The following is a 144,179-nucleotide window of genomic DNA, read 5'->3' as shown; positions in this document are numbered from 1 at the left end:
TCAAGAAAAGACCTGAAAATATCATTCATCACCCTCATTAATGTGGTTGGAGCATTGCACAGTTCGAATGGCATCAAAATCCATTCAAATAACGCCTGTTTCGTCTTGAATGAAATCTTCCATACATCATGTTCTACAATCCTGACCCGATGATAACCACTACGCAAGTCTAGTTTTGTGAAATAGAAATCATTTTTCGATTAATCTAACAAGTCATCAATGCGAGCGAGAAGGTATTGATTCTTCACCGTTATTTTGTTGAGTGCCCTGTATTCTATGCACATCCTCCATGTGCCATCTTTTTTTGGTACCAACATGATCGGTGAGCCGCATGGAGTAGAAATCAGTCTTATGACCCCTTGCTTCAGCAATTTCTGTACCTCCTTCTTTATCTCCTCCATCTCGATAGCTGACAACTGTACATACCAATGTTCGGTAAAGGAGCATTCTACTACAAGTGAATCTCATGTTGGATCTCACGCTTTAGAGGCAACCCACTTGGTCCCTTAAGAATCCCATCATAGTTCGAAAAAATTTCATACAATTACTTTTTATGAGTGGGATCACACCCTTGGAAAGATTCAGATGTCTCGACATATTTTTCTCTCACAACCATGAGCATACACCCTTTGCTGGAATTAATCAATCTCTTCATCTAACCTTCACTTATAAGACTAACACTAACTTTGGAGCAATGATCTCTAACAATTTATTCCACCCCATCTTTCGTGAGGTGACACTTTTTTTCATGGCAAAAGAAAAATACTTTCCTGCCATACAAATATGGACTCTCCAATACAATACCATAGATATTCAAGGGTACAACATCAAGATAAACCTCATCAACTAGTTTGGATGCAATCACAAATCTAGCTCTACACTGCTTGGTTACATGTAATTTTTCTTTATCACACACCCAACCAAGCGGGTATGGTTTTAGATGAGGCTTGGTCTCTAAGCCTAACTTTTTAACCAAGGATTCTGAAATCAAATTTTCTTGTGAGCCCGAATCAAACAAGGTTTCCACTTTAGTATGTTTCATAATGACTCTAATGTGGAATAATTCAATTCTCTTTCGTTCATTAACAAGAGGCTCATTTAAAGAACTTGTACTTGCATGTGATTCAAAATTTTCATTAGCATGAAGAGAAAGAGTACCTTGTGTGCCCACTATTGTGATCAATGTCTCATCACCAGAATCAGATCCAAGGTCCTGCTGCATGGTTGCCACCATCTTTTGCTTGCCCTTTCCACCAAATCTCTTTGGTTTCAACTCCGGATGCAATTTCCAATAGTGTTCATCATCATGGCCTTCCTTCTTGCAATGTGTGCAAGATGGCTTCGCTCCTTCCTCTTTCTTGGTTGTAGTTTCCTTCTTGTCCTTTCCCTTGCCTTTTCCATTGAACTTGCCATTATGAGGTTTAAAAGATGATTTCTTTGGCTGCTCTTCTTTATCATTCTTGCCCTGCTTTCAAGGTGAATGGCCTTCACACTGGCCGCATCAATAGTAGTAGGCTCAAATAATAACAAAGAATGTCTTATGTAACTATGTAAAGCACCAATATACTTTGTTACAGTTTCAGGAGAATCAAGTGAAATGCCCAAATTCAATGCTTGTTTTCTAAACTCTTATGTGAATATTTTCACATTTTTTCCCTTTAATTTTCCATTCCATTAAATCCTTTTGTCGATAATCCAAAGGATAAAATTAATCTTTTCATGCATAAACAAAATTGGACCAAGAAGAAAGGATATTACCCAAGTTTTTGTTGCCTTTCTGCAACTTTCTCTCCCAGCAGACAAGAGCAGTGCCACTCAGCCAAATAGATTCTAATTGGATCTTTGCCTCATCTTCCTCGATTTGTTGAATCTGGTAATAAACCTTGGTATATATAATCCAATTTTTATGTTTCTCTGCATTACATTCTCCATTATATGTGGAAAATCAAACTTTACATCTAGCTTAAAAAATGGCTTCTTAGATGTATCCCATGATGTCTGTTAGAGTGATGAGAAGAAGAAGAAGAAGAACTATCACTAGAATATTGAGATGGAGGAGGCTCTTCTCCACCGCCTCCATGATTTACTGATGCATGGTCATCTGGTTCTTTCTTCTTGGGCTTGATTGTCTTCTCATACTCTGAAAATAGCTTGTCAACTTTCTCTACCATGTTGTAGAAATCCTTGTGATAGTTTTGCTCTTCTTCCCATAGAGCTTCCTCATCTGCCATGTTCCATCTTCATGGTGCATTCCCCGCTTCAAGATCAAAGGGCTTCAATTTTCCTTCACCTCTTTGGAGCTTGTTCCTGGTAAGCATTTACTCATGCAACTCACATCAAGAAGACCTTCTTTGATACCAAACTTGATCCAAATCTTTTAACTTCAAGGATGCATTTAGAATTTCTTATAAAAGAGCATAATAACCATGTAACTTAAACGACATGAAAAGAAGTAGAAAAAATAAACAAACATTAGATTAAAGACACAACGATTTGATTACAGAGTTCACCCAATGTGGGCTACGTCTTCGGGCCCTGCTCAATAGTGGGGAGGCCTTCTTTTATTAAGTGGCATCAAATAAATCAGTTACAAGAAACTTTTAAAAAATGACCCTTATATCTCCAATCTGGATGATGGCCTGAAAATGGAGAGCTCATCTGGAGAACTAATGTCACCAATGAATTAATGGCGCAAAAACATGTAAAATCGATTATAAACTTGCCCAATTATGATAGTGTCATCTCTGGCCCTCTAAGGGAATCTTCAAAGAATCTTGTTGATGCGCTCGGTCAGGGTTCCAACCCGTGGACCACTCGTGGTTCCACAAATCCACCCTCTGCCTCCATTGGTTCATTGATCGAAAAGTTTGAGTTTAAATAAAACATGTCGGGTGGAACCACCAAGGCATGAGCTTGTGCCTTGTTGGTGGCAGAGCCAACTACGTCGGTAGAGGTCATGGTTTCGAACTTCACACCTCCCATAATAGTTCACTATTTTATTTTAATTGGAAAGTAGTTTGGCGCAATTGGCTTAGATGGTTAGCAGTTATAACTCTAGCGCGACAGTTTGTGTTATACATGATGAATCGGTTGAATGGTTAACGCATCTCATTTGACAGTTGTGATTTATGTTACGTATATGGTTTTGGTTCCACCAGGGTTGGGTGGGTCCTACGGGGGTAGCCTGCCCACCCAACACACACCTTTTTTCATATTATATGTGATATATCCGTTGGCAGGGGTGGCAGGGTGGCAGCCTGCCACCCCTAATTTTTTTTTTTCTTTTCTAAAGGCTAGTGGTTCAAACCTTCCCACCCAAAAATAAGGGTTACTAGACAAATTAAGTAGGTGACAACTTCACCCGTCTGGTGGCAGGATTTCGTGCACTAGGATGCTTCCAATTTGTTTCCTCATTAAGCTTGCCACTTTGCCAAGTTTGACCCAAACTTTTACCAACTATAACTTGACCATACGAACTCATATTTGAGTGTCATTCGCAATGTTGGGATCAGGGTGATGAGCACTATGATCTAGTCATGGTTCCACTTCCATCTGAAGACTTTGAATTTTGAGTTATTTTCAAGTCCACTTGTATTTCTGGATCCTCCCAGATCAACACAAGGCAAATATCTATGACATCTATGTAGTATTATCCAATCACTCTATTCAATGGATCCACCCTGTGCCTCCATTGGTTCATCGACCATAAAGTTTGAGTTTAAATAAAATATGTCGGATGGAACCACCAAGGCATGAGCCTCTGGATCGTTGGTGGTGGAGCCAACTACGTCGGTGGAGATCACGGTTTCAAACTTCACGCCTCCCATAATAGTTCTATTTTATTTTAATTAGAAAGTAGTTTGGCGCAGTCGGCATAGAGGGTTAGCGGTTATAACTCTAGCGCAACAGTTTGTGTTATACATGGTGAATCGGTTGAATGGTTAATGCATCTCATTCGAAAGTTGTGATTTATGTTATGCATATGATTGTTGGTTCCACCAGGGTTGGGTGGGTCCTCCGGGGGTGGCCCACACACCCAACACACACCTTTTTTTAATATTATATGTGATATATCCGTTGGTGGGGGTGGCAACCTGCCACCCCTAAATTATATATATTTTTTATTTTCTAAAGGCTGGTGGTTCAAATTTTCCCACCCAAAAATAATGGTCACTGGAAAAATTAAGTAGGTGACAAATTCACCCGTCCAATGGCCGGATTTCGTGCGCTACGATGCTCCCAATTTGTTGCCTCGTTAAGCTTGTCACTTTGCCAAGTTTGACCGAAAATTTGACCAACTATAACATGACCATACGAACTCAGATTTGAGTGTCATTCGCATCGCTGGGATCAGGGCGACGAGCACTACGATCTAGTCATGGTTCCACTTCCATATGAAGACTTTGAATTTTGAGTTATTTTCAAGGCCACTTGTATTTCTAGATCCTCCCAAATCAACACAAGCCAAATATATATGACATCTATGCAACATTATCCAATCACTCTATTTAGTGGATCAACATAACATTAAAATATATTAATGTAAACATAACATAATACATATAGGAAAAAAATATACTCTTTGTATTAATATGAAAGGGAGAGGGCTTACAACCAAAAGTGGAAGCTGATCTTGTAGAGATATCCCTAAGTTGACTTGTCCTTCCTTGCCATAATGTACACCTCAAGGTCACCCTAATGCATGGGAATGGTAACTCTCTTATGATCAAAGTAGAAACATAAGGGTATAATTAGTCTCCAAAAGCCCATCCCTAGCTTGTGGATGAAAATAAAGATATAGGAGAGGATGGTAGTTTAAGAATTCTTATCCATTTAGCTATCTAGGCTTGAGATCCAATCTTGATGGGAGGATGAGATCAAGAGATAATAAGTAAAATATTCAAGATAGAATGAGAAAGGATTCGAAGTTCTTATCCAAGGTAAATGGTTGTAGCAACTCGTAGAAGCTTCTGGAAGAGGAAGCTTCAGGATTCTTATTATTTTTCCTAAATTTCTAGAATCAGAGCATCCCCAACAAGGGACAACTTTTTGTTGATTAGAGAAGGTGCAAAACTAAGAAACCTATTATTGAACGCAGGTCCCTAAAGGACCAGGGTGCATTGGGACATAAAAACACTGAAATGAAGTAGTTAAGCTCGGAAACACGGGGATTTTGGAGAGTCGTGCTTAGGGATTTGTGTAGGGGTGATGATAAGGTGTTCATGGATGTTGATTGATCTAGTTTGTATGTCTATTGACCATATGTCATAGAGTGACCTATAACAGATTTCCCTCTAAAGCATAAATTTAGAAATGGCAACTGATGACTAAAGTGCTCTACCTTATGACAAGTTTGGATCAAGAACCACTGGTTAGATCATCATATGTTACAATACATTTTCATCATGATACCTTTGCTGAGGGAGGCACACCCATGTTCAACACATAAGCTAAAATTACATGTACAATGATCAAGAAGTCATGTCCAATGATGACAAAGTATCGATCCATGATTAGATGAATGTATGATCATAGCCATCATGCTTTGTAATCTTGCATTAATCCGGAAATAGCATCCCAGATGGATGGAATTAGATCTGGGACCTTCTATCTCGTTCACTCGATCCTCCAATGTATGAGTCTAACCATTTGAATAAAGGAGTTAAAGTTGAAAATGGTAAGACACCATTTGATTATTGACCAATGATGTAAGTTGTTAACAGACACGAGAGAAACCATTAATGATGTTAATGGCTCTCAAGGTACAAGAGTACAATCTATATGGTGTGAATGATGTAAACATGTCGCTGAGAGTGAGGAAACTTCCCATTGATGTTTGCAAGTCCCAAGGTACTGAAGGAGGAGTTTCTAATTCAACTTCTTGGATAATGATGTTATGCTCTTAACCTGCAATGCAATACCCAAGCGAAGAAAAGATACCGAGAACACAGAATATGCGAAGAAAATATACCCAGAACACAGAATAGCAATGATTTTATTATTCAGAGAGAAATGTTCACAGGCCTCTTCGAGGGGGCAACCTCCAATAGAGCAGAGCTCGATTACAAAACAAGACACGATGCTCCTCGCAGGGAGTCTCTACCCTTTATATATGACTCATACATGCAATACCACGGGCCAATATCGTGGGTTTTATTAATACCATCTATCTAATACTACCGCCCATTTACCATCTATCTAATACTACCGCCCATTTGTAACTAACTGTGGTCCCATCATTAATTGCGAGTTAACCACTTACAAATATTAATATGGGCTTTATTGACTCTTGACTATGACGTGATCCCATGACATAAATAAGGGGGTTAGGGTGGGACCCTAACATGCCCTCCCCTTAAGACTAACCTTGTCCTCAAGGCTGGAGCTGCAGAAACTGTTGAAGAATAGTGGTTGGTTCCCAAGTTGCATCTTCCGGAGAGGTGTCTTTCCATTTGACGAGGACCTCCTTAAGCATGCGGCCGCGCAGGTGCTTGTCTCGTGTGTCTAGAACCTGTTCAGGTTGAAGCCAGATTGACCCTTCTTCGTCCAATTCAGGTAGACTGGTTTGAACTCGGCAATTGTTCCCAATCACTTTCTTGAGGCACGATACATGGAAAACTGGGTGGATTTTTGCTGTAGGTGGCAAAGCCAACTTGTAAGCCACTTCTCCAATGCGCTGAAGTACTTGGTATGGTCCATAGAATTTTGGAGAGAGCTTTTGAAAACCCTTGTCTTTGAGTGATGTTTGCTTATATGGTTGCAGCCTCAAAAAGACCTGATCCCCTTCTTGAAATTGGCGCTCTAAGCGATGTTGGTCAGCTTGTTGCTTCATACGGTTCTGAGCTTGATGAAGATTCTCGCGCAGATGGGCAAGCATGGTTGCGCGGTGTTGTAGGAGTTGATCCACTGCTTGTACTTTGGAGCACCCCGTGAGATAAGAAGTAGGGGAAGGCGGAAGTTGTCCATAGACTGCTTCATAGGGAGTCATTTTGGTGGTGGCATGATAGTTGGTGTTATACCACCATTCCGCCAGAGGTAACCACTGTACCCAAAGGTGTTGTTTTTCTGAAGTGAAACACCTAAGGTAGGTTTCTAGACATTTGTTGACGGCTTCGGTTTGACCATCTGTTTGCGGATGATATGAAGTACTGAGTTTGATTTGAGTGCCTTGTATTCTGAAGAGCTCCTGCCAAAAATTACTGGTGAAGATTGGGTCACGGTCGGACACAATAGAAGTGGGCATGCCATGCAATTTGAAGATCTGATCCATGAAAGTTTGAGCAACCAAAGTGGGTGTGAATGGTTGGGGCAAGTTCAGAATACAATTGGGCCCAATTCTGAAAATGTCCATTGCAACGCTGATGCCATTCCTTCCATTGCCATCGTTCATTGTCCAAGTACATGGTGCCCACCATAAGCTTAGTCCCCTCATCTGTGATATGATTCAATTGGAAATACTGCTCCATTTGTGCTAGCCATGCGGACGTGTGAGAACCGTCAAATTTCTGCATATCCAACTTGGGAGGTCGCTGACTGGGTGGTGGATGGGAGTGCCAAACGTGAGGAGAGTGGCTAGACTCACCCTCATGGTATTCATGGCCATTATACTCCTCCTCGTGGGCTGGCTTCTTGCCCTTTGGGAATGCCTCCTGTAACTGGTTACTTATTCCTTTAAGCTCAAGTTCTATGTGGTTACTCATTCCTTGAAGCTCAAGTTCGATCTTGTGCACCGCAGTTTGGAGGGAGTGCACATGGTTTTCAATTTTGTCGATCCTTTCATTGGCCATCGCTTGAGCGCGAGTTTCTACCATACACCAACCTGATGAAAATTTGGGACCGCCTAAAAATTTTTACTAAGAAATTGAATGGTACCACCTTGCTCATCTCGTCGTCCTGATACTGATGGGCTAGGTCACCAATAAGCGCCCCGGAAGATCTCAGACTCCTCTTTTTTTTTTTTTTTTTTGGAAAACTCCTAACCGAGTTTTACTCCTTCCTGATCAATACTGCAGTCGCCAAATCCTTAAAATGTCAATGCCGCCAAAAGTCCTGCGAAAATTATATCCAGGTACAGAAACCCTTCACAACTACTCCGATCTGGTGGATCTGAGAGATCTGAATGGTGGAACAACTGTTGTTGCTGATCTGGAATATCCGATCTGGTGGATCTGAGAGATCTGAATGGTGGAACAACTGCTGCTGCTGATCTGGAATATCCGATCTGGTGGATCTGAGAGATCTGAATGGATGATGTGTGATCCCCCGATAGAAAGGGAACTATGGTCTTGGGGAGTGTCAGGTGCTACAGATCGCAATATACATAAGGGTCTGACAGTAGTACTCGGCCCAATGTTTTAGGGCTCTAACTAAGGAGGATCGACCGTACCCTTAGCCGTACAACCCGACTACCCTATCGTACGGGCGAGTAATCTCTCCGAGTGCTGTTCTCGGTGTACTGTAGCCACAAGACGGCCGAAGGTTTATCTATTGGCGAGGTTTCAAGGGAGCTAGGGGGCTTCCTATATACCCAGAGGGTACGTCGAAGACAGTCCGTGCGCGGTTCTGTCTAATGCGCTACTACTCGAAGGGGTACCCACAGGGGTTACAAGGGAGTCCAACAGACGTGACCACCTCTTGTATTTCCTGCGTGCATGCCTCCCCAAATCCGCAGGTTTATGCGCTTAACGACAGATCCCGTGGTTTAAAGACGCCGGAACACGTCTCTAGCCAAAAAAAAATTTGCTAAAATTTGGAGATCCCACCGAGCCCTGGAAAGTGCTCTGATACCACTTGTTATGCTCTTAACCTGCAAAGCAATACCCAAGCGAAGAAAAGATACCGAGAACACAGAATATGCGAAGAAAATATACCCAGAACACAGAATAGCAATGATTTTATTATTCAAAGAGAAATGTTCACAGGCCTCTTCGAGGGGGCAACCTCCAATAGAGCAGAGCTCGATTACAAAACAAGACACGATGCTCCTCGCAGGGAGTCTCTACCCTTTATATATGACTCATACATGCAATACCACGGGCCAATATCGTGGGTTTTATTAATACCATCTATCTAATACTACCGCCCATTTACCATCTATCTAATACTACCGCCCATTTGTAACTAACTGTGGTCCCGTCATTAATTGCGAGTTAACCACTTACAAATATTAATATGGGCTTTACTGACTCTTGACTATGACGTGATCCCATGACATAAATAAGGGGGTTAGGGTGGGACCCTAACAAATGAGCTGATGTTGGCAGGAAGTGACCCATTGTAGGAGGGCTTTGATGTATCCCCCATCAACAACACGAAATGAGTGTCATGATTTGAGATAGAATTTTATTGATTTAAAATTGGTTCGGGAACAACAAGCATGGAATGAAGTCTTAAGAGTATCATAGTAGATATCAACTAAATGACTTCTCTTGAACACATCGGTGACACTGAATGAAGTTGGCAGCATTTACCCAAAATAAAAAATGAAGGCTTTCAAATGGTGCAATGAACAAAAAACAAGCATATTTACTAACCCAAGAGCCACATATATGATGTGGAAGTGTGTCATGTTCAAGAGAGACTCGCTATCATTAATAGGTGGAGTATCCCATTTTCCAAATTTCCCCAACCATTTCTGGTCAGTACCTATTTATTTTTAACAAGTTTGAGGAGGATAACATATGCTTGATTTATAAGTTCATCCTTCGAATGAATCCCTACGAGTATGTTTAACGAACCCTAAGAAGGAGTGGTTCAGTCTCGTGATGTTCAAAGAGTCCATCATTTTTTGATGTTTTAAGGAGTCCAACGAAGGTTTAACTCAACATATTTTTCATTTTTAGAGAGTTTCAAAAAGAGGAAAAAAAGAAAACTCCAAAAACTCATTTTTGAAAATAGTCTCTTGAGTATGAAAAGGTAGAAAATGATACTCAAGAGAACCTCTTAGCCATGTTTGACTAAGGTATTCCTTTTTCGTAGATATTCTAGCTTGGTCCGAAAAAGGGTTAAAATTATACCGAGTAGATGTATTTTCATTTACTTTAATGATTTTGAAAATACAAGTGCTCGAAAATCTTTTCATGTCTTGGGAGTTTGAAAATAGTTGAAAGAGGACTCCACCTGGAGGAATGAGTGGCATAAAAGGATAGAAACTAGTTTCGGTCATGATGGAAATGCTCAAAACATGCAAAGGTCAAGAGGATGGATAATAAGACCACTCATCGTAGTTGTTCTCTAAGTAAGGGTAAAAAACAAACAAGTGAAAGCATAGGATCGACCAAGCATATGGTGACGATGGAAAGAGAAAACAAGGCTCATATGACATAAACAGGCTGATAAAAACGGCAATCATGAGAGATAGGATGAGAATGGTTTCATTTTTATGCAAGCTTGAAACAAGAGAAAATATGCTTGGAAATACTTGAAGATGGTTTCATTTTTTCACAAGCTTGAAATGTGAGAAAAACTATGCTTGAGAGTGGTTTCATTTTTACACAATCTTGAAACAGAGAAAAAATATGCTTGAAATAAGTTTGCATGCCCCATCATAATGACTCAACTAGAGGTACGTGAACCCCAAGCTTCATTTCATTCACCTAAGTAGAAATTGGTTACTAATAGGTGGATGGAATGAAGGTTGATTTACGAGATCAAGTGAAAGACTTGACTGGGAATTTACAAGATCCAATCAAAGACTCGAATTAAAAGGGGTTTTGTTTTATCTTTTAACGAGCTTGAGACAATAAAATAACTCTACTCATGGGACCTTGTTTCATTTTTTAACGAGCTTGATACAAGAAAATGAACTCTGCTTCGGAAACTTGTTTTATTTTTTAACGAGGTTGACACAAGAAACGAAACTCTACTCTGAGACCTTGTTTCATTTTTTAACAAGATTGACACAAGAAAAGGAACTATGCCCTGGAACCTTGATCACGACCTCAAGGAGGCCATGGCTTCCAAGAGGTTCTCATCAAATGAAAAAACAATGCTCTGGAAGGTGTCAAAGGATCTAATGGAAAGATCAGACTCTAATGTTGCTAGTAAATGATGCACTACATCACCGACTAGATCATCAGTTGACGCGGGCAGGGCACAAGAAGCCACATAATTAAATTAGTGGTGGGGGAGATGCCACTTGCATATAAGGGCCATTCATGGAAGTTGGTTGATTGGGAGTCAAATTAGGAGTAACGAATGAAAGTTGATCAATGGTCACGATTCTTCCTTCATGCGGGAAACACATCACACGAAAGAGTGAAGAGACAAGAGCTCCCATATCATAAACATAGTCACACCCAAGGAGTAAATTAAAATCCAAAGGACCTTGGAATACCATCACATATTTATAGACAGTCTTTCCTCCGAAAGTCATAGGTAACTGAGGAAGGATCCCTAACGATTAACTGGTTCCTCTGTTAAAATCCAATAGATTATGGGTAATAGGAACATGATGCATAGAACCAAAATATTTCCAAAGAGTTGAGGACATAATACTAACATATGCACCTTCGTCTATGAATTTTTCAAGTACATGCATATTATAATCCTGTGCTATGATATGGAAGGGCACATAAGGAGGAAGAAAATATCCTGTGATTCGACTCCAATCAAAGGAAGTGACCATACTACTTGGAGAGGGTTTCATGGGAATGGGAGAACTACCCCCTTGTGTCATGTGAATGGGAGAACTACTCCCTTGTCTTGTGGGAACGGGGCAATTTCACCCCTGTGCCATTGGAATAGGAGGATTTCCCCCTAATTCATTAGAATCTAAAGAAACAAGAAGAATCTAAGCGATATGAATTTCACTCTCTACGGGAAAGGTACGATCAAATTAAGGTGGAGCAGAGTCAACCATTTTCTCATCTAATGGTTGGTAAAGAAATAACTTATGGGATTCATGTTCAGATAGAGTGGGATTAACTAGATATAGATTCTGATCAATCACGCCATCAACTAGTGGAGGATTGGGAGAAATCTTCTTATAACCAACTGGAAGACGAGGTTGAGAAGTTGTAAGGTTTTCCAACACTTTTGAGGGTTCATCCATATAAGGAAAAAGGTGATTAGGATGATTCCCTTAACATAACTTAAAGGGAAACTTAATTTTACCTTTTTTCTCGTGGACCTTATTATCACTAGGTGATGATTTGTCATCATCTTGATCTCCGGAAGTTGATGTCAAAGGCTGATGTGAGCATGTGGACCACACTTCTAATACCTTGGGAATACCAGGACAATCTCTAAGAAGGTGTTCACCCTTACATAACTTGCAACGGAATTTAACTTTGTGGGGTTGATTGGAAGGTTTCTCCACACCAGTTGCATGGGTAGCAAAGGTTGCTTAGTTTCCCCCTTGCTTATTTTGCTTCTTCTTCTTTGTCCTTTTCTTCTTCTTCCTAACCTCCTGGTTACTAGAATCAAGACTTTCACCAGGCAAGGAGGAAGAAAGGGATGAAGAAACAATAGGTGAAGAAGGAAAAAGGTCCACTTTAGGATCACTTGAGGTTGATGTTGTTCAGGTGGAGGAGAACTTAGTTGATAATTAGTTTGGATATTCAGAACCAAGGAGGTCAAAAATAACCAAACTGGTAAACCAATTATAAATCTGAGAAGGGACAAAATCTCCATATAAGTAACACCAATATTTCCAAAAGAAGGAAAAGGACCAGAATTCTCGTCAAAGGGGTTTCCTTAATTGGTAGACTTAGGAACTATTTCCATTAGTATCAACCTAAGATCCACTAAGATTTGTTCCATGGGGAAGATGTTATTTCGTAGTCAATTAATTGATTTTAGAAATTAAAAACACAAAATATTACAAAGGGGCAACTAGGCAAAAGCGTTTACCAAGCAACTGTGAACTGCAATATACCACCTTGGAGAACCAAGGATTTACATACGGGCATGAAATCTCCATGAATGTTGTGTTCGAGGTATCACAATATACAAGGTAGTTGACTCAATTACCTATGGTGATGATAACAACCTATGGTGGAATTCCAAAACATACTCGATGGTACGTGCAAGTGTAGTCTGTGATAGTGTTTTCTAATTTGTAATCGTACAATGAGAGTGTTCCCATATACTTTTCATGCACGGAGCGCCACCCAATATACCCAGAGGTACATAGAGAATGCTCTGATACACTTACATACATGGAATGGAATATCATCCCCAGAATGAAACACTCGCAAAAGTTGGCAACTTTATGTTTATAATTGTCAAAACACATCTCTAGCCTAAACCTCTAGATGTGTCGTTAAGTTTCAAATGCTCCTTAGGTTAATTGAGTGAATTTTAGATTTTATCTTGAATTATGTTTCAATTTCAAGGCTCAAAAATCAATGTCACCCGAACATACATAGGATGCAATTAATATTACAAAAATAACTCTTTTCATTTTCCTTTTAATAATGAAAGGCCTAACTAAGTAGGGGAAGAAGAAATCAATCAACAATGCAACAATCAATCTCCTCAACTTCACTATTCCAATCAAAATCAAAGCCCTATATGCAATGCAAAAAATTGTTTTTCTTTTATTTTCCTTTAATGTTTCAAATGCAAAGAAACATATGAATGCAACTTGATGGCTGATGAAAAGAAACCACACAAATTTTGACTATAATGTAAAAGCTACTTCTCAAATTCAACAATCAATCTATGCATGCAAACCCAAATTGACAAGACGAAAGAAACAACGAAACAAAATCTTATAAAAACGGTGATGACAATCAGAGGCGACTAACACTCATACACAATTTAGCCCTCCCCCCACTCATACACAATTTAGCCCTCCCCCCTCGATGATTAAGGATGAATTTTTTTGCAAAAATGAAAGAAAAAACACCAAAAAATTGTTAATAAACTGAAGAAAACATCTCAATAATGACCAAAGGAAAATTTACTCAATTTTACACAAAATAAAGTGTTGTATTAGATTCAAAGAGATAAGGACGCACTCAGAGACACAAGGGAAACAGGTTGTACCAAATAAAATAAGAGAGAAAATCACAAAAGGGAATTTTTTGCATTAAATAAGGGTCAGCGCAGGTGCTCAAAGGGCACCAATGCTCTGCAATGCAGATGCATGGAAGGCTAGGGTGCTCTACAACGCTCTGTCATTAGACTAGGGGGTACGTTGATAAAAGAAAAGCCAATTTCTGACACAAAAAATCAAATGCAGCTTAATGAAAGGTCTTCCTAGGGTCAATTCAAATTGAGTAAGGCACTCGGGGTCTGTTCAAGAGGTGTAAAAAGGGATAAAGTCAAGGAAAACACTAAGGGAATGAATAAATCCCCAGTGGAGTCAATAATTTGTTATACAAAATCTACGACTGCAAACAAAAGTATCTTCCCTAGACCTAGTGGTCTGGTGTAGAACAACAAAAATCAAAGACTATAAATTTATCCTTAGAGAAATTATAGAATAGAAAGATGTTTACTTGTAATCTGGCACAAGCTATTCTCTCCTCTTAGCTTGTAAGATCCAACCGTAGCTTTGATCGCTATAATTAGAGCCTGCACAAACAATCAACACAAGCCAAAGATATACAACACCTATGTAGTATTATCCAATCACTTTATTCAATTGATCAACATAAAATTGAAATATATGAATGTAAACATAGCATAACACATATAGGAAAACGATATACTCTTTGTATTAATATGAAAGGGAGAGAGTTTACAACCAAAAGTGGAAGTTGATCTTGTAGAGATCTCCCTAATTTGACTTGTCCTTCCTTGCCACGATGTACACCTCAAGGTCGCCCTAATGCATGGGAATGATATCTCTCTTATGATCAAAGCAGTAGCATAAGGGTATGATTAGTCTCCAAAATCCCACCCCTAGCTTATGGATGGCAATGAATATATATGAGAGGATAGTAGTTTATAAATTCTTATTCATTTACCAATCTAGGCTTAAGATCCACTCTTGATGGGAGGATGAGCTCAAGGGATAAGAGGTGGGTGAGATAGGATTCGAAGTTCTTATCCAAGGTAAATGGTTGTAACAAGTCCTAGAATATTCTGGAAGAGGAAGCTTCGAGATTCTTTTTATCTTTCCTGAATTTCTAGAATCGACGCACCCCCAACAAGGGACAACTTGTTGTTGATCACAACAAGTGCAAAATTAAGCCACTTGTTGTTGAACGCAGATCCCTAAAGGGCTAGGGTGCGTTGGGCCTTAAAAACATTGAAATGAAGCAATTAAACCTTAAAACTCAGGGATTTGTGCAGGGATGGTGACAAGGTGTTCATGGATGTTGATTGATCCAGTTTGTAGGCCTATTGAATAGATGTGACAAAATGGTCTATAACATTGGGATTTCAACCATTGTATCTAACTGGTGTTGCAATGTCTCATGTGACTACACAGGCAGATTCTACACATGTATAGTCTGAGGTTGACAAAGCAACTAGGTTTATTGAATTCATTTAGCACATCCTTGAGTAGGTTCACAAAATCTTGGATAAATCCAATGCCAAGTACAAATAATGACATGACTAGCATCGAGTTCCACATAAGTTTCAAGTGAGCTACAAAGTTTGTTTGCATTTGCAGGAAAACGTCTTGTCGGAGCCCATAAGAAACGTTGACCACTCCTATACGAGACTTACACCATCACCAAGGTTGTGGGAGATAATGCTTTCGAGCTCAATATTCCCCCTTTCCTTGGCCTGCACACAATGTTCAATGTGGACCTCCTTCAGCCTTACTTTCCACCATCGCTAGACACATCAGATAATGTTGAGCAACTGACACTAACAGAGCTCAACCCAGATTGCATGGAACAAGCCAAGATTTATTGGATCATGGAAATAGATTAAGAACACTCGCCAATAGAGGATCCAACAATATCAGGTTTTCAAAGTTGACCAACTCTTGCATCAAGGCAAGTGGCTCACCAAGGACCAATTTCATCAGAAGTTTCATGCTCTCATGGAGGGACTCCACGCAATTGGGACCATTGTTTCCTAAGGGGGGAGGAATGACTTAGGTGGATATTGGTGCCCACCCGCCTATTCCACCTGGACCCCCAACACTGTTTCTTTTAGTTTCCTTAATTGTAGAAAATTTACTATTTTTGGCAGTTTTTCAGGTTCTAAGATTTCAAAGTTGTTTTGAGGCCCTAGAAGATTTTTTTTGAAAAATGTGTCAGGCCCAAAGTCCATGGGTAGTGATTTCCCAGAATTTTTTTTTCCTCAAATAGATATTTCTAACGAGGTATAGCACACACCAAACAAAGATCATATGGCCAAATTACGACCTCAAGAAGTTGGCAATTAATTCCAACAAGGCATACAAAATTTTTGGCGCTTCATCTCCTAGGGTTAGGTTTTTGGATGTTTAGGGTTTTTCCATTGTTTATAAATAATAAGAATACCTTTGAGCCTCATTGTAACATAGTTCAAAAGGCATGTAGTCGTCGCATCTCTTCTTAGAGAGAACCTACCATCACCCGAGCTAGTTTATTTCCATTTTGCATGTAAACAATTTGAGTATTTTTTTATTAATTAATTGACATTCAGTTTTCGTTGTAGCTTTGTGTTTATATTTAAGTATGTATTCATTTGTTCCTGCATAAATGTGGATCAAATGGAGTCACCAAGGATTTCATCCACCAGAATCTTGGATCGTTTTTGTTTCTCCAGAAATGGCCATAACTCATTTGTGACTTAAGCTTTAGTAACATAATCTTGAAGGCCATATGATGCTCATTGAAAAATGATTTCAACATCCCAATTCATCTTAAATCAATACGTAATATATTCTTGAACCAAACAAATTCTAGTTTTTCAATATTTCATCCTAAAAAAGGCACTGACATATTTCTTGAAAATGAAACTCTCCTTAGTTTTGTCTCCAAAATATTGATCTTTATTGTTGTCAAGGACAAGATTAAACCTTGTAGGGAATACTTAAGATCCCCTCTACATTTTTATACAAGTGGTACTCCTATTTATCACTTAGATTTTCAATATAATTTTGCAAACAATAAGATCAAGATTTCATTATATCTACACTTGTGAATGGACGAGGTGGTTGAAGAGAAAATGTAACAAATAAATTGAAATTGAAATTTGAAAACCTCACAAACAAAAATAACTAAACCCATTTCATCACATTTTTCTATTCATGCAATGATGGAAACAAATTTGAAGCAATATTCATAGATAGAAAATAAGATCGATGGCCTAGAATCTTAGACAGATTTAAATGATTTCATTCATTCAAAATTATACAAGATTCATAGCAAAAACATAGATGAGATCCCATGTTTATATAAAGTATTGAAACCACAAATGTTATGAACTTATGGAATAACTCTTTACAAGAATAAAAAATTATTACTTGATTAATGTTTAAGTTTGAATGAAGTGCGTGCCTTGCACAACTAAATGTTCTTTATACTTAAAAAATAAAAGGAAATGCATTCATCCAAACAAACTAGGATGGGGATCCCATGGACCAAATAAAATAGTAATAATAACCTGGAAGAAAAGGAGAAATGCAGTCACGGATCAACTTTATAAATTAACAATACACTTAATAAAGCTATATGATCAAAGTCTAGGGTGAAAGAATGGAAATTGATTCAAGAATAAAAATGCATTCACAAAATTTGTAGAGGAATGGTGGATGGAATGATCTCTCTCTCTCTCTCTCTCTCTGATGTTTTTCAGATCACTTTTATAATATCCTGTCATTTTCTCACAACTCCTTTATGGTTATGGATTTTGTCATTTTTTGTGCTAACTAAGTTAAATCCCGAACTTAGATATCCATCCTCCAAAATGGCTTCCAGTTAAGAAGTTTAGAAATTCCTTTCAATAAATCATGATTCCAAGATAAATTGTTACCAAGCTAGAAATAGTTATGATTGTTCTTTTAATTTTTAATTCATGATGATTGTTATTAAATTCATGAACATCATTTCTAGTTTGTTTTTTATTTTTTAGCTTTTCAAAAATCTATCATTTGCTCAATTTGGATATTGAGATCTCAAAATATTGCCCTTGGAAGATAATGACTTAGCAATCATTGGTCTACTCAATGTAAATATTTTCCTTTGATTTATAAATCCACCCTATTTGTCCCACATGCATTATAGGAGGGTGTTTATAACAATTTATAAATAAATGGGCTCCTCAAATTATTTGTATACCATCCTAGATCCATCTTAAACTCAAATTTATCAAGCGTCGAGAGTGATCAAATCTCTTGATGTGATCAAGTTTTGCACTTGAGAAATTTGCACTCAAAAAGAGGTGTGCTCAAGTTTTGCACTTGAGATATTTGCACTCAAAAAGAGGTTTGCACCTTGAGAGATTTGATCTCTCTCAGTGTTTTACATTTAATTTATTCTTTATTTGTTTTCTTCTTTTATTATAATGAATTATAATTTACAAAATTGAATAGTTTAAGGTCAATTAACCCATATTATGCATTCATGTTTCTGATAATGATCTCAAAATTTTATTTGGATAAAATTTGCCTCACACAAAAAACATTTTAACTATGATATCAATTTATATAATTTATATATTGGAATACTTTATAATTTTCACACAAAAACATTTTAATTATAATATCGATTTACATAATTTATATATCTAAGATACTTGTTAATTTTTACTTGGATAAATTTTACCTCACACAAAGGCATAAAATACTAGGATAAAATACATTGTTTTTAACTTTAAGAAAATTTAACTCAAAAACACTTTAACTATCATATGAGTTTACTTAGTTTATATATTTGAAATATTAATTATTTTTTACTTTGATATTTAATTTTTGTAGGCAACATTTTAGTTTTGTAAGAATTTCAATTTCATGTAACATTTCACACTTAATAAGAGTTAACTACATTTATTCAGTTTTTTTAGGTTATAGATAAAATCTAATCTAAAATTTTCTGAGAAATGAGGTGTTAGGTAAGTTTGTTTTCTGAATGTGAATCAGTCATAATTTATAAACAAATAAATTTATTTGATCTCTATAAGTTACAAATTGTATAGTTTAAATTTTTTTGAGGAACAAACATATCTTAATTGCAGATAGCTAAACGAACTTTATACTCTCTTTTTTTATCCATAATATTATTGTGTATATATTTTTTTTGTTTGTTAAAAAGTTAAATTGAACCAACATATTCAATATTATTCAATATTTCTCATTAGTTAGCCAACATATATATTTTTAATTTTTTTAATGTAATGTTAGGTGACAACATCTCCCTCATTTACTGAGTTGTAGATGGCCTCTTGTTACACAGTATTTTGTCACACCTCCTGCATTTCCCTATGTCATACCCTGAAGTGCCTGAAACTTGGCAATCATGCAGTGCACCCATCCTGATATGTAGCTTAAATCCTCCCTAAAACACTGATGGAAAAATGCCTTGAGCCTTCCCTAAAGAAAAGGGCTCTAAAACCCTAATTTTAGCATCATCGCTACCCTGACACTGGGAACCCGTGCTGATCGCTAGTTGCACTATACTAGCCTTGTGATGCCAATGTGTTTTTGGCTTGGATACCCATGATGATCCCTAAAAGGAAATTTTTCCCAAAGAGGACAAGAAGCTTCATGATCTAGAGGCTTCTAGAACGACAAGTTGGAGGTTGTTCAGCGTGGATGAGGTCGAGTTCTCTCAACTTGGCCCTTTGGTCTTATCCCTATGAGCTACCTCCTTGAGATGAGGGCCTTCTCCTATCTTTGGAGAGATCCTAACTCCTTGTCCCTAGCTATATATTCATATTTTCCCATTCCTAAATGTTTGATCTTTGGCTATTTTCACCCTTATGCTGAGATAGTTCCTACGTGCTACTAATTTGGCTTGGAGAAGGAGTGCTTAGAGAGCTTGAGCTTGGACTTGGATATTCATTCAAGGAGAGCTTATTAACATCAAGGCTTAGTTGTATGTTTCCTCCTTTATTCTATTAATATATACAACTGTTGGTTCACTTTCCAAAAATATGTGTGTTAATGCATCATTTATCTTAATGCTTCTTGATCTGTTAATTGGATTACTTTCGATTATGTTATGTGTATTCGTATGATTTGTTGTATCTTTGATCTCTTGTGCAAGCATTCAAACGTTGTGAGCGATAGGATTAAGCCCGAGGCACAACTGATTCGATGTCTTCAACAAAGGAGGATGTTATAGCATCAGAACAAGGTAGGCCATCTTCCTCTTCTCTCATTTTGATTGTAATTTAGGAAAGTGTCTTGTAGATTATCACGTAGGTTGCTAGTCCCACTCATTGGGCTAGAGGGATCATCTCTGTCTGTAGAGAGGATTTGCCTAGACAACAAAATGGCGACTCCACTAGGGAAGCTATAACCTTCCCATCCATTTCTTCAATCTGATCCTTTGACTAGTTTTACCAACCGTCGATTTCTCAGCTTGTATGCATCAGTGTGGGTTTATATATTCACTGATTACTCCCTTAGAGTGTTAAGTCTCGATTGTTTCTTGGAATATTTTTTGCTTTTTCCCATATTCCTTGCTCAGCGCAAGTTTTATCAGTGATAGTCGCGCTGGCAGCGTGTGTTTTTACATGTACAGTCACGCTGAAAACCTTGTTTCCCACTTTTTGCTTGCACTGAAAATCATCACTACTTTTGCTATATAAAGTGGTGTTGATGACCTCAACTAGCACGAGTTGGGCTATGCAAATTAGCATTGATAACCCAAACATCATGACGCTTTCTATCTAAAGTAGCGCTAATCCTGGAATGTGAGAGGTTTTAAGGTTTTTGCCTTAGAATACAGTGTGTCTTGGCTCCTAAGGTCTTTTCCCATCCTATATGCTTGGATTTGTCATTTATTTGATTGCTTGTCTTGATTAATTTGCAAAATTTGTCTCATTAGCTTCGAAGTGAAATCTAGCTGAGTTCTAGGGTTTCTGGTCAATTGGTCATTGCTTGTTGCTTGTTGGTGTCATTGAGATGTTGGTTTTGCTAATTGATTGAGTGTTGTTTTCTGTGGAAATCATTGAAAACATCATTGTGCATTTGTTTTAGCTTGTTTTTCAAAATTTACTTTTCGTGAAAATGCATTAGATTAGTTGCATTGAAAAGTTATTTTTTGAGATTCATCATTGAAAATAGATCACATTTTTCAGTGATTGAAAGCTAAAAATTGTATTAGGTGCATCAAATCATTCAAAACGAAAAGAAAATCATAATTCATATAAGTGCATCTTAATAAATTAAAATCATAATTCTTGCGAAAATGTTGCATTTAGGATAGTGAAAAGTGAAAATCATTTTTTACTTTTGGCTTTGCATTTGGAAGACGAAAGTGAAAGCTAGTGGAAGGCATTTTGCATTGTGCATCTTGTTTGATGCATTATTTGATTGAAATTTCTTCCCTTCATTAGTCTGTTTTTCGTAGAAATGAAAAGTTTTCCTTTTCTCATATAGTTGCATCTTAGGTGTTCAGGTGATATCATTTCAAGCCTTAAAACCAAAACTTAATTGAAGATAAACTTAAATTTTACCTCAATTAACCTAAGGAAAATTTGGAACTTAACACAAATATGTAGAGGTCTAGGCTAGAGATGTGTTTTGGTGTCTTTAAACATAGCAGTTGTCGTTAACTGCCTGCATTGTATCCTGGGGGTGAAATCCCATTCTGGTATGGAAGTATATCGAAGGTTCTTCAATACTTTCGGGTATATCAGTGACACTTTAGTATGGAAAGTATATGCAAATTCTCTCACTGAATGGTTATGCATTAGACAATGCTAACATGGAATTGCGCTCCCCGTACCGTCGAGTATATATTGGGAGACCCCATTAGGTTGCTATCTTTAAGCCACAAGTAACTAAGTCAGCCGCCTTGAAAATGTGATACACTGAACACAACATTCAGGGAGATTGGCCATGATATGTTAAGTCCTTAGTTTTGTCTAAGGTGTATATTGCGGTTCACGGATACTTGGTAAACCATCTTTCCTAGCTTACCCCTCTTTCATTTTGTTTTGACAATCTCTAAAATCAATTAATTGACCATAGAACAACATCCTTCCTGTGGAAACACTCCTTAGTATATCTTAGGTTGATACTAATGGCAACATTTCCTGAGTTTACCAGTACCCCTTTGATATGAATCCTAGTCCTTTTCCTTCTTTTGGAAGTACTGGTGCTACTTATATGGCAACGTTGGCCCTTTCTGGATTGTCCATTGGGCTGCCAGTTTGGTTATTTTTGACCTCAGTGATTCCGAGTGTCCAAAATGATTTTCAACCGAGTTCTCCTCCACGTGAAGAACATCAACATCATGTTGATCCTAAAGTTGACCACTCACATTCTTCACCTATTTCTTCACCTCGTTCTTCCTATTCATCTAGTGAAATTCTGGATTCTATTAATTAGGAAGCTAAGAAGAAGAAGAAGAGGACAAAGAAGAAGAAGAAAAATAAGCAAGGGGGCAACCAAACAACTATTGTTACTGATGCAACTAATGAAGAAAAATATTCCAACTAACCCCATAAAGTAAAATTCCCTTGCATGTTATGTAAAGGTGACCACCTTATTCGGAATTGTCTTGGTATTCCCAAGGTCTTAGAAGTGTGGTCCATAGGTTCACATCGACCTTTGTCATCAGCCTCTGGCGATCATGCTGGTGATAAAACTTCAACTAGTGACAGTAAAGCCTATGGGAAAAAGGGAAAAGTCAAATTTCCCTATAAGTTGTGTGAAGGTAATCATCCCATTCACCTTTGTCCTCTTATGGATGAAGCTTCCAAAGAGTTGGAAAAACTTACAGCTTCCCAGCCTTGTCTTCTGGTTGGCTATCGAAATATTTCCCCTAAACATTCACTAGTTGATCTAGTGATTGATCAAAATTCATCTTTGGTCAACCCTCCTCTCTCTGAAAGTCAGTCTCGTGAGTTCGTTCTCGACCAACCATTGGTTGAGAAACTGATAGACTTGACTCCACCTTCAGTTAACTGCACCTTTTAGGTAGAGAGTGAACCCCATATTGCTCACATTCCTCTGGTTTCTTCAGTTTCGAATGAACTAGATAGAAATCCTCTTGTTCCCAAGGTGCATGAGACCAGTTCTCATGTTCCCATAGCGCAAGAGGGTAGCTCTCACGTTCCTGTGACACCCCCTCTGAGTAGTTTAATCACTTCTTTTGATTGGAGTTGACTGGCAGGATATCGTCTTCCGTCTTATTGTTGGGTTGTGTTATATTCTTTCCACGACTAGCCCACGTAGTTAACCGGGGGGTTAGAGGGGGGACAGAGTCCCCCCCTTCGCTGCGTCAATTGCGTAGCGAGGGGGTCACAAGGGGTTTGAGGCGTGTAGGTAGCCCCTCTATGGGGTCCAGGGCGGCGCCCCGGAAATTTTTTTTTTGCACCCTATATTAGGTTGGGCGGACCTACCCATGCTTTTGTGCATGATTTTTGCACATGGCTTTGGAAGCAATGGTTTTCGGTCCATGGTTTTGGACGCGATGGTTTTCGGTCCATGGTATTGGATGCTTCGGCATGTATAAATATGTATTGTAATATTAAAATGAATATAATGAAAAATCAAGCTGGTAGTCCCAGTTTTGGGATCCAAGGGAAAATCTCTGTGTATATGCGTTTTATGTGTTATGCTCTTGCATTGTTTATTTTGTGTTTTAGAATTCGTATGAAGGTAATTTCTGTACAGGATTAAAACCTACATTTGGTATCAAAGTAAGTTTTGGCTTCAAGGGGACGCCTTTTGTTGCTGAGGGGTTTCGCTCGAGCCTGTGGTAGACCCTGTTCAGTGGGAGATCTGTGGGATCGATTATGGTGGTGTAAAAAGATGGCAAGCAGTGGAAAGATAGAGATCGAGAAATTTAATGGTCAGAGTTTTGAGTTATGGAAACTCAATATGGAGGATCTGTTGGTGGATAAAGATCAGTGGGTCGTGGTAGATCCAAGTACTAAACCAACGGGAGTGTCTGATGAAGAATGGAAGAAGTTGGATCGGAAGGCTAAGAGCATAATACGATTGTGTGTCTCAGATTCAGTATTGTTGAATGTATCAGGGGAAGCTACGGTGAAGGCTTTGTGGGACAAGTTAGGGACTTTGTACCAATCTAAGTCTCTGGTGAATAAACTGTTCCTATGAAAAAAGCTGTATAACCTGAGGATGAAATATGGAGACTCGGTGACAGAACATCTGAATGCATTTAATACTGTGGTAAGTCAGTTATTATCTGTTGATATTAAAATTTCAGATGAAGATAAGTGCATCAATTTGTTGTGTTCTCTACCAGATTCGTGGGATAGTTTGGTTATTGCAATAGGTAGCAATGCAATTGCCTTGCAGTTTGATGAAATAGTCTCATCCTTGCTGATGGAGGAGATGAGATGGAAAAATATGGAGATCTAGAATCGTGATGCCTTGTATGTACAAGGATGGTCCCAAAATAGAAACAAAAATAAGTCATCAAGTGAGAGATCTAAATCTAGAGGGAGATCTAAATCTCCAGGAAAACTTGTAAAGGTGGTGTGCTGGAAATGTGGAAAGGAAGGGCACTACAAAAGGGATTGTAAATATAAAGCTCCTAACAAAGGAAAGGGAGATGATGCTCCTTCTGCAGAGGTGAAAACCACGTCAAATGAAGGTGGGGATGTGTACTTGGCTTCTTCAAGTACACATGTAGATCATGAGGCATGGTTGATTGACTCAGGTGCATCCTTTCACTTCACTCCCCATAGAGAGTGGTTCTGCGACTATGAGAAATATGATTGTGGTGATGTCTTCTTGGGGGATGATAGGAAGGCTAGAATTGTTGGTCATGGAAAATTAAAGTTGAAGTTGCAAGGTGGAAGGGTTAGAACACTTCTGGTTGTTTTTCATATTCCTGCAGTGACCAGAAATCTGATTTCCGTAAGAAAGTTGGATGATGTAGGTGTAAAAACAGTGTTCGAGAAGAACACCTGCAAAATGGTTCGGGGAGCACTGGTATTGATGCGGGGAGTTTGGATTGGAACTCTATACAAGTTGCAAGGTAGCACTATTATTGATGGGTGCAACAGTTCTGTGGTTCCTGAAAGTGGAGCAGAAAATCTAGTGGTCTCTGGAGAGAAGACCATGTTGTGGCATCAAAGGCTTGGACATATTGGAGAGAAGGGCCTTCGAATACTTCATGGTGAAGGTATGGTAGAAGGTATGAGTAATAGCCCTCTAGATTTTGATTTCTGTGAAAACTGTGTATATGGGAAGCAGAATCGGGTGAGTTTCCCCTCTGGTGGTAAGAGGGCGAAACATATATTAGAACTTGTGCACAGTGATGTGTTTGGACCTGTGAAGGTTCCATCATTGGGTAGGTCTATGTAATATGTATCATTTATAGATGACTTCTCAAGGAATATATGGATATATTTCCTTAAGAATAAATCTGAAGTCTTTGACAGGTTTAAAGAATTTAAGGCTCTGGTGGAAAACCAGACAGAGAAGAAGATAAAGGTGTTGAGGAAAAATAATGGTGGAGAGTTTTGTAACAAGTAATTTGAAGAATTACGTAAGAAGTGTGGTATAGCACAGCAGAAGACTAATCCATACACACCTGAGAAAAATAGAGTTGCAGAAAGAATGAACAAGACGTTGATGGAAAGGGCAAGAAGCATGCTCAGTGGTGCCAAATTAGGACATGAATTCTGGGCAGAGGCGGTGGAGATAGCATGTTACCTGGTTAACAAATCACCTTCATCAGCGTTGGGGGATAAGACTCCACAAGAGGTATGGACTGGTAAGAAATCCTCTCTTTCACATCTAAGGGTATTTGGATGTGATGCATATCTACATGTTCCAAAGGAGAAAAGAACCAAGTTGGATAGTAAATATGAAAAGTGCATCTTTATTAGGTATAAGGATGGTTTAAAGGGTTATAAGCTTTGGAACCCAGTAACAAGGAAGGTTGTGTACAACCGAGATGTGGTGTTCAGAGAGGTGAAAGATGTTATTAAACATGAAGTCCAACCAAAGGAACCTGAGAGGATAGAGTTTGAGCTTAAGGAGGAGAATTAGACTCTACAGTAAAGGAGGAATCAGAATATGACGAGCCACAAACTCCGAGTGTGAGAAGATCAGTTCAAGAAAGAAGGCAGCTGGAAAGGTATAGTCCATCTGCTTTCTATTCAAATTTTGCTTCATCTATTATTGATGATGATCCTAGAACTGTGAAGGAAGCAATAGATTCAGAGGATGGCAAACTCTAGAAAGAGGCCATGGTTGATGAAATGACATATTTGCACAAAAAAGAGGCTTGGGATCTGGTGGAGTTGTCGGCTGGAAGGAAACCCATTGGAAGCAAATGGGTGTTCAAGAAGAAGACAAATGTAGAAGGAAAGGTGGAGAAATACAGAGCTCGATTGGTAGAAAAAGGTTATTCCCAAGTGCCAAGAATTGATTTTGGTGATATTTTTTCTCCTGTTGCCAAGGTGACTTCTATTGGATTACTTTTATCTGTTGCTGTTGCTTTTGATTTTGAGGTAGAACAGATGGATGTGAAGACAACATTTCTTCATGGGGATTTGGAAGAGGAGATCTACATGAAGCAACCTGAAGGCTTTGCGGTGAAGGGTAAGAAAGAACTGGTATACAAGTTAAAGAAGTCTATGTATGGGTTAAAACAGTCACCAAGGATGTGGGATCAGAAATTTGATACATTTATACGAGGACTTGGCATCACTAGAAGCAAAGCAGATCACTCTGTGTATTCTAGATTAATTGGTGACCATGTTATTTATTTGGTCTTGTATGTGGATGATATGTTGTTGGTTGGAAATAACAAAGGAATTATCAAGGATTTGAAGACTCAATTGTCCTCCAAATTCGACATGAAAGATCTTGGTGCTGTAAACTATATTTTGGGCATGGAAATTAAAAGATATTAGGTAAAGAGGAAGCTCTGGTTAAACCAGAGGAAGTATGTCAAGACAATATTGCAGAGATTTAATATGTAGGATAGCAAACCGGTGAAGGTTCATATTCCTGTAGGTGTAAAGTTATCTGTTGAACAGTGTCCCAAGACACAAGAAGAGGAAGAGGATATGTCCCGTGTTCCATATGCAAGTGTAGTCGGTAACCTGATGTATGCAATGGTCTGTACTAGACCAGACATTGCACATGTAGTGGGTGTATTGAGCAGGTTTATGTCAAAACTAGGAAAGGAGCATTGGATAGCAGTGAAGCGGGTTTTCATGTATTTGCATGGCACTAGTGATTATGGTTTGTGCTACCAAGGAAGACCAGGATTGGACAGTGTTGGATATTCGTGGCTTTGTTGATACAGACTGGGCTGGAGATCTGGATAAGAGAAGATCTACAAGTGGGTATGTGTTTAACCTATTTGGAGGTGCAGTCAGTTGGATGAGTAAGAAACAATCTGTAGTGGCACTATCAACTACAGAGGCAGAATAAATGGCAGCCACTCATGCAAGCAAGGAAGCAGTTTGGTTGTAGATATTGTGTTCAAGTATGGGGTTAGTACAGGGAGCTATAAGGATAGACTGTGACAGCCAAAGTGTAATTTTCTTGGCAAAGAACCCAGCATATCATTCAAAGACAAAGCACATTGATGTTCAGTATCACTTTGTGAGGGATATGATAGAAGACAAAAAGGTGTTGCTGGTAAAGGTGGACACTTTGAAGAATATTGCACATGCATTGACCAAATCTGTGAGCTCTGAGAATTTCTCTTGGTGTAGAGAAACAATGGGCGTTGTAGGGTTGGATAAATGACTAAGCTCTCTTGTGGCCCCCTGTGGAAAGAAAAAAACAAGTGGGAGAATGTTGGGTTGTGTTATATTCTTTCCACGACTAGCCCACGTAGTTAACCAAGGGGTTGGGGCGGGGAGGGGGGCGTGAAGCCCCCCCCTTCTTTGCACCGATTACACGTAGCGGGGGGGTCACAAGGGGTTTGAGGGGTGCAGGTAGCCCCCCTCTATGGGGTCAGGGGCAGCACCCTGGAAAATTTTGTTTTTGGACCCTATATTAGGTTGGGCAGACCTACCTATGGTTTTGTGCATGATTTTCACACATGGTTTTGGTTGAGATGGTTTTGGTCCATGGTTTTGGAAGCGATGGTTTTCGGTCCATGGTATTGGATGCTTCGGCATGTATAAATATGTATTGTAACATTGAAAGGAATATAATGAAAAATCAAGCTGGTAGTCCCGGTTTTGGGATCCAAGGGAAAATCTTTGTGTATATGTGTTATATGTGTTATACTCTAGCATTGTTTATTTTCTGTGTTTTAGAATTCGTATGCAGGTAATTTCTGTACGGGGTTAAAACCTACACTTATGTGCCTTTCCAGATTATAGTATAGGCTTACCATATGGTCGTACCTAGCACAATCATAAACGAGGGTGCATCTGTTAGCATTTTATCCTCAACTTCTTGGAAATTTTTAGGTTCTCCTCAGCTTGTCCTTGTCACCTAGAATCTGTTAGCTTTTAACAGATGAACCAGTCAACCATTAGGGATCCTTCTGTTAGGATATTCCGACACATAGGAAATAGTTAAGTACAAATTGGTCTAGTATAGAGTTAGGTATAGAGTTAGGTAAAGTATGTTTCTTTACTATGTACATTTTGTAACTTACAATCTGACGGTCACGATATGTAGTGATCCGACGGTTCATTCTCTCCTCGGTATTACCGACACTTGATCCGTGGCTTAACACCCGATTGGTCCATGATCTCTATTTAAAGAGCATGGAGGGTCATTTGTAGGTTAACCATTCATGAGAAAAGCTTATGTAAATTTTCATTCTTTTATTAATAAATTTCCTGAAGTGGCCGCGTTGGCTCAGGCCGTGGACTGTTTCCCTCTTTGAGGGTTTTAACCACGTCAAAAGTACTGGTGTATTGATCTGTGATCTGTTTATGAGCGGTGTCCTTTGGTGTTCTATCTGAGGAACTTACCCTGTAAATTCTTACATGGTATCAGAGCTATTTGAGGGCCGTGTCCATTGGTGATCCAAATCTAAAGCCGGTAGAATTGCATCCGACTATCGTTTCCTAGATCTACTGTTTCTGACTGCTTTCGGGCCGAGAGGGCTGCTCTGTTGTGTTGGGAGCATCTGTTCCAGTGAGGAACCCCTTTCGTTTCACGCGAAAAGGTTTCCGGTAGCCCTAGCTACGCCATTTTTAAGATCTTGAGGTATACAGTGTTTATTTGCAGTTTATAGTTATTTTCTCTCTGTTTATTTCAGTTTTCAGTTTATTTAGCTTTTTTTATTACCGGATCTATACCTTTCATTTCTGTGTATGCTCTTTGCCCTGCAACTCTGTGCGATCTAGGCAAATCAGAAACAGAAAGGGAGGATTTTTCTCATGCATATGCTCTTTTCCGCTGCGCCTTAGTGTGATCTCGGAAAATCAGAAACATTGAGGAAAATATTTAGTTTCCGGCTAAAGCTAACTTCGAGCCGCAAGGTTCGTTTTTGAAAATATTTAGTTTCTGGCTAAAGCTAACTTCGAGCCGCAAGGTTCGTTTTTTTTTGTATGTCCGTGTTAGGTTTTGTGTTTTTTGTTTTCTAGGGAAAAAGAGCTTTCTCAAAGCAAGCACGCAACCCAAAGCATCAACCCCCCCCCCCCCCCCCCCCCCCCCCCCCCCTCTCTCTCTCAAACTTTTTGTATAGCTCACTTGGTGCAAAGCTAATTTATGAGAGTAGAGGTCTTGGGTTCAAGTCTCCATTTTGTGGGGGCAGATTTTTCATTTCCGCACATTCCCGCACTTCGTCGGCGACTTCATCAAATTTTCTTCAAAAAGCCATAACTTCTTCATTCGGAAGTTGTTTTCAGAACCATTTTTTTTTAAACAGCCTAATTTTTCAAGATCTTTCCATTGAAACACTTAGTTTCAGCATCTATAGCTTCAATTCTTTTAAAATGGAAAGTCCATGCCAAGTTATTCTTGACAGCACCAACTACTTCCAATGGTGGTCCTACATTGTGGATTTACTTAGAAGTAAAGGTCTTTACAGAATAGCCACAAGCCAAGAGACCAAACCGAAAGATGAAGATAAGGCAGTTAAATGGGAAAATAGGCAAGACCAATCACGTGGGTTGATAGGGATGTCTATTTCTCCAGATCTTAGATTCCATATTGCAGAACTTGATACTCCTGATGAAGCAATGAAACAGATTACTAAAGTCTTTGGAATTAAAAATGAACTTAAAGCCCATCAACTTGAAAATGAATTGCTTACATTGGACCCCAATAATTTTTCCTGCATTGAAGATTTTTTGTCCAAGTTTAAGACCCTTAGACTTCTCTTGGAAGGTGTTAAGGTTAAGAAAGAAGATAGTAGCCTTATCTACTCCATTCTCACTAAGTTGGGACCAGCCAATTTTGTGTTTGTTTCCACCTTCCATTCTACAAGAGAAGCCTTCATTTCTCAAGGACAAGCCTACAAGTCCCCTTCCTTTGATTCCTTTTGTGATTCTTTAATAAGAGAACAAGAAAAACTCTTACACCTTGGTCTTCTTCATCATGGAAACTCTTCTAAGAAAGCGTTAGCCGCCTAACAGCAACCAAATTCAAAGAATCCTAAGAAGTCGTATCCTAAAAGGAATGGCCCTAAACCAAACAAGGGTCCTAAGCAATTTCTGCCTCAAAATGATAAGACAAATAAAAACAAATGGAAGAAGACTGATAGACATTGCAACTTTTGTAATCGAGATGGCCACTTAGAATCCAAATGCTTTAAGAAGATGGAAGCCTTGGAAGCAGCAATGAAGAAGCATAACATCCATTTGGAGCAATCTTCAACTTCAGCTTCATCTTCAGGAATGGCACTTTCTGCATGTGGTTGTCAAGCATCTCGGTCTGGCTATGCACTAAATGTATCTTCTTCTTCTCATTCTCATGGGTGGCTCATTGATTCTGGAGCTTCTTATCACATGGCCAAAAACAAAGCCAGGTTTTCTTCTTTAAATGATTGTAACACCAAAAATATATATGTTGGTGATGATAGATCTCTTAGTGTTGTAGGGACTGGAACTGTTCATCTAGACAATGGTCAGTTTAATGATGTATTATGTGTTCCAACCTTATCCTGCAACCTTCTATCTGTATATCAGATAACCCATTCAGGTGAAGGTAAAATCGTTGAATTTTCACCTCACGATGTTGTAATTAAGGACCTAAGAGATCCTAGACAGATTTTAGCTACTGGCATTGCTGATGATTCTAAAAGGTTGTATAAATTTCACAACTTTGGGTCATCAAATCTTCCCTCAGTATTTGTTGCTCATAATGATGAAGTGAGCAAACTTTGGCATGAGCAATTTGGTCACTTAAACTATCGCTCTCTTCAGAATCTATGTAAAGAAAATATGGTGACAAGTCTTCCAATGGTATCTTGCAGAGATGGTGTTTGTTCCGGATGTGTACTCGGAAAACGTCATCGGGACAATTTTGAAAAACGTGCCTCTTGGCACGCCTCAGCCCCTTTACAGCTCGTGCATAGTGATTTATGTGGTCCACTTCCAGTTGCTTCATTCTCTGGCTACAAGTATTTCCTAACTTTCATTGATGAGTTCTCCAGACGCACTTGGGTATACTTCTTAAAACTCAAGAGTGAAGTATTTAACACGTTCTTGGCCTTTAAGGCCTTTGTTGAAAAACAGTCTGGACATCAAATTCTTAAGCTAAGATCTGATAATGGCGGAGAATATGTTAAAAACACATTCATCAACTTTTGCACTGAGAATGGAATTCAAATGCAACATACTGTTCCATATACTCCACAACAAAATGGTGTAGCTGAAAGGAAGAATCGCACCTTAAAGGAAATGGCTAATTGTATGCTCCAATCTAAAGGACTTAGTCTTAATTATTGGGCAGAAGCAATTAACTGTGCAAATTACATAATAAATCGCACTCCTACTAAGGTTTTAAAGAATATCACTCCAGAAGAAGCATGGAGCTCAATCAAACCAGATGTAAGTCACTTTCGTGTTTTTGGAAGTGAAGCATGGGCCCATATTCCAGATGAGAAACATAAAGCTTTAGAACCTAAAAGTGAAAAATGTATTTTTGTTGGATATTCTGAAGATGTCAAAGGATATAGACTTATTCCACTTAAGTCCAAAAATGTTATCATTAGAAGAGATGTAAAGTTTGCTGAAAATATATCGGCCTGCGAGCCTAGTTCGGCGGATGTGCCACCTCTCCCTATCTCTTCTACTTTTGAAAATATTTCTTCTTCAGATGATGAAAGCGAGGATGAAAATCCTCCCCCACCTTCTCAGGATCCTCCTTCAGCTCCTCAGCTTTCAAAATGGGTCCGTGCTACTCGGGATGCAGCAGGTGATCTTGCCGGTGATCCTACATATCAGCGACGCACACGTTCTCAGTTCGAGAGAGCCTCTTCTTTACTGGCTCAAGCTTCAGTGAATTATGATCCTGACACCTTTGCAGAAGCTTCAGGCCATCCAGATTGGGAAGCAACTATGAATGAATAATATCATTCACTATTGGCAAATGATACATGGGATCTTGTTCCTCTACCAAAGGGACGAAAACTTGTTAGATGCAAATGGGTTTACAAAACCAAGTATGGACCAGATGGGAAAGTTGATAAACATAAATCTCGTCTTGTTGCTAAGGGTTTTCCACAAGTTGAAGGCATTGACTATACTGAAACCTTCTCCCGTGTTGCCAAAATGAACTCTATATGCCTTGTTCTTTCCCTTGCTGCCTCTTTCAAATGGGAAGTCCATCAAATGGATGTTAAATCCGCCTTCTTGCATGGAGACTTGCATGAAGAAATCTATATGGAACAACCTATTGGCTTTATACAAACAGACTCCAGCCTTGTATGTCTGCTTAAGAAATCCCTTTATGGTCTCAAGCAAGCTCCTCGAGCTTGGTATGCCAAAATGGATAGCTTTCTTTTAGAAAATGGCTTTTCTAGGTGTCATTCTGACAATACTGTCTACACCAAGAAAGTGGGCAAGTCTCTTATCATTCTTGTTCTTTATGTTGATGATCTTATCCTGACTGGTAGTGATCCCAACCTTATAAACCATGTGAAGTCTAGCCTTAAAAGGAAGTTTGAAATGACAGACTTAGGACACTTACATTATTTTCTTGGTCTTCAAGTCTTGCAATCCAAGGAAGGTATTTCCCTTTCCCAATCCAAGTATGCCTCTGATATTCTACGCCATTTTCACATGGAAGACTGTAAGCCAGCCCCTTCTCCCTTTCAGTCTAGAGTCAAACTTTCAGTCACTTGTACTTCTCCTGAAGTTGATGCTACCTTATACCGTCAACTTGTAGGAAAACTTTTGTATCTAACCCGTACTCGTCCTGACCTTTCCTTTTTTGTTGGCCTTGTTGCTCGGTTTATGCAAAACCCACGTGAAAGTCATTGGAAAGCAGCTAAAAGAATACTTCGTTATGTTCGAGGTACAGTTCAGTTTGGGATTCATTACAGTGCCGAAGCATATCCTCTATTGGTTGGTTTCACTGATTCCGATTGGGCTGGTGACCCTGATGATCGGAAGTCTACTGCAGGTTATGTGTTCACTCTTGGTTCAGGACCTATTACATGGGCTTGTAAGAAACAAGGTGCCATTTCTCTTTCTTCAGCAGAAGCAGAGTATCGTGGTGCCATAGAAGCTAGTAAGGAAGCCTTGTGGCTTCGTCAGATCCTGTCAGAGTTTGGCTTTCAGCAGCAGCATCCGACTACACTTTGGTGTGATAATCAAAGTGCCATTCAACTATGCAAAGATCCAGTCAACATCAACACAGCAAACACATTGAACTGCTCATGCACTTCATCAGAAAGCTCATTCATGACCATGTTCTTGAAGTGCAATATTGTTCAACAGATGATCAAATTGCAGACATCTTTACAAAGGCTCTCACAGAGGCGAAGTTCACTAAACTTCGATTTATGGTTGGAGTTCAGGAAGTTGTCACTAAGGGGGGATAGGCTCCAGTGCCTCCTTCCTTCTCCTATTCTGTCATATTTGTAAATCCTTCAATCCTATCCCAAGTTGTTCTTAAGGGGGGATGTTAGGATATTCCAACACATAGGAAATAGTTAAGTACAACTTGGTCTAGTATAGAGTTAGGTATAGAGTTAGGTAAAGTGTGTTTCTTTACTATGTACATTTTGTAACTTACAATCTGACGGTCACGATATGTAGTGATCCGCCGGTTCATTCTCTCCTCGGTATTACCGACACTTGATCCGTGGCTTAACACCCGATTGGTCCATGATCTCTATTTAAAGAGCATGGAGGGTCATTTGTAGGTTAACCGTTCATGAGAGAAGCTTATGTAAATTTTCGTTCTTTTATTAATAAATTGCCTGAAGTGGCCGCGTTGGCTCAAGCCATGGACTGTTTCCCTCTTTGAGGGTTTTAACCACGTCAAAAGTACTGGTGTATTGATCTGCGATCTGTTTGTGAGCGGTGTCCTTTGGTGTTCTGTCTGAGGAACTTACCTTGTAAATTCCTACACCTTCTTAAGTTTCCTATTACTTTGGGAGGAAAGACTATCTATATAGACATTATGGTTGTCCAAGGTCCATTGGATTTTAATCTACTTCTTGGCTATGACTATGTTTACATCATTACAGCTCTTGTTTCTTCCCTCTTTCGAGTGATGTGTTTCCCAAATGAAGGAAGCATTGTGATCATTGATCAACCTATATTCATTGGTCTTGAATAAATTCCCACTCAACCATCATCCCTAAATGGTTCTCCTATGCAAGTGGTATCACCCCCTCCACAAGTTAATTACATGGCCACCTCTTCCATGCCCACATCTACTGATGATTTAGTAGGTGAGGTAGAGCATCATGTACTCGGGGCATTGGAGCCTGATTTTTCATTTGGATCCCTAAACATGTATCCCTTCCAGAGTGGTGTTATCCCATTGATGAGAACCTATTGGAAGCCATGGCTTCTTTTGGTATGTGATCAACATGTTTGGAGCAAAGTTCCTTATCTTGTGTCATGCTCATTAAAAAATGAAACAAGGACCATGAGGATAGTTCTTTTACTATTTCAACCTCGTGAAAAAATGAAATAGGTCTCCATGAGAAAAGGTCTTTTACTTGTGTCAAGCTCGTTAAAAAATGAACCAAGGTGTCATGAGGATGGTTCCTTTACTTGTGCCAACCTCATTAAAAATGAAATAGGTGTCATGAGAATGGTTCTTTTCCTATGTCAAGCTCGTTAAAAAATGAAACTAATCCCCTTCCTATTCAAGTCTTTGATTAGATCTCATAAAATACCAGTCGATTATTTCACTTGATCTCGTAAGTGAACCTTCATTCCATCTACCTGTTAGTGACCAATAGTCTACTTAGGTGAATGAAATGAAGTTTGGGGGGCATGTACCTCGAATTGAGTCATTATGTTGGGGCATGCAAAATTATCTCAAGCATAGTTTATCTTTGTTTCAAGCTTGTGTGAAAATGAAACCAAATCGAAACATAGTTTTTCTCGTGTTTCAAGCTTGCGAAAAATGAAACCATCCTCAAGTATACTCAAGCATAGTTTCCTGTTGAGCCCCGAAACCACACTTTTCCTACACATTCTCTTAAACTTTTTCCATCTACCTGAACCTCATAAACTATCAACATCATTGCATATTGAGTTTAAAAGAGCACATAAAGTGGTTTTCTAACTATGTCTTGTGTTTGCTGTTTGAACTAGATTTTTGCTCATAAGCTACGGAATCTTGTCACTTTCCGCAGCCAGTTCAACTTTCCACAGCCTTTTTGTTAAACTCTATATTGCAGGTGTCTTCATGCAAATCGAGCCACATGGGCAAGTTGGAAATGACGTGGAACATGGACCGAGCCCTATTGGCTCAGTCGAATTCATCAAAGGAGGCCATAGTCAATGGTGGTCAAGCGGTGGTCAACAAAAGAGTCCTACGGTAACAGAACTCTGTTTCTAGGCACGTGAAAGATTTTTGTGGCCGTTTCTAGATTTCTGGAGGCACGCTGACACCTGTAGGCTACCCACGATGCAAATCCAACAAGTCGCTTTCATTAGATTGCATCATCTCGGCAGCCATGATGCTAGATCCATGGACATTGTCGTTCACGTGCCCTCTATCAGCACAGTTTTTAGGAAATTAGTTATGTAGCCTTATGTTATAAATAATGCGTTTCCATATGCATAATAGTTAGTCTTTGGAATGTATTGTTGACTGTAAAAGAGCCCACTATGCCGTGACATTGTTTCATTGTTATGACTGTGTTTTGAATATATGAGAAGACTCTGTTTATAAGCATAATTTGTGGTTGATAGTTGTTGCCCGAGGTTGTGTAGAGGGCCCCTGCACACGCCGAGGTTTTGTTTATTTGCTGTATAGTTTCACATTGTGTTTCTTACATTCATTATGCCATAATTATTCACTTGTATATATTGCATTTCTTATGGTGCTAACATTTTATTTTTGTCCATAATTTTACATGCTTTCCACTGCTATTAACGCTGATTAGTGTATTTGTTCCAGATTACAGTAGGCAGCCCGGGCATTTGAATATAGTTACCACCATGACAATGACATGGAATCAGTCTTGTCTTTCTGCTGATTTATTTTTCTTAGATTTTAATTCCAGCACTGTTTTGTTTATTTCAAGATTGTTCATTGGCTTTATTAATTAGATTAGATATTAAATTTCTCATGTCATTATCAGTTACCTCCGAAAGTCATAGTGAGACTAATGGTGAGGGATTGAAGTATCAGTTTGTAATTTTATATTAGTTTATTTTTCTGCAAATTAGATATCAAATTGCTCATGTCATTATCAGTTACCTCCGAAAGCCATAGCGAGACTAATGGTGAGGGATTGAAGTATGAGTGCGTAATTTGATATTAGTTTATTTTTCTGCAAATTAGATATTAAATTGCTCATGTCATTATCAGTTACCTCTGAAAGCCATAGCGAGACTAATGGTGAGGGATTGAAGTATGAGTGTGTAATTTTATATTAGTTTATTTTTCTGCAAATTAGATATCAGATTGCTCAGGTTGTTGATGATTACCTCCGAAAGCCATAGCGAGACTAACTGGCGAGGGGTCAGAATATGAACTGATATAATTTGATTTTAGCTTTACTTTACTTGCAATTTTTGGATTTCTTTGAGTATAGTTTCTTTTGTATTTAGACAGCAGCAGGGATAATGGTTTCATGATCAATAGTTCATTGTTTGTTTGATTAGAATAGTGGCACATTTTCATTTTCTTTTAGGAATTAATTTCATCATTGCATGTTTTAAAACCCTTTTGAAGTTTGAAGTTTTGGAAATCATTATAAAGGACATCATTGCCTTGAACATTTATATCCATACTTGTCTTTTAGAATTTCCATCTCACATTAGGAAATCAACGAAGATAAACCCAAAAACAAAATAAAAACGAAAAAAAGTAAGAAATAGGTTTTCTTGCACATATAGTGCGCCACACTTCAACAATTTATGACACCCGAATTGACAATTAATATAGAAATTTAGGACACTCTAAATTGACCAAAAATTTTGGCGCCGTTGCCGGGGAAGTGTAACTAGGTAGCCAATTTCTTAAAAAAAAAAAAAAAAAAAAAAAATTAAAGAAGGGAAAAATTGATAACTTCTCAAAGTATGCTCTCCTCTTGCACCTAGTGTGATCTGGAGGATCAGAAAAGAGAGTTATTGGTTTAATAATTTCTTGAGTATGCTCTCTTCTTGCACCTAGTGTGATCTGGAAGATCAGAAAGAGAATTATTAGCCTGACTTGAAGATAAAAAATAAAAAATGACATGCATAGAGCAAGAGATTCTAGGGGAAGGTTTATAGCTAGGGCCAAGAGTTCGATTTTTACAACTCCATCTACTTCAAGGCATAGAAAAGATACACCTCCATCATCTCCAACTCACACTCCCAGCCTTAGGATTCCTGGAATTCAAGGGGCAACAGCTGAATTAGGAGACTCTCCCACACTATCCATCAAATCTGACTTAGGGAAAGAACCTTTCTTTACTTCTACAGGGGAACATATTGTAATCAAAGAAGTAGAATCACCTGAAGAAGAAGAGGGAGAAATTCCTCCTCGTTCACTAGTAGTATAAGAACCAGAGGACTCTGAAAAATCTAGGGAAACTATCATGACAGAGGAAGTAGTAAACGGATTAGGAGGAGGAGGTAGAGGTAGAGGTAGAGGAGGAGGAAACAATGGAGGAGGTAGAGGCAACAATGGGGGACATAGGGATGGAGATAACTCATTTGGATTTCCTATAGTTGATGAGGAATCTCATACAACAATGAAAAACATCTCACCATCTGTCCTCCCAAAATTTTATGGGTTGCGAAGTGAGGATCCTGAAACATTTCTATTTGAGTTCGAAGTCGTGTGCCGAACTTATGACTATATGGAAGACTCTCAAAAGCTCAAATTGTTTCCTTCAACATTGAAGGGAGCTGCTTTGAAATGGTTCATGGGATTAGTCACTCAATCGATTAGGACTTGGAATGATATGAAACAAACATTTCTGGATAGATACCTGGACTATTGCATGCCCACCAACCATAAGGATGAGGTATTCAAAAGGGTGCAAAAAGAAGATGAAAACCTGGAGGATTTACTTGAAATATTTCAATACAACCTGAAAAGAGCAAAAATGAGTAACTTATATGAGGAGACCTTAAAAGCCCTTCTATTAAAAGCCATTAGAAATGAATGGGTAGATATTTTAAACATGATGGGAAAGGGAGATATTTCTCAACTTCCACTTCATGACATAGCAGAACTATGTGTCCATCTCTCGAAGGGAAAATCTAAAACTGGAAAAGGGCCTAGAGATCCTTCTCTTATTAGAGAAAACAAATCTGCAACTGGATCAGTAAGTAGGGCAGAGATTGGAAATATGCTTGATGAGTTCAAAACTGATATTTTAGGGAGCCTTAGTGAACAACTAGACACCCTTAAAATATAAAACAAGCAGAAAGTAGAAGCTGAAGCTTTGGCCATCTTTTGTCCAAAATGTAGGAAGAAACATGCTCTAAGGGAATGCCTCTTGGATGCAAAAGTTGTAGAAACATGTATGATTTGCTCAGAAAGCCATGAGACCAAGGATTGTCCTTCAATTCCTAGGCTCAAAGCCATCTTTCAAGAAGATCCAAATTCAGTGGAATCTCTCTGTTTTGTTTCAAGGAGACCTTGGCAGGGGCAACAAAATCAACGGTTTAATAACCCTATGAAATTTCAACCACCACCAAATTGGAATCCTTGGCAACAACCTTGGTCCCAACCTCAAAATCCATATCAATCATGGGTACAAGGTGTGCAAAATCCTTATGGTAGATTTGCTCAATTTTATCAATATCCTCCATCTTTTCAAAATCAACAAGCTCCACAACTTCCAAATCAAAATCCACAACTTTCATTGCCATTTCCACAACAACAACCTTCTTAACAAAATCAAAATTCTCAACTCTTGCTTCCATTCCAACAAAAGACAAATCAACTACCATCCCAGCCATTGCCAAATCCCAATAATAAAAATCCTCAGAATGCTTACATGGTAGAAGGACAACAATTTCCTACCTATATGATTGTTCCTCTCAATGATGTACAACTCAGATCTGGTAGAGTCTTAGAAAAACCTTCTATAGATGCTCAAAAGCAAAGTATTTCTGAGGAAGATTCTCTTAAAGCCAATAAAGGTTCTGAAGCATCTCTTCAAAACCCAAACACTCAAGAAGAAAAAGAAAAAGAGTCAACCCCCACAACTCCTATAGTTGAGCAACCTGCATCTTCATCCACACCTCCTTTCCCTGAAAGATTACAAATTGACAAAGGGGTGGAAAAACAAATCTTGTTGCCTGACTATGATTTCCTAGATGAATTAAAGAATGTCTGTATCAAGATTCCCTTGCTACAAGCCATTAGAGAGATTCCTATTCTAGCAAAAACAATAAAGGAGTTGAGTCTCAAAAGACCAGGAAGGAAACCAAGAGATACAAGAAGAATCAACCTGGTAGGAAAAATTGCAGATATCATGATGGGAAAAATTACCATTCAGAAATATGTAGATCCTGGTAGTCCAATTGTAAAGACACATATAAATGGGATAGAAATTCCAAACACTTTGATTGACTTAGGGGCTGCTATCAACATTATGAGTAGACAGACTATGGAACAGCTTAAACTTCCTAATCTTGTTTTTACACCTACCTTACTGCAACTTGCAGATAGATCAATAATCAAACCAGATGGTGTATTAGAAGATATTTCAGTCTCCCTAGATTCTTGGGAATATCCAGTAGATTTCATGATTTTGACTCCCAAGAGTAATTTAGGAGGGCACCCACTCATCTTAGGAAGACCTTGGCTAGCCACAGCTGATGCTTTCATTAGTTGTAGATCTGGAGATATGTATATTTCTTATGGTAATTCAACAAAGAAGTTCAATTTGTATCCTCCAGAAAAAGCAATTACAAAAGTAGGAGATAATGAATGGGTTGATGATGAGGACACTATACAACCTGTCTTTACCATTTCTGAAATTAGTGAAGATAGTCAAATTTTGAACACATTAGAAAATTTTGAAACATCTTCAGAATATGACCACACACAATTTCAATTAGATTCTGACATTGAGTATCTATCATCAAGACAAATGTATCTTTACTCTATGGAAGAGTTTGGTAGTTCTACCATTGAGATTTTTCCAGGTAAAACATTGAATATCAACAAAAACTTGGAAAAATCACAACAGGGAGAGCTAACCAAAATCTTGCAAAGACATTCTACTGCATTTGCATGGGAGTATACTTATATGAAAGGTATTGACCCTAAGACTTGTATTCATCACATCTACATTGAGGAAAACAGTAGACCAATCAGACAACCTCAGAAAAGGATGAATCCAAACCTTAGGGAGATAGTGAAAGAAGAGCTTCAAAAACTACTCAATGTAAACTTCATTTATCCAATTTCAAATAGCCGATAGGTTTCTCCTTTGGTTATAGTACCTAAAAAGAATGGTAAATGGAGGGTATGCATTGATTACAGGGAATTGAATAAAGCAACTTTGAAGGATCACTTTCCTTTGCCCTTTATCAATCAAGTATTAGATACACTAGCAGGCAAAAAGTACTTTTCATTTTTGGATGGTTTTAGTGGCTATAATCAAATTCAGGTAGCACCTGAGGATCAAGATAAGACCACATTTACCTATCCATGGGGAACTTTTGCTTATCGAGTGCTTCCTTTTGGATTATGTAATGCACCTGCAACATTCCAAAGAGCAGTACTAGGAATCTTTTCTGATCTAATCCATGATTGTGTAGAGGTTTATATGGATGATTTTACAGTTTATGGTAATTCGTTTGAAGAGGCATTAGAGAATTTGGAAAAAGTCCTTATAAGATGTAAAGAAACAAACCTTTCATTAAGTCATGAAAAATACTTCATGATGTTTACTGAAGGTATTGTTTTGGGACATCACATTTCAGGGGATGGGATTAAAGTCGATAGATCAAAATTTGAAGTCATCTCCAAGTTGCCTATTCCAAATTGTCAAAAAGACGTTAGAAGTTTCTGGGATTTACTGGGTACTATAGAAGATTTATAGAGAACTTCACTAAAATAGCATCTCCACTCTTCAAATTACTTACAAAAGACTATGAATTCAAATGGGATTCTCCACTCTTCAAATTACTTACAAAAGACTATGAATTCAAATGGGATCCTGATTTCCAATCAACATTTGAAACTTTGAAGACAAGAATATCTGAAGCACCTATCTTGAGAGGACCAAATTGGAAACTTCCTTTCCATATTTCTACAAATGCTTCAGATACAGCTCTATGAGCTGTGTTGGGACAAAAAGATCTAGTTCCTTATGCCATTTACTATACTAGTAAAAATTTGACTCCCACTGAGTTGAACTATACTGTAACTGAAAAAGAGTTCTTAGCTGTTGTTCATGCAATCAATAAGTTTAGACATTATATAACAGGTTATGAAACTTTTATTCATACTGATCATTCTGCGATTAGATATTTAATGAACAAACCTGTTACTAATGGCAGAGTTACAAGGTGGCTCTTACTTTTACAATAATTCAATATTACTGTGTTGGATAGACCAAGGAAACAAAATACAGTAGTTGATTTCTTGTCTAGGATCCAGAATACTAAAGAAGATTCTCCTGTAGAGGATAAGTTTCCAAATGAATATTTATTTGCAGTAACTACTAAGACCCCTTGATATGCAGATATTGCTAACTATTTGGTTACAGGGAAACTACCTTCACATCTATTTCCTAGTGAAATAAGAAAGATTATTCATGAAAGTTAAAAATATTCATGGATTTCTAACGAATTGTTTAAAATAGGGCCAGATCTTGTGATCAGAAGATGTGTTAGGGAAGATGAAATGCCTGACATCCTCAAGGCATGTCATGATGAACCATGCGGTGGACACTTTACTGACAAAAGGACAGCCTATAAAATCCTCTCTTTAGGATATCATTGGCCTTCCCTCTTCAAAGATGCAAAAGAATATGTCAAAAGGTGTGACAGTTGCCAAAGAGTAGGGAAACCGACCCTTTCAAATGAAATGCCATTACAACCGCAAGTACTCATCGAACCCTTTGAAAAATGGGTTTTAGATTTCATTGGACCTATTAATCCACCATCTAAACAAAAGAAGTATATATTGGTATGTACTGATTATGTCACTAAATGGGTAGAAGCCAAAGCATTATTTTCTGCTACTGAAAATTCAGTTGTTAATTTTCTTTATGAGGATATTTTTACTCGCTTTGGTGTTCCAAGAGAAATTGTGACAGATCAGGGAAGTCAATTCACATCCAACATGGTGGAGAAGCTGATGGAAGAATACAAAATCAAGCACAGAAAATCTACTCCTTACCATCCGCAAGCAAATGGCCAAGTGGAATCTACAAATAAAGTTATTGAAGGCATCATCACCAAAACTGTTCATCTACACAAAAGAGATTGGGCAGAAAGGCTTCCTGAAGCCTTATGGGCCTACAGAACTACATGGAGGAATACAACAGGACATTCTCCCTATGAACTTATTTATGGGAAAGAAGTCCTACTCCCCATTGAGTTTCAAGTCAAAACTTTCAAGATGGCAGTTCAGTTGGAGACGAATCTATCAGAAGCCCAAAAGCATAGAATGGAGCAGTTGAATGAGCTAGAAGAGATCAAACAAGAAGCAATCCTAAGAACTGATCTAGTTCAGTATCAAAGAGCTAAGTGGCATGATAAATACATCAAAGAGAAAAAGTTTCAAGAAGGAGACTGGGCATTGCTATTTGATTCTAAGTCTAAAGACTTCAAAGGTAAATTTCAGACTCATTGGCTTGGGCCATATGAGATTGACAAAGTCTTTAGCAATGGAGAAGTAAGAATCAAAACCATTGATGAATTTCAAACTCCTCTTATTGTGAATGGCCACAGATTAAAGGTCTATCATAAGCCACTCTCAAAAAAGAAATTTGTCAAAATGTTTCAAGATAGTTCTGCAATAAGGCTAGTGAAGAAGAATCCTTCTTCTCCACCAGCCTAGCCTTTGTTCCTTTTTGTTCTAAAAAATAAAAAATAAATAAATAAATTTTGTATAAGCCTGAAAATCAATCACAGATTGGTATACAGAAAATACAGGGCGAAAATCAGAATCCTCTGACGCCCTATATTTTCCAAAAAAAAAAAATCTCTTTCTTTCCCATTTTCATTCCACTTCACCTCATTTTCATTTCACTCCATTTCATTTTCATTCCACTCCACTTCATTTCATTCCACTCTATTTCATTCACTTCATTTCATTCCACCAATAAAAGTTTTCATGACCATTCATTCAGTCATCATTTATCCATCTTCATTCAGTCAAATGATTGTTGTGACAGTTTCCACAGCAAAAACCAGTTTCCGCAGCCAGAAGCAGTTTCCGCAGCTACCACTCTGTTTTTCAAAAAAATTGACAGTCAAGATGTTAGTTACATAATCATGAAATCAAATGCAGGTATGACCGAGGACATATTATGAAGACATGGGGCACCTAAAGGCATCAATAAGGAGCAGTTGATCAAGGGTTAATGGACAACAAATAGCAAAAATTCCAAGGTATGAGTAGAAATTTATTTCAAATAGAAATCAAAACACATTTTTGCATAGTTATTAAACCACAAGCTCCATTATATGCAATGATTGGCATGATATCCTCCATAACCATTCCATGACATTCCTCCACGAACCATGCATTTATTTTCCAAACAGTCTTATGATTAGCCTTCGGATTTAATTTGTGTTGGATGCATTTTAACACTCCACCTGTAATCATGAAGGCATGGTCGATTTGACTACGGCTCTTCTCAACCGCACAAAATCCATAGTCGTTTCATAAACATGTTTGCGTCTACTCTGCAGCCACCGAATTTAAAATTCTGTCGGATGTACTTTACTCTCCCTACTGTTCTATTGACATCACGGCTGCATTTCCACCTTGCTCACTTAAGCCTTCAACCCTTTTCACGAATTCACTTCCGCTGCCTGTCCTCTGTTTTTCCGCTCACAGTCACTGGTTGTCTCCATAAACTTTGTTCACTCCTATAACCCAGCCGTCTCACTTCCGCTAAACCCTCCTCACGCAAACAAATTTTAAGAACAGAAGGAGGGATGGGTCTGTTGTTGAGGGCAGAACCAGAAGGGCCCAAGTTTTTGGAAGGATACCCGCAAGTGAAAAACATACTGAAGAAGGCAAGATGGCTACGGTTTATACAAAAATTCAAAGGCTACAATAAGGAGATTACAAAGACCTTTGTGAGGTCTTTTAATGGCCAGGAGGTGGAGATTGGGGACCTTAAGTTTACAATCACCGAGGCATCCATAGCAGCCGCTACAGAACTTCCACAGGAAGGTGAACGTTGGTTCAAGAACAAGAGCTTTGACGAGAAGGCTTGGAGAGTCATACTACGCAATCCAGGTATGGATGTAACTATATTCAAATGAGGAATTCCTGTCCATGCTTTAAAAAAGAAGTGGGCCAGTTTACTGTTAATTATTCAAAAGTTCATTATTTGTGAGGGCCTTTTCGGGTCAATGTATATGTATCATACCCGGTTGTTGATGAACTTTTTAGGAAACCAAACCCTCAATCTGCCCTACTTTTTATTGCTGATCTTGAAAAAAATGTGCACAACAGTCCAAAAGAATATAGAAGACATAGAACCCCATTTGTATCATCATGGGCTTGTGAGAATTCTAATTGAAGACCAGTTGAAGAAAAAAAGGGACACCTGGGAACGGTTTTTGGTGAGAAACTACTTTCAAGAGCCACCCGAGGTACCTGAGAGCAGTACAGCAAGAAGGAGTAGGAGGAAGGAGACAAGTATAATAATTCAAGACCCTCCTATTAGAAAAACCAAAGAAGTTAATCAAGAAGAGAGGCTGGAAAGAACCGAGGATAGAAACCAAGGAAAATCAAAAGGGAAACGAAAAATAGAAGCTGTATATCAAACTTCAGAGCCTTCTCAAAAAGAAGACCACCAAACACTGTCTGAAAGATTAAGTTATCTTAGAGAACAAGCGGCTGCATCCAAGAAGAAACGAAAAGGAAATCAGAGTATGGAGGAAGATACTAGTCCACAGCATGTAAGAAGAATCTCTAGGCTTAAAGGGAAATTAAAAACAGTAAAAACCAATGGGCCCCACTTTATTTATTTGGAGGGGGGGGGGACTCCAGAAAAGCCTCCAACAACCTCTCCTGACCGTAGCCCAAACCATACTTCCATTCCACAGCCAGATTTTGACATGAGTCCTTCTCGGCCAGATTTGGAAATCAGTCCCCCTCAACAGGATTTTGGGGTCAGCCCAAGGAAGACTACACCCGAGGTAGACTCGAATCAGCAGGAGATGTATGATTATCTAGAATCCTTGGAAAAGGCAGCCACAGGCCCAAGCACTTCATCCACTCAGCCTCACACAGCACAAGAAGCTCTAGTCCAATCGTTGAAACAAGAAGTCTTTGAATTGGAGGTTTTAAATAGACATATTAAAAATGAAAATGAAGCATTAAACGAGCAAAGCAGATTGGACAAGATTATTCATGACAACACTATGTTACATCTAGGACTATGGCAGAAAAAGAACAGGAAATTGAAGAAGAAATGCAAGAGGTTGAGTACAGCACTTGTCAACCGAAAATTCAAATGCTTGATGAGGAAGCCTAGGATGGTAGTAGTACCAAGGAAGAGGAGAAGAGGACTGGATGTGCTGGCAGAGGTGTCAGAGCACGTGGACTAAAGGGAGGATGATCAAACTTTTGGTTGCATGGGGACATCAACATCTTCACAGTGGGGGTATGTTGAGCCCCGAAACCACACTTTTCCTACACATTCTCTTAAACTTTTTCCATCCACCTGAACCTCATAAGCTATCAACATCATTGCATATTGAGTTTAAAAGAGCACATAAAGTGGTTTTCTAACTATGTCTTTTGTTTGCTGTTTGAACTATATTTTTGCTCATAAACTACGGAATCTTGTCACTTTCTGCAGCCAGTTCAACTTTCCGCAGCCTTTTTGTTAAACTCTATATTGCAGGTGTCTTTAGGCAAATCGAGCCACATGGGCAAGTTGGAAATGACATGGACATGGACCGAGTCCTATTGGCTCAGTCGAATTCATCAGAGGAGGCCATAGTCAATGGTGGTCAAGCGGTGGTCAACAGAAGAGTCCTACGATGACAGAACTCTGTTTCCAGGCACTTGAAAGATTTTTGTGGCCGTTTCTAGATTTTTGGAGGCACGCTGACACCTGTAGGCTACCCACAATGCAAATCCAACAAGCCGCTTTCATTAGATTGCATCATCTCGGCAGCCATGATGCTAGATCCATGGACATTGTCATTCATGTGTCCTCTCTCAACACAGTTTTTAAGAAATTAGTTATGTAGCCTTCTGTTATAAATAATGTGTTTCCATACGCATAATAGTTAGTCTTTGGAATCTATTGTTGACTGTAAAAGAGCCCACTGTGCCGTGACACTGTTTTGTTGTTATGACTGTGTTTTGAATATATGAGAAGACCCTGTTTATAAGCATAATTCGTGGTTGATAGCTATTGCCCGAGGTTGTGCAGAGGGCCCCTGCACACGCCGAGATTTTGTTTATTTGCTATATAGTTTCACATTGTGTTTCTTACGTTAATTATGCCATAATTATTCACTTGTATATATTGCATTTCTTATGGTGCTAGCATTTTATTTTTGTCCATAATTTTACATGCTTTACATTGCTATTAACGTTGATCAGTGTATTTGTTCCATATTACAGTAGGCAGCCCGGGCAATTGCATATAGTTTCCACCATGACTAATGACATGGAATCAGTCTTATCTTTCTGCTGATTTATTTTTCTTAGCTTTTAATTCCAGCACTATTTTGTTTATTTCAAGATTGTTCATTGGCTTTATTAGTTACATTAGATATTAAATTACTCATGTCATTATCAGTTACCTCTGAAAGCCATAGCGAGACTAATGGTGAGGGATTGAAGTATGAGTGTGTAATTTGATATTAGTTTATTTTTCTACAAATTAGATATTAAATTGCTCATGTCATTATCGGTTACCTCCAAAAGCAATAGCAAAACTAATGGTGAGGGATTGAAGTATGAGTGTGTAATTTGATATTAGTTTATTTTTTTGCAAATTAGATATTAAATTGCTCATGTCATTATCAGTTACCTCCGAAAGCCATAGCGAGACTAATGGTGAGGGATTGTAGTATGAGTGTGTAATTTGATATTAGTTTATTTTTCTGCAAATTAGATATCAGATTGCTAGGTTGTTGATGATTACCTCCGAAAGCCATAGCGAGACTAACTGGCAAGGGGTCAGAATATGAAGTGATATAATTTGATTTTAGCTTTACTTTACTTGCAATTTTTGGATTTATTTGAGTATAGTTTCTTTTGTATTTAGATAGTAGCAGGGATAATGGTTTCATGATCAATAGTTCACTGTTTGTTTGATTATAATAGTGGCACTTTTTCATTTTCTTTTAGGAATTAATTTCATCATTGCATGTTTTAAAACCCTTTTGAAGTTTGAAGTTTTGGAAATCATTATAAAGGACATCATTACCTTGAACATTTATATCCATACTTGTCTTTTAGAATTTCCATCTCACTTTAGGAAATCAACGAAGATAAACCCAAAAACAAAATAAAAACTAAAAACGACAAAAAGTAAGAAATAGGTTATCTTGCACATATAGTGCGCCACACTTTAATAGTTTACGACTCCCAGATTGACAATTAATATAGAAATTTAGGACACTCTAAATTTACCAAACATTTCCCATGTTTCATGCTAGTGTAAAAATGAGACCATTCCCACTTTACATCTCGTGATTACTATTTTTATCAGCCGATTTTTGCCAGATGAGCCTTGGTTTTTTCATTCCAACGTCACCATCTCTTTGGCCAATCATACACTTTCACTTGGTGTTTTATCCTTGCCTGAGGAACATATGCAATGAGTGGTATTATTAGCCATCCTCTTGACCTTTACATGTTTTGAGTAGTTCCATCATGACCGGAACCAGTTTCTATCCTTTTTTACCACTCATTCCTTCAGGAGGAGTCATCTTTCAGCTCTTTTTTGACTTTTAAAACATAAAAATATCGTCAAGTACTTGTCGTTTTGAACTCGTAAAAGTAAATGAAATATGGTCTACTCAATATAATTTTAAGTGTTTTCCAGGCTGAGATAGACTATTGTATGAAAAAGGAACACCTTAGTTGAACATGGCTAAGAGGTTCTCTCAAATATTGTTTTCTACCTTTTCAGGTTTGAGAGACAAATTACGAAAAGGGACATGATGGAGTTTTCTTTTCCCTCTCTTTTTCAAACTCTCTAAATATTAAAAAGATACCAAAAATTAAATGATGAAAGACTTGTCACCATGATGAGCCTGTGTTTCTCCTCCTAGGACTCGTAAAACTTACTAGGATGGATTCATTCAAAGAATGAAGTTATAGAAGAAGCATATGGTATCCTCTTCAAGCTTATGTAAAAATAAAGAGGTACTCACTAGAAATAGTGGGGAAAAATCCAAAGTGAAACATCTCTTGTATAGGCAGCATGTCGCTCTTAAACATGACACTCATCTATTTCTCATGTTGGGTTTGGGTTATCCTCACTCAGTCACTTGTCCTTTCCGGTTTGGGTGATCCATTTTGCCTCTCATCTGACTATTCCATTTTTCATCATAACCCTTGGTCCTATGTTGAGTCAAATGTTGCCACACTCCGGAGTCATGTCGCCAATATGTTCAAGAGAAGTCCTATCTACAGTTTGTTACCTATACATTGTCTGACCTTTTGCTACAATCTTGATCATACTCATTCATTTCACTTTATTCCTTGTTTCGTGTCAATGATGGGGGAATCATCATGGCCCTCCTTCGACAGGTCACTTCCTGTCGACTTCAGCTCATTATCCAGGAAGATGACTTAGAAACTCCCTTTTAGTACCTTAGAGCTTGCATGCCTTAATGGCAAGTTCTTCGCATCCGATGACAGGTTTTCATTATTGGCCTTCGATCAGATGATTCCACGAGTGTTCAACTTCAGCTTCATTTTCACATTCACGAATTGTACTATTGTACCTTGAGGACCATTGTCATTATTGGTGGTTCCTCTCATACCTGTTAACGGTCCACATCATTGGCTAGTAATCAGGTGGTTTTCTAGCATGTTCGACTTTGACACATTCATTCCCATGTTAGAATTCGTATGTTGATTGGGTTTTGATGGACCTTGAGTTTTGTCTAATATGACTCAAGTTTTGTGGAGCTATGTATTGTTTATGATTGTACACATGTTTCCTCTATACGGATGGTTGTGACCATGCCATGGGAATTTATTTCTATGATGATCCTTTTATATCAGGTTTCTATGTCCATACCTTGGATCTCAGATTTACAGATGATCCTTCTCATTCAGATGGTTATGCCCATGCCATGGATCTTTTTACATAGTCCCCTTTTATCCTGATGGTTGCATCCATACCATGGATTCATGTTTTGATATCAGATATGTATACATATATGCATCCTTGATTTGCAAGTCTCCTGATAGTTTTTGTTCTCGTCCTTACAAAAGCTCATAAAGCATCTCAGCCATCACTCCATGTTCTTCCTTCACGCTTTAGGGGGCATCTGTTACACTATATTTTGTCACGCCTCCTGAACTTCCCTGTGTCATACCTTGAAGTGCCCGAAACTTGGCAATCATGTAGTGCACCCATCCTGATATGTAGCTCATATCCTCCCTAAAATATTGATGGAAAAAAATGCCTTAAGCCTTCCCCGAAAAAATGGCTCTAAAACCCTAAATTTAGCATCATCGCTACCCTTACACTCGGAACCTGTGCTGGTCGCTAGTTTCACTATACTAGCCTCGCAATGCCAACGCGTTTTTGGCTTGGATACTCGCGATGATCCCTAAAATGAAATTTTTCCCAAAGAGGACAAGAAGCTTCATGATCTAGAGGTTTCCAAAACGACGAGTTGGAGGTTGTTCGACGTGGATGAGGTCAAGCTCTCTCAACTTGGCCCTTTGGTCTTATCCCTATGAGCTACCTCCGTGAGATGAGGACCTTCTCCTATCTTTGGAGAGATCTTAACTCCCTTTCCCTGCCTATATATTCATCTTTTCCCATTCCCAAATGGTTAGTCTTTGGCTATTTGCACCCTTATGCTGAGATAGTGCCTACATGCTACTCATTTGGCTTGGAGAAGGAGTACCTGGAGAGCTTGAGCTTGGACTTGGGTATTCACTCAATGAGAGTTTATTGACATTAAGACTTGGTTTTATGCTTCCTCCTTTATTCCATTAATATATATGATTGTTGGTTTACTTTCCATAAATGCGTGTGCTAATGCATCATTTATCTTAATGCTTTTTTATTTGTTAAGTGGATTACTTTCGATTATGCTAAGTGTATTCGTATCCTTTGTTGTGTCTTTGATCTCTTGTGTAGGCATTCAAAAGTTGTGATTAGTAGGATTGAGCCTAAGGCGCAAGTGATTTGAGGTCTTCAACAAAGGAGGACGTTATACCATCAGAACGAGGTAGGCCATCTTCCTCTTCTCTCATTTCGATTGTAATTTTGGAGAGTGTCTTGTATATTGTCACATAGGTTTCTATTCCCACTCATTGTGCTAGAGGGATCGTCTATGTTTGTAGAGAGGATTTGCCTAGACATCACCTCTCAGTTCAATGAAATAGAAAGGGCCATGGAACCTTTTGTAGATTGTGTATAATGTAGTTAGTGGTTGCCATCTCAATGCCCAACCATTATACCAAGTCAATGCTCAATCATATCTATTCAATAAATAACTATCAAATGTCAATTAAAGATAAGTCCATCTTGTTGGTGTGCCAAAGAAAGGGAGAGTAAAACTTATGGTAAGAAAATCATGAAGAAATAAAGGATATGAAGAAAAATTACTAAGTATTAAGTAAAAAAGAGTGTAAATAAATATGAATGTGTGGAGGAATATGAAGTATGTGTGATGTTGTGTGAAGAAATATAAAGTATGGGTGATTTTCACATTCCAAACAAATTGGAAAATGACTTAAGTGTGGTAAATGTTCACGTGAATGACTAAGTAAAAAGGAAAGAGAGAGGATTGTGAATGACTAAGTAAAAAGGAAAAAGAAAGGATTATGAGTGTGCAGGTAAACATGAACATGTGAAGAAATATAATGTATGGATACATGAATGTGTGGAGAAATTTGAAGTTGCAAAGAAACATGAAATATGGGCACATGAATTTGCAAAGAAATGTGAAGTTTCACATTCCACACAACTTGGAAAATGACAAAGTGTGGTAAATGGTCACATAAATGACTAAGTAAGAAAATAAGGTAAGGTAATTCCATATGAAAATAACACTTAGTTGGGAAAATGGAAAATAGACAATTGAACTCGATAATTGAAATAATGATAAAACTAAAAGTAATGGAGATAATGATAAAAAAATTGATGTGGGAAAAGTGTGATACCATTGGCATATACAAGTATGTTTCTGCAACTATGCATGTCTAGCTGCCTCTCTCAGCGCCACGTTTCTTTACCCGGTTGATAGTTGTCCATGCCTAAGCGTTCATGCTTGCCCATCTCCTCGACGTGCCTCACTCCATAGCCATCCTTCAGTAGTAGAGTCTAGAACCAGTCAGGCTCATCTTTAGGTTGACACGTTACTCTCCATCTCTCCCTGGACTAGAGCCATTATAAATATTATTAGATGGTAAGGGGAGTAAAGTTTTGGACAGTTCCTTCCCTACTCCCCTGAGTGCCAGGGCGTCAGGGTAAATTTTTCTTTGTGTCTCATAAGCGGGCATATCCTTTTTCCCTCTTCTGCTCTTCACGTTGGTGCTCTTTTTTACATGGATTTGGCTTGTGATGTTTGGTTCGGTTTCTGCTGGAGGATAAAAGCAGCTCTCCCCTCGGCAGTCACCTGGTAAAGGTCAGACTCTGTGTTTTCTTTCATTCAGCTTGTTTTATCTGTCTTGTTTCAAGCTAGAGGGAGTTAAACTTTTTCTTTTTATGATGAATTAAAAGTCTTTGCACGATAACAGTGAGTTTCATTATAGCCTAAAATCCTGTTTCTGAGGTGATGCTTTAAAAATATAGAATTTGGATGTGTGTTTTATGTGCTTAAGCTAGTCTCAGGGGATGATCGTAACTTAGATATGTTTTGGGTAATTATTCATATTTTGAAGAAGTTCATAGTGATTTACAAACCCTGCTCAGATTGTAGAATTAAATTAGGAGCATGGTGGTGTATCTTTAAAATATATTGTTGTTGTTTTGGCTGCCATGATCAATCATCCAGTTAACATCCTGTAAGGAACAGAGAGTCTATCAGCGAGTAATGGGAATCTCTAGTAAGAGGCAGGTCTCCAGCATTAGCTCATGAGTTCTGTTTTGAGTCATTTCTCTCCAATCTTGAGCCCTAGTTTCCTGAGCCGGAAAACCACCTCCCGATCCCGAAATCCCATATCTGGTATCCAAAAAGTCTAAAGGCCTGGTTTTTTTCAAAATTCATAGAGATCCGTGAAAGGTGACATAAGCTTTAGTAAATGCTCCTGGACGCATGGCTCCATATGATCTTGAGCCCTCATAGGATAGACGAGACCATCCTTCCATCGAATTTCCTGGCGTTGGATCTTCTGTCAAAAAAGCATTAATCTCCCTCACTTGGCACTACTCCATCCAAGTAATATGCTTTAACCGGTCAGCTGATCATTTATTCTTGGCTAAATATCCTGATATGGAAATCTCTCCCTTGGTCTATTTCCCAGATCCGCAGAATACTTTCTGTCCCATGCTTTGATGCCGACAGTACCTTTTATCAGAAGAGTATTAAAGTGCTCTCTCTTGGTTATTTCAATCCGAGTGTTATGTACAGGTTTATGCCATTTATTTCATTCTACTTGGGGAGGAGTGATAAATAGGTGTTGTAAGCTTTAGTAAATTCTCTTGGACACCTAGCTTCATTTGACTTCGAGCCCTCATCTAGAAAGTCGAGACCATCCTTCCAGCGAATTCCAAGCGCCAGATCCTTTGTCAGTGAAGTATTAAACTCCCTCTTTTCATTCATTCCTAGCTCAAAATCCCGATATGGTAATCATTCCCATAGTCTAATTTCTGTCCCGTGCTTAGACGCCATCAATACATTTTACCAGAAGAGTATTAAAGTGTTTTTCTCTCGGTTTGTTCAGTCCAGGTGTTATGTTCAGTTTCTGCCATCTTTTCATGCTTCTTGGGGCATGAGCCCTTGATTTGAAACCTATATAGTTCATTAAGTATCATTTATTCCTAGCCAGGGGGTAGAGTTTGGAGGCGCATGGAGGGTGGGTCTGACGCCTCGGCCACGGAGGCCATGGTAAGGGCAACAATTCAGGCTGAGAAGGATTGGAGAGATGCCACATTAGCTAGAGGTTGGCAATCCACTCTGGACGAAGTGGTGGTCCGCCCATCAATGCCAAATGCTGATAAGAATGCGGATAGGTTTCAGGGAGACTAGCCTTTGAGGGAGGGAAAATATAAAAGTGTGTTGCAAACAAAATACAGGGCCATGCATGAACATGCAAATCACTACAACAAAGCGCGCAACCCTGTAAAAACTACTCCCCCCCCCTGCTGCATTAAAACTAGATAGTGACTACCTCACTGAGCGAATAGAAAGTTTACAGGAACTAGCTTTAGTGGGCAGGTGGCATTTTCCAGACATGGATGATGCCATGATGAGAAAATGGCTTGAAGCTCAGTGGAAACCATTGATAGGATATTTTCCCATTGTTTCAAGTCTTATGAAGGAGTGGTATTGCTTTCACTTTTATGTGCCAGTGATGTAGAAGCCATCTTGTCCCGACCCTGGGTTCATAAAAGAAGCTTCCTTGCTCTCCATAGATGGTACATTGGGCATGACCCTCTGAAAAACACTCCGTCTAACAACTTGATCTCGATAAAGCTCCCAAACCTTCCCCTGGAGATGTGGTCTACGGAGACTCTATCTGAGATAGGCAATTCCATTGGAAGATTTTTCTATGTTGACCCGAGATGTAAGGGGGAGAAAGACAAGCGAATTGCGTGGATTCTCATTGAAAAGGCCTACAGGGGGGATTTCCCGACCACATTTAGATTGCGTAGCGGGACCTAAAAATAAATCAACGACTGGATTTCTGGGGCATTCCCTTCAGATGCTCTGCCTGCCACAGGACAGGCCACCTCATTAAAAATTGCTCACGACGCCAGAAGCTAAAAAGCAGAATGTTTTATCAAAATACCCGAGTATCTTCCCCCATGCCGTCTGAAAAGGAAAAGTTTTCTCCTACAGCCAGTATCGACGGAAAATGAAGCTATGCAGGAAAATTTGGAAATCTTGGAAAAGAATCTCATTTCTCCCTCGCAGGATATCTCTCAGGAACTCTCTCAAGGCACCAGCAACAAGCCTGAAAACTCGTTAAATAAGGGTTACAATACTGTTAAAAAGTCTCAATCTTTTCTAAGCAAGCCTCCACCGGAACTGATTGATGAAAAAGTTGTACCATCCCCCCCCCCAATCATGCAGCCCTTCAAGGATTTTACAGTGGAACTCAAATTATTCTCATTTCATCATCCTCGCCAACTCCCAGGAAAAATCCATCAGAGAAAGGCAAAGAACTGATGGTATCCCCAACCCCTCTAAACTCCCTTGTCTCGTCTCCTGTAAATGTGTATGATAGCGACTTAGACTTAATTTTAAGTAAGAAGTCCCTGGAGTTGGAGCCCTTAACCATCCACAAACAAAATAATCCTTCTCCTATCCTCATTAGCCCAAATTCTGCTAAAAATATAACAGTGAGAAAGAAGGTCAAAGGAGGTAGTAGACATTTTAGAGGGTCGTCAAAGGATACAAACAAAGGTATGAGGAACCTATCTTTGGTAAACGTTCCCATTTTTGACATGTCAGAAATACAGCCTCTTAGAGCAAGCATGGTTGAAAATCCTCCCAAATGACCTTCGTCATTTCTATGAATATAAGAGGTTTGGAGGCAGACCTCAAATTTTTGGTGTTAAAGACTTTGTTTCACTCAGCTCAGCCAAAAAGTATTTTGATTCAGGAAACTATGCATAGCAAGCACGTGTCCATCTCCTACTCTAGGAAAATGTTTCCCTCATGGCACATGGTGGCATCGGAAGCAAAGGGTCTTTCGGGAGGGCTGGCGGTCCTATGGGACACTATCTGGATTAGAGCCAAAGATTTTAAATGTTTTGCAGGCATTCTAGTCTCTGCATCCATCAGAGGAACAGACTGTCCCATTAACATTCTGAACATCTATGCTCCTTATAAGAACAGAATTCCCTTCAGGGAAAAAAATTTTGCCTTAGAGATTTTTGATATTGACTCTCTGATGATTGTAGGAGACCTCAATGTTACTCTAAGCCCAGAGGAACGATGGGGAAACTGCAGAAAACATGACCCGCTTGCTGACCGCATAAAATTGGAACTCTTGCATATGAATCTCATGGATATTTCTCCATCTAAAATGATGCCTACATGGGGCAATGGAAGAATAGAGAAGGCATTCATCGCTAAGAGGATTGATAGATTTATTGTTCATTATAGTATTATTGATAAAATGGGCATGCCCTATTCATCAATTGAAAACGTGTTCATATCCGACCACAAGCCGATTTATCTTGGATGGAATGAAAAGGGCTTTAAGAAGGGGTATCCATTTAAACTCAACAGATCATGGCAGGAAACACCAGATTTCAATGAAGTTATATCAAATACATGGAAGGAATTGTTGGCAAATGATATGCTGCCCCCATTTATGACCTTCATAGACAAATTATCCTCTATAAGAAGGGTAGTAAAAGAATGGCAGATTAAAAAAAGATAGGGCGACAAAGTGGCCCTCAAAGAAACTCAGAAGGAATTGGACAGTTTATCCATAGCGATGGCCGCTCATTCTCTCCCTTTTAGCATGAGATGCCGTATAAATGACCTTGAAAGGAAAAAACACATCTTGCTGAAGCAGGAAGAGGATTTTTGGAGGTTCAAGAGTAGGGCAATCTGGCTCAAGGAAGGCGACAGGAACACAAAATTTTTCCACAAGTTTGCTAATTCCAGGCGCGAAAGAAATACCATTTGGAAAATCAGTGATGGTCGGGGGGGATTCCTCTTCTCACAACAAGAAATCACAAAGGAAGTTGTGAGGCATTTTAAAAACCAATATAAAAGGAGAGAAGAGTGCAAATTTCAATATATTTTATGGGGTATTGATCAAGTTCCACAAATGTTTGAAGACGAGAAGAATGATCGCCTCTTTCAGCCCATAACAGAGGAATAACTTTTAGGTGTTATGAAGACTTTCAAAAAGGATAAATGTCCTAGCCCAGACGGCTGGACAATAGAGTTCTTCATCCATTTTTTTGATATCATCAAAAGAGACTTGTTGAGGATGGTTGAAGCAGCAAGAATTTCTGGCAGCATTCATCAAATTACAACATCCACCCAGATAGCTCTTATTCCAAAGAAAATGGATGCGGTCTCCTTTCAAGATTATAGGTCGATATCTTTATGTAATATAACATACAAAATCATTTCAAAAAATATTGCGGAAAGGATAAAGGAAACATTGGCCTCTTTCCTAACAAAGGATCAGCATGCCTTTTTAAAGGGAAGAAATATTTTGTATGCAGTCACAAATACTCAAGAAAGCCTGTTTTCTATGTTCACAAACAAAACAGAAGCTGCCATTCTGAAAATTGATCTACAAAAAGCATATGACTGCTTAGATTGGGGGTTTATTAGATGCTTATTAGCCAAGATTGGCCTCAGATCAAATGCCATAAGCTGGATCATGGCATGTGTAGAGAACGTGAACTATGATGTCATCTTAAATGGGATCCCCTCTCCTTTTTTTCTATCTGAAAGGGGGTTGCATCAGGGGTGCCCCCTCTCCCCTCTTCTATTTATCCTTGCAATGAATACTCTAAGCATTCATATAAACAGGGCAGTCTCTGAAAACAAGTGCAAGCCGGTGAAAATATGCAGGAACAACTACTTATTACACAATCTTTTTGTGGATGATGTACTCAATTTTGCAATGCTTTGCAGACTCTCATGGATTTGTCTAAATGACATTCTATATAGGTTCCAAAACGCTACTGGATTACAAATCAACAAGTCAAAATCTGTTCGTTTCCACAATGATGTCAATATGGAAACTGTGATATGGATCTCGGGTCTGTTTGGGGTCGAGACAAGGTCAATCAAGGAGGGTGTCAAATATTTGGGTTTTCAGCAAAAGGCTAAAGGTTACTCAAAGACAGATTGGCAATGGCTAATTGATAGGTACTATAAAAAGATCTCTGCCTGGGAATTCAAGTCTCTAACGTTGGCAGGAAGGATAATTCTTTCCCAAGCATTTCTATCGCAGCTTGTTGTATTCTGGGCGTACATATTTTATCTTCCTGCAAGTATAATCCAGAAGATGAATAGGATTACAGCAAATTTTATTTGGGGGGGCAAATCTGAACAGAGAAAATATCGTCTCACTAGTCTGGAGTAGATCTCTCTACCAAAAGCCTCAAGAGGATAGGGTTTAATGGATCTGAGATAATTTGGGAAAGCAATCTTGTGCAAATCCTTTTGGAGAGGAATCTTCGGGGAAGGGCCTTCGAGCGTTGCTATAAAAAAAAATACATGAAAGGCAAAGACATGGAATACTGGTTCAGAATTGGAAGGATCAGAGTCAGGTATGGATCAGCTATATGGATTAGTTTTCGCAAAATAGAGCACTATTTTCTTAAGAATCTTTATTGGAGTCTTCAGACTGGCATCAGAATCATTACTGGTATAGATCCCATCATGAGTGGACGAGAAAGTATAATCATTCCCGAAAGGCTTCTAATCTTTTTCCATGCAAAAGGTTATTTTACATGGGACAAGCTCATTCAAGCATGGCAAGGTCCTATTCCTCTCTGGAAGGAAGCTATTGATCTAGTTATGTCAGAGGTCCTGGGGAGACAATGGAATTCTGTCAGGGATATTTTGAGTAGCTGCGGATTTCTCAAGTCCAGGACGCAAGATTTCCTTATGTGGAAGACACCCAAGGCAAATCCTCAGGTGTGTGTAAACGATATTTACAAAGATTTGATTGACCAAAAGGCCAAAATCTCTGATTCCATGTTTCCATTAGTTTTCTGGAAAACAGGTTGTCCTCCCAAATTAATTCTATTTTCTTCACTGGTGTTCCACAATAAAAATCTGTCCTGGGAAAATCTAAAAAAAAGAAATTGGCACGGACCGAGCAAATGCTTAATGTGTTATTCAACTGAGGAAACCAACTTTCATATGTTCTTCCAATGCCTTTCTCTACAGAATATATGGCATGCTCTGGCTTCTTTATATGGTTTCCCTATAGTTTCTCATGTTTCTATGCACACAGCTTTCTTTTGGTGGAGCGGATAGAGAGAGTCATGGAGACCTATCATTATCATTGTCTTATGGTGCACGTGGAAATGGAGGAACAACAAAATTTTCAGATATTTGAACCTGCCTCTCAAGGATATATTTCAACATATCATTTCCATCTATGACTTTGTGCCGATTAAGCCTCCCAATCTGGAAAATGTCAATAGAAATCTTTAGCTAGATATTCTCTCTAGGTCCCCTAGGGCGTTCTTTGATGGTGTCGCACAGCAAGATTCTTGTGGTTGTGGATTCCATATTATTATGGACGAGAATCTTCAATATCTTATATCTTGGAATGGAGGAAGGGGTACAAATAGCATGGCTGAGGCGAGGGCTCTAGCGGGTCTTCTCGCTTTCTGCATTTTTCTGGATATTCAACCATCTCAATTTTTGGGATTCCAAAGTAATGATCGATCACGTCAATGGAAAGTGCCTTATCAGGAGTTCTCACCTCACTGGATGGATGGACAGGATTATGTTTTTTTGGGGTCTTGTAAAGGAATGCTCTATCCAACACATCTACAGAGAACAAAACCAACAAGCGGACAACTTGTCAAAGAAGGGTATTCTGTTAGAATCAAGCTCATGGTCCATGGAGGTAATTTTGGATGGGAAATCCTTTATCATGCAGGACTTCTCTGGGCGCATAATCTCTTCTGGTCTTTCCCTGATCTGCTATTTATTTCTAATTTTGTTATCTCCTTTTTTATGCCTCTTTCATCGTACTTGTATGATGTATATATTTTCTTGTCTCTCTATGGTATCAGGTCCTCATATCTGTATCTGCATATGGTTTATGATCTCTGTTACGCTCCTTATATGTGATGTGTATATGCACAGATTATTTTTTGTTAATTCTTCTTCCTCGGAGGGACACATTCCAGGTTTATGTTTCGAGGGGAAAAAAGTCCTCTGCAGCTTGTTATAGCTTGACTTTTGTACTGATCTGATATCTGTTATATTGTCTCAATATAATATATTATGCTTTTTCTCTCTGAAAAAGAAACTTTTATCTTTTATTATGTAAAATGCTAGACAATGTTGAGACATAGGGCTATCAAATGAGAGGATGAACACAACTAATTCCTTTTCTTATTTTCTTAATATTTTGAAAACGAGAAACCATTCATGTTAGTCATGTGTGAGGAAGTAGTGCAACATTGAAACTGACCTTGAATTATTGAGGACTTGCTAGTTCTTTCATGTTCATGAGGATCATCTAGCACTTTCTAGATTTCAAAATTTGGTCCTCCTATAGAGGGATATAGTTCAACTATGAACAGAAATCACTCTAGTCGATGTGTAGCATGAAAACACATCAACCATTAGATATTTTTTTGAATTGATTATTGATTCATTACCATGCAATGTGACATTATGATCACAATGCATTGTGATTAAGTATTGTAACAATGTCTTTAGACAATTCCCATGATCATCTTGGAGAGTAATTACTATTCTATTTTTTCTTTAAGATTGTTTTTTTTGTTCTTTATTCTCAAGTTCCCTTAATCTTGAACATGGTATCAAAGCTATTGGTTTTTACATATCCCTGTTGTTTTCAAATCATGTTGAGTAAGATATCTAGTGGTTTACTATGGGATAATTGATTTGTTGAATATATCTTATTTTTTATGTAGGTCCAATCTATCAGGAACTTGAAGATGGCTTCTAATATTGATCTTATAATTTTGAATGGATAAAATAATGTTATTTGGGAGCCATACATGGAATCCCTAATGAAGATAAAAAGGATCTAATGGCACATGAAGATTGATATTCCATATTGAAAGGATTATTGGGTGTGGAGCTTGATTATATTCATGATTCAGAGGTCTCAGCTACGTTGGACCCCGGTACCTAAATGAGGTGGCAACGTTGCCCGTATGATACTCGTCGGGGGGTCCAGGGCCTTGTAATATATTATCATTTCATAGTCAATCTAGGTCGTTCATTAGGCTGATGATTTGACAATAGAAGTTATGTTAATATAGGTTTTTTTTTCCATGGAAGGCAACCCTCGGTTTATATAAGGGAATTATATTGTGACTATGTATTATTATTTTGAGCGAGAGAGAGAGGAGGAGGTTATGTGAGAGAGAATAGGAAATTACAATGGATATGTTGTAGGTTGTATCTCTTCATTTTGTTGGATAATATAAAAGGAAGGATTGGTTGTTTCTCTATGGACATAACCCAAATTGGGTGAACCATTTATTTTTGTGTCTCTTTTTTTTTGTGCATTTCTATGTTTGTGTTTCCTCAATATTTTATGTATTTTTCTTTGTTAATTAATTTCTAACAACAATCACTAGATGAAGTTTTTCATCAACAAAAAGAAACTTGAGGCCATTACGACCTATATTGCTTGGGAAATTGTTTTTGATATGAGTGGGATAGATTGTCCTCATAAGGTCTAGAATAAATTGAATTCATTATTTGAAAATTTTGATGAAATTCATTATCTGTAAACAATCGTTCATAACAATATATCTAATAATATTATATTAAAAATATGAAATTCTACACTATTACAGTTTTATTAAATTTCTAGATCTGTAGATTTTATTGTAATTAGTGCATACATGCGAATGGAAATTACGTAGAAAATAGAGAACAAAAAAATCAAAATCTCACACAGACATAAGATACAAGATTTGCTCTGGCAAACCCTTTTGGGGGAAAACCCAACTAGAAGGTGAGGTTGCTCCGCTCTATTTCTCTGTATGGAAATATGGTTGCAGGTACAAAGAAGTATGGCCTATGGCCTTTGGGTTTCTATAGTGCAAAAATCCTCTGTGTTCTCTACCTCTTATCCCTCTTGGATATTTTTTCTCAGCTATGGAACAAATGCACTTGAAATAATGGAATGCCTCTTCCTACCAGTGGCCTGGTCATAACACAACTTGATAGCCTACTAGTGGTTAAGTTTGACTACATCAACTCTTAACTAGAGTTATAATATAAACATTTCTAGAGTATTTTACATCACAATCACATGGCTATCCCCTTTTTCCATGGTAGCATCATCTTGAACCATGGTGATGAAAACAGGAAGGTCAATTTTTGAGTGGCATAACTTTTGCATACCGATTCCAATTGACGCGCTTCTTGCGTCGTTGGAAATATATTTGTGTGTAGAATAACATGAAAATGTTTTATGCTAAAGAGGCAAAATTTTACCCCAAAAAACATTGTTTGATGCATCAAAACTCCCCCGGAAGGTTTTCTGACCCTGTTTTGCCAAATTAGGTTCTGTTGGTATAAACGATCTCATGAGCTGATTGTTCCATTTTTTCCACTCTAATTGCATCGATATGGATGAAAAAAAATATCATGATCCAATCCGAATCAATTCAAGTCATTGAATTAGAGAAAGAGTTGTTCTCCCTTGGTCCCCATTATTGGCTTGTGTTAAAAGGATACAATTGAAGAAAGGTGAATGCAACAAGAACTTTCCAAAGAAATATGGACAACTCATTCAACTAGTCATCATGAATTTTAGAAGACCATATTATGTGTTATATTCCTCATTCAAAAAGAACTAGAGACCATGTAAAGAATATGGCAATTAATTTGGTCAAAATTTTCTTTTATTAAATTTTTATTTTATTAGGTTTTTTAATCTTTTAAATGGTGGTTGGCCCTCTTCTGAAAAATATTAAAAAAAAAAAACTTCTCCTTCCCAAATTCCAACCTTGTAAGATATTTCATGTTTTCTGAAAAAATAATCACGAAGCAAAGAAATTGGCCAATAAAGAGGTTGGTTTGGAAATTATAATGTTATGGATCAATTGGAAAGAGTTAATATGCCCCATCCCCTAATGTGTTCCCCGCACCTTAAATGAATATGTTTGTTAGATTTTGTAAAATTATATACATATTGAGTGGGTCGAATGCTTACAAGCACGGGCTTCCTTGTACGTTGTCATACATTCAAAACTAGAGGGGGAGTAGAGTTTGTGCATATTGATAAGTTAAGATTAGGCACATTGTGATGAGATTCAAAGAGTAGGTGACCCCTAAAATAGAGCCTCCTCCGTTGTGGTGGAGTTTGAGATAGTTACTACTTTTATGAGTGTTTTTTGGAAAGTGTACACCTTTAGTTGTGTTGATAGCCAAAAATGACCATGTCCAACATTAAGGAAATCACCTGGTTAGGGTCCTAATTAGACCCTTTTTCATTTGGTGTGGTGATTTCAACCAGTTACAGTAGTAATTGCCTCAACCAAAATCTAATCTAAATTAAATTCCTAAAATAATCTAAATGTGCAAACTATCCCTAAATCTAGCGTTTACCTGTTGGTGTATGAAATTCTTCACAGTTGATATTAACAAGAAAAAGAGCATACTTGCCTACTTTTAGTTGCTTGAAGGAAGGCAATATGTTAAATTGGTTGAAATAAGGGCTTGGCTAGGCCATGGGGATGCTTTCTCCTGCGAAAGGAGACTTTCAAATATGCATTCCTAATTGCAGATGCAATCTAATATAAATATGCAGAAAACAAAAGGAAATTTAGTCTATTGTAATCAAGAGAAGGAAAAGTCCTAATCTCAATCAAGAACAAAGCATAATGGCTGGATTTGAATCTAAGTGTATAATAAGCCTACATATTAATGAAATAGTTCATAAAATCTGCAGTTGATAAGTTCATGTTTAAATTCAATATTAAAATGGATTCATTGTTAAATGCATTATTACAACTTTAAAATAGTTATATTGATGCAACAATGATTAATAGTAGATAGAAAACCATGCATTCAATAAAAAATATTTATCAACGAAAACATGTAAATCTACATAAACCCATTACTCAAGTCCATTCCAATCGAAGCCTAGCATGAAAAAAAATAGGTTTTCATTAGTTTAAATAAGCATACATATTCATGATATTAACAGTAGCGTAAAACCATGAACAATATATTCATAAAAAATAATGATTAAAAATAAAACTGAGAATAAATTAATTAAGCAATTAACCAGTGTACCAAACTAATACAATAGTGCACCAGGATGCCTTATTAGCAACTCCCAATGATTGAATTATCCTTTCACATTTTTCCCTTACAAAAGTGCAAATAATTCCTCCTAGAAAAATCCTCTTTCTAATTCTACAGAAAAAAACCCGCCTTGCAATAGTGCAAATGAGTATTCTCTTTTGCATAAATGGAACTATTAACTCTTTTATAGAGTTATTATTTATACTTTACAATTTCATTCTCAAAATGGAGAGATGTTTCAAGACACTTGAATTATGATATTGAGATTTAGAAAAAATCTTCTTTTTCCTTTGTAACTCCAATCCAAAATTTAGACATTTCAAGTAGTGGTTTTCCTCGACGAATTCTGCAAAAATAATAACAAGACTATAATTAAATGACTATTAAAATTGAAAACAAAACCCAAATCTAAAAAAAACATTCAAAAAAAAGATTCTAATTTAATTAACTAAATATAAACTCCCAATTGCTTCCTACTATGGTATCACTAGCAAATAGATAACCTCGAGTTTAAATCCTAACAACAGAATGTCCTAGCAATCAAATCTTTACTAAAAATTCACTTAGAAAACTATATTTGTTGTAAATTTAAAACCTCATTTTCTGCTGAAATTTAGGAGTATATAATCTTCAGATATAGTCAACTATCTATTTCCAAATAATTCTCCTCTGTTTAACCTTTCCAACCAGTCCTCTTAGGCCTAATTTCTACCCTAAATCTCAAAATATGTCTTTTTAAATTTAGAGTCTTGTAGTTGTTTAAACACAATTTGACAAATGGTCTAGGCACGTTTTGTTTAATAATTGTGAATTCAAAATTAAATCCACATAAATGGGCTAAATATGAGTATCTTATGGTTGTTGTGGAAAATAATGTAAATCAATAATGTCTTAAAGTTGGGCTTGGTGAGTATTATTTTTTAAACCATGGAAATCGTGAACTAATAATAAAAAAATTAAATGAAGGTACACGTGCTAAGGTGAAAGGTCACGGTGATTAGTTGGAGATGAGTTCGAGCCTTCAGAACGTTAGATGACGGAAAAAGCCATTCATTATTGAGTATTTTACTTAAAGAAAGAATCTGTTAGGTAGATTATTATATTATTGAATTTGAATTTGTTAGGTAGTTTATTATACAATTGAATTTATTGAGTATGAGGAATGAACGAGGGTAGATTCACTCTTGTATTGTGATATTGTATTGTGAAATTGGTTAGTTGGAGATGAGTTCGAGTTTTGAGAATGTTAAATAATGGAAAAAACTATTAATTATTGGAGTATTTTACCTAAAAAATTTGCTAGGTAGACCATTACATCATTGAATTTGAATTTATTAGGTAGTCTACTATATCATTGAATTTATTGAGTATGAGTGAACTTGGGTACATTGACTACTCTATTGTGAAATTGGCCTTTTGTGTGATAACTAAAATAAATTTCTGCCTAATAGGATTATATTAAAAAAATATTAATATATATAATTCTCAAGATCATCGTCTTAAAAGCTATACATGGCGTCTTAGGGAATAGCATAAACTTGTATTGATGTAATGTCACTAGTTTGTCTTAGAAAATAGCATAAACTTGTATTGATGTAATGTCACCAATACTGTATATGACAAAAATTGAACTAATTGAACTTTGAGAATGGGCTGGACTTACCATTAAATGATAAATTTATATAAAATGTAGTTTGAAAGTATATTTATATTTAAGAAAAGTTTTTCTGTAGAAATCACAGAAGAGAAAATTTTGGCCAATGCATTTCAAACCAACCAGTGTAGTTCATCATCAAGGCCAGATGAAGAGGCATATAAAGAGCAATGTAGACAACGTAGCAATTATACTAGTTTTTTTAATAATTTATATAATATTATAATTTCTTAATATAATATTATTTAAGGATAGGTGGTTTTTTTAAAGGTTCTAAGTTTAAATTTAAAGAGGTGAAATATATAGTTAATGAACTAGATTTTTTATTTGACAAACAAAGAAAATTAATATTTTTTATTTTATAAACAAAGAAATTAATAAATTATTAACTGGTTGTTGACTTTATGATTTTACCATTATTATTAAGCAAAATTATTAATTTAATAATAATGAATATAAATGGCCAATCAAATTAAAGTATATTGAGCCAAACATAATTAAAAAAAACCAAAACTCTATAAAAATAAATGAAAATACTATTTTAATCTTATTTTTATATAATTGTTAAATTTAAAAGTTAAATTATAAATAAATAATTTTTTTAAATGTCACAAATAACCTTTAATTTAACTTATTATTTAATGTCATCTATAAAAATTTAATTAATTGTATATATGACAAAGTTAAATTAAATTTTTTTTTACTATAAATATAAAAAGATTCAATTAAAAAAATTAGCTTAAAAAAACTAAATATATACATTTTTAAAAGTAATATACAACATTCATAAATATTAATATAATTTATTATTAAATATAATAATTAATAGTATTTATCTCAAAAAAATAAAAATAAATAAATCTCTAATGTGTTCTTTAAATTACAATTAAAAAATATGAATAACCTTCCACAAAGTTTTTATTAATTGAGACAAAAGAAAATTGTAAAAGGAAGATGTATGTCTACAACCATTTAAGACACGTCAAAACCAGTTAATCACTACTCTAACTCATTATTAAATGTCATTTTATAAAAATTTAATTAACTCATTATGCAAATATACATATATGTAGTTTATAAAATAATAAATAATTAGTTTGTATACCATTAAACATAATTATTTTATAAATTTTGATATTTAATTTAAATACAAAAATTTAATTCATATTTTTATAAAAATAATATAAAATTAAATAAATTTAAAACTAATTAATCACTACTCTAACTCATTATTAAATGTCATCTATAAAATTTTAACTAACTCATTATGCAAATATACATATTTATAGTTTATAAAATAATAAATAATTAGTATTTTATATATAATTAAACATAATTTTTTTTTTCTAAGTAAAGTCTACGTCTGTATTAAGGTAAGAAAATATTTACAATGATTACATCATCCGAGGGGGCCGTGGCCAGCCCTCTAACAGAAACAACTGAAACAGACTATCTTTCCAGTGAGACCCAGTTACAAGACTTTGTCCATTTGAGTTTCTTGGACAGCAGACAAACAAAAAACAGACCCTGTAAAGTCCATGGACGCTAACCTTTGACACTATACTGACTAGAGACAAACCGCCATGAGGAGGCATAGAAGTAGGACTGAGAACGACCAAATTGAGAACCAACAAAGACATAGAAGACTTTAAGCAAAAACCTGGAGAAGAGCAACCAAGGAGACTCAGGAAGGGTGGCTGGGCGCCTCCGGTGGCTTCCTCTGCTCCGGACTAGGCGAATCGAGCCAGATGACCAGCTCCTCGTCACACTAAAGCTGCCCATCCGAACCTGGGTGAATTGAGTCGTGGTCTTCTCCTCTATCCTGAGCACCATTACCCGGAGGCGGAATTTCCTGCACAGACGTGGCATGAGCCGAGTTCTCCTGGACCTGGACCTGCAGAGGTTGATCAACCGGCGCGACGGCAGCCAGGGGACGGGGCACACGATAAACCCTCCCATTCATGTCCCCCAATAAAATCTCGCTGCTCTGAAAGCTTGCAGAGGCCGGGGAAGATGATGAGTGATCTTCAGGAGCCGCCTCTGAGAGATAAACCGAAAAATTGACTATTACATCTGAGCGAAGGAGCCTTCCAGGAATTCTGAAGCGGATTGTCTGGTAAGAATCCGGCAGAATCAGAAATTCCTCCTCAGAGCTGGAGGACGAAGGGGCCATGGCATTCATGGGAGCGACAGGATGCGGCTCCTCCCCTTCGTATGCAATGCGAATGCCAGATCTACCACCTCGAGGAGGCACACCTCTGCCTCGCATCATAGCTCCTAACGCAAGGGCTATGAATCTCTGCTCCACCACCCTGAGACGACCCTCCGGTGAAATTTCTTGCCAAATGCCAACCTCGAATGGCTTGTTCTGGGCCTGGCGTGACTGGGCCTGCCCACTAAATAGCATGTTCGCAACCTTCAGCACCGGCAGAGGACAGGGATCCCTCATCCTTGCGCATTCCAGGTTCTGAGCAGGCTCGTTCGGCTTGAAAGCGTTGTCCTCCCAGTTCTGCAACGTATTAATGTCGATTGTCATGGGAATTGAATAAATTCCTATCTCCCTTGCCTTGAGTCGCATGCCCATCCTGTCAAGCGCGTCCCAGGTGTTGAGACAAGTGCCTGCATTAATGGCATGTTGTATCACCCGCATCCGGGTAATTATTTTATAAATTTTAATATTTAATTTAAATACAAAAATTTATTTGATATTTTTATAGAAATAATATAAAATTAAATAAATTTGAATCTCAAAAATATTTTTTAGTAAAGTGATTAAAGTTGATGCAGGGTTTAAATATTGCATTTGTTTTACCACCGGAAAGAACACAATTACGAATCTTTCGTCTACCCTTTCTCAAGATGTGAGTTGCCCAAAAAAATTAATTAATTCATTATACAATCTTGAGGGTACAACCTCGTTGCGGCAAGAGCTAATGAGCATACTATAGGGCATTAAATGACCGCTTAGCTGCATGCTCCACCGCCATTATTTTTTATTTATCTACTCACCGCACGCGTGTGTTATCGCGTTATAGAGCATGCAGCTAAGCAGGCATTTAATGCCCTATAGTATGCTCGTTAGCTCTTGCCCGCTTAAATAACCTTGTGAATAGTAGACAGTGAATGATGAATAAAAATAAACTACATGAACTGAAAGGTCCATGAAAAGAATGAACTGATGACAGTGTGTACCAAGCAACATAATAGGCTTACAATTCAGCATAAAAATTTTAAATACATAACACAGATCCCAAATCAACGAGCAATAACATGTTTAATTTGATAACCAATCAAATTTAACAAAAATAAAATAAATTATTTTTAAAAATTAATAAATTTCAATTTCCAAGGTTAAACTATAGAAATATTGTATTCTTTTTTTGTCAATGTCAAATTAATATGGTTTGACCAAAAACCCAATGCAATATCCACGACATCCGGTAGGGATAATAAGTGAATATTAATTAAAATGAAATAAATATTTCACCAACTCCAATGTAATGAACTAAAAAGTTGCAGTTATCCATCCTCATTGCAGATGAATAATGGTCATGAACTGCCATTTCAGATGTTATGCTAAATGTCTCTTATAACCATATCTACATTTTCAAAATTATCTAGCCTTTCTAATCCTTCACACATATTCTTTTGCAAAGGACATAATTTTGTATCAAAACACTTTAAAATTTGTGTTGAAATATTAACAACATTGGCAACACATTGAGTTGTATTTCTTTAGCCAAAATTTCTTTAAAAATAATCGAATTGAAATAACATAATAGAAGATAAAAAACCCATGATAATGGAACTGGAACTTACTTTGACCTAGATCTAACTCCAAGAGATGACCTGATGATCTCACGGAGGCAGCAAGGGTTCGATTCTTCGTAGTGGTAAGATGTGGGAGACAGGGAGGAGGAGGTAGCTTCATGATATTTTTCTTCTGCTTGCCCTTGACCAGAGGTCGCAGGGGCCAAACCCTGACCCAATTTTCCTACCCCAACAATTATGTTGAAGCGAAACTCAAAGGGTCCATTGCAATCAACTACACAACACTTAATCAAACTAATACATACTATATTCCCAGGTTCAAAACCCTTGCCCTTCAATTCTAAAGACCCTTGCTCATCCTTGAGCTTGGCATCCATGACCCATATTTTCCCTTCAGAAGCCGAGTACAGAGACAACACATTCACTGACAATGTGATCTTCACTATCTGTGTACCAAGTCAAAAATCCCATGTCTTTCCAAACCCTCAAAGCCTTTCAAAGACCTCACCTCAATACTTGCATGGCTAAAACCTAATTGAAGCCATATCTGAAGTTGAACTCTATCGCACCAGCCAGACCCTCAGAACCGTGCAGGATCAAGCATGATCGGGAATTGTGGTTATAAAAACAACGGCTCCCGCAACTTTTTTGGCATATTGGTCGGTCGGGGCTTTATCAGGCGTAGAAAACATGTGATTCAAAGTGTCAAACCCTGATGCTATTGTCCTACCCCAACAACATATGTTGAAGCAGAAGTTGAATTGAGTGAATGGGGCCATTACAATCAATGACACAACAGTTAATCAAACTAATACATATTAGATTCCTAGGTTCAAATCACTTACCCTTCAATTTTGAAGTCCTTTGCTCATCCTTGAGCTTGGTAGCCATGACCCGTATTTTCCCTTCAGAAGTCGAGTACAGAGACAACACATTCATCGACACTGCAATCTTCACTGCAAATTCGTGTACCAAGTCCAAAATCCCAAGTTTTTCCAAACCCTCAGAGCCTTTCGAAGCCCTCACCTCGATACCCGCATGGCTAAAACTCAAACTCGAAGCCAAATTTGAAGTCGAGCTCTGTCGCACCAGCCAAGCCCTCAGAATCCTGTGGGATCCAGCGCAATCGGGCATTACGGATATTAAATCATTAGCACTTAATTAAACTAATATATACCAAATTCCTAGGTTCAAAACCCTTGCCCTTCAATTTCGAAGTACCTTGCTCATCCTTGCTTGGCAGCCATGACCCATATTTTCCCTTCAGAAGCCGAGTACAGAGACAACACATTCACTTACGCTATAATCTTCACTACAAATTCGTGTACCAAGTTTAAATCCCAACTTTTGCCAAACCCTCATATTCTTTTGAATCCCTCACCTCGATACTGGCATGGCTAGAACCTGAACTCGAAGCCAAATTTGAAGTCGAGCTCCGCAAAAGCAGATATAATAACATCCTTCATGAGTTCCTTTGGGCAAAAGCAGTGATATTTCCATGCTTTTATGCTCTTTTATGCTCTTTCCCTGTTTGTAGACTCCATTAGGAATAGTGATTCCTCCAAACAGGTCGAATCTGGATGTTTCCCTACTTTTATGAGATGACATAGGAGTGACTATAGGGCGGTCAACATGTTCCTTTGACTCATAAAAACTCATTTAGGTTGACTAACGCTCTTCCCGAGGCAATAGACAGAGTTACCCTAGGTGCGTTAGATGCATGGCTAGGAAGCTTTATAAAGCATGTTGATAGTTCCTGGAGAGTGTTAGCTTGACAAATAGGCATGTGAACTTGGTCAGTCTTTCAGTGATCTTGACCTTTCTCCTCTGAGCTGATGAGGAGGTCAAGAGGAGGCCATCCTCTTGACCTTTACATGTTTTTAGTAGTTCCATCATGACCGGAACCAGTTGCTATCCTTTTTTACCACTCGTTCCTCCAAGAGGAGTCATCTTTCAGCTCTTTTTTTACTTTTAAAACATAAAAAGATCGTCAAGTACTTGTCGTTTTGAACTCGTAAAAGTAAATGAAATATGGTCTACTCAATATAATTTTAACTATTTTCCAAGTTGAGATAGACTATTGTATGAAAAAGGAACACCTTAGTTGAACATGGCTAAGAGGTTCTCTCAAATCTTGTTTTCTACCTTTTCAGATTTGAGAGACAAATTACGAAAAGGGACATGATGGAGTTTTCTTTTCCCTCTCTTTTTCAAACTCTCTAAATATGAAAAAGATACCAAAAATTAAATGACGAAAAACTTGTCACCATGATGAGCCCGAGTTTCTCCTCCTATGACTCGTAAAACTTACTAGGATGGATTCATTCAAAGAATGAAGTTATAGAAGAAGCATATGGTATCCGCTTCAAGCTTGTGTAAAAATAAAGAGGTACTCACTAGAAATGGTGGGGAAAAAGCCAAAGTGAAACATCTCTTGTATAGGCAGCATGTCACTCTTGAACATGACGCTCATCTATTTCTCATGTTGGGTTTGGGTTATCCTCACTCAGTCACTTGTCCTTTCGGGTTTGGGTGATCCATTTTGCCTCTCATCTGACTATTCCATTTTTCATCATAACCCTTGGTCCTATGTTGAGTCAGATGTTGCCACACTCCGGAGTCATGTCGCTAATATGATCAAGAGAACTCCTATCTACAGTTTGTTACCTATACATTGTCTGACCTTTTGCTACCATCTTGATCATACTCATTCATTTCACTTTATTCCTTGTTTCATGTCGATGATGGGGGAATCATCATGGCCCTCCTTCGGCACATCACTTCCTGTCGACTTCAGCTCATTATCCAAGAAGATGACTTAGAAACTCCCTTTTAGTACCTTAGAGCTTGCATGCCTTAATGGAAAGTTCTTCGTATCTGATGACAGGTTTTCACTATTGGCCTTCAATCAGATGATTCCACGAGTGTTCAACTTCAGCTTCATTTTCACATTCACGGATTGTACTATTGTACCTTGAGGGCCATTGTCATTATTGGTGGTTCCTCTCATACCTGTTAACGGTCCACATCATTGGCCAGTAATTAGGTGGTTTTCCAGCATGTTCGACTTTGACACATTCATTCGCATGTTACAATTCGTATGTTGATTGGGTTTTGATGGACCTTGAGTTTTGTTTGATATGACTCAAGTTTTGTGGAGCTATGTATTGTTTATGATTGTACACATGTTTCTTCTATACGGATGGTTGTGACCATGCCATGGGAATTTATTTCTATGACGATCCTTTTATATCAGGTTTCTGTGTCCATACCTTGGATCTCAGATTTACAGATGATCCTTCTCATTTAGATGGTTATGCCCATGCCATGGATCTTTTCACATAGTCCCCTTTTACCCTGATGGTTGCATCCATACCATGGATTCATCTTTTGATATCAGATATGTATACATATATGCATCCTTGATTTGCAGGTGTCCTGATAGTGTTTGTTCTCGTCCTTACAAAAGCTCATAAAGCATCTCAGCCATCACTCCATGTTCTTCCTTCATGCTTTAGGGGGCATCTGTTACACTATATTTTGTCACGCCTCCTGAACTTCCCTGTGTCATACCTTGAAGTGCCCGAAACTTGGCAATCATGTAGTGCACCCATCCTGATATGTAGCTCATATCCTCCCTAAAATATTGATGGAAAAAAATGCCTTAAGCCTTCCCTGAAAAAAGGGCTCTAAAACCCTAAATTTAGCATCATCGCTACCCTTACACTGGGAACCCATGCTGGTCGCTAGTTTCACTATACTAGCCTCGCGATGCCAACGCGTTTTTGGCTTGGATACTCGCGATGATCCCTAAAAGGAAATTTTTCCCAAAGAGGACAAGAAGCTTCATGATCTAGAGGCTTCCAAAACGACGAGTTGGAGGTTGTTCGACGTGGATGAGGTCAAGTTCTCTCAACTTGGCCCTTTGGTCTTATCCCTATGAACTACCTCCTTGAGATGAGGACCTTCTCCTATCTTTGGAGAGATCTTAACTCCCTTTCCCTGCCTATATATTCATCTTTTCCCATTCCCAAATGGTTGGTCTTTGGCTATTTGCACCCTTATGCTGAGATAGTGCCTACATGCTACTCATTTGGCTTGGAGAAGGAGTGCTTGGAGAGCTTGAGCTTGGACTTGGATATTCACTCAATGAGAGTTTATTGACATCAAGACTTGGTTGTATGCTTCCTCCTTTATTCCATTAATATATATGATTGTTGGTTTACTTTCCATAAATGTGTGTGCTAATGCATCATTTATCTAAATGCTTTTTTATTTGTTAAGTGGATTACTTTCGATTATGCTAAGTGTATTCGTATCCTTTGTTGTGTCTTTGATCTCTTGTGCAGGCATTCAAAAGTTGTGATTAGTAGGATTGAGCCTAAGGCGCAAGTGATTTGAGGTCTTCAACAAAGGAGGACGTTATACCATCAGAACGAGGTAGGCCATATTCCTCTTCTCTCATTTCGATTGTAATTTTGGAAAGTGTCTTGTATATTGTCACATAGGTTTCTATTCCCACTCATTGGGCTAGAGGGATCGTCTCTGTTCATAGAGAGGATTTGCCTAGACATCACCTCTCAGTTCAATGAAATAGAAAGGGCCATGGAACCTTGTGTAGATTGTGTATAATGTAGTTAGTGGTTGCCATCTCAATGCCCAACCATTGTACCAAGTCAATGCTCAATCATATCTATTCAATAAATAACTATCAAATGTCAATCAAAGATAAGTCCACCTTGTTGGTGTGTCAAAGAAAGGGACAGTAAAACTTATGGTAAGAAAATCATGAAGAAATAAATGATGTGAAGAAAAATTACTAAGTATTAAGTAAAAAAGAGTGTAAAGAAATATGAATGTGTGGAGGAATATGAAGTATGTGTGATGTTGTGTGAAGAAATATAAAGTATGGGTGATTTTCACATTCCAAAAAAATTGGAAAATGACTTAAGTGTGGTAAATGTTCACGTGAATGACTAAGTAAAAAGGAAAGAGAGAGGATTGTGAATGACTAAGTAAAAAGGAAAAGGAAAGGATTATGAATGTGCAGGTAAACATGAACATGTGAAGAAATATAAAGTATGGATACATGAATGTGTGGAGAAATTTGAAGTTGCAAAGAAACATGAAATATGGGCACATGAATTTGCAAAGAAATGTGAAGTTTCACATTCCACACAACTTGGAAAATGACAAAGTGTGGTAAATGGTCACATAAATGACTAAGTAAGAAAATAAGGTAAGGTAATTCCATATGAAAATAACACTTAGTTGGGAAAATGTAAAATAGACAATTGAACTCGATAATTGAAATAATGATAAAACTAAAAGTAATGGAGATAATGATAAAAAATTTGATGTGGGAATGGTGTGATACCTTTGGCATATACAAGTATGTTTCTGCAACTATGCATGTCTAGCTGCCTCTCTCAGCGCCACGTTTCTTTACCCGGTTGATATTTGTCCATGCCTAAGCGGTCATGCTTTCCCATCTCGTCAACGTGCCTCACTCCATAGCCATCCTTCAGTAGTAGAGTCTAGAACCAGTCAGGCTCATCTTTAGGTTGACACGTTACTCTCCAACTCTCCCTGGACTGGAGCCATTATAAATATTATTAGATGGTAAGAGGAGTAAAGTTTTGGACAGTTCCTTCCCTACTCCCCTGAGCGCCAGGGCGTCAGGGTAAATTTTTCTCTGTCTCTCATAAGCGGGCATATCCTTTTTCCCTCTTCCACTCTTCACATTGGTGCTCTTTTTTACATGGATTTGGCTTGCGATGTCTGGTTCGGTTTCTGCTGGAGGATAAAAGCAGCTCTCCCCTCGGCGGTCGCCTGGTAAAGGTCAGACTCTGTGTTTTCTTTCATTCAACTTGTTTTATCTGTCTTGTTTCAAGCTAGAGGGAGTTAAACTTTTTCTTTTTATGATGAATTAAAAGTCTTTGCACGATAACAGTGAGTTTCATTATAGCCTGAAAGCCTGTTCTGAGGTGATGCTTTAAAAATATAGAATTTGGATGTGTGTTTTATGTGCTTAAGCTAGTCTCAGGGGATGATCGTAACTCAGATATGTTTTGGGTAATTATTCATATTTTGAATTAGTTCATAGTGATTTACAAACCCTGCTCAGATTGTAGAATTAAATTAGGAGCATGGTGGTGTATCTTTAAAATATATTGTTGCTGTTTTGGCTGCCATGATCAATCATCTAGTTAACATCCTGTAAGGAACAGAGAATCTATCAGCGAGTAATGGGAATCTCTAGTAAGAGGCAGGTCTCCAGCATTAGCTCATGAGTTCTGTTCTGAGTCATTTCCCTCCAGTCTGGAGCCCTGGTTTCTTGAGCCGGAAAACCACCTCCCGATCCCGAAATCCCATATCTGGTATCCAAAAAGTCTAAAGGCCTGGTTTTTTTCAAAATTCATAGAGATCCATGAAAGGTGACATAAGCTTTAGTAAATGCCCCTGGACGCATGGCTCCATATGATCTTGATCCCTCATAGGATAGACGAGACCATCCTTCCAGCGAATTTCCTGGCGTTGGATCTTCTGTCAAAAAAGCATTAATCTCCCTCACTTGGCATTACTCCATCCAAGTATTATGCTTTAACCGGTCAGCTGATCATTTATTCTTGGCTAAATATCCTGATATGGAAATCTCTCCCTTGGTCTATTTCCCAGATCCGCAGAATACTTTCCGTCCCATGCTTTGATGCCGATAGTACCTTTTATCAGAAGAGTATTAAAGTGCTCTCTCTTGGTTATTTCAATCCGGGTGTTATGTACAAGTTTATTCCATTTATTTCATTCTACTTGGGGAGGAGTGATAAATAGGTGTCATAAGCTTTAGTAAATTCTCTTGGACACCTAGCTTCATTTGACTTCGAGCCCTCATCTAGAAAGTCGAGACCATCCTTCCAGCAAATTCCGAGCGCCGGATCCTCTGTCAGTGAAGTATTAAACTCCCTCTTTTCATTCATTCCTAGCTCAAAATCCTGATATGGTAATCTTTCCCATAGTCTAATTTCCGTCCCGTGCTTAGACGCCATCAGTACATTTTACCATAAGAGTATTAAAGTGTTTTTCTCTCGGTTTGTTCAGTCCAGGTGTTATGTTCAGTTTCTGCCATCTGTTCATGCTTCTTGGGGCATGAGCCCTTGATTTGAAACCTATATAGTTCATTAAGTATCATTTATTCCTAGCCAGGGTGTAGAGTTTGGAGGCACATGGAGGGTGGGTCCGATGCCTCGGCCACGGAGGCCATGGTAAGGGCAGCAATTCAGGCTGAGAAGGATTGGAGAGATGCCACATTAGCTAGAGGTTGGAAATCCACTCTGGACAAAGTGGTGGTCCGCCCATCAATGCCAAATGTTGATAAGAATGCGGATAGGTTTCGGGGAGATTAGCCTTTGAGGGAGGGAAAATATAAAAGTGTGTTGCAAACAAAATACAGGACCATGCATGAACATGCAAATCACTACAACAAAGCGCGCAACCCTGTAAAAACTACTCCCCCCCTGCTGCATTAAAACTAGACAGTGACTACCTGACTGAGCGAATAGAAAGTTTACAGGAACTAGCTTTAGTGGGCAGGTGGCATTTTCCAGACATGGATGATGCCATGATGAGAAAATGGCTTGAAGCTCAATGGAAACCATTAATAGGATATTTTCCCATTGTTTCAAGTCTTATGAAGGAGTGGTATTGCTTTCACTTTTTATGTGCCAGTGATGTAGAAGCCATCTTGTCCCGACCCTGGGTTCATAAAAGAAGCTTCCTTGCTCTCCATAGATGGTACATTGGGTATGACCCTCTGAGAAACACTCCATCTAACAACTTGATCTCGATAAAGCTCCCAAACCTTCCCCTGGAGATGTGGTCTACGAAGACTCTATCTGAGATAGGCAATTCCATTGGAAGATTTTTCTATGTTGACCCGAGATATAAGGGGGAGAAAGACAAGCGAATTGCGTGGATTCTCATTGAAAAGGCCTACAGGGGGGGATATCCCGACCACATTTAGATTGCCTAGCAGGACCTAAAAATAAATCAACGACTGGATTTTTGGGGCATTCCCTTCAGATGCTCCGCCTGCCACAAGACAGGCCACCTCATTAAAAATTGCTCACGATGCCAGAAGCTAAAAAGCAGAATGTTTTATCAAAATACCCGAGTATCTTCCCCCATTCTGTCTGAAAAAAAAAAGTTTTCTCCTACAGCCAGTATCGACGGAAAATGAAGCTATGCAGGAAAATTTGGAAATCTTGGAAAACGGTCTCATTTCTCCCTCGCAGGATCTCTCTCAGGAACTCTCTCAAGGCACCAGCAACAAGCCTAAAAACTCGTTAAAGAAGGGTTGCAATACTGTTAAAAAGTCTCAATCTTTTCTAAGCAAGCCTCCACCGGAACCGATTGATGAAAAAGTTGTACCATCCCCCCCCCCCCCCAATCATGCAGCCCTTCAAGGATTTTACAGTGGAACTCAAATTATTCTCACTTCATCATCCTCGCCGACTCCTAGGAAAACTCCATCAGAGAAAGGCAAAGAACTGATGGTATCCCCAACCCCTCTAAACTCCCCTGTCTCGTCTCCTGTAAATGTGTATGATAGCGACTTAGACTTACTTTTAAGTAAGAAGTCCCTGGAGTTGGAGCCCTTAACCATCCACAAACAGAATAATCCTTCTCCTAACCTCATTAGCCCAAATTCTGCTAAAAATATAACAGTGAGAAAGAAGGTCAAAGGAGGTAGTAGACATTTTAGAGGGTCGTCAAAGGATACAGACAAAGGTATGAGGAAACCTATCTTTGGTAAACGTTCCCATTTTCGACATGTTAGAAATACAGCCTCTTAGAGCAAGCATGGCTAAAAATCCTCCCAAATGACCTTCGTCATTTCTATGAATATAAGAGGTTTGGGGGCAGACCTCAAATTTTTGGCGTTAAAGACTTTGTTTCACTCAGCTCAGCCAAAAAGTATTTTGATTCAGGAAACTATGGATAGCAAGCATGTGTCCATCTCCTACTTTAGGAAAATGTTTCCCTCATGGCACATGGTGGCATCAGAAGCAAAGGGTCTTTCAGGAGGGCTGGCAGTCCTATGGGACACTGTCTGGATTAGAGCCAAAGCTTTTAAATGTTTTGCGGGCATTCTAGTCTCTGCATCCATCAGAGGAACAGACTGTCCCATTAACATTCTGAACATCTATGCTCCTTATAAGAACAGAATTCCCTTCTGGGAAAAAAAATTTGCCTCAGATATTTTTGATATTAACTCTCTGATGATTGCAGGAGACCTCAATGTTACTCTAAGCCCAGAGGAACGATGGGGACATTGCAGAAAACATGACCCGCTTGCTGACCGCATAAAATTGGAACTCTTGCATATGAATCTCGTGGATATTTCTCCATCCAAAATGATGCCTACATGGGACAATGGAAGAATAGAGAAGGCATTCATCGCTAAGAGGATTGATAGATTTATTGTTCATTGTAGTATTATTGATAAAATGGGCATGCCCTATTCATCAATTGAAAACGTGTTCATATCCGACCACAAGCCGATTTATCTTGGGTGGAATGAAAAGGGCTTTAAGAAGGGGTATCCATTTAAATTCAACAAATCATGGCTGGAAACGCCAGATTTCAATGAAGTTATATCAAATACATGGAAGGAATTGTTGGCAAATGATATGCTGCCCCCATTTATGACCTTCATAGACAAATTATCCTCTATAAGAAGGGTAGTAAAAGAATGGCAGATTAAAAAAAGATAGGGCGACAGAGTGGCCCTCAAAGAAACTTAGAAGGAATTGGACAGTTTATCCATAGCGATGGCCGCTCATTCTCTCCCTTTTAGCATGAGATGCCGTATAAATGACCTTGAAAGGAAAAACACATCTTGCTGAAGCAGGAAGAGTATTTTTGGAGGTTCAAGAGTAGGGCGATCTGGCTCAAGGAAGGCGACAGGAGCACAAAATTTTTCCACAAGTTTGCTAATTCCAGGCGCGAAACAAATACCATTTGGAAAATCAGTGATGGTCGAGGGGGATTCCTCTTCTCACAACAAGAAATCACAAAGGAAGCTGTGAGGCATTTTAAAAACCAATATAAAAGGAGAGAAGAGTGCAAATTTCAATATATTTTATGGGGTATCGATCAAGTTCCACAAATGTTTGAAGACGAGAAGAATGATCGCCTCTTTCAGCCCATAACAGAGGAATAACTTTTAGGTGTTATGAAGACTTTCAAAACGGATAAATGTCCTGGCCCGGACGGCTGGACAATAGAGTTCTTCATCCATTTTTTTGATATCATCAAAAGAGACTTGTTGATGATGGTTGAAGCAGCAAGAATTTCTGGCAGCATTCATCAAATTACAAACATCCACCCAGATAGCTCTTATTCCAAAGAAAATGGATGCAGTCTCCTTTCAAGATTATAGGCCGATATCTTTATGTAATATAACATACAAAATCATTTGAAAAATTATTGCGGAAAGGATAAAGGAAACATTGGCCTCTTTCCTAACAAACGATCAGCATGTCTTTTTAAAGGGAAGAAATATTTTGTATGCAGTCGCAAATACTCAAGAAAGCGTGTTTTCTATGTTCACAAACAAAACAGAAGCTGCCATTCTGAAAATTGATCTACAAAAAGCATATGACTGCTTAGATTGGGGGTTTATTAGTGCTTATTAGCCAAGATTGGCCTCAGATCAAATGCCATAAGCTGGATCATGGCATGTGTAGAGAACGTGAACTATGATGTCATCATAAATGGGATCCCCTCTCCTTTTTTTCTATCTGAAAGGGGGCTGCGTCAGGGGTGCCCCCTCTCCCCTCTTTTGTTTATCCTTGCAATGAATACTCTAAGCATTCATATAAACAGGGCAGTCTCTGAAAACAAGTGCAAGCCGGTGAAAATATGCAGGAACAACTACTTATTGCACAATCTTTTTGTGGATGATGTACTCAATTTTGCAATGCTCTGCAGACTCTCGTGGATTTGTCTAAATGACATTCTATATAGGTTCCAAAACGCTACTGGATTACAAATCAACAAGTCAAAATCTTTTCTTTTCCACAATGATGTCAATATGGAAACTGTGATATGGATCTCGGGTCTGTTTGGGGTCGAGACAAGGTCAATCAAGGAGGGTGTCAAATATTTGGGTTTTCAGCGAAAGGCTAAAGGTTACTCAAAGACAGATTGGCAATGGCTAATTGATAGGTACTATAAAAAGATCTCTGCCTGGGAATTCAAGTCTCTAACGTTGGCAAGAAGGATAATTCTTTCCCAAGCAGTTCTATCGCAGCTTGTTGTATTCTGGATGTACATATTTTATCTTCCTGCAAGTATAATCCAGAAGATGAATAGGATTACAGCAAATTTTATTTGGGGGGGCAAATTTGAACAGAGAAAATATCATCTCACTAGTCTGGAGTAGATCTCTCTACCAAAAGCCTCAGGAGGATGGGGTTTAATGGATCTGAGATAATTTGGGAAAGCAATCTTGTGCAAATCCCTTTAGAGAGGAATCTTCGGGGAAGGGCCTTGGAGCATTGCTATAAAAAAAAATACATGAAAGGCAAAGACATGGAATACTGGTTCAGAATTGGAAGGATTGGAGTCAGGTATGGATCAGCTATATGGCTCAGTTTTCGCAAAATAGAGCACTATTTTCTTAAGAATCTTTATTGGAGTCTTCAGACTGGCAGCAGAATCATTATTGGTATAGATCCCATCATGAGTGGACGAGAAAGTATAATCATTCCCAAAAGGCTTCTAATCTTTTTCCATGCAAAAGGTTATTTTACATGGGACAAGCTCATTCAAGCATGGCAAGGTCCTATTCCTCTCTGGAAGGAAGCTATCGATCTAGTTATGTCAGAGGTCTTGGGGAGACAATGGAATTCTGTCAGGGATATTTTGAGTAGCTGCAGATTTCTCAAGTCCAGGACGCAAGATTTCCTTATGTGGAAGACGCCCAAGGCAAATCCTCAGGTGTGTGTAAAGGATATTTACAAAGATTTGATTGACCAAAAGGCCAAAATCTCTGATTCCATGTTTCCATTAGTTTTCTGGAAAACAGGCAGTCCTCCCAAATTGATTCTATTTTCTTCACTGGTGTTCCACAATAAAAATCTGTCCTGGGAAAATCTAAAAAAAAGAAATTGGCACGGGCCGAGCAAATGCTTAATGTGTGATTCATCTGAGGAAACCAACTTTCATATGTTCTTCCAATGCCTTTCTCTACAGAATATATGGCATGCTCTGGCTTCTTTATATGGTTTCCCTATAGTTTCTCATGTTTCTACGCACGCAGCGTTCTTTTGGTGGAGTGGATAGAGAGAGTCATGGAGACCTATCATTATCATTGTCTTATGGTGCACGTGGAAATGGAGGAACAACAAAATTTTCAAATATTCGAACCTGCCTCTCAAGGATATATTTCAACGTATCATTTCCATCTATGACTTTGTGCCGATTAAGCCTCCCAATCTGGAAAATGTCAACAGAAATCTTTAGCTAGATATTCTCTCTAGGTCCCCTAGGGCGTTCTTTGATGGGGTCGCACAGCAAGATTCTTGTGGTTGTGGATTCCATATTATTATGGACGAGAATCTTCAATATCTTATATCTTGGAATGGAGGAAGGGGCACAAATAGCATGGCTGAGGCGAGGGCTCTAGCGGGTCTTCTCGCTTTCTGCATTTTTTTGGATATTCAATCCATCTCAATTTTTGGGGATTCCAAAGTAATGATCGATCATGTCAATGGAAAGTTCCTTATCAGGAGTTCTCACCTCACTGGATGGATGGACAGGATTATGTTTTTTTGGGGTCTTGTAAAGGAATGCTCTATCCAACACATCTATAGAGAACAAAACCAACAAGCGGACAACTTGTCAAAGAAGGGTATTCTGTTATAATCAAGCTCATGGTCCATGGAGGTAATTTTGGATGGGAAATCCTTTATCATGCAGGACTTCTCTCTCCCAGGCGCATAATCTCTTCTGGTCTTTCCCTGATCTGCTGTTTATTTCTCATTTTGTTATCTCCTTTTTATGCCTCTTTCATCGTACTTGTATGATGTATATATTTTCTTGTCTCTCTATGGTATCAGGTCCTCATATCTGTATCTGCACATGGTTTATGATCTCTGTTACGCTCCTTATATGTGATGTGTATATGCACAGATTATTTTTTGTTAATTCTTCTCCCTCGGAGGGACACATTCTAGGTTTATGTTTCGAGGGGAAAAAAGTCCTCTGCAGCTTGTTATAGCTTGACTTTTGTACTGATCTGATATCTGTTATATTGTCTCAATATAATATATTATGCTTTTTCTCTCTGAAAAAAAACTTTTATCTTTTATTATGTAAAATGCTAGACAATGTTGAGACATAGGGCTATCAAATGAGAGGATGAACACAACTAATTCCTTTTCTTATTTTCTTAATATTTTGAAAACGAGAAACCATTCATGTTAGTCATGTGTGAGGAAGTAGTACAACATTGAAACTGACTTTGAATTATTGAGGACTTGCTAGTTCTTTCATGTTCATGAGGATCATCTAGCACTTTCTAGATTTCAAAATTTGGTCCTCCTATAGAGGGATATAGTTCAACTATGAACAGAAATCACTCTAGTCGATGTGTAGCATGAAAAAACATCAACAATTAGATATTTTTTTGAATTGATTATTGATTCATTACCATGCAATGTGACGTTATGATCACAATGCATTGTGATTAAGTATTGTAACAGTGTCTTTAGACAATTCCCATGATCATCTTGGAGAGTAATTACTATTCTATTTTTTCTTTAAGATTGTTTTTTTTGTTCTTTATTCGCAAGTTCCCTTAATCTTGAACATGGTATCAAAGCTATTGGTTTTTACATATCCCTATTGTTTTCAAATCATGTTGAGTAAGATATCCAGTGGTTTACTATGGGATAATTGATTTGTTTAATATATCTGATTTTTTATGTAGGTCAAATCTATCAGGAACTTGAAGATGGCTTCTAATATTGATCCTATAATTTTGAATGGATAAAATAATGTTATTTGGGAGCCATACATGGAATCGCTAATGAAGATAAAAAGGATCTAATGGCACATGAAGATTGATATTCCATATTGAAAGGATTATTGGGTGTGGAGCTTGATTATATTCATGATTCAGAGGTCTCAGCTGCGTTGGACCCCGGTACCTAAACGAGGTGGCAACGTTGCCCGTATGATACTCGTCGAGGGGTCCAGGGCCTTGTAATATATTATAATTTCATAGTCAATCTAGGTCGTTCATTAGGCTGATGATTTGACAATAGAAGTTATGTTAATATAGCGTTTTTTTTCCATGGAAGGCAACCCTTGGTTTATATAAGGGAATTATATTGTGATTATGTATTATTATTTTGAGCGAGAGAGAGAGGAGGAGGTTATGTGAGAGAGAATAGGAAATTACAATGGATATGTTGTAGGTTGTATCTCTTCATTTTGTTGGATAATATAAAAGGAAGGATTGGTTGTTTCTCTATGGACATAACCCAAATTGGGTGAACCATGTATTTTTGTGTCTCTTTTTTTTATGCATTTCTATGTTTGTGTTTCCTCAATATTTTATGTATTTTTCTTCGTTAATTAATTTCTAACAACGATCACTAGATGAAGTTTGTCATCAAAAAAAAGAAACTTGAGGCCATTACGACCTATATTGCTTGGGAAATTGTTTTTGATATGAGTGGGATAGATTGTCCTCATAAGGTCTAGAATAAATTGAATTCATTATTTGAAAATTTTGATGAAATTCATTATCTGTAAACAATCGTTCATAACAATATATCTAATAATATTGTATTAAAAATATGAAATTCTACACTATTACAGTTTTATTAAATTTCTAGATCTGTAGATTTTATTGTAATTAGTGCATACATGCGAATGGAAATTACGTAGAAAATAGAGAACAAAAATATCAAAATCTCACACAGACATAAGATACAAGATTTGCTCTGGGAAACCCTTTTGGGAAAAAACCCAACTAGAAAGTGAGGTTGCTCCGCTCTATTTCTCTGTATGGAAATATGGTTGCAGGTACAAGGAAGTATGGCCTATGGCCTTTGGGTCGTTACAGTGCAAAAATCCTTTGTGTTCTCTACCTCTTATCCCTCTTGGATATTTTTTCTCAGCTATGGAACAAATGCACTCGAAATAATGGAATGCCTCTTCCTACCAGTGGCCTGGTCATAACACAACTTGATAGCCTACTAGTGGTTAAGTTTGACTACATCAACTCTTAACTAGAGTTATAATATAAACATTTCTAGGGTATTTTACATCACAATCACATGGTTATCCCCTTTTTCCATGGTGGCATCATCTCGAACCATGGTGATGAAAACAGGAAGGTCAATTTCTGAGTGGCATAACTTTTGCATACCGACTCCAATTGACGCGCTTCTTGCGTCGTTGGAAATATATTTGTGTGTAGAATAACATGAAAATGTTTTATGCTAAAGAGGCAAAATTTTACCCCAAAAAACATTGTTTGATGCATCAAAACTCCCCCGGAAGGTTTTCTGACCCTGTTTTGCCAAATTAGGTTCTGTTGTTATAAACGATCTCATGAGCTAATTGTTCCATTTTTTCCACTCTGATTGCATCGAGATGGATGAAAAAAAAATCATGATCCAATCCGAATCAATTCAAGTCATTGAATTAGAGAAAGAGTTGTTCTCCCTTGGTCCCCATTATTGGCTTGTGTTAAAGGGATACAATTGAAGAAAGGTGAATACAACAAGAACTTTCCAAAGAAATATGGAAAACTCATTCAACTAGTCATCATGAATTTTAGAAGACCATATTATGTGTTATATTCCTCATTCAAAAATAATTAGAGACCATGTAAAGAAGATGGCAATTAATTTGGTCAAAATTTTCTTTTATTATATTTTTATTTTATTAGGTTTTTTAATCTTTTAAATGGTGGTTGGCCCTCTTCTGAAAAATATCTAAAAAAAAATAAACTTCTCCTTCCCAAATTCCAACCTTGTAAGATATTTCATGTTTTCTAAAAAAATAATCACGAAGCAAAGAAATTGGCCAATAAAGAGGTTAGTTTGGAAATTATAATGTTATGGATCAATTGGAAAGAGTTAATATGCCCCATCCCCTAATGTGTTCCCCGCACCTTAAATGAATATGTTTGTTAGATTTTGTAAAATTAATACATATTGAGTGGGTCGAATGCTTACAAGCACGGGCTTCCTTGTACGTTGTCATACATTCAAAACTAGAGGGGGAGTAGAGTTTGTGCATATTGATAAGTTAAGATTAGGCACATTGTGATGAGATTCAAAGAGTAGGTGACCCCTAAAATAGAGCCTCCTCCGTTGTGGTGGAGTTTGAGATAGTTACTACTTGTATGAGTGTTTTTTGGAAAGTGTACACCTTTAGTTGTGTTGATAGCCAAAATTGACCATGTCCAACATTAAGGAAATCACCTGGTCAGGGTCCTAATTAGACCCTTTTTCATTTGGTGTGGTGATTTCGACCAGTTACAGTAGTAATTGCCTCAACCTAAATCTAATATAAATTAAATTCCTAAAATAATCTAAATGTGCAAACTATCCCTAAATCTAGCGTTTACCTGTTGGTGTATGAAATTCTTCACAGTTGATATTAACAAGAAAAAGAGCAGACTTGCCTACTTTTAGTTGCTTGAAGGAAGGCAATATGTTAAATTGGTTGAAATAAGGGCTCGGCTAGGCCATGGGGATGCTTTCTCCTGCGAAAGGAGACTTTCATATATGCATTCCTAAATGCAGATGCAATCTAATATAAATATGCAGACAACAAAAGGAAATTTAGTCTATTGTAATCAAGAGAAGGAAAAGTCCTAATCTCAATCAAGAACAAAGCATAATGGCTGGATTTGAATCTAAGTGTATAATAAGCCTACATATTAATGAAATAGTTCATAAAATCTGCAGTTGATAAGTTCATGTTTAAATTCAATATTAAAATGGATTCATTGTTAAATGCATTATTATAACTTTAAAATAGTTATATTGATGCAACAATGATTAATAGTAGATAGAAAACCATGCATTCAATAAAAAATAGTTTTCAACGAAAACATGTAAATCTACATAAACCCATTACTCAAGTCCATTCCAATTGAAGCCTAGCATGAAAAAAAATAGGTTTTCATTAGTTTAAATAAGCATACATATTCATGATATTAACAGTAGCGTAAAACCATGAACAACATATTCATAAAAAATAATGATTAAAAATAAAACTGAGAATAAATTAATTAAGCAATTAACCAGTGTACCAAACTAATACAATAGTGCACCAGGATGCCTTATTAGCAACTCCCAATGATTGAATTATCCTTTCACATTTTTCCCTTACAAAAGTGCAAATAATTCCTCCTAGAAAAACCCTCTTTCTAATTCTACAGAAAAAAACCCGCCTTGCAATAGTGCAAATGAGTATTCTCTTTTGCATAAATAGAACTATTAACTCTTTTATAGAGTTATTATTTATACTTTACAATTTCATTCTCAAAATGGAGAGATGTTTCAAGACACTTGAATTATGATTTTGAGATTTAGAAAAAATCTTCTTTTTCCTTTGTAACTCCAATCCAAAATTTAGACATTTCAAGTTGTGGTTTTCCTCAACGAATTCTGCAAAAATAATAACAAAATTATAATTAAATGATTATTAAAATTGAAAACAAAACCTAAATCTAAAAAAACAATCGAAAAGAAAGATTCTAATTATAATCTAATTTAATTAACTAAATATAAACTCCCAATTGCTTCCTACTATGTTATCACTAGCAAATAGATAACCTGGAGTTTAAATCCTAACAACAGAATGTCCTCGCAATCAAATCTTTACTAGAAATTCACTTAAAAAACTATGTTTGTTGTAAATTTAAAACCTCATTTTCTGCTGAAATTTAGGAGTATATAATCTTCAGAGATAGTCCACTATTTATTTCCAAATAATTCTCCTCTATTTAACCTTTCCAACAAGTCCTCTTAGGCTTAATTTCTACCCTAAATCTCAAAATATGTCTTCTTAAATTTAGAGTCTTGTAGTCGTTTAAACACAATTTGACAAATGGTCTGGGCACGTTTTGTTTAATAATTGTGAATTCAAAATTAAATCCACATAAATGGGCATATTTAAATATGATGGTTGTTGTGGAAAATAATTTAAATAAATAATGTCTTAAAGTTGGTCTTGGTGAGTATTATTTTTTAAACCATGGAAATCGTGAACTAATAATAAATCAAACTTCAAATTAAATGAAGGTACACGTGCTAAGGTGAAAGGTCACGGTGATTAGTTGGAGATGAGTTCGAGCCTTCAGAACGTTAGATGACGGAAAAAGCCATTCATTATTGGAGTATTTTACTTAAAGAAAGAATGTGTTAGGTAGAGATTATTATATTATTGAATTTGAATTTGTTAGGTAGTTTATTATACCATTGAATTTATTGAGTATATTGAGTATGAGGAATGAACTAGGGTAGATTCACTATTGTATTGTGAAATTGGTTTGTTGGAGATGAGTTCGAGTTTTGAGAATGTTAAATAATGGAAAAACTTATTAATTATTGGAGTATTTTACCTAAAGAATTTGTTAGGTAGACCATGACATCATTGAATTTCATTTTATTAGGTAGTTTACTATACCATTGAATTTATTGAGTATGAGTGAACTTGGGTACATTGACCATTGTATTGTGAAATTGGTCTTTTGTATGATAATTAAAATAAATTTCTGCCTAATATGATTATATTAAAAAAAATATTAATATATATAATTCTCAAGATCATCGTCTTAAAAGTTATACATGGCGTCTTAGAAGATAGCATAAACTTGTATTGATGTAGTGTCACTAGTTTGTCTTAGAAAATAGCATAGACTTGTATTGATGTAATGTCACCAATATTGTATATGACAAAGATTGAACTAATTGAACTTTGAGAATGGGTTGGACTTACCATTAAATGATAAATTTATATAAAATGTAGTTTGAAAGTATATTTATATTTAAGAAAAGTTTTTCTATAGAAATCACAGAAGAGAAAATTTTGGCCGACGCGTTTCAAACCAACCAATGTGGTTCATCATCAGGGCCAGATGAAGAGGCATATAAAGAGCAATGTAGACAACGTAGCAATTATACTAGTTTTTTTAATAATTTATATAATATTATAATTTCTTAATATAATATTATTTAAGGATAAGTGGTTTTTTAAAGGTTCTAAGTTTAAATTTAAAGAGGTGAAATATATAGTTAATGAACTAGATTTTTTATTTTTTATTTTTTTTCTCGGCAAATTCTAACTACTATTGTATTAATATTTACAGTAAAAGATTACATCCAAAGAAGTTGGCTGCCCAGAGTCACTAGTGACTCCATGGGCGACAAAGACTGATTCATGAGGTTGCCTCGCAGGGCAATTCGAGCAAAAAGATCAAAAACCTTGACTATATGACCGAGAGAGATCAGAATAACAACATGACAGCCCACGCAGGGGTTCCTCAAAAAAACAACATGCCAGCCCACGCAGGGGTTCCTCAAAACAACCACATGACAGCCCACGCAGGGGTTCCTCAACAAGGACTTGTGGACCAACCGGACAGTGAAACCCAAAAGCAAAACACTGAAACTACATGAAATGCCCGTCCAACGACATCGCGCCCACTGCGACTGTGGAGTCCGCAAGCGGGTCTTTACAACTAACAGAAAGCAAATTGAGACATGAAACAGACAATTGGTACTTATCAGAAACCCGGAACCGACAGGAGTAAACCAAACCTGAAAAAAGACAGCCAGAGCGCGGAGGTGGAATTGGGAGCTAGATGTCTGGTTCCTCTTCCTCAATTGTGCGCCAACCCTCTTCTGCTGCCTTCCCTTCGCCCATCGCCATGGGATTCTGCGAGGGGGAAGGTTGCTCCTGGGCACGAAATTGGGAAAGGGGCCGAGGCTGATTGCTTCTGGAAGTGCCCACCGCCATTGAGGATTCCCCAATTGGGGCCTTGCCTTTGCCACTTTCAGCACTGTCAGCTGCTCGTGAAGACTCTCCCATTGGAAGCTTCCCTTTGCCGCGCCCTGAATTGTCCTCCGCCATAACCAGTGATGACTCTTCCTCATGTTCCTCTGGAATCTTGGTGAAGAGCACAGAGATGTGGGCATTGATGCCTGCATTCTCCCTGGAGCTACCCAAGGTAAAAATGACCGAACCAAAAGCTGGGAGCATTGGCTCACCATCAGCAGAGCCTCCCACCTCCATGACTTGGTGAGCTGGAATTGGATTAGCTCCCATTCTTCGGTAACAATAACAGCAGCAACAATGGTGATGAATGTCTGCTGCAGGGGGACGGGAGGGCTCTCCGCGCCCAGGCCCTCTCCTGCAAGGCATACGCTCACGAACCATAGTATCTTCCCCCTCCTCGTGCTGTTCGCAACAGCTTGAACTGGACCGTTCCCCCGGTCGACACTCCCAAAATGCAATCCAACAGCTCTCAATTGAGTGGAAACAAAGGCGGAAAGGCACTGGAATGAAGCCAGCCTCCCTCTGGTGTTCCACCACCTCACTACAGGAGTTCCAGACTTGCGTTGGATTACCCTCCACGCATAATGCACCCAGCACCACCCAACGAACAAACTTATGCACCTTCCCATGACGAGTGATAGGACCAGTATTGAATGCGAACCGCAAGCGCGACCATCCCTCTCTCGGCTCCATTAAGGAAGCTCTGAAACATTCCTTATGCCAATGCAGCGACGGCTTGGGGCATTAAAAGCCCGTCCCTCATCACGTGGCCGCCCGTGCTCTGCATGTGGCAAGGTCTTATCTCCGGTGAAGACACCCGCATCCGGGACTGTTGCCTCTTCTCGGATCATGCTGAGACAATCCTGGAGCTGCTGACCGTCAGCTATGATATTAGTATCTCCAGCTAGCAGTGAATGATCCGTCTCTGTTCCAATATTGGCAAGGAGATCCGCAACTTTGTTGCCCTTTCTTCTGGTGTGTGAGAAGGAAATGGCATTGAAGTTGTTGAACTTCTGAACTAAGTCATTCAACCTTGCCTCGAGTCTCCAGCTGGGTGCTATTTTCCTTGCGTTCGAGCCATTCTGAAGACGGGTGGCCATATTGATTAGAATTTGGGAGTCCCCTTCTACAATTAGGGGTTGTAGATTGAGATTTCCAGCTTGCGCCAGGCCTTGCCAAAGACCTTCCAACTCTGCCGAGTTGTTAGTGTCCCATCCTAAGTTTCCAAAATAGATCCTTATGGGATTGCCCTCAGAATCCCTTAGAATTCCTCCGTAGCCTGCTGCCCCCGGGTTACCTTTTGAGGCCCCGTCGAAATTTAACTTGAATGAGTTTCTGGGAGGAGGTTCCCATTGACAGTCGTTCTTGTTATTGATTATTGGAGCCGAGCTTTTGAGTGTGCCTGGGGAGAGTACCAGCTGCCAATTATCCCAGATGTTGCGCTCATTGTCTGTGGAAGGTAGGTCGTCCTTAGTCCAAACCTGAAGTTCCAGAGTCTCTTGAATATTCTTATGAATCCGGTGCCAGGTAGCCTCTAATGGTGCTTGCTTGTCTTTGAAGATTCTCTGATTACGTTCCTTCCATATGTTCCAAAGGACAATTCCCGGGATCAAGTTCCATAGATGATTAAGGATCTTGCAGTTAAAGGGTTGCATTGGCCAGAGTCTCAAAGAATTGACAATGTCGCCCTCCCTCATGCAGCCTCTTTGACATCTGAAACCAACTTTGTCCCAAAGTTGATTGGCTAGAGGGCATGTGACAAGGAGATGATGGAGAGTTTCTTCGTCTTGAGAGCAGTTCATACAGATCGAAGGGCCGTGAAAGTTCCGCTTTCTAAGCCTGTCCCAAGTGAGTATTTTCCTGTGACTTACCATCCAAAGAAAACAAGCGATTTTAGGCCAAGGTCCAAGCTTCCAAATCTTGCTCCACACAGGGTCTGGGGGAGAGGGAAAGTTACATATCACCCTGTATGCTTCTGCAGTGGTATAAGCCCCTTTTGGCAGATATCCCCACCTGAGAATGTCCTTGCCATTGTCTTGCCTTATCCTCCTTTTCTTGAGTTCGTTCGTGAGCTGTTCTTGCTGCTGCGCGTCTGCTTGATGGAGTATAAGGTCGCTTCTTTTCCATTTCCTAAAGTTGTGCTCCATCTCTGGTGCCCAGAATTGATGAACTGTGTCTTGTTGATGATTTGCCCTGTCAGGAATTAGCTCTGGGGGAAGAATGTCTCTAAGGTTGGGCTGTTGGTTCCAGGCATCAGTCCAAAAACGGGCAGTGCATCCGTCCCTTATCTCCCAAAAGCTGTGCTTCTGTATCAGTTGGTGGTGTAGTTTAGCTGCATTCCAGATTGCGGATCCTTTTTCAGTGGGAATGAAACGGATGAGCTCCTCTTGGGGTCTACCGTCAGCATACTTGGCTGTCCATATTTTTCCCCATGGCTTGTCGGGATTAGTGATCCATTGCCACCAGATCTTGGCATTCATAATGGCATTGCTATGTTCAGGGTCCCTTAAACCAATGCCGCCTTTTTCTTTGGGCATGCAGACACTGGACCATTTCACCAGGGCCCATTTGCGATTTGTAGCTGCGCTGCTCCATAGAAAATTGCGTTGCAGGTTTCTTATACATTTTAGGACCCATTTGGGCGCCGCTAGGATGGAGAACAAGTACAGAGGCATGGCCTGCAAGACCGATTTGATGAGTACGATTCGGCTTGCTAAGTTAAGAGATCTGAGAGTCCAATGATTGAGACGGGTTTCTAATTTTTCAAGCAGGGTTCGCCAGGCAGGTTGCTTGAGGGCTGAAGCCGTGAGGGGAGCTCCCAGGTATTTAGAGGGTAATGAGGCCATTGGGAACCCCAAAATGCGAGAAACTGCCAATTTAACCGAGGGCGGTGTGTGGATGAAAAAAATCTGGGATTTGGCACAGTTTATATGCATTCCAGAGGCTTCCGAAAAGTCTTGAAGGAGAGATTTTAGATGGCGGGCTTCTTGGGCAGATGGGTAACCGAAGAGCATCGTATCATCCACAAACTGATGGTGGGAGTTGGCAGGGGAGTTATGCACTGAGATACCTTTGATCTGGTGAGAGAGGAGAGCTTGTTTGATGTGCCTTCCTAACCCTTCAGCCATGAGGACAAAGAGATAGGGGGAGAGGGGGTCACCTTGGCGAATACCTCTGGAAGGATTAAAGGACCGGGAGGGGATGCCGTTGACAAGAATAGAGAAGTGGGTTGAGGTGATTAAATTCATTATCCAACGGATCCAAGGAGAGCAGAAACCAAAAGCTGCTAGCATATCATGAATGTAATTCCAGTTTAGTTTGTCAAACGCCTTGGAGAGATCAAGTTTGAGAAGCATACCTGATTGTTTTGAGTGCTTGAGGGAGTGAATAATTTCGTGGGAGAGCAGTATGCCATCCATTATGTGCCTCCCTTCCACATACCCTGACTGTTCTGGGGAGATGAGCCCAGGAAGAAGAGGCTTCAACCGATTTGCTATGACTTTTGAAATAACTTTGTAGATGACATTGCAAAGCGCAATAGGCCTGAATTTGTCCGGGGTAATGGAGTCCTCTTCCTTGGGGATGAGAGTGATGAAAGTGGCATTGAGAGAGGGCAGGAGCCAGCGCGTGGCTCTGGATTCTTCCACTATCTGCCAGACCTCCTCCTTTACCATGTCCCAGAACGTGTGAAAGAAAGTGGTAGAAAAGCCGTCTGGCCCTGGGGCTTTGCCCTCTTTAAGCTGCGCCATTGCATCGTCCACTTCTTGGGGCAGGATGGGCCGCATTAGGAGGTCGTTTTGTTCCTCCGTGATGATCCTAGGAATGTTGCTCGTGATCTTGCTTATGGCCTGTCTCCGGTCCTCCCTTTGATCTTGATGGATCAGCTTGAAATGGTTGAGGAGTTCCTCTTCAATCTCTTCATGGGTTTCCACTTTCTCCCCTGACTGTTTTTGAATGAAGGGAATATGGTTGTGGATTCTTCTTTGAACCATAGTTCTGTGGAAGAATTTTGTGTTACGCTCCCCTTCTTTCAACCACCTGACCCTTGACTTTTGTTTCCAATAAATCTCTTCCTGTTTTCTTCTATTATCCAACTGACTATGGATGAGGTTTTCCTGCGCTAAGGTTGCTTCTGTGTGCCCTTCCTTGACAACCTTTTGATGCAGGGTCTCCAAATCCTGAGCGAGCCTTTGCTGGTCTTTGAAAATGTTGCCGAAGGTTTCTCTGTTCCAGCGTTTCAGGTGATCCTTGAGAAAGCGGAGCTTTTGCTGGAGTTGATACAAACTAGATTTTTTATTTTACAAACAAAGAAAATTAATATTTTTTATTTTATAAACAAAGAAAATTAATAAATTATTAACTTCTAGTTGACTTTAATATTTTACCATTATTATTAAACAAAATTATTAATTTAATAATAATAAATATAAATGGCCAACCAAATTAAAGTATATTGAGCCAAACATAATTAAAAAAGAACCAAAAATCTATAAAAATAAATGAAAATACTATTTTAATCTTATTTTTATGATGATGATGATAGTTAACGTCCACTGAGACCAAATTGGTCTATCGAACTTACAATTTTCTTAATTTTTACTTATCTGGCTCCTCGTTTTTCTTGGCGAGCTTGGTGTTGTAGCTTTCTTTTTTTTTTCTACGGTCTTCCAACTTCCTTTATCTTGCATCTCCTTCATCTCTTCTGGTTCTTGGGACATTGGTGTCTTAGCTTCGCAATCTATTTTGTTCGTTCTTTTGAAGATAGTCGGAGAAGAAGTTTGGTTTAGGAGAACTGCTTTGCTGTTAAATGAAAATTTATTTTGTGCGGTATTCGAATCCTCATAATTGTTGGTTTGTTGGGGCGGGCTTTCTCCTTGATTGTCTTGAGAGTTGTCTCTTTCTTCCCTGATTTCTTGTGACTCAGAGTTTTCTCTAGAATATTCTTCTTTGATGACAGTGTAGTGTTCTTTTTGTGCTCCTTCCCACCATGTAGATCTGTGGTGGTTTTTTCTAGCAAAATTTTTCTCGGAGGCTTTTGGGCAATTTTTGGCCAGATGCCCTGTCCCGAAGCAGGATCGACATCTCAAAAGGACACTTTCATAATCAAGTTTCTGGTTCCACACATAGTCTTTACTTGTTAGGTTTATTTCAGCTGGGAATCCGACGCTGAAGTCCATTTCCACACAGATGCGTGCATACGTGGTTCTGGCATATTCCTCTATTCCTGGGCACCTGCAGTAAAATTTCCCAGTTGCATTTCCGATGGATTTTAGCGAGGAGAGATTCCAGAGATGCAAGGGTAGGCTTGGCAATCTCACCCAAACTGGTGCTCAGGTTATCACTGCTGTAGAGGGATCGAGTGATGGGTTCCATGGCTTCATGAATAGGCCTGACTTTTCCCAAAACCAAGGGTCAGAATCTAGAATACATTGTCTGCTTTCAAGATTTTCAAAATCTACTATATAATTGTTAAATTTAAAAGTTAAATTATAAATAAATAATTTTTTTAAATGTCACAAATAACCTTTAATTTAACCTATTATTTAATGTCATCTATAAAAATTTAATTAATTGTATATATGACAAAGTTAAATTAATTTTTTTTTACTATAAATATAAAAAGATTCAATTAAAAAAATTAGCTTAAAAAACCTAAATATATACATTTTTAAAATTAATATACGACATTCATAAATATTAAAATAATTTATTATTAAATATAATAATTAATAGTATTTATCTCAAAAAATAAATCTCTAATGTGTTCTTTAAATTACAATTAAAAAATATGAATAACCTTCCACAAAGTTTTTATTAATTAAGACAAAAGAAAATTGTAAAAGGAAGATGTATGTCCACAACCATTTAAGATACGTCAAAACCAATTAATCACTACTCTAACTCATTATTAAATGTCATTTTATAAAATTTTAATTAACTCATTATGCAAATATACATATATATAGTTCATAAAATAATAAATAATTAGTTTTTATACAATTAAACATAATTATTTTATAAAATTTAATTGATATTTTTATAAAAATAATATAAAATTAAATAAATTTAAAACGAGTTAATCACTATTCCAACTCATTATTAAATGTCATCTATACCATTTTAATTAACTCATTATGCAAATATACATATTTATAGTTTATAAAATAATAAATAATTAGTGTTTTATATATAATTAAACATAATTATTTTATAAATTTTAATATTTAATTTAAATACAAAATTTATTTGATATTTTTATAGAAATAATATAAAATTAAATAAATTTGAATCTCAAAAATATTTTTTTAGTAAAGTGATTAAAGTTGATGCAGGGTTTAAATATTGCATTTATTTTGACCACTGGAAAGAACACAATGACGAATCTTTAGTCTGCCCTTTCTCAAGATGTGAGTTGCAAAAAAAAAAAAATCATTATACAATCTTGAGCGTACAACCTCGCTTTAATAACCTTGTGAACAGTAGATAGTGAATGATGAATAAAAATAAACTACATGAACTGAAAGGTCCATGAAAAGAATGAACTGATCACAGTGTGTACCAAGCAACATAATAGGCTTACAATTCAGCATAAAAAATTTAAATACATAACACAGATCCTCAACAAGCAATAACATGTTTAATTTGATAACCAATCAAATTTAACAAAAATAAAATAAATTATTTTTAAAAATTAATAAATTTCAATTTCCAAGATTAAACTATATAAATATTGTATTCGTTTTTTTGTCAATGTCAAATTAATATGGTTTAACCAAAAACCCAATGCAATATCCACGACATTTGGTAGGGATAATAAGTGAATATTAATTAAAATAAAATAAATATTTCACCAACTCCAATGTAATGAACTAAAAAGTTGTAGTTATCCATCCTCATTGCAGATGAATAATGGTCATGAACTGCCATTTCAGATGTTATGCTAAGTGTCTCTTATAACCATATCTACATTTTCAAAATTATCTAGCCTTTCTAATCCTTCAGACATATTCTTTTGCAAAGGACATAATTTTGTATCAAAGCACTTTAAAATTTGTGTTGACATAGACAAGGTGCACAATGTTTGAATATAAAATTGTAGAATAAGAACCACAACTTCTAATAGATACCTACCACTTGAAATTACTTTTGTGAATAAGTTTACGATTGTAGGTGCATTCGACAATACGAAAATAACATTTATCCTTTAAATGATAGATAAAAAATCATGGACATGCTTCCTCAAATCAATGAGGAAAACATAACATAAGAAGTTATTAAATATTTAACACTCTCTTTCATACTTTGGATGACTGAAAATCTTACATACAAGGTATGGGGCTGATCTTTTGGTTTTACTCTTAATCCAAGTACAATGGCCCATAACTGAATCCATTTATACATGTAATTGTGATAATTATTATGTTTGAAAAGTGATTCCTACTCACTGGTGTCTGTTTACTTTGAAATACAGGTGTAGGCTACCCTAGAGCATTTGTGTAGGCTACCAAAAAATTTTATCTATCATAGAATTATTACAATGACAAGTTTATAGTGCTAGGACATGTTATCCTTCTTCCCCAGTATGTATCTAAGCTCTAATCGACATTCCTTGGGATGATTTCAGCTTCCTAACTTCAAAAGCAAGATATTTTGCACACTACATTGGCAGGAAGATTTCTTAAATTCAACAACATAAAACAAAATTTTGAAATTTGATGCACTTATATGCGTCGGGGTAGCGGGAGATGGGGCATAAAGTTTCAATGAATGAGCGATTCCAGCTAATGCCTCCTTCCCTCGCCTTGTCTTTTGTTACTCAAAACTCCCTTGGAAACTAAAAATCCAATTTTTGTTTCAAGGGAAAATAAGAAAAGGACATAGAAATAATAATAATATGTGATTCATGAAAATCATTATACCCGAGACATATTCTTGAAATATTTTACATGTGAATGAAAAAACCTCGATCGATTACCTTTTAACTCAAGTAAAGAAAATAAGCAAATAGATAAAATTTCTTTAAAAATAATCAAATTTAAATAACATATTAGAAGATAAAAAAAAAATCCATGATAATGGAGCTAGAACTTACTTTGACCTAGATCAAACTCGAAGAGCTGACTTGATGATCTCACAGAGGCATCAAGGGTTCGATTCTCCATAGTGGTCCGATGTGGGAGACAGGGAGGAGGAGGTAGCTTCATGGATATTTTTCTTCTGCTTTCCCTTGACCAAAGGTCGCAGGGGCCAAACCTTGACCCCATTGTCCTACCCCAACAACATATGTTGAAGCGAAAGTTGAATTGAGTAAAAGGTTCCATTGCAATCAACTACACAACACTTAATCAAACTAATGCATACTATATTCCCAGGGTTAAAACCCTTGCCCTTCAATTCTAAAGACCCTTGTTCATCCTTGAGCTTGGCATCCATGACCCATATTTTCCCTTCAGAAACCAAGTACAGAGACAACACATTCACTGACAATGTGATCTTCACTATTTGTGTACCAAGTCCAAAATCCCATGTGTTTCCAAACCCTCAAAGCCTTTCGAAGACCTCACCTCAATACTTGCATGGCTAAAACCTAATTGAAGCCATATCTTAAGTTGAATTCTGTCACACCAGCCAGACCCTTAGAACCGTGCAGGATCAAGCATGATTGGGAATTGTGGTTATAAAAACAATGGATCCCGCAAATTTTTTAGCATATTGGTCTGATCTGGATTTAAACAGGAACGCAATAAATTACAGAGATAACCATAAACACAGATATGCAGCGGAAATAATACTTCATTTCATTAATGTAAAATACTGAAATATGTTTACAGACAGTGATGGAAACAAACTAGCTAGGGCGATGGTAGCTTATCTCTGAGAAGAGATGTGGTGGCTACATGCCTATGAACTATGTTACAATGAGGCTCGAAGGCCTATTTATTGTTGAGAAACAATGGAAAGCCCTTAACATTCCAAAATCTAACCCTAGAAGATGAAACGCCAAATTGTGGGCCCCGTTTGGGTAAATTGGTACATCAATTTCCCGTGGTCGTAACTTTGGCATACGATCTCTGTTTGACGCGTACAATAGCTCGTTAGAAAGATCTATCCGAGCACTACAACTTTGGGAGGCAACATGGATCCATGGACCCATGTTGCCCTAGATTTCCCAAAAAACGTCGTTTATGGCCTCAAAACGGCTCCGGAAGTTCAGGACCCGAAAAACTACTAAAAGTAGTAAACTGTGCTACAATTTAGGAAACTGAAAAGACTGAAAGAGACAGTTGTGGGGGTCCAAATGGGATAGGTGGGTGGCCACCAACATCCACCTGGATCATTCCTCCCCCCTTAGGAAGCAATGGTCCCCATTGCATTGAGTTCCTCCATCTGCTGAACTTGTCCTGCAATCTCTTATGTGTCCAGTAATGGTGGGAAGCATGGTTGACGATGGTCCATACTGAACACTTGGTGCAGGCAAAGGAATGGAGGAATGATGTGCTCCAAAGCATTGTTTCGCACAGCCTTGTTATTGCTGTAAGGACCATGTCGGAGTGGTCTGATCTTCTGATGGGTTCTGGTAAGGCGTTCGCTCTGCAGATGCAACCAGACTTTGTTTCCCACCTGAAACTTGTGTGGTATCTCTATGGGTGATGAGAAGTTGTCCCTGTGTTCTGCCATGACCTGCTGCTGCTGCATGGAGGAACCCTTTGTAGGGGTCATGGATGTAGCAACGATCTTCCCCTTACTTTGGGAGTGAACCAAACAAATAAATTTCCTAGTCTGGGAGATGAGCTTGCTGCCTTTCTTAGCAGTGATCAAAGATGGGGCAGTAGGTGGGGCTACCTCCGGTATCCTGTATAATGAATTATTTAAAGAAATAATGACAGCACGAGGCCTTGACTCATACACAGCATGTCGCCTCCACAAGTATGGTTGGCCTAGTAATACATCATAAACATCGAGAGGTGTAACATCACACAATACCTCGTCTGTGAAGGGCTTGATGCTGTAGGGAAGGCGACACTGCTGGCGAACTTTGAGATCTCGTCCTTCATGAAGTCACACGATACTGTACGGCTGTGGGTGTGGTGTAGTCGGTAGGCCCAACCGCTTCACGACCTCTGCTGAAATAAGGTTCTTTTGGCTGCCACTGTCGACAATGAATTGTAGCGGCGAACCCTTCACCCACATCTGTGAGTGGAAAAGACGCTCCCCTTCCTCTGGATTTTCGGGCTCATCTTTCTTGATCTTGGCAATGGCAACAGTGGCGCTGTGATCTGCATCAATGATTTGCTTCCCTTTTCCATTCCCCTCGTCGGGTTCTGGCTCAGGGTCAGAACATGCATCTGATTCAGAAGCCTTCAACTCGGCCACCAGCGACTGCTTGGTCCGACACTCACTTGTGTTATGAGTGGGACTCTTATGGAACTCACACCACTTTCCTGTGTCCTTCTTCGACTTCGTGGTGTTGTTCTTTTCTTGTGGCTTCGACGAGTTGTCTTGGGTCACCCCGCCTTGGCTTTGTCCTTTGGGCTTCGGATTTGCAGATCCAAAGTCTCGCTTCTTCTGTTTGAACTTTTGCTCGATTTTGACAACGTATCGATATGCTGTGCCGAATGAGGAGATGTTTAAGAACCCCATCTCTTCTTGGATGTATCTGTGTAGGCAGTCGCGGTATTTGAGTACCAGATGCAGCTCAGAATCTTTGATACCCAACTATGTGCGAAGAGTATGAAAAATGTTTGTGAACTCCGGCACATCTTGGTCTTGTCCCTGTCGCAGTGTGGTCCATTTGATGTATTTGTCCTCATAGCTTCCGACAGGGTAGTACTGCTCCTTGATGGCATCCTGAAAGTCATTCCAAGTGAGTGCGGCTGAAAATAGTGAGCCTGTACTTTCATCCTTCTGCTCGCAGTAGGTTTCCCACCAGTCCTTGACGTGGGGGGCTACTCTGAGAAGAGCGAAAACAATCTTTTCCCGACTCGAAAAATCATGAACAGAAAAATAACCCTCTAGCAGATTTAACCATTTATCTACGGCATCTGCGTCTATCTGACCCTCAAATATGGGGATTTCAAAATTAACTTGTACCTTAAAGGGCGTGGCATTTCCAGAGTAACCACTGGAAGCCGATGCGTCGCTTGGGTAGCCGCTGAAGGATCTGGGCAAAGCTGTCCATCATCGCGTTCCGTTGTCGCTCGAGGGCTTCTTCGAGCAAGATTTTGATAGGATCTCCTGCTCCCTCGTCTTTCTTCCCATCCGCCATGGGAGGTCGTCGGGATTTGTGAGACTGGTCTTGCAAAGGTTCGAACAGTTCAAGCCTTAACTCCTTATATCCCGACCTCATTGGGGACATGCAAAGAAAAACAGAGAAAAAGCAGACCGCTTTGATACCACTGATCCGGATTTAAACAGGAACGCAAAAAATTACAGATATAACCATAAACACAGATATGTAGCAGAAATAATACTTCATTTCATTAATGTAAAATACTGAAATATGCTTATAGACAGTAATGGAAATAAACTAGCTAGGGCGATGGTAGCTTATCTCTGAGAAGAGATGTGGTGGCTACATGCCTCTCAACTATGTTACAATGAGGCTCGAAGGCCTATTTATTGTTGAGAAACAATGGAAAACCCTTAACATTCCGAAATTTAACCCTAGAAGATGAAACTCCAAATTGTGGGCCCCATTTGGGTAAATTGGTACATCAATTTCCCGGGGTCGTAACTTTGGCATACGATCTCCGTTTAACGCGTACAATAGCTCGTTAGAAAGATCTATCCGAGCACTACAACTTCGGGAGGCAACATCGGTCCATGGACACATGTTGCCCCAGATTTCCCAAAAAACGTCGTTTAGGGCCTCAAAACGGCTCCGGAAGTTCAGGACCCGAAAAACTGCTAAAAATAGTAAATTGTGCTACAATTTAGGAAACTGAAAAGACTGAAAGAGACAGTTGTGGGGGTCCAAATGGGATAGGTGGGTCACCACCAACATCCACCTGGATCATGGTCGGTCGAGGCTTTATCAGGCGTAGAAAACATGTGATTCAAAGTGTCAAACCATAACCCTATTGTCCCACCCCAACAACATGTGTTGAAGCGAAAGCTGAATTGAGTAAATGGGGCCATTACAATCAATGACACAACACTTAATCAAACTAATACATATTAGATTCCTAGGTTCAAGTCGCTTACCCTTCAATTTCGAAGTCCTTTGCTCTTCCTTGAGCTTGGTAGCCATGACCTGTATTTTCCCTTCAAAAGTAGAGTACAGAGACAACACATTCATCGACACCGCAATCTTCACTACAAATTTGTGTACCAAGTCCAAAATCCGAAATTTTTCCAAACCCTCAAATCCTTTCGAAGCCCTCACCTTGATATCCGCATGGATAAAACTCAAACTCAAAGCCAAATTTGAATTCGAGCTCTGTCGCACCAGCCAAGCCCACCAGAGTTGGAAAAACTTACAGCTTCCTAGCCTTGTCTTCTGGTTGGTTATCGAAAGATTTTCCCTAATCCTTCACTAGTTGATCCAGTGATTGATCAAAAGTCATCTTTGGTCAACCCTGTCGCTCTCTCTGAAAGTGAGTCTCGCGAGTCCGTTCTTGACCAACCATTGGTTCAGAAACTGATAGACATGACTCCACCTTTAGTTAACGCACCTTTCAGGTAGAGAGTGAACCCCATATTGCTCAGATTCTTCTGGTTTCTTCAGTTTCGAATGAACTAGAGAGAAATCCTCCCGTTCCCGAGGTGCATGAGAGCAGTTCTCCTGTTCTCATAGCATAAGAGGGCAGCTCTCACGTTCCTATGACACCCCCTCCGAGTAGTTTAGTCACGTCTTTTGATTGGAGTTGACTGGAAGGATATCGTCTTTCATCTTATATGCCTTTCAAGATTACGATATAGGCTTACCATATGGTCGTTCCTAATATAATCATAGACGAGGGTGCATCTGTTAGCATTCTATCCTTAACTTCTTGGAAAGGTTTAGGTTCTCCTCAGCTTGTCCCTATCACTCAGAATCTGTTAGCTTTTAACAGACGAACCAGTGAACCATTGAGGATCCTTCCTAAGTTTCCTATTACTTTGGGAGGAAATATTGTCTATATAGATGTGATGGTTGTCCAAGGTCCGTTGGATTTTAATCTACTCCTTGGCTATGAATATGTTTACATGATGGGAGCTCTTGTTTCTTCCGTCTTTCAAGTGATGTGTTTCTCGAATGAAGGAAGCATTGTGATCATTGATCAGCCTATATTCATTGGTCTTGAATCAACTCCCACTCAACCATCATCTCTAAATGGCTCTCCTATGCAAGTGGTATCACCCCCTCCACAAGTTAATTACGTGGCCACCTCTTCCATGCCCACATCTACTGATGATCTAGTAGGTGATGTAGTGCATTATGTACTGGGGGCATTGGAGCCTGATTTTTCATTTGGATCCTTAAACATGTATCCCTTCCAGAGTGGTGTTATCCCATTTAATGTGAACCTCTTGGAATCCATGGCCTCTTTTGGTCTGTGATCAACATGTTTGGAGCAGAGTTCCTTATCTTGTGTCAAGCTTGTTAAAAAATGAAACAAGGACCATGAGGATAGTTCTTTTACTAGTTCAACCTCATTAAAAAATGAAATAGGTCTCCATGAGAAAACTTCTTTTACTTGTGTCAAGCTCGTTAAAAAATGAACCAAGGTGTCATGAGGATGGTTCCTTTACTTGTGTCAACCTCGTTAAAAATGAAATATAGGTGTCATGAGCATGGTTCTTTTCTTGTGTCAAGCTCGTTAAAAAATGAAACTAATCCCCTTCCCATTCGAGTCTTTGATTAGATCTCGTAAAATACCAACCAATTCTTTCACTTGATATCATAAGTGAACCTTCATTCCATCTACCTGTTCGTGACCAATAGTCTACTTAGGTGAATGAAATGAAGTTTGGGGGGCATGTACCTCAAATTGAGTCATTATGTTGTGGGCATGCAAACTTATCTCAAGCATAGTTTATCTTTGTTTCAAGCTTGTGTAAAAATGAAACCAAATCCAAGCATAGTTTTTCTCATGTTTCAAGATTGTGAAAAATGAAACCATCCTCAAGTATACTCAAGCATAGTCTCCCATGTTTCAAGCTAGTGTAAAAATTAAACCATTCCCACTTTACATCTCTTGATTGCTATTTTTATCAGCCGATTTTTGCCAGATAAGCCTTGGTTTTTTCATTCCAACGTCACCATATCTTTGGCCAATCATAAACTTTCACTTGGTGTTTTACCCTTGCCTAAGGAACATCTGCAATGAGTAGTCTTATTAGCCATCCTCTTGACCTTTACATGTTTTGAGCAGTTCCATCATGACTGGAACCAGTTGCTATCATTTTTTCCCACTCGTTCCTCTGGGAGGAGTCATCTTTTAGTTCTTTTCTGACTTTTGAAACATAAAAATATCATCGAGTACTTGTCGTTTTTAACTCATAAAAGTAAATGAAATATGGTCTACTCAGTATAATTTTAACCGTTTTTTGGGCTGAGATAGACTATTGTACAAAAAAGGAACACCTTAGTTGAACATGGCTAAGAGGTTCTCTCAAACATTATTTTCTATCTTTTCGGATTTGAGAGACAAATTACAAAAAGGGACATGATGGAGTTTTCTTTTCCGTCTCTTTTTCAAACTCTCTAAATATGAAAAAGATACCAAAAATTAAACGACGAAATACTTGTCACCATGACGAGCCTGAGTTTCTCCTTCCTAGGACTCGTAAAACTTACTAGGATGGGTTCATTCAAAGAATGAAGTTATAGAAGAAGCATATGGTATCCTCTTCAAGCTTGTGTAAAAATAAAGAGGTACTCACTAGAAATAGTGGGGAAAAAGCCAAAGTGAAACATCTCTTGTATCGGCAGCATGTCGCTCTTGAACATGACATTCATCTATTTCTCGTGTTGGGTTTGGGATATCCTCACTCAGCCACTTGTCCTTTCGGGTTTGGGTGATCCATTTTGCCTCTCATCTGACTATTCCATTTTTTCATCATGACCCTTAGTCCTATGTTGAGTCAAATGTTGCCACACCCTTGAGTCGTGTCGCCAATATGTTCAAGAGAACTCCTATCTGTAGTTTGTTACCTATACATTATCTGACCTTTTGCTACCATCTTGATCATACTCATTCATTTCACTTTATTCCTTGTTTCGTGTCGATGATGGGGGAATCATCATGGCCCTCCTTCGACACATCACTTCCTGTCGAATTCAACTCATTATACATGAATATGACTTAGAAACTCCCTTTCAGTACCTTAGAGCTTGCATGCCTTAACGACAAGTTCTTCACATCCGACGACAAGTTTTCATTATTGGCCTTCGATCAGATGATTCCATGAGTGTTTGACTTCAGCTTCACTTTCACATTCATGGATTGTACTACTGTACCTTGAGGACCATTGTCATTATTGGTGGTTCCTCTCATACCTGTTAACGGTCCACATCATTGGCTGGTAATCAGGTGGTTTTCCAGCATGTTCGACTTCGACACATTCATTCACATGTTAGAATTCGTACGTTGATCGGGTTGGGATGGACCCTAAGTTTTGTTTGATATGACTCAAGTTGTGTGGAGTTATGTATTTTTCATGATTGTACACATGTTTCTTCTGTACGAATGGTTGTGACCATACCGTAGGAATTTATATTTATGATGATCCTTTTATATCAGGTTTCTGCATCCATACCTTGGATCTCAAATTTACAGATGATCCTTCTCATCGGCTCTTTACACTACCTACCATAACCTGTATTTATTTATCCTCAACTTTCTCTGACTTCTTCACAAATCTAATATCCTGATGATGAACCACGGAGGATGGTTTGAAATGTCGATGCAAAAAACAACAAAATGCGATGGATCCGGAAGATATAACCACACATAATTCAGACCGCAGAAGTCTCAAATCCATTAGTCCTCTTTTATCTGGATGGTTGCGTCCATACTGTGGATTCATGTTTTGATATCAGATATGTGTACGTATATGCGTCCTTGATTTGCAGGTCTCTTAATAGTGTTTGTTCCCGTCCTTGCAAAAGCTCGTAAAGCATTTCAACCATCACTCCATGTTCTTCCTTCATGCTTTAGGGGGCATCTATTACACTGTATTTTGTCATGCCTCCTGAACTTCACTGTGTCATACCCTGAAGTTCCTGAAACTTAGCAATCATGCAGTGCACCCATCGTGATATGCAACTCATATCCTCCCTAAAATACTGATGGAAAAATTCCTTAAGCCTTCCTTGAAAAAATGGCTCTAAAACCCTAAATTTAGCATCATAGCTACCCTTACACTAGGAACCTATGTCGGTCGCTAGTTTCACTATACTAGCCTCGTGATGCCAATGTGTTTTTGGCTTGGATACTCACAATGATCCCTAAAAGGCAATTTTTCCCAAAGAGGACATGAAGCTTCGTGATCTAGAGATTTCCAGAACGACGAGTTGGAGGTTGTTCGACGTGGATGAGGTCGAGTTCTCTCAACTTGGCCCTTTGGTCTTATCCCTATGAGCTACCTCCGTGAGATGAGGACCTTCTCCTATCTTTGGAGAGATCCTAACTCCCTCTCCCTGCCTATATATTCATCTTTTCCCATTCCCAAATGGTTAGTCTTTGGCTATTTTCACCCTTATGCTGAGATGGTGCCTACATGCTACTCATTTGGCTTAGAGAAGGAGTGCTTGGAGAGCTTGAGCTTGGACTTGGATATTCACTCAAGGAAAGTTTATTGACATCAAGACTTGGTTGTATGCTTCCTCTATTCCATTAATATATACAACTGTTGGTTTACTTTCCATAAATGTGTGTGTTAATGCATCATTTATCTTAATGCTTTTTTATTTGTTAAGTGGATTACTTTCGATTATGCTAAGTGTATTTGTATCCTTTTTTGCATCTTTGATCTCTTTGTGCAGGCATTCAAAGGTTGTGATCAGTGGGATCGAGCCTGAGGTGTAAGTGATTTGAGGTCTTCAACAAAGGAGGATGTTATAACATCCAAATGAGGTAAGCCATCTTCCTCTTCTCTCATTTTGATTGTAATTTTGGAAAGTGTCTTGTATATTGTCACATAGGTTTCTATTCCCACTCATTGGGATAGAGGGATCATCTCTGTTCGCAGAGAGGATTTTCCTAGACAACACCTCTCAGTTCAATGAAATAGAAAGGGCCATGGAATCTTTTGTAGATTGTGTATAATGTAGTTAGTGGTTGTCATCTCAATGCCCAACCATTATACCAAGTCAATGCTCAATCATATCTATTCAATAAATAACTATCAAATGTCAATCAAAGATAAGTCCATCTTGTTGGTGTGCCAAAGAAAGGGAGAATAAGACTTATGGTAAGAAAATAATGAAGAAATAAAGGATATGAAGAAAAAATACTAAGTATTAAGTAAAAAATAGTGTAAAGAAATATGAATGTGTGGAGGAATATGAAGTATGGGTGATGTTGTGTGAAGAAATATAAAGTATGGGTGATTTTCACATTCCAAACAACTTGGAAAATGACTAAGTGTGGTGAATGTTCACGTGAATGACTAAGTAAAAAGGAAAGAGAGAGGATTGTGAATGACTAAGTAAAAAGGAAAAAGAAAGGATGGTAAACATGAACATGTGAAGAAATATAAAGTATGGATACATGAATGTGTGGAAAATTTTGAAGTTGCAAAGAAACATGAAATATGGGCACATGAATTTGCAAAGAAATGTGAAGTTTCACATTCCACACAACTTGGAAAATGACAAAGTTTGGTAAATGGTCACCTAAATGACTAAGTAAGAAAATAAGGTAAGGTGATTCCATATGAAAATAACACTTAGTTGGGAAAATGGAAAATAGACAATTGAACTCGATAATTGAAATAATGATAAAACTAAAAGTAATGGAGATAATGATAAAAAGTTTGATGTGTGGAAAGTGTGATACCTTTGGAAAACTTTTTCTTTTATTATGTAAAGTGCTAGACAATGTTGAGACATAGGGCTATCGAATGAGAGGATGAACACAACTAATTCCTTTTCTTATTTTCTTAATATTTTGAAAACGAAAAACCATTCATGTTAGTTATGTGTGAGGAAGTACTACAACATTGAAACTGACTTTGAATTATAGTGGACTTGCTAGTTCTTTCATGTTCATGAGGATCATCTGACACTTTCTAGATTTCAAAATTTGGTCCTCCTATAGAGGGATATAGTTCAAGTATGAACATAAATAACTGTAGTCAATGTGTAACATGAAAACACATTAACAATTAGATATTTTTTGAATTGATTATTGATTCATTACCATGCAATGTGACGTTATGATCACAATGCATTGTGATTAAGTATTGTAACAATGTCTTTAGACAATACCCATGATCATCTTGGAGAGTAATTACTATTCTATTTTTTCTTTAAGATTTTGTTTTTGTTCTTTATTCGAAAGTTCCCTTAATCTCGAACATGGTATCAAAGCTATTGGTTTTTACATATCCCTGTTGTTTTCAAATCATGTTGAGTCAGATATTCTAGTGGTTGACTATGGGATAATTGATTTGTTGAATATAACTAATTTTTTATGCAGGCCAAATCTACCAGGAACTTGAATATGGCTTCTAATATTGATCCTATCATTTTGAATGGATAAAATAATGTTATTTGGGAGCCATACATGGAATCCCTAATGAAGATAAAAAGGATCTAATGGCACATGAATATTGATATTCCATATTGAAAGGATTATTGGGTGTGGAGCTTGATTATATTCTTGATTCAAAGGTCTCAACCGCGTTGGACCCCGGTTCCTAAACGGGGCAGCAACGTCGCCCATATGATACTCGTCAAGGGGGTCCAGGGCCTTGTAATATATTATAATTTCATAGTCAATCTAGGTCGTTCATTAGGTTGATGATCTGACTGTAGAAGTTATGTTAATATAGGGTTTTTTTTCCATGGAAGGCAACCCTCGGTTTATGAGGGAATTACATCGTGACCGTGTATTATTATTCTGAGCGAGAGAGAGAGGAGGAGGTTATGTGAGAGAGAATAGGAAATTATAATGGATATGTTGTAGGTTGTATCTCTTCATTTTGTTGGATAACATAAAAGGAATGACTGGTTGTTTCTCTGTGGACATAGCCCAAATTGGGTGAACCATGTATATCCGTGTCTCTTTTTTTTATGCATTTATGTATTTGTGTTTCCTCAATATTTTATGTATGTTTATTCGTTAATTAATTTATAACAATGATCACTAGATGAATTTTGTCATCAACAAAAAGAAACTTGAGGCCATTACAACCTATATTGCTTAGGAAATTATTTTTCATATGAGTGGGATAGACCGTCCTCATAAGTTCTAGAAGAAATTGAAGTCATTATTTGAAAAATTCGATGAAATTCATTATCTGTAAACCATCATGGATATTCCACTGGACAGTGCATAATATTATATTAAAAATATGAAATTCTACACTATTACAGTTTTATTAAATTTCTAGATTTGTATATTTTATTGTAATTAGTGCATACATGCGAATGGAAATTACGTAGAAAATATAGAACAAAAAAATCAAAATCTCACACAGACATAAGATACAAGATTTTCTCTGGGAAACCCTTTTGGGAAAAAACCCAATTGGAAAGTGAGGTTGCTCTGCTCTATTTCTCTGTATGGAAATATGGTTGCAGGTACAAAGAAGTATGGTTTGTGGCCTTTGGGCTGCTACAGTGCAAAAACCTTCTGTGTTCTCTACGTCTTATCCCTCTTGGATGCTTTTTCTCAGCTATGGAACAAATGCACTCGAAATAATGGAATGCCTCTTCCTACTAGTGGCGTGGTCATAACACAACTCGATAGCCTACTAGTGGTTAAGTTTGACTACATCAACTCTTAACTAGAGTTATAATATAGATACTTCTAGACTATTTTACATCACAATCGTGTGGCTATCCCCTTTTTCCATGAATAATGGGCACTGATGTGGCATCATCTCGAACCATGGTGATGAAAATAGGAAGGTCAACTATTGAGTTGCATAACTTTTGCATACCGACTCTGATTGATGCGCTTCTTGCGTCGTTGGAAATATATTTGTGTGTAGAATAACATGAAAACATTTTATGCTAAAGAGGCAAAATTTTACCCCAAAAAACATTGTTTGATGGGTCAAAACTCCCCCGGAAGGTTTTCTAACCCCTTTTTGCCAAACTAGGTTCTATTGGTAAAATGATCTCATGAGCTGATTGTTCCATTTTTTTCCACTCTAGTTGCATCGAGATGGATGAAAAACAATATAATGATCCAATCTAAATCAATTCAAGTCATTGAGTTAGAGAAAGAGTTATTCTCCCTTGGTCCCTATTCTTGGCTTGTGTTAAAGGGATACAATTGAAGAAAGGTGAACGCAACAAGAACTTTCCAAAGAAATATGGACAACTCATTCAACTAGTCATCATGAATTTCAGAAGACCATATAATGTGTTATATTCCTCATTCAAAAAGAACTAGGGATCATGTAAGGAAGATGGCAATTAATTTGGTCAAAATTTTCTTTTATTAAATTTAATTTTATAAATTTTTTTAATCTTTTAAATGGTGGTTGGCCCTCTTCTGAAAAATATTTAAAAAAACATTAAACTTCTCCTTCCCAAATTCCAACCTTGTAAGATATTTCATGTTTTCTGAAAAAATAATCACGAAGCAAAGAAATTGGCCAATAAAGAGGCGGGTTTGGAAATTAGAATGTTATGGATCAATTGGAAATAGTTAATATGCCCCATCCCCTAATGTGTTCCCCGCACCTTAAATGAACATGTTTGTTAGATTTTGTAAAATTATATACATCTTGAGTGGGTCGAATGCTTACGAGCACGAGCTTCCTTGTAAGTGGTCATAGGCTAAAAACTAGAGGGGGAGTAGAGTTTGTGCATATTGATAAATTAATATTAGGCACATTGTGATGAGATTCAAAGAGTAGGTGACCCCTGAAATAGAGCCTCCTACCTCGTGGTGGAGTTTGAGATAGTTACTACTTGTATGAGTGTTTTTTGGAAAGTGTACACCTTTAGTTGTGTTGATAGCCAAAATTGACCATGTCCAACATTAAGGAAATCACCTGGTCAGGGCCCTAATTAGACCCTTTTTCATTTGGTGTGGTGATTTCGACCAATTACAATAGTAATTGCCTCAACCTAAATCTAATCTAAATTAAATTCCTAAAATAATCTAAATGCATAAACTATCCCTAAATCTAGCGTTTACTTGTTGGTGTATGATATTCTTCACAATTGGTATTAACAAGAAAAAGAGCATACTTGCCTACTTTTAGTTGCTTGAAGGAAGGCAATATGTTAAATTGGTTGAAATAAGGGCTCAAATAGGCCATGGGGATGCTTTCTCCTGCGAAAGGAGACTTTCAAATATGCATTCCTAAATGCAAATGAAATCTAATATAAATATGTAGACAACAAAAGGAAATTTAGTCTATCTTAATCAAGAGAAGGAAAAGTCCTAATCTCAATCAAGAACAAAGCATAAAGGCTAGATTTGAATCTAATTGTAAAATAAGCCTACATATTAATGAAATAGTTCATAAAATCTACGGTTGATAAGTTCATGTTTAAATTCAATATTAAAATGGATTCATTGTTAAATGCATTATTACAACTTTAAAATAGTTATGTTGATGCAACAATGATTAAGAGTAGATAGAAAACATGCATTAAATAATAAATAGTTATCAGTGAAAACATGTAAATCTACATAAACCCATTACTCAAGTCCATTCCAATCGAAGCCTACCATGAAAAAAAAAAATTCATTAGTTTAAATAAGCATACATCTTCATGGTATTAACAGTGGCGTAAAACCATGAACAATATATTCATAAAGAACAATGGTTGAAAATAAAACTGAGAATAAATTAATTAAGCAATTAACCAGTTTACCAAACTAATACAATAGTGCACTAGGAGGCCTTATTAGCAACTCCCAACTATTGAATTCTCCTTTCACATTTTTCCCTTACAATAATGCAAATAATTCCTCCTAGAAAATTCCTCTTTCTAATTCTACAGAAAAGAATCAAGCTTACAATAGTGCAAATGAGTATTCTCTTTTGCATAAATAGAACTATTAACTCTTTTATAGAGTTATTATTTATACTCTACAATTTCATTCTCAAAATGGAGAGATGTTTCAAGATAGTTGAATTATGATTTTGAAATTTGGAAAAAATAAGTTTTTTTCCTCTGTAACTCCAATCCAAAATTTAAGCATTTCAAGTTGTGGTTTTCCTCAATGAATTTTGCAAAAATAATAACAAAATTATAATTAAATGTCTGTTAGAATTGAAAACAAAACCCAAATCTAAAAAGCATTTGAAAAAAAATATTATAATTATAATCCAATTTAATTAACTAAATAAAAACTAGATATGAATTCCCAATTGCTTCATACTATGGTATCACTAGCAAATAGATAACCTAGAGATTAAATCCTAACAACAGAATGTCCTGGCAATCAAATCTTTACTAAAAATTCTCTCAGAAAACTCTGTTTGTTGTAAATTTGAAACCTCATTTTCTGCGGAATGTTAAGAGTACATAATCTTTAGATTTAGACAACTATTTATTTCCAAATAATTCTCCTATGTTTAACCTTTCCAACAAGTCCTCTTGGGCCTAATTTCTGCCTTAAATCTCAAAATTCACTAAAAATTCACTCAGAAAACTTTGTTTGTTGTAAATTTGAAACCCCATTTTCTGCTGAATTTTAGGAGTATATAATCTTCTAGGAGTATAAAATCTTCAGATATGATCAACTATTTATTTCCAAATAATTCTCCTTCGTTTAACCTTTCCAACAAGTTCTCTTGGGCCTAATTTCTGCCCTAAATCTCAAAATTCACTAAAAATTCACTCAGAAAACTTTGTTTGTTGTAAATTTGAAACCTCATTTTCTGCTAAATTTTAGGACTATATAATCTTCAAATATGGTCAACTATTTATTTCCAAATAATTCTCATCCCTTTAACCTTTCCAACAAGTCCTCTTGGGCCTAATTTCTGCCCTAAATCTAAAAATTCACTCAGAAAACTTTGTTTGTTGTAAATTTGAAACCTTATTTTCCGCTAAATTTTAGGAGTATATAATCTTCAATATAGTCAACTATTTATTTCCAAATAATTCTCTTTCATTTAACCTTTCCAACAAGTCCTCTTGGGCCTAATTTCTGCCCCTAAATCTAAAAATTCACTCAGAAAACTTTGTTTGTTGTAAATTTGAAACCTCATTTTCACCTAGATTTTTAGAGTATATAATCTTCAGATATAGTCAACTATTTATTTCCAAATAATTCTCCTTCGTTTAACCTTTCCAACAAGTTCTCTTGGGCCTAATTTCTGCCCTAAATCTCAAAATTCACTAAAAATTCACTCAGAAAACTTTGTTTGTTGTAAATTTGAAACCTCATTTTCAGCTAAATTTTAAGAGTATATAATCTTCAGATATAGTCAACTATTTAGTTCCAAATAATTCTCCTCAGTTTAACCTTTTCAACAAGTCCTTTTGGTCCTAATTTCTGCCCTAAATCTCAAAACATGTCTTCTTAAATTTAGAATCTTGTAGTTGTTTAAACACAATTTGGAAAATGGTCTAGCCACATTTTGTTTAATAATTGTGAATTCAAAAATAAATCTCACATACATGGGCATATCTAAATATGAGTATCTTATGGTTGTTGTGGAAAATTATTTAAATAAATAATGTCTTGGTTAGTATTATTTTCAAACCATGGAAATCGTGAACTAATAATAAATCAAACTTCAAATTAAATAAAGGTACACGTGCTAAGGTGAAAGGTCACAGACTTAAACCTTTCCTTCCTTCTTTAGTTTCCGAGGAACAATTAGGGTATGTGGAGGGCAGACAAATCTTGAATAACATCATTCAAGCCCAGGAGGTGGTCCACACGCTTAATAGCAAAAAATAGGCGGGGATGATAATGCAATTAGATATAGCAAAAGCCTATGATAAGGTCAATTGGAGCTACATCAAAAAGGTTCTTGGGGCTTTTGGGTTCGACCATAACTGGATACGCTGGGTCATGGCTCTGGTGACCTCTTCTAGTTTTTCAATTCTGGTGAATGGTTCCCCCTCAGAGATTTTCGTTCCTTCTAGAGGCCTCAGGCAGGGGGATCCGCTCTCTCCCTTTCTCTTCATTCTCATGATGGAGGGACTGGGCAGATCTATTAAGCATGCTAAAGAAACGGGCAAAATCAAAGGTCTGCAATTATCGGAAAATGGTCAAGCTCTGACTCATCAACAATTTGTTGATGATACCTTGCTGCAAGGGCTCCCCACAGTCAAAGAAGCTTCAGCCTATAATCTAATCCTGAAGGAATTTGCTCTAGCTACAGGTATGGAAGTTAATCTTTCCAAGTCAATTTTTTTTTCTTTAATACTAATATTGTTGTTCAGAATAACATTTCGAGAATTCTGGGCTTCCAAAGGGACTCCCTCCCTACAAAGTATCTGGGAATTCCTCTTACAGACAGACCAATGCACAAAAGTATCTGGGAACAGACGATTAATAAATTGCAAGACAAAGTCAAAAATTGGACTTTCCGGGTCATGAATCTGGCAAGCAGGTTGGTTTTAACAAAGGCGGTTCTTCAATCGATCCCGGTTTTCATGTTATCGGCCCTCCCAGCTCCCAAAGGTGTTTTAGAGAAATTCAGAAACATTCAAAGAGATTTCCTCTGGGGTAAAGAAGAAACTAAGAAGAAATGGGCCCTGGTCTCTTGGGACAAAATCTGCAAACCCAAGGGACAAGGAGGGCTAGGCTTGGATGATCAGGAAATTCTCAATAAAACTCTAGGAGCCAAGCTTTGGTGGCGCTGGGTCCAAGAGCCACAAGCTCAGTGGGCTAGAATCTGGAAAGAAAAATATGCAAGCTCTTGGCACACTAAGGATCTAATAAGAACATCTGGCAATATGAAAGGGTCTCACATCTGGAATAGAGCCTGGGACAATAGAAGCCTTGTTCAAAACAACAGCTTCTGGGAAATCAGAGTTGGTGATCTGGCACTCTTTTGGGAAGATAAATGGCAGCAAGAACTAATTCTGCTAACAGAGGATTTTGTTAGTCTCAAACAGATAATGAAGGGTTAAATAAAGTTAAGGATTTCTGGGATCAAGCTCAGACCTCAGGAAAATGGAGAAGCTGGAGTAAACTTAACTATGGAGATGATAGCCCCATGAAAATTAAGGCAGAAGCTCTTGGAAGCATACTTAAACAAAGAATGATTTTAGCTACAGAGGGGCAGGACCAATTGAGATGGGGAAATAACAATAAAGGTAACTTTGATCTTAAGGAAGCCAAAAGCATGCTTCTTGGGCTAGATTACAGGGCTCCAGACAAAACTTGGCAGCATCTCTGGAAGCACCAAGGCTGGATGAAAATCAAGATTTTTATGTGGTTGGTTCACCATAGAAAAATTTTAACTTGGGACAACATACGGAAAAGGGGAGTCTTGGGGCCCTCCAGATGTCAATTTTGCAAAGAGAAGGAGGAAAACATGAAGCACATTCTCAACAGTTGTCCTTATACTACCTGGATATTGGATTCCTTCTCTTCCATTTTCCAGCAGTCTGACGGGGACAGTAATAGTATCACTAATACCCTGAACAGTTGGAGAGTTAATTTTTCAGAGAATGAGTTCATTAATCTAGCCTGGACTTTTACGCCAAGCTTCATAATCTGGAATATTTGGAAGGAAAGGAATAAAAGGATTTTCAAAAGTGAAAAGTCCACCCAACAGGGTCTTTTTAATCCAATCCTGAAATAGCTTCGAGAGACTGTTAGTACCACGGTTAAAATCTCCCCAATAAACCTCCGTCGATATCTGAGCTGCAAATTCTTAGACATTTGGGAATGAAAGGGATTATTCCTCAAGGTCTAAGCAGAAAGGATTCGGACACGGATATAGGGATGGAGTTCTAGCAACCTCCACCGAAAGGATATCTGAAATACAACATTGATGGGGCTTCAAAAGGCAACCCGAGAACCACTAGTTTTGGAGGAGTTCTAAGAAATGAAGAGGGCAAAATCATTTTTATCTTCCATTATCATCTTGGCAGAGCTACTAATAATATGGCAGAATTAATGGCACTGGAAGAATGCCTGGAGTTTCTTATCCAACATCGGTGCTCTAATGTCATTATTGAAGCAGACTCGGAGATTACCATTAACTCTGTAAAAAGAATTAATTCTGGTACTCGACCAGAGAAATCTTCTAATCACTGGAAACTTCTCATGGTTTACCAAAGAATCCAGGTTCACCTCCAAGAGCTGCGAACGGTGAGTTTCAATCATGTTCGTCGTTCGGCCAATAAATTAGCAGACCTTCTTGCCAACCAAGGGGTGAACAATGCTGAAAGTGGGATAGCATACAAGTGGTGAGAAATTCCTCCAAACCGTTTAAAATTTCTCTGCGAGGAGCAAGCTACAGAGGACAAGGAAATGTTTGATTATCGGTCCCAGATAACAGGCTTAAATTAATTTTTTCGGCCAAGCGGTTTCTCATCCTTCTGAAATGCTTATGACAGAAATTCAAGCAAGGGTCTGTCTCATTCTCTTCCGGATTCACGTAAGGGGAAATATCAGGGTCTCGGAGGAAATTTTAAGGAGTCAATTCTCAAAGAAGCTCAGGCTCCGGGATAGGTACAGTGTTCAGAACAGACAGAGATTGGATAATTGTTTGTCGGCAATGGTTTTTTCCCCTCTTCCCACCCTTAATTCCAAAAACCACGCTTGGGCCAGATGTCTGGTGATCGCAAGTCTCATAAGCGGTAAGTGGTATTCATGTTATGGCAGCGATCCCATAGATCAGGTGACGCGTGGGCAAGGTACAATATTAAAAATCGTTGTCTCCCGCACACTATTCTTCAGACAAGTTGGTGAGTGCGATATGAACCCTGGTCGTTGGATCCAACAGCCAGGATCAACGGTTGAGAATGCAGATGCAGTTTGGTGGGTCCGACAGCTGAGCCACGTCATCCCTTTTGGCATTTTCTCCCGCCTGTATTGTGGGACCGGTGGATGTCTGGTGATCGCAAGTCTCATAAGCAGTAAGTGGAAGTGTGTTATGGCAACAATCCCATAGATCAGGTGACACGTGGGCAAGGTACAATTTTAAAAACCGTTGTCTCCCGCACCCTATTCCTCAGATAGGTTGGTGAGTGCGATATGAACCCTGGCTGTTGGATCCAACAGCCAGGATCAAAGGTTGAGAATGCGGATGCAATTTGGTGGATCCGACAGCGGAGCCACGTCATCCCTTTTTGGCATATTCTCCCGCCTATTTTGTGGGTCCGGTGGTTTGATTTTCACGCGGCGGAGTCAGTGTTTAGAAATATTGACAGGGAGCGAATTTCTCTTTATGGGAAGAGCAATTCCTTTACCTCCCACAATTACACGGGTGGTGTGTTAGTGATTTTGAATTCTTTTTGAACGGTTCTTTTGTTCTGCTCAGTGTTCTAGTCTTTTTTTGAGTCTGTCAGTTTACACAATGAATTTATTTTGAGTGTTTAGAGGTTTGATGGTAGGGATCGAGGCTTGTTGCCCTCGCCTGTTATCAGTTTCTGTAGGTTTTTTCCTTGGTGTATTACTCACCGAGGTTTGTTGTATCCTATGTATTTTTATTTGATGTTTATGGAAATAGAAGGTTCGACTCTTGCTTTAGCAAAAAAAAGAAAGGTCACGGTCATTAGTTGGAGATGAGTTCGAGCCTTGAGAATGTTAGATGACGGAAAAAGCCATTAATTATAGGAGTATTTTACGTAAAGAAAGAATCTGTTAGGTAGATTATTATATTATTGAATTTGAATTTGTTAAGTAGTCTTTTATACCATTGAATTTATTGAGTATGAGTGAACTGGGGTAGATTCACTATTGTATTGTGAAATTGGTTAGTTGGAGATGAGTTTGAGTTTTGAGAACGTTAAATGATGGAAAAAACCATTAATTATTGGAGAATGAGTGAACTTAGGTAGATTGACTACTGTATTGTGAAATTGGCCTTTAGTGTGATAACTAAAATAAATTTCTACCTAATAAGATTATATTAAAAAATATATTAATATATATAATTCTCAATATCAATGTCTTAAAAGCTATACATGGCGTCTTAGAGAATAGCATAGACTTGTATTGATGTAATGTCACTAGTTTGTGTTAGAGAATAACATAGACTTATATTGATGTAATGTCACCAGTACTGTATATGACAAAAAATGAACTAATTGAACTTTGAGCATGGGTCGTAATGTGTCCCCATGAAATTACCATTAAATGATAAATTTATGTAAAATGTAGTTTGGAAGTATATTTATATTTAAGACAATTCTTTCTGTAGAAATCACATAAGAGAAATTTTTGGCCAACACGTTTCAAACCAACCAGTATGGTTCATCATAAGGACCAGATGAAGAGACAAACCAGTATGGTTCATCATAAGGACCAGATGAAGAGACAGACCATGGCAAAGGCTTAAATAGAGAGCAATGTAGACAATGTAGTAATTATACTAGCTTTTTTTAATAATTTATATAATATTATAATTTATTAATATAATATTATTTAAGGATAAATGGTTTTTTTAAAGGTTATAAGTTTAAATTTAAAGAGGTGAAATATATATTTAATGAACTAGATTTTTATTTTACAAGTAAAGAAAATTAATAAATTATTAACTTCTTGTTGACTTTAAAATTTTACTATTATTATTATACAAAAATTATTAATTTAATAATAATAAATATAAATGGGCAATCAAATTAAAATATATTGAGCCAAACATAATTAAAAAAGAAACCAAATATCATGAGGTAGCTTCATGATATTTTTCTTCTGCTTGCCCTTGACCAGAGGTCGCAGGGGCCAAACCCTGACCCCATTTTCCTACCCCAACAATTATGTTGAAGCGAAACTCAAATTGAGTAAAAGGGTCCATTGCAATCAACTACACAACACTTAATCAAACTAATACATACTATATTCCCAGGGTCAAAACCCTTGCCCTTCAATTCTAAAGACCCTTGCTCATCCTTGAGCTTGGCATCCATGACCCATATTTTCTCTTCAGAAGCCGAGTACAGAGACAACACATTCACTGACAATGTGATCTTCACTATCTGTGTACCAAGTCCAAAATCCCATGTGTTTCCAAACCCTCAAAGCCTTTCAAAGACCTCACCTCAATACCTGCATAGCTAAAACCTAATTGAAGCCATATCTGAAGTTGAACTCTGTCGCATCAGCCAGACCCTCAGAACCGTGCAGGATCAAGCATGATCGGGAATTGTGGCTATAAAAACAACGACTCCTGCAACTTTTTTGGCATATTGGTCGGTCGGGGCTTTATCAGGCGTAGAAAACATGTGATTCAAAGTGTGAAACCCTAACCCTATTGTCCTACCCCAGAGTAAATGGGGCCATTACAATCAATGACACAACAGTTAATTAAACTAATACATATTAGATTCCTAGGTTCAAATCACTTACCCTTCAATTTCGAAGTCCTTTGCTCATCCTTGAGCTTGGTAGCCATGACCTGTATTTTCGTTTCAGAAGTCGAGTACAGAGACAACACATTCATCGACACCGCAATCTTCACTGCAAATTCGTGTACCAAGTCCAAAATCCCAAGTTTTTCCAAACCCTCAGAGCCTTTTGAAGCCCTCACCTCGATACCTGCATGGCTAAAACTCAAACTCGAAGCCAAATTTGAAGTCGAGCTCTGTCGCACCAGCCAGGCCCTCAGAATCCTGTGGGATCCAGCGCGATCGGGCATTACGGATATAAAATCATTAGCACTTAATTAAACTAATATATACCAAATTCCTAGGTTCAAAACCCTTGCCCTTCAATTTCGAAGTACCTTGCTCATCCTTGAGCTTGGCAGCCATGACCCGTATTTTCCCTTCAGGAGCCAAGTACAGAGACAACACATTCACTTACGCTATAATCTTCACTGCAAATTCGTGTACCAAGTTTAAAATCCCAACTTTTGCCAAACCCTCAGATTCTTTTGAATCCCTCACCTCGAAACTCGCATGGCTAGAACCTGAACTGGAAGCCAAATTTGAACTCTAGCTCTGCAAAAGCAGATATAATAACATCCTTCTTGAGTTCCTTTGCGCAAAAGTAGGGACGTTTCCATGCTTTTATGCTCTTTCCCTGTTTGTAGACTCCATAGCAAAATACGGCTTCCAATATCATTATTTTGTAAGATGATTGGTTTTTGGTTTTTTACATATCTCAATAATGAGTTTTTTGGTTTTTAAATAAATTTTGGGTTTTTTTTGGGGGATTATTTTTTCAAAAAAAAATTGTTTATTTGTTTATTTTCTTTTATTTCCCAATTGGTTTAATAATTAAGAGTGTGTTTTTTCCTAATAGGTCACAAGTTCAGATCTAGAGATGGTAGAGTTTGTATGCCTTTGTAAACTTTAGTATTCAAATCGATGCGGAGGTAGGTCCCTTGTCCCACAAAAAAAAGGGGTCTCATACACGAATTTGGTGTCTAGCTTGGCCATGACAATAAAAATAAATTATTAATTTTCATTTTATTAATTTTTTATTTGAATTTTTAAATAAATAAATAAATCGTTTTTAATAAATATTAACCTTTTTAATAACTTTAAAAGGAATAGATTTATGTTTTTTTAAGTAAAAAAAATAAACATACTATTAAAATATACATTTTTAATATTAAAGAAAGAAAAAAAATCTTAACAAAACCTTAACCATGTGCACTTGCTCAATAATGGACTTAGGCTCTGGGGGGCGCCCCTCTACTATGACAACCCTTTAGGTAAATTCCCCTCTTATAAACATTATAATATTGTTGTATATAAAATACAAAAGGTTGATATGGGGCACAGAAAAGGTTAGGGAGGAGGTTGTTTGGGAAGTTAGAAAATGTCGTTGGCAATATCATTCATGCGCTCACTGGTGGTTTTTAATGGCTAGTAATCTAATTAAACTAGCTAAAGAAATAAGGGTAGGCCCATAACCTGTTGGGAAAAAAAACACAAGCAAGAAAAGGGCAAGAAATTAATTAGAAGGAGTGGTTGTGTTGGCAAGACATCACACCCATAATCCCCAACTATCGAATGAAGTGATGGAAGTCAAGAGACCCAATGGGGGAGGAGACGGAGTTTTCAGATAGCAAGAGTCAACCCAAAAAGGGGGTGCGATGGAAATAGGCATCTCTCAATGCAAAGGCGAGAGGAGGAGATATTTTCTGGAGAAAATACACAAAAGAAGTGGAGATGAAAAGTCTTCCTGGAGATAGTGGAAAGCACCAAGAAGCACGCAGAGGTTGAAGGTGTTGAGGTACTCATTTATGTCGTTACTGGGTGGAGACAATGGATCTTTGGACTCTAAGTGGTATTGAAAGTGTGAGAAGCTCTTTAAAACATCGTTCCTAAGGCTCTATAATCTAGCTTAGGGGTTACAACTACAAGAATATATGTTATAACTCATCTAAGGTTAGGTGGAGAGTCATAGTCCCAATCTCATTCGTTTGGTACTTCATTATAAGATAATTGTTTCTATGCCTTATGTGCCTGTGAATGTTATATGTATGTTATGATGTAGTTTAATTGCCTTTTGAGTATTATGAATATGTTAAAGGTGTTGGTTCAATACCTATGCTATTGAGGAGGAATGGTTGATTCTTGCATGTTTTACATGTAAATATGTTGGTTTATGAATAGCTAGTGGTGATAAGGAATGAGGAATTCCTATATGAATTAAGAAATATTGATATATTTGCTTGGATCTAAAAATGGTTATTCCCTGTGTTATTTGAGTATAAAATTTGAACTAATAGCTAGAAGTTGTTGGATGCATAAATCTGTTAATGTCTAACTTGCAATATTGTATGTATTGTTTGAATAACATGAGAATACCTCTGTAACATTCTTGAATTAATTGCAAGAAAGCTTCTAGGCCTTGACTTTCATTTTACCATCCCAAGAAGGATAATCCTCATGGTATATGTAAAGTTATAATATATATGCACAGAGAGGAATGACTGAGTCTCGTTGCACGCAAGAGGGGAGCGTCAGAGGATTTAACATGGCTAGTGGTGTTTATTTATATTTATATCTGTCATGCGGGGCTGGAAACTTTGAAGTTCGGAGGGTTGGGCTTAAGCCCATGGATCCATTAGATTAAGTATTATAACCAAGCGCCAAGGGTGGAAGCCCATATAACCAGGGGGGGGTCTGCATTTCAATCGTGGTCATCAGAGTTATACAACACTTAATAACCATTGATGCATGGGTCCAGAACCTCGAAAGGGAACCTTAATAGTGAAAATCCTCCCATGTCAAGTCAACAAGGGAGGGGGGTTTGCAATTCAATTTGAACCGTAAAATGTGTGGAGGCACCTTCACCATTAGATGACACCAAAATTCATGTAGCAGATAAATTTGAATTTGTAAGGGGTTGGAGTTATTGGTGGGACCCAAGCCATGAAGGAAGATAACATGGATAAGAGGGTGATGTGGTGCCCTCTGGTCATGACATGTGGCACCCTATTTTAGCCATTTGGTAGGTACAATTGGGCTAAAAACAAGTGAAACATGGCATTCGGAGGAGGCCATGTGGAGAGTATGATGTCAAAAAACATCATCTTGTTGAGTTTTGTTTCGAAAGTTTTTAATAAGGGGCAGTTAGGGGCTCTCGAGGTTCTGCCCCACAAGGTGACGTGGCACTAGGGGGGTCGCTCCTTTGTAATGTGTGTACACGGGGGTTTACTGCTCGTTAATACATATATGTTACGGTATGGAAAGGGGCCTCATGGATGGTGACATGGCATGGTCGAGTCAACAACTTGAGTATGGCGTGGCATGAGTAGGTCATCCGCTACTAGCATAAAATCCATGTAGACCTGGAAAGGTGACATGACATTGAATGAAGCAGCCACGTGGGGACCATGTGGGTGCCATGTGGCAGGTTAGGATGACATGGCATTGAATGAAGCAGCCGCGTGGGGACCATGTGGGTGCCATGTGGTAGGTCAAGATGACATGGCAGAGTTTGATATTGCAATCTTTAAATGGCCATAACTCTCAATCCAGGAATTGAATTGAAGAAAATTTTAAATCATTGGAAATTTATTGACGAAACGAATGCAATGGTGCTATTTGTTTTTGGTTTCCAAAAGTTTAAAAAATATCAAAACATTTGACCCCATTTCCATAACATGGCCTTCGAAGTTGGGTGTAACGTAACAATTGCCTCCCTACAACCTTAATGTTGGTTATGGGTGGTAAGGGGGTGTGCTACATCTAACACCTTTGTTTTCCCTTGATATTGTTGGTTTCAATGACCTATTTTCTAGTGGCTCATGACTTCAACATTCCAAGCCAGTTAGGTTTGTCAAAAACATGGAGGAAATCCAAAAAATTGTGGTTCATGCCAGTCAATCTCAAGCAATGGATTTCTGACTTGTAGATCCTAGTTTAGTCAGGTATTTTATAGGCACTTGGCCCTCACCATGTTCGTTGAACCTATTGGTTGATAAAAATTGGTGACCCCTCATTGATGAGCAACTCTTGGTTTCATTTTATGGTCATGATTTTTTTTTACCTTTTTTATTTGAAAATGAAGTAGATCGAGACCTCATTTTCTGTAATGTGCCTTACTTCATTGGAATCCAAGGTATCTATTTTTATTATTGAAGCCCTGACTTCAATCTAGAAAATGACTTTCCTTTAGCAATTCCAATATGGGTGAAACTAACCTACTTTCCCCTTCATTATAAGAATGAAGAGACCTTTTGGAAAATTGGTGATGCTTTGGTTTGATAAATTGATTGAGCTAAGCCATAAGAGGGGATGTAATCATTTGCTAGATTTTTTGTTGAAGTGGGCCTAGATAAGGGTCTACTAAAAACCATCAATCAACAATTGGATAATTGGAAGAATTACTAAAAAGTTGGCTATGATCAATTTCCATCTAAGAAAAATCTATGAATATCGACATTTTTCCAGAAGTTTCAAAACATCAAAAGAATTTTATAAAAAAATGAAGACGGAGACTTGTGGCAGCAATCAAAGCACATTATGGGATTTACATGGAAAATTTTAGCTATAAATCTCTCGAAGGAAAATGGATATAACCCAAGGGCTCCCAACTCACCAAAGAAAGTGGCCACATTGTAGGTAGACCCTTTATGGTAAAAGCAAAGGAGAAATATTTCAAGGAAACAAATATGAGTTCATAAACTAGATGGATGAAGAGGGTGAAATCCCTGAATCAAAATCCCAAGAGAATCCCCAGAGAGATCCACCTTAAGAGAGCTCTAAGGTACAAAATGAAGAAGTGCTGCCATTGGAAGACATTTCCATGATGGAAATGATGAAATAGGAAGAGGACTCAAAGGATGATGAACTATTCCATTCACATAAAAACCCAAAAAATGTATAACCCCTCATTATTTGATTCTGCAAATGAAAAAAACAAAGGGGAAAAGAAAATGATTGTGAAAAAATCCATAGGAAAGTAGGAAGGAAAACCAATCGGGATGTGTGAAATGCCAAAGAAAAAAAATATAAAAAACTAGGCTCACAAAGGTCTTTGGAAGTTGCATTCCAGAAGGTTCCTAGGAGTAGTAGAAAAGGAAGTGGTCTAACCCTTGTGCAAGGGAGCTCCAAATCTACAAGCAAATGATGAAAATTCTTTCCTAAAACTATAGAGGATTAGGCTTACAGAAGATAAAGTTGAGAGTTAAAAAATAAAGACCTTTAATCCTCTTCCTCTAGGAGATGAAATTGGGGGAATTAGAAACCCTAAAAAAATGTTCAATCTGTGGCGAGGATGTGAAGTATAGGTAGAATTTTCTTATGGTTCCTTGGGAGGTATATGTAACACATGGTATTCTTCCAACTTTCAATTCCCATCTCATCAAAATATAGTTCATTGGCTAGTTTTTTTTTTCTTTTACACCTCCTAAGTCATAAGGTATGTTGTTTAATAAATATTTGTATTTTGATTAATTATCAAGGAAAACAAAAATGTTGGTCTTTTGTTCACTCTTTAGAAGACGTTGAGATGAGCCAAAATTTCATTATGGGAGGAGACTTCAACATCTCCCTCCACCCATGGGAGAAGAAAGGAGGATATCCTATTTGAAATCCCTTTCAAGAGCAAATGGAAGATATTATAGCAAAATTCGGAGTACTTGATATCAAGCCACAAACAAATAAATTCACTTGGAGAAATAGGTGGGTAGTTATTAGCCACATTGTAGCTAGAATAGAAAGGTTTCAAATCATGAGTTCTTATCTTATGAAGCACCTTATGGCTTCCTCTCAAAGTTTTACTTGGAGTAGCTCTTGTCATCATCCAATCACGTTAGAAATTTGATCTGAAGTGGATTATGATACTCTACATTTATGATTCAGCCCTCTATGGTTTCAAAAGAAAGGATTCCGGGAAGTTCCATCATAAGAATGGGGGAATGGATCTTTGTCTGTCTAATATATATATGGGAGCAAAAGATAAAAGATTTATAATTGGCATTGAAGAAATGGGCCAAGATAAATCAATAAAAAATAAGAAACTCAATCCTCCAACACAAAAATCAATTAGAAATATTCCAATATCAATTAGAACAAGAATATATCTGAGATCATTCTATTGGAGTGGAAGAATGAATTTGAAAATATCATAAGGTGCTACATGAAGAAGAGTAAATATGGAGACAAAAGTCACACAACTTGTGGCCCCAAGAAAGGTATAAAAATACTAAGTTTTGTAACAATCAATCCAAAATGAGGATGTGGAAAAATTATATAAAAGATATCTCTATTGATGGGGAAAAAATTACTGGTTTTTCTCAAATTAAAGAATAGCCAGCTAAACATTTAAGCACTCGTTGTGAGGAATCCAATAATCAGGAGGAAGAGGTTGAGTGGTCTATGTTGGATCACATTCTATAATTAGTCACCCAAGTAGACAATGATTCTCTCTTGCACCCCATATCGGAGGAAGAGATTTAGAAAGTGTTAAGTTCTTTTAATCCAGAAAAATCCCCAAGACCAGATGGGTTTTTGGTACATTCTTATTAGAAATGTTGGGATATCATCAAATTAAATCTATGCAGAATGATTGACTATGCATGCATAATTATGTTGGAGGTGGAACCAGCTCCTCCTTTCTAACACTAATTCCCAAGAAAGTGAATCCCTCTCCATTCTCTTGATTTTGACCAATCTCCTTGTGTAACATGTCTTATAATTTTATTTCCAAAATTCTTTCCCTTTGAATCAAACCCCTTGTTGAATAATTTTCCTGTTAGGGAAAAGAGTGAACCTCCTAGGGTATGTTTTCAATTTCTCTCTACGTTTTTATATAGGTGGTATTCTTGTTTTTATATGCACTTAGATACTCAAATAATTCAAATGTTAAAATGTGAACATTCAACACATGCACCTAGCAGTGGACTAGGTGTTTTCAAAATAAAAGTGAAATAATGATAACATAAAATATATAATTTCAAGATTCATTGCACTATATTCATCCATTCACACATAATGAGGAAACACATTTGAAACAAAATTAATAGACATAATAAAGAGGATATGGTCGAAATATTTCAGAGAGATTTCATGCATTAAAATATCATAAAGAGAATAAGAAAACATTCACGAAATTCCTACTACTTATTTAAGAGTTTTAAAACCACAGATGATATGCTCTCCTAAAAATAGCTCTCTTTGAGATTCAAAAAATAAGTTTACAGGTTTTAATTTTTGAATAGAGTTAAGTGCCTAAAACGCTTCACAAAATCTTGATACCTAATGTAAAATGTAAATTCATTTTCTCCTAAGGGACTAGGATTGACCTCCCATGGACCATAAGGGTACTTGGAAGAATGAAAGAAATTGTATTCAAGGATTATCTTTACAAATATATTAAACAATTCACAAAGTTGGATAGTAAAAACCTGGGACTAAAGTGGGGAATTGCTTCAAAACGAGATAAAAGAAACTCACAAAATTGCAAAAGGATGATGAGTGGAATGAATTCTCTCTCTCTCTCTCTCAAGCAGTTACTTGGGATTAATGATTTCATTTAAGGACATTTTAAGCCAATCTTCAATATATTCCTTTGTCGTGGGATTGTTATGTCTTGTTTAACTCTTAATGCAAATATTTCTTCATCTAGATCTCTCTCATCTAACTATAGTTTCCCCATTATAACCAATAGGTCCTCATTGTCATTAAAAAAACATGACCAACCATTTCTTGATTTAAGCTTTTGAAAAATCAGCTAAGTTGTTGAAATCAACACCCAAAGATACTTTAATGATATTTCGTACATCACCTAACACATGTTTAGGGATAAAAAATGAATCACCAATCATTCACAGGCCCTAGAGTATCAAAATTTCTTGAATGAGTTTTCAATTAGCCTTGAAAGAGAAAACAATTAATTTCCACTAAGTATGGAATAAAAGCAGGGGAGTATCTTTTATGGCATGTCGCTTGTGGAGATTTGACATGTGTGGAAACTTGATTATGTAGAGAAATGGATGTGCAGAAGGTTGAGTTTTTCATATGATCAAGTTGTGCAGAACAAATAGAAGTGTGTGGGAAAGGTTTGCGAAAGGTTGGGTTATTTAGGCCTTCTGAAAACATAGAAAAATTGCAAAGTATGTAAGAGAGTTGGGAGTAGTGTGCATAAAGGGATATGTTTGAAATGTAGCAAAATAAAAAAAATTCACACACTACATGCATAGAAAAATGACCAAGTACAAAAAATCTGGGGTGTGGTATATAAACACAGCGATGACGATAATGCAGAGAAATAAGTCAATACCCCTGCTCCCAAAGTTAATTTCTAAAAATCAAGGTTGGTATGTGAGAAGTAAACAAATTGTGGATAACATCATTCTTTTCCAAGAATAAATTCATTCAAGAAAAGTTAGAGCGGGAAAAGGGATGATCATTAAATTATATATGGTCAATGCCTTTGACTGGGTTCACCATAAGTTCATCTTTGTAGTGCTAAAGAAATTTGGTTTTGAAGAAAAAGTGATAAAGGGGATCTTCGCTTGCAGCTCTAGCTCATGGATCTCGCCATTGGTTAATGTACGACTAGCAGTGTTCTTCAAAGCTTCATAAGGTTTGAGGCAAGGATGTACTTTATCTCCTATCCTTTACATTTTAACGGCTAACCCACTAGGCAGAAGATTGGACTATAGAAGGAGAAGAGAGATGCTTCTAGGTATCATTGGTGATGAGGGCATGCCAAGTCCTCTTCGGCTCTAAGATCAATTTGCAACACAGTTATGAGTTGATATGGAAGCCAAGTCATGGATGGTTGTAGGATAGTCACCACTCTTTCTCTCCCATGTACTCTTTGGATTATTCAGGGTGGATTACATTAGTAATGTACAATGTTGGTTTGGACTTAAGATGTGTGAAAATTAAGGATCTTCTGCATTCAGTGAATTTGTGGGTAAAAGGAATAGAAGAGTAACTCAAGCCTATTTGGTGACTAACTCACCGCACCAAGTGTGAAACAATAAGTGCAATTGGGGAGCATTGTGTCTTGGCTAGTTTCTAGCTTATAATTCCCCAAAGTCTAGAGGCTTACTACTTCAGATATTGGCATGTTTCTCTCCAAGTTAAGTATGGGTGGTTGTAAGTGTATTTGATTTTATTTTTATTCCTCACTTATTGCACCGAGCCTCCAGGAAACATTCCAAGGACATGCAAGGAATGACAATATCTATAAATGGTATCTCAAAAGATATAAGGAAAAACTTCTCATTCTTAATCAGTGGAAAAATAGGGATTTGGTTGTTTTTCTCCTTTAATAATCCATGGGCTTCTTCGGACATAGCCAATGATACATCTAGTTATTTTTCCCTTCATTCAGTTCTTTGTGTTTATGCTTCGGATTCTTGAGATTATGCAATTTTACGGTCCAGAGAATAATTTGGATTGTGCTTCACTTTGTCATTGTGGAGATAGTTTGAAAATGAGGGTTGAAATTCTGATTGTTAAGTTGAAAGATGCTTTGGTATCTTCTCTCATGTTCCTGACTATTCAGGTAGTATTGACCTTTGGCAACAGTGTTAGTAGTTTAGAATTAGAACATAAGGTAGTTGAAAATGAATCTTTTGGTCACATCCTTGTAATCATGCAATTAGAAGGTGATTTAGGAGTACAATATGATCCATTGTAGGAACAACTGCAAAGAATGTAGAAAGAGATTATTTTCCTCCAACTGAATCAAAATTGGTTGGTCTTCAGTCTTACATCTTCCATGGAAGTTATGATAGAGCATTGCAACTTGATTTAGAAGTCAGATGATGAAATCTTTGTAATATGTCAAAATTTGGAAAAACTCTAGTTTGTTTTGGGATAGCAACGTTCAAAGCTCTCCTTGGCAAGTATTTATCCTCGCTCCCCTCAACTCCCTATGCCAAATCTCAGTGAACCATTTATGGATATAGGCATAGGATTTGCTCAAGATGTTTCTACCTTTTCTCATGGTGTTTAAGTAGTATGGAATTTAAAGTTTTTAGGATTTGGGGATTTTTTTTAGAAACTTTTCATTTTCCGCTTGTGCAGTTCAAATGTAGTTTCAAGTTTGCTTTTTGATGTCTTAATTTGTCTTGAAAATCATTTTTTTAAGCCAACCAACAAACACTCTTTCTATTATAATGTACTTTAATGTAACTCCTATACTTTAAATGTATATTTTCTCTTAATATAAATTATCATTCTAGTTAAAATAAATAAATAAAAATTAAAGTTCGCTTGGGGTAGCTCAATTGGCAATGGTCATGGAAATGAAGTCTCACTGAACCAAAATTCTTGGGTTCAAATATTGTGCTATCCTCCCCAATCAGGGTGAGAATTTGGAATTGATGAAGATGTAGTCCTAGATTACAACAACAACCAAAAACAACATTTAAAAAATAAATATTAAAAATTTCGATTCAAGTGTTTATATATATATATATATATATATATATATATATATATATATATTTGGACAGTTGGCATTATCTAGATGGATAGTGATAGCAAGTGTGTGGGCATCGATGTTGTTGGAATTTTTTGACAGTTGGCAAGAGTGTTGGCTTTGATGTCCACTAGCCTAGATGCGATGGTAACTGGGTTAGCATTGATGTGCTTGATGTCTCAATCTCAGGGGGAGTCCCATGGTTGCTACAATATCTTGTAGAGAATCATCACAGTTGTAACTGCCTCCTCCCACATTTACCCGCTTTCACTAGCTTGCCTGGGGTAAACATGAGGTGAGGGTCACTATGATAAGACTCAACCTCCTAACCTTAAGGAAATGGAGTCTACAAATTAAAACTTTACTAACTTCCCTCAGGTGCTACAAGACCTCCAGGAGAAACCCAACCCCTCTAAGTGTCCAACCCTTGAAATAACTCGTTTTCACTAACCTAGAGCCTAATCCGATCCTTTTCCAAGGAATTCAAGCAACTGTAAACCTCCAGTCGCTCCCATAGGCCTGCTTGCCAGCGACTGTGGACTTTTACAGTCAGTTCTATGCCAACGACCCTAAATTCTTAGCCACTTTTTAAGGGCCATGACTTAGGCCTCTGCCCAAAAATCTGTGAAACTTCCATAAATGACAAATGACATAGAAACAAAGCTTATAAACCAAAAAATTTATCTGGGATTTGACCTAACCCTTCCCAACCAGGACTGACATTTTGTCAAACACATGGTGAACATGCAACCTATAGGTCATGAATGCATATTTGAACATAAGGATCTGAAAACTTATCTGAGGTTAAGCACCAAGGACCAATGCCTTCTCACAATAGCTGTTATATCACCAATTAGGTTATGCATTCATTAACGAGACATTCATTAATGGAAATGTAGCAAGAGCCACACTTAAATCTATCAATTAACCATGATTATAACCAGTATATAACGAGATAAATAACAATGATATAACAACCATTAAAACCACATAATAACAAATACATTTACTCATCAAAAGCAAGAGGAACTTAGATATTATTAACCATATGAAAAAGCCAACCAAGTTAGGGCCTTCCATGTACTGCCCGACCATAGATTGGGCTGAACCAAATCTTTCTTTCATCCAATCACCTTTGTTCCATATTCCAAGCATGAATGTGGGATCTCATGGGATAAACCAATCCATAAACAACCAAGGGAATCCAGAGGTTAAACCACCTCCACCCTCACCATACTGTTATCTCACCTAAATCGGTATCGATATCACAAAACGAAACTGAGCTTAGATGCCTCAGAATTCCTTCACCATCCCTTGAGGAATTTTCTTGTCTCTGCCCACCTATTGAGGGCTTCCCGTAGAAAACCATACCCACCCCAACCCTTGGGATTTTCCTGAGACCACCTCACTTGGATCCAAAACCTTCTAAAAATCCAAAGCTCAACCGATAAGGAATCCCATCACACCATGGCTATCTGGAAATGGAAAGGCAAGGCTAAGACTACTGTCAAAACTCAAAAATATCCATGCCACCGACAATAACAAAAAACCAAATACACACATGCATATGCCATGCATGCCAAAACAAACTAGGAAATCATACATGCAACATGTTACCTGCAAGTATCCCTACTGAAGCTCCCTGATCCAACCTTTCCTTACTTGATCATGTCTTTCCTTTTCTTTCCTTGTCCTTCCTTTTCTTGCTTGATTTCCTTCTCTTCTTGGTGGTCATCTCCTCTCTGAGACTAGTCTTGAAACTGAACTGAAAAAATCCACCAACTAATGCTCTAATGTCTTTTTATTCTTGATGCCTCTAATTTCTTTATTTTCCTTCAATTTCCTCCTCACATAAACCTATGACCTTTCACCTCCCTTTTCTCCTAATTTCATTTATTTTCATAAAAATATGCCAATTAATGCTTGTTTTCCTTTTCAAAGCCTTTGCCATTGCCTTTGCCCGAAGGTTTTCTTAAAAAGGATACGGGATTACAGTGAGTCGAGGAAGCAAGAACCTTGGAACCCCAGAAGACCTAGAAACCTGGAACCTCAAAGGGATGGAACCTCATAACCTCTTATTAATTGAACTCCTTAAAAGCATTGGGGTTGTGGGGAGTATGGATTTACAAAGTAAATTGCTCACAAAACCAAAGTCTTAGGGAACCTTTCTCTCTCCTCCAACAAGGCACATGGAAAAATTTGATTTGATCTTAGGAGTTGATGATGGCAGATGACATCAGCATGACATGGTTGTATAGGGGACACGTTGAAATCAGATTTGGCATTTTTGGGTGGCCTAATGGGCCAAATCCGGGTGACACATGTCACCACTTAGGAGGCATCACATGTGTTTGATGATGTAAGCATGAAAACATCCCGGAAGGGCTGCCTTGAAAGGTTTGAGCGGTGTGCGCAAAGGAACCAACGAGATGACTTGGCGTCAGGTAGACGTGACCATGTAAAATCACAGGCCAATGGAAAATGCGTCAAGCGAAACCCACCGGGACAACTCATCCCGCTAAGCAAAGCCCACAAGTTTTTTAATGGTGCGCAAAGTGAATGTGTCAGGCACTAAACACCAGGAAATTTCTTCAAAGACCAAGGGCGCGAATAAGTTAATGAAAAAAATAAGCCCTCATGGCTATAACTCAAAAAGTGCCCAGGTCTCAACTTTGTAACAGTTTAGTGTGTTATTACGACCATGGGGCTTCTGGCCAAATACAAAAGAAAATGGGGCACCCAGAGGAATAAAAGGGCTAAGTGCCAACATGAGGGGGGCTATAATAAAAAAGGGACATGAAGTTATATTTGGCAGTGCCTTGGGCCAAGCTTGTCACTTGTGTCATATTTGGAGGACCTCTACAAGTGATTATGCAGGCATGGATGAGTCGCTAGCTAGAGTAATTGAAATTATAGAGAGCAATGAGTCAAGGTAGTGAGGACCATGATTTCACAGATGTTGAAATGGAATCAATGGTCATTTTCGAAGGCACGAGACTGAGATAGAGAGGACCATGATCTGCAGAGGTGGAAATTGACTCCAGAAAAAAACTATATTTGGTCTTCCTTGCACACTTCATGGAATTGAATAAAGATCAAACCAAGCTTAGAGAAGTCACGTTGAAGTGCATCTTGACCTCTGTGTGTAATCAAGAAGCATGGAGAGCCTTGTTGTAGCTTGCAATTTCACTAAGAATTATTTCTTAGTATGAGAGGAATGCTTAGAAGCCCATTCCTTGAATTAATTCAGCGGAAATGGTCAAGTAATTTTGATACAACAACATATGAGATTGATCAAGTAGACCTTTCCTATGCAGTATGGGAATGAATGCATGGAGTACGCACTTGGGAAGTGTGGAGGAAAACGGAGACAACACCAATCAAAGTGCAGCAAAGGAACAGAATTTATGATTGCAATTGAGCAATTGGGGTGGATAAAAGTGTTTTTGAGAGAGTTGTGTGGAGAAATATGCAGGTGTGCACTGCTGAGTAGAGGTCAATTGTGCCTGGGATGCAGAGAGAGGACGAGAGTTCTTATGCATAGGAGAAGGGCCAAGAGTGTCTACACTGAAGAAGAGGATCGAAACCTAAGTGTATGTTGTTAAGAGTATAGGGTCGAGAGATGAGTGTCTTTTGCTATAGAATGAGAACAATGAGCATAGGGAAAAGTTGTTGAGTGAGAGTGAAGGTTGTTGAGAAGGACAGAGAATGTTGCATGGGACAAAGGCAGAGGTGAACATATTTGATATAATGCAGAGTGGCTTCCATCTATAGAGAACATTGGTTCCTTATTGATTGTGGGTTGGAGCCTGCATACAGGAAGTTGGTGCTTCCATCTCTAGTGGGTGTATGAGGAAGCCTTGGAGGTTGGTGCCTCCTGCATAAATCGAGGGAGCTGCTTCACATGGTGCTTCTGGTAAGCTGATCAAGTGTCTACAAAAGAATGGATTTGGTGCTTCCTACTAGTGGGTGCTAGAAAAAAATCAAAAGGAGTTAGTACTTCCTGTGAGTGGTAGCTCACAAATAGATTAATGTAATAGGGTAGATTCTTTTATTTTTACATCAATAATAAAACAAACTTTGGTGGTTTTTGCTTCCAGAAGGGTTTCCATGTTAAACCTCAGTGTCTTATGTGTTTGTTGCTCATGATGTGTATGCTTGTATTGGTTGATATGGTTGTTGTTATGGTTTGTTAATGGATGCTCACATTTAATGGATGCAAACTTTAAATGGTTGTTGGGTGTGGAGCCTGATTATCTTCTTTATTCAAAGGTATCACCGCATTGGACCCCAGTTCGTAATGTGGCGGCAATGCCACCCATAATATTTGCGCTGCAAGGAGGGTCCAAGGGGGGTGGTAGCAATCTTTAGGAGCTCCCCCCCAGCGGGGGATTGGGGGCAATGCCCCGAAGCTAAAAATAGATGTAAAATTGCCTTGTAAAATGTTGTAATTTCGTAGTCAATCTAGGTCGTTCATTAGGCAAAGATCTGACGGTAGAAGCTATGTTCAATTTAGGGTTTTTTTGCCTTAGAAGGCAACCCCTCACTATATATGAGGGAATTGTATTGTGTATATGTAGATCTGCATTCTGAGTGAGAAAGAGAGAGGAGTATGTGTGAGAGTGAAGAGGGAATTACATCGGATCTGCTGTAGGTTGTATCTCTTCAGTTTGCTAGATAATATAAAAGGAAGGACTGGCTGTTTCCCTTGGACGTAGCCCAAATTGGGTGAACCACATATATCTGTGTCTCTCTTGTTTTATGTTTTTTCTGTGTTTATATTTCTGCAATATATTTTATGTGTTCCATTGCTCTGTAATATATAATTTTCTAACAATTGGTATCAGAGCCGAAGGTCTATTTGGCTGATAAACTCGCAGGAGAGAAGGGTTCCTGGTTCGAGTGGGAGCAATGGCAGAAGATGGTAGGTTTAGAGTCGAAAAATTTAATGGCCAAAACTACCAGTTGTGGAAGATGCATATGGAAGATTATTTGTACTAGAAAGATTTGTACCAACCATTGAGCGAAAAGGCAAAGAAGCCGACGAGTATGATAGACATAGAATGGGATATTCTCGACAGAAAGGCACTTGGAACAATACGGTTGTGCCTAGCAGCGTCGGTAGCCTTTAATATTTCAAAGGAAACGACAATAGAGGGTTTAATGTTGGCATTGGCCAAACTATATGAAAAACCCTTGGCCTCAAATAAGGTATTTCTTATGAAGCATTTATTTAATATGAAGGTGTCAAAAGGTGGATCTGTTGCTGATCATTTAAATGAATTTAATACAGTTGCCAATCAGTTAAGTTTTGTAGGGGTAACTTTTGATGATGAAGTTAGGGCTCTATTATTTCTGTGCTCATTGCCAGAAAGTTGGAATGTTTTAGTTATGGCCATTAGTAACTCTGTCTTTGGATCTAGTACTTTAAAGTTTGATGATGTTTTTGGTGCAATCCTTAGCAAGGAAATGTGACAAAAAAGCTTTGGTGAGACATCAAGTAATGCTTTGACTGTAGAGACTAGGGGAAGAAAAATGGAAAGAGGAAAAAGCCCAGGATATCACAGTAAGTCAAGGAAAGGCAGATCCAAGTCCAGATCGAGGATAGTGTGCTAGAAATGCAGGAAGAAAGGACACCTGAAGAAAAACTGCAAGTATCGGAAGGGAAAAGAAGGAGATGCGCAACAAGAAAACAATCATGAAGCGAATGTGATAGGTGATGTGTTGCAAGATGCTTTGATTCTTTCATTAGAAAATATTATCGATGCCTAGGTGGTAGATTCAGGGGCCTCATTCCATTCCACAATTGATAGGAAACATTTTCATGATTATGTTCAAGGATATTTTGGACGGGTTCGATTGGGTGATGATAAACCCTGTAAAATCATTGGAATGGGTACAGTTTTCATAAAATAGCAGAATGGAAATCAATGATTATTGAAGGAGGTAAGGCATGTTCCAGATCCGAAGAAAAATCTAATTTCAAGAGGGCAATTGGGAGGTGAGGTTTGTGTAACTACTTTTACATATAAAACCTGGAAGGTCACTAAACGACCTCCGTAATAGCAAAAGGAGAAAAGGTTGGTACATTGTATTTATGCAATGGTATTTCTAATTCTGTTAATGCTTTAACCTCTACAGAAGCAGATATGACATTGTAGCATCATAGGCTTGGGCACATGAGTGAGAAGGGGATGCAGATTCTTCACTCAAGAAATTTGTTTCCAGGTTTGAAGAATGTTGATTTAAAATTATGTGAGAATTGTGTTTATGGAAAATAGAAGAGAGTCAGATTCCTCAAAGTCGGGAAAGAAAAGAAGAGCGAAAAATTAGAGCTTGTGCATACAGATGTATGGGGACCTGCTTAGGTATAATCTCTCGGTGTCTCTTGTTATTATGTTACTTTTATTGATGATGCAACCAGAAAAACCTAGATTTATTGTATTCGAAATAAATCTAATGTATTTGATACTTTCAAGAAATGGAAAGCTTTGGTTGAAAATGAGATAGGAAAAAGGTTGAAGTGTCTCAGATCAGACAATGGAGGTGAATATTGCAGCAAAGAGTTTGATAGGTATTGTTCAGAGAATGGAATTCGCAGAGAGAAGACAGTTCCAGGAACACCACAAGAAAATGGTGTGTCAGAAAGGATGAACAGGACAATCATGGAGCATGCAAGGTGCATGAGATTGCATGCAGGATTTCCTTTACAATTTTGGGCAAATGTTGTAGATACTATTTTTTATCTAATTAATAGAGGGCCTTCAAGTTCCTTGGATGGTGGTATTCCAGAGGAGGCATGGACAGGTAAAAAGGTAAACAACTCATTTTTAAAGACTTTTGGTTATGAAGCCTTTGTCCACATTAATAAAGAAAATAGAACAAAGCTTGAGGCAAAATCAAAGAAATGTACCTTTATTGGATATGGTGTTAATGATTTTGGTTATCGCTTTTATGATTATGAAAAACACAAAATCTAAGTATGGGGGATTTACGCAGTGCATTATATTAGATATCATTTTTTTGGGATTCAACTGCGTTAAGTAAGTCATTCAAACGTATGACCATTTCCATGAGAGGTAGTCGTAACTGACTAATTTCTCATGATTTTTGAATAGTTCACTTAGCACTCATTGCATCGGGTGATGCTCACAGGGGTGAAGAAGTGGGATTGAAACTAGTGAAATGTGGAGAACGAATCACATAGCATCAATCATCACTTCCGGGGCTTGCACCCGGTAACCAGGACTTCCCAGGAGGTCACCCATCCCAGAACTCCTCTGGCTCAAGCGCGCTTAACTGTGGAGTTTTCCCCACAATCAAGCCCACTTAGCTTGCTACCCCATTTGCAAAACCTTAGCAAGTATTGTGCCTCATGAATGGTTCATGAGGCACAATACTTGCTAAGGTTTTGCAAATGGGGTAGCAAGCTAAGTGGGCTTGATTGTGGGGAAAACTCCACAGTTAAGCGCGCTTGAGCCAGAGGAGTTCTGGGATGGGTGACCTCCTGGGAAGTCCTGGTTACCGGGTGCAAGCCCCGGAAGTGATGATTGATGCTATGTGATTCGTTCTCCACATTTCACTAGTTTCAATCCCACTTCTTCACCCCTGTGAGCATCACCCGATGCAATGAGTGCTAAGTGAACTATTCAAAAATCATGAGAAATTAGTCAGTTACGACTACCTCTCATGGAAATGGTCATACGTTTGAATGACTTACTTAACGCAGTTGAATCCCAAAAAAATGATATCTAATATAATGCACTGCGTAAATCCCCCATACTTAAATTCAAAAAGAGTCAAGGGATCTCTACTTGAATGGTTCATGAGGCACAATACTTGCTAAGGTTTTGCAAATGGGGTAGCAAGCTAAGTGGGCTTGATTGTGGGGAAAACTCCACAGTTAAGCGCACTTGAGCCAGAGGAGTTCTGGGATGGGTGACCTCCTGGGAAGTCCTGGTTACCGGGTGCAAGCCCCGGAAGTGATGATTGATGCTATGTGATTCGTTCTCCACATTTCACTAGTTTCAATCCCACTTCTTCACCCCTGTGAGCATCACCCGATGCAATGAGTGCTAAGTGAACTATTCAAAAATCATGAGAAATTAGTCAATTACGACTACCTCTCATGGAAACACAAAATCATTAGGAGCAGATATGTCATATTCAATGAAAAGGTTTTGTATAAGGTTCGGCTACAGGAAAAGAAATAGGAAAAAGAAAACAAAGAATACACAATGCTTGATGAGATCACATAAAAAGGGAAGGTGCCTGAAAATCATAATGATCAACAACAAGAACAAATACAATAACCACAACAACAACAAGCACCTCAAACACTTGAAAGTGGTGTTAGAAGATCTACCAAGATAAGTAGACCACCTGACTGATACTCTCCTTCATTATTTTGTATTATTGACTGATTCTGGTGAACCAGAATGTTATGAAGAAGCAGTGCAGGTAGAAACTAGGAAGAAGTGGGAGCAAGCCATGAAAGAAGAGATGGACTCCTTAGCACATAACCAGAATTGGGACTTAGTCAGGTTGCCTGCAGGTAAAACAACATTGCAGAATAAATGGGTTTACAAGTTGAAGGAAGAAGATGGAGGTACGAAAAGGTATAAAGATAGACTTGTGGTGAAGGGGTTTGCACAAAAAAAGGGTATAGACTTTGATGAGATATTTTCTCCTGTTGTTAAAATGACTTCAATCAGAACTATTTTAAGTCTAGTAGCAGTTGAAGATTTGCATCTTGAGCAGTTAGATGTAAAGACAGCCTTTCTCCATGGGGATTTGGAGGAAGAGATATATATGCAGCAGCCACAAGGATATGAGGTAAAAGGGAAGGAGAAACTAGTGTGCGGGTTGAAGAAGAGCTTGTATGGCTTAAAACAGGCTCCAAGGTAGTGGTATCTAAAATTTGACAGGTTTATGTCTGAACAAGGTTATACTATATGTCACTCTGATCATTGTGTTTATTTCAAAAGGCAAAATGATGGTAGTTATATTATATTGTTATTGTATGTAGATGACATGCTTGTTGCAAGTTCTAACATGCAGGAAATAAATGTGCTCAAAAGAAAACTAGCGAACTCATTTGCAATGAAGGATTTGGGTGCTGCAAAACAAATCCTTGGTATGAGAATAACTAGCGGCAGGAAGAATCGAAAATTAACATTGTCTCAGAGTGAGTACATAGAAATGGTGTTGAAAAGATTTAATATGCAGAATCCAAAACCAGTTAGTATACCTTTGGATAGCCATTTCAAACTAAGTAAGGAGGTGTGTCCCAAGACTCAGGAAGAAATGGCTTATTTGTCTAAAGTTCCATATGCATCAGTAGTTGGAAGCTTAATGTATGCAATGGTCTGCACAAGGCCTGATATTTCACATGCTGTGGGAGTTGTAAGCATGTACATGAACAATCTAGGAAAAGAATGTTGGATGCCGGTGAAGTGGATTCTCAGGTATTTGAGAGGTACCATAAATCAAGCATTATGCTTTGGTGGTTCAAGCATTGCTTTACAGGGATATGTTGATGAATATATGGCAAGTGATAGATATAACAGGAGGAGCACAACAAGGTATGTGTTTACTGTAGGTGGAACAATTGTCAGTTGGGTTTCAAAACTGCAAAGTGTTGTTGCACTCTCAACAACAGAAGTAGAGTATGTTGCTGCTACAGAGGCTAGTAAAGGAATGATTTGGTTACAAAACTTTTTGATGAATTGGGAAAGAAACAGGAGTTGGGTAGGTTATATAGTGACAGACAGAGTGCCATACATATTACAAATAACTCTTCATTTCATTCCAAGACAAAACATATACAACTCAAGTATCATTTCATACAGTTAGTGTTGGAAGATGGACAGTAGAAGCTGGAAAAGATACAGACAAGCGAGAATCCTACAGATATGTTAACAAAAGTTGTAACCAGGGAGAAACTAAGATTTTGTTCGGTTTAAATTGGTCTTCAAGTATGATGATGAAGATGAGAAACGACAAGGTCCAAAGTGGAGTCATTGTCCAGCAAATGAAGCAGCGGTGGAGTTGCTATAATTAGTCTTCAAGTGGGAGATTGTTGGGTGTGGAGCCTGATTATCTTCTTTATTCAGAGGTATCACTGCATTGGACCCTAGTTCGTAATGTGGCGGAAACGTCGCCCATAATATTTTCGCTATAAGGGGGGTCCAGGGGGGGGAGAGAGCGATCTTTAGGAGCCCCCCCTGGTGGGGGTTTGGGGGAAGCACCCCCGAAGCTAAAAATAGATGTAAAATTTCCTTGTAAAATGTTGTAATTTTGTAGTCAATCTGGGCCGTTCATTAGGCGGAGATCTGACAGTAGAAGTTATTTTTAATTTAGGGTTTTTTGGCCCAAGAAGGCAACCCCTCGCTATATATGAGGGATTTCATCTATGTAGATCTGTATTCTGAGTGAGAAAGAGAGAGGAGATTGTGTGAGAGTGTAGTGGCCAATCTAGGGTGCTAGATTAGACTAGATTTATTATCAACCAGGGTAAGTAAACTTCAAGGCATGTGTCTAAAGTCTATAGACATAAAGGATTCCTAACTAAGTGTTTATTGTGATAGGCTACAGTACTCCTTTACAGAACGTTAAGATATGTTTCCTCTCACATTAACACCTAGATCACCTAACTTATCTAACTGTCCTAAGGATACAGCATATTGCTAGACTGAGATTTTAATCCTCTTACAAGGATGCTATGCACAAAAGCTCTGTCTAGTTAACACTTAAGCATTCATGAAAAATCAAAAGCACACTAAAGTTTAAATGCATGAAAACAGTGTCTATGGAGATGCTTTAAAATATAATGATGGATCAAATCTCTTACAAGATATGGTTCAATGATCTAACGATAAAATCTTCAAGCTATCACCATAAATACCATTTGTGAGAATTTCCAATCAAATCGACAAAGTCATAAACATGGAAATAACACTAAACACTATGCGTTCTATTCAAATTCAAAAACTGCCAAGGAAATGAAATTAACAGTATACTAATCCACGCAGGGCCCGTCCACGTTTCAATGGTACACCGAAGTAAACTCAAGCAACGAGAGTATTAACGCATAAACACTGCTGGAGTAAAACCGTGACTATATTTAAGTGTTGAAGATTGCAATCACATACAAGAGTTCTGTTCTCAAACGATGCACAAAGATAATAATCGTAATTGTTCTTGAAAACAAAATAATACGCAGTCTTTATCTGCTTGTCCCTATCTAAATCGAATGTACATTCATTAAGCAGATGTTTCTGCTTTTACAATGGAATGATTTTTGGTCATTTCTAATCTAAACCGATTTCCAAAAAAAAAACAAAACAAAACCGGTTTGGGAAACCATGGCTTTTACTGCCTTTGTAACCAAAAGGCTGGGGTTTGACCAGCGTGGACCGCATAACCAGGAGCTTTTGATTTGCTGTAGAATCAATTTTTCACCATGCATGTACATTCCAGGTCTCGTTCCTATCCATTGCTTTGGCTTGCTTGTCATGCCACGTGTCAGATGATAAACCATTTACAGGATGTTATGACTTCCTGTAATCTTTTTATTGAAAATTCCTAATTTCTAACATAAAAATTCATAAATTAACTTTAATGCAAACTAACAACTATAATGCTATTAATTAATCAATTTCAATGGATATAAGGGGTCTATGGAGGAAAAAGGTAGACAAATGATGGTGTTTCTAGAAGAAAAAAATGGTAATGGAATGGTACCAACATCTCCCCCAAGTTCAATGACTTAGCATGTCCTCATGCTAATCCTGATGTGCTGCCTCTATACTCTGTTCCTGCCTGTACCTCTGCTGCTTTTAACAATGCATCTATGTTCTTTTTAGCTTGGGAATCTTTCTGAATGTGGAGCTCATGTTTCAAACTCTTGTATTTCTCCTTGAGGGCTTTCTTTTGGGTATAACATTTGGTTGCCCACTTGCAAATGTTAGTTTGTTCAGCCTTGAGCTCTTTGATTTGCTCCTTAAGCTTCTCATTCTTCTGCTGGGTTTTCTTACTCTGAGTTCTCAACATTTCGTTCTCCCTCTTAATGACTTTCTCCAGCATGTTGGCCTCCATTAGTTCTTCTTTTAACTTTTCAATTTGCTTTTCCAGCCTCCTTTATTTCTTGATTGCTGGTGGTGACTCTTTTCCTTGTCTGTTGTTGCTCTCAACTTCCATTTCGGCTTCTGGCCTAGGCTGTGAATGAGCACTGCTCTCAATGTCCATCGGTGCATGTGCATTTGATTCCGGTTGATCTTCTTGTGTCTGGGTCGTTTGTCTTCTCCTTGATCTTCTTGTATATGTAGTGAAAATCTTGTCTTGTTCAATTTTCTAGGCAGCTTCTTGCCTCATTTTTCTCATCCTTACACTACTGCAGGGTGGAGGGACAGTGCTTGTCTTGTGCACAGGGATTTTCTCATCAATGTCAAGCATAAATCTTGAGTGCTCTTACTGTTCCTGTTCATCTTCTCCATCTTTGATTTGATTGGCAACCAGAAATTCCTTCCATGTTTTTCCCCTCCTCTGCACTTCAAATTCAATTAGAATTTTAATTAACCCAAAATGACATAAACTTTTATCTTCATTACCCTTTTGCTTTTGAATAGTTTTTGACATCTTGGTCAAGCTCTACAAGAGGAAATATGGTAAACTAATGGTGCACTGCCCTTTTAAATGTAACAGGAGTTTGATGTGGTATAAATAGACTATGCTGTAACGACCCTCACACGTAACAAATTTTTGAATGATATACATCATTTCGTCCCATGGATGCATCAGCCAGCTCCTAGGGACACCCTTGTTCGAATTAACAGATGAAACCCTCGACCTGGACATGAATTGGGTCCATGATTTTTCTTTGAATTGTTTTGTTTTGAAGTATTTTTCTCCTTCTAGGCTGATCCCCAAGGATTGTGCTATGGTGTCTTCTGAGATCCTAAATGAGAAATTTCCTATCAATGCTTTCTCCCCATTAAATGTAAAGGCAAACTGTTTAGTTACTTCCTCATTGCTCCTATTAAACTTCTCCAGGAAGGGTAGCCATTGTTTTTCTCTTAAAATTGCAATACAATCATCGTGGTACTGAGAACTCTCAAATGTGTTTGGCTCTACTCTATTAGTCATTTTGACAGAGAAACTCCTGCTCTAACCCTTTTCGTTTATGCTTACTAATTTAACAAGGGTATTTTGGTTTGTTACCTTTGCTTTTCGCTCCACACAACTGACCTGGTGGCACCCTCTGTTCTTCGAGATCAGCTCCTTCAATGGCTTAAGCAGTGATCGGATGACTGTCCTTGAACTATGGCGGAGGTGGAAACTTGAGAGCCCAATTACTGTGCTTTCCTTTCGTAGCACTTACTGTTCTCGGCCTTTGTTTTTTGAAATCACAACACTTGAATTGCTAGTATGGAACGCCCTTTTTACAACTGAGAATGAAATGGAATTTTAACAACCGACTTGACCCAATTCACTATAATAATAACAGAGCGTATTCATATTTCAATGACAGAGGAGTAGCTGTACTGGGTTGTATGAGTACCATCATGAGAACGCTGTAAGCATGTATGGAGTACTGGAGTATAATAACGGATAGTTGTTTGCATGAGTCGACTTGGTCGAACGATCATGTTATAACTTAGCCGATTCAAAAACAATGAATGAAACCGTGTAACATTTGGCTTTCCAATAGTTCACCACCTGTCCCTTGCTCATTGGTACTTGGCCGAATAGGGAGATGTTGGACCGATAGTAAAGTTTGATGGCCGATAAGGAGTTAATAACAAGGCTGGGAGGGTGGTATAATAGAGGATTTAAAAATCGTAGGAGGAGTATGGGGATAGGCTAGAGTGTTGGGAAATGATAGGAATTAGGAATATGACAAGGGTGATGGATATGTGGGTGTTTTTGAAATTGATCATAAGCAGTCTTAGTCATCACGTTTAACACTAAAATAATCTAAGAATTTAAATGTTAAAAATAAAAATTACAACAATACATTACATTTTTATTGGTTGATCAAGAGTTGAGTTGGCATGCATAGGTAGGACTAGTCTTTCTTATTCAGATATGACTAATCTTTGTTGTCCATAACAGGTCCCTCTGAGATCTGGAGAATGTTTGTGAAACTTCTTTGAAATCTGGAAAAGAACTATATGTGTGAAGCTTCCTTGATCTTTGGTGTTTGATGGAGCCTCGGTGACGAGCAACCTTTGAATCTCTGTTGAAACTTTGTTGAAGCTTTGCTGAAGTAACTTGAGATAGAAGTCTCTAACAGGTCCATCTAATGTTGGTGCTGGTAACATGGTCTTCTGAACAGGTCCCACTGCATAGTGCTTAAATAGGTCCCTCTGATTAGAACAAAGACAAAAACAACTTCTTTATTGAAATACTGAAGTGCTGAAACAAACTCTTTGAGAATTTACAATGAGGAGATGAGATAAGAAAAAACAAAAATGCTGATGCTTCTCCCCCAC

The 144,179-nt window shown here is 37.9% G+C and overlaps 2 protein-coding genes across 2 annotated transcripts; one reads left to right on the top strand and one right to left on the bottom strand.

Moving 5' to 3' along the window:
- The first annotated feature begins 53,931 nt into the window (after positions 1-53,931).
- On the top strand, positions 53,932-58,150 carry LOC149177375 (uncharacterized). The gene is made up of 2 exons (XM_089421727.1): positions 53,932-54,095; positions 57,697-58,150. The coding sequence occupies exons 1-2, from the start codon at positions 53,932-53,934 to the stop codon at positions 58,148-58,150; spliced, it is 618 nt and encodes a 205-aa protein (XP_089277853.1).
- A 28,862-nt stretch (positions 58,151-87,012) lies between these two features.
- LOC149177374 (uncharacterized) lies at positions 87,013-119,868 on the bottom strand. Its single transcript, XM_089423398.1, has 2 exons — positions 119,188-119,868; positions 87,013-87,183 (listed from the first exon to the last, which is right to left on the bottom strand). Exons 1-2 carry the CDS (start codon positions 119,474-119,476, stop codon positions 87,044-87,046), a joined length of 429 nt encoding a protein of 142 aa, XP_089279524.1. The 5' UTR covers positions 119,477-119,868; the 3' UTR covers positions 87,013-87,043.
- Positions 119,869-144,179: the final 24,311 nt, after the last annotated feature.

This window comes from Pinus tabuliformis, chromosome 4_1, assembly GCF_031772625.1.
Source record: "Pinus tabuliformis cultivar Carrire ecotype Pingquan chromosome 4_1, CPIR1, whole genome shotgun sequence".
NCBI lineage: Eukaryota > Viridiplantae > Streptophyta > Pinopsida > Pinales > Pinaceae > Pinus > Pinus tabuliformis.
The sequence above is the reverse complement of the archived record's forward strand: the minus strand, read 5'-3'. Positions and strand labels throughout refer to the sequence as shown.

Excerpts from the sequence above, each read along its gene's own strand:
- LOC149177375 (XM_089421727.1), top strand. The coding sequence starts at position 53,932 with ATGGAGGGTGGGTCTGACGCCTCGGCCACGGAGGCCATGGTAAGGGCA. Across the intron at positions 54,096-57,696 it reads GCTGATAAGAATGCGGATAG|ACTCTCATGGATTTGTCTAA; the intron begins GTTTCAGGGAGA and ends AATGCTTTGCAG.
- LOC149177374 (XM_089423398.1), bottom strand. The coding sequence starts at position 119,476 with ATGCCCGATCGCGCTGGATCCCACAGGATTCTGAGGGCCTGGCTGGTG. Across the intron at positions 87,184-119,187 it reads AAGGACTTCGAAATTGAAGG|AATTCGTTGAGGAAAACCAC; the intron begins GTAAGTGATTTG and ends TTATTTTTGCAG.